This window comes from Passer montanus, unplaced genomic scaffold, assembly GCF_014805655.1.
Source record: "Passer montanus isolate IOZ18808 unplaced genomic scaffold, ASM1480565v1 scaffold11, whole genome shotgun sequence".
NCBI classification, from domain to species: domain Eukaryota; kingdom Metazoa; phylum Chordata; class Aves; order Passeriformes; family Passeridae; genus Passer; species Passer montanus.
Window position 1 is genome coordinate 4,416,369 of NW_024357613.1, and position 144,179 is coordinate 4,560,547.

The following is a 144,179-nucleotide window of genomic DNA, read 5'->3' on the forward strand; positions in this document are numbered from 1 at the left end:
ATTCATCAAAGAGGTGTTTGTCAAGGTGGATAAGCATAAGAGCAATGAAATGAGTTGAGAAAGTTTAATAAACATAAATAAAACTTGAAAACAACAGCTTAAGGTTTTTGAGCCTTCGATGACCCTTTGATTACTTCCATTTTTCACTCCTGTGTGTGAGTATGCACTGCAGCAAATAGAGTAGGAGAGGGAGTGAGCAGAATAAAATTTCCCATAAATAAAATGAGAAAACCAGAAAGAGGTAGAATTGGACTAGACCAGTTGAGTGAAGAAACACCTTTTGTCATAACTCATATTTGACAAATGCATCTGTTGAAAAAACAGGCTAAACTATATCCTCCTACATTTGAAAACTTGCTAGGTTTTGAAGCTGAATAAAATGGTCCAGATCAGTTTTATGGTGTTCTCTTTCCCATGGGAGACTTGACTTGTTGCTCCCAATGGAAGCTGTGTCTGTGGAGGGGCTCTGGCTCCTGGACCCCACAGACATGCACGGGTTATATTTTGATAAGATCTGGTTTAGAATGAAGAAGTTACTTGTAAGTTGATGATCCACTTTGTTAGGGAATACACTCTGAGGCCACACAAGTCAAAATAATGGTAGGAATGAGGAAGAAGGTCAGAGAAGATTAGTACTGTTACTAGGAAATCCTAGCCAGAGCGATCAGCTGTTGGGTGCTACTGTATTTAGGAGCCTCCTTTTTCTCAGCATAATGCTTCTGGGAAACCTGTAATACAAGGTCTCCTACTCCTACTGGAAACACCTGTTTTGTGTGTATAGGCTTAAAGGTAGAAATAAGGGTGTCTCTCAGTGGTGGATGGGATTCTGTTTCATAATTTCATATGTTCTCCTGAAAAAGCAAATCCCTCCTTTAAACTTCCTATTACTTTTAAAGTTCCTATAATGATGGTTAAAAACCCAAATCTCATGACAGGAGGGTTGTTATACAGTGTTTTTGCTTGTCACCTCTGGCCTGCATTTCAGCTATGTGCTAATGCTTCCACTTCCTGCCAGAAGAAAGGTTAAAAAGCCAGTATTTGTTGGACCTGATCCCTCAGGTTTTCCAGGTTGATGCATCCCTGTCCCTTCTCTCCAAAATCATTGCCCAAGGGCCAGGGTGGTTTTTTCCCCACGCTTTTCTTGTAGATTCTATTTGCATTACTGAAACTTTGCACACTTTTTTCCCCTATTTTTTTCTTTTTCTTTTTTCTTCTTTCAGAAAACTGGCCCATCTTTTGCTTGTGCGGTTTTCAGCCACAAAAAAACAAAAAAAACCCCAAAAACCCCAAAAAAACAAACCAAAAAACAAAAAAAAAACCCCAACCAAAAAAACCCCTTACTTTTGTGGGAATACAGGTGAAGTTGGGGTTCTCACTGGAGCATTCAAATCAAGTGAAATTTAAAAATTGCTCAGCCTAGGGTGACCTACAAACAGAAGGAGCAAAAGTTCCAGTTTTCTAGCATGTTTTTTTTAAAGAATTTAAGACAAGAGCATCCACAAACTCATTTTTCTCCTTCCGTCTTCCAGGGAAAGCAGATTTGATATTTTGTGAGAGCAACATATATTGACAGAGACCACAATCTTCTTTATTAATGACTGCAAGGTTGTGGTGTGAAAATTTGTCTCAGTCTTCAATGCACTGCAAATGTATTCCTGCATGGCAAGCCTGAAATTGCAGTAATACTGTTTTCTATTATGTTGTAAATTGACCTTCTACAATAAAAAGGCAGCACAAGAGGACAGCCTGGATAATACTACAGTTGCTTCTTGGATTTTTCAGAGATTTGGTGCTTCCCACCTTTGACCCTGTGAATTTTGCAGATAATAAAGAAATAATAAATACTTTGTGCAGCTTAAGTTCAGGGTAGGTTAGATCAAAACTAGAAGGGGACTGTGACAAACTGTAGCTGAATTTTAAATGAGTATAAGACTATTATGACTACTGATGTCTTGAATCCTAAGTTCTATATTAAGGTCAAGATAATGGCTTAGTGTTTTATGAGCCTTTGTAGTCTGAGCGGCACCATCTCTTTAATCTTAACTTTGCCTCGAGCCAAAATAAATCTCAATGTTGTAAACTCTATTGTAACATAACTGCCCTGTTCAGAAATGATCATTTTTTCTAAATGTCACTAATGTCTCACTGTGGCAAAACAAGAAAGGAAATCTTACTCCTCTTGAAATGGCAAATCTGGAAGTATTGTAGTTTTTCTGTGTGAACTGAATCTATATTTTTGAGTATTTTATCTCCAGCATTTTGAAATAACTTGTTCAGTTATTTTCATCACTGCAAACTTAGGTTGAAAAGAAAACTGACTGCCATCTTCAGTGGCATTCTCTAAATGTGTACAGCTTATTCGTTTATGCATCTGCTGTACCCCAAGACATATTTGATAAATCAAGAATGGACTTTATGAGTGCTGTCTGAGTGTTTCAAAAATAACTGCCTTGATTGGGTGAAGGGAAAGTAGTATGTAAGGTAGGGACTTTTTTCCATGAATGTCATAGCCTTATAGTTTTGTTGCCTGAACCAAAAATATGTACAACCATGCCTATGCACAACACCAGTATAATGGATTTGTCAGAGGAGCCCTTCTATAGGTGAGACCTCTGTGATTTTCCTAAACATTGTGCTGCTGTGGTTGTTTTCCTCATATTTCAGTATAATGGATTTGTCAGAGGAGCCCAGGTGATACCTCTGTGATTTTCCTAAACATTGTGCTGCTGTGGTTGTTTTCCTCATATTTTGTTTTTTGCATGTATCTATTCAGCATTTGTTCCTTCTTTTCAGAATCTTAAAAACTGGGAGATCATTTAGAAATGCAGATAGACTCACAGTGTACTGTGATAGTTTGTAATTTCATGCAGCATTCTTTGATGAGACATAGGGTGCATTCTGAATTACTCTGCACATCAGATGATTTCCATGTTGCCACCCATTCCTAGAAAAAGCTGATAATGAAGTGCATGGATGGATAGGTATCATAATTATTTGCCAAAGTGAAACAAAGAGTAAGCAATGTTTAATAGTAAATTTAGTTCTTTACACTGTCCTAGAAAAACATAATGAGGAGAAGACATTCTTTGTCTCTGTTTTTTTATAAGCAATAATTTTATATTCATTCACTCTCATATCCTGGATGCTCATCTGGTGAATGATATCCCTGACCATGAATGGCAAAGTGGACTAGATGATCTTTTGAGGGCTCTTTCAGCTAAAACCCTTCTATGATTCTATTTAGTCTTAGCTCATCCAATCTGCCTCCACAGCAGTGAAGAGACAGAAGATGATTTGTTGTAGCCCAAGTTGGTCTGTGTGAGATAGAAGAAAATAGTTCTCTAGGAGCTCTTGCCACTCTCCATTGCATGGAGGGAACCTTGTTTGGTGTTATGATAGGAAACATAACTAGCATCTTAGTCAGATACCCTGGGCTGAAGGAAAATAACTTTTGTACAACATTTTTAACTGTGTGAGATAGAAGAAAATAGTTTTTCTCTAGGAGCTCTTGACATTCTCCATTGCATGGAGGGAACCTTGTTTGGTGTTATAAGAGAAAACATAACTAGCACCTTAGTCAGATACCCTGGACTGAAGGAAAATAACTTTTGTACAACATTTTTAATGGGAAGATTAAAGTATGGAAATATTCACAGATGGAAGAAATGGTGTAACTTTAGCACCAGATACTCTGAAACCAATTTTTAACCCTGGAGGAAAATCTTACCTCTCATACTAACCTTCTTTGATACATGGCAAACAAAGTTTGCCATGTTTTTTACCTGTGGACCATTGTAATTCAATTAAGATTCTTGCCAATTGCTGTTAAAAGCCTGAATGGCACAGCAATCTGCATCCATTTCTCTCTCCCTTTTTTTTCCTGGAAACTGCATTGTAAAATCCTGTTTTTTGTCACCACTTCTTCGAATCTTAAATCTGCTCTCGAAATACAATAAAATGTTATTTAATGCCCTCTCTGATGTATATTTATATCTTCAGAATCTCTGTAGGCTGACATTGGTCATCCATGCCAGACATTAGGTCTGCCATTCTTCCTTCAACTCATTCACCTTGCACCAAGGAGGGTGTGCAGATAAATTGCTTCTTTTTTGCTGCCAGTTTTGCCATCATTTAGCAGCCTTGTGTCAGGGCAGAAGTGCCTATTGGTTTTGAATCATGTGTGCTTGTGAAAATTACTAATTAAAAGTGAAAAAATTTTCTAGTATGATGCATTCAGATAAGTTCTTCCCTCCATGGAAGTGTTGCTGAACAAATTTAAAAATGTCTTGTGTTTACAAATCCAGTTAATTCTGTTAAAGCAATAATATTATTTAAGGCTATTTGGTCTAGGCTTTTTTTATTGTTACAGTAAGATCTTGAGGAAAAAGTTGAACAAAACCCAATAAAAATGGTTGGTGTAAATTATTGTGCAATCTCTGCACCAAGGCAAGATCTGTGCAAGGCACTGCACCAAGTGAATTTTGTTTCATTGTGTTTATTTTTATTTTTTTGTAATTGAAAACTGTTGTACTTTCAGACAAGGTTCTGGAATGCTGCCACCTTACTCTCCCTTGTATTTCTGGCCAATTTACGGCATAAGAGCTTCTGGGTGTAGAATGCCTTTTAAAAATTTTGTAGGACAAATTTTGTAAAAAACAGTGTTAGGACAATGACATTTCTTTCCTATTTGAGATCTGCTGAAGTTACTGTATTGCTAATAATAATGCTCTGAAAAAGCACTGTTAAAGTTTAAAGCCCCTGGGAACTTCACATTGATGATATGATGCACACCAGCTCACCTCTGCAGAGATCCTGATTCGTGCTTTTAAGGAAACCTGAAGTCTTGCTGCCTTAGACATTTAAACTTAACTTAAACCAAACTTACTAATGATGATACATATAAATCTCTGCTCTGAGGAATAGTTACTGTCAGGATCTTGACTCTGCCTTAGCTGATTGTGACAGCTACTTTACTTCTATCAGGTATTCTTGTGAACCCAATTGTAAAGGGAACTGGTTCTAAGAAAACCTTGTTTAAAGTCTGTCTGGTGGCAGAATTGAATAGCTTTTGACATAACCCAATAAGCTGGTAGTAGATTAAAGAAAATAATGCATGTGACAAAATTAACCACCAGCAGTGAGTATGGGCAGCTGTCAGGCAGAGCTACTCTAGGCTTCTTTGTGAGCACCAGCACTAATGCTAGGGAAAATATTTTGCTGTGGTAATTTAAAACCAGGCCTCCTAAATCCTGTTCTGTGTTGGTAACAGGTCATGAATTTAGAGGAGATATTTCTGTTTCCTACTTGGCTGAGTACAGAGAAGAACCTGAGAGAATAAGCATTGTGAAGCCTGCAGTATAACAGTGAGAACACTTGCAAAAGCAAGTGCAAAATGTGCTTTCTGCCTATGCCTGTGCAAATAAAACATGATTGTTCCAGTCTTAAATGAAGGTAAATGTCAAAGGAATATAGAAATTCTGTTTTTTTTCCCATGTTGCAAAGTAAAATGTCCATAGTGATTTTTATTTTATCTTTGTGCTGTTTATCTCTATCAATGTGCTCACTGTTAACTTATAAATAAATACTTGGTCAGATTTCTCATTTTACTACAGATATTGTGAGAAAATATAACTTGTATTCCTTTACCATGCAAGGCCCGCAAATAACAAATTTTCTACTTCTAAATATTTTTAAATTAAAGAAATTGTTAGTTTCTTCTGTGGATTATCTTAAAGTGTAAAAATTTGGGCTGCTTTTTTTTTCTTACTTGCATATAAAGCTATATAACTTTTGACTAGAGTATTTTGATTTTAAGCTATTTCAATTTTTATAAAGATTTCATCTCTTTGAACACTCTGTGCATATGCAGACTCATTTTGGGGGACAGCTGCACGTGACAAGCAGGTACAAGGACCCTCAGTGCCTGTAACTGAGGCAGGGAGATGAAGACAAAGAACTCACTTTACCACATATGAATCTTGAGATTTTCGCAATGTCACAAGTCCCAGACTTGTTATATCCTCTTTTTAATCACTGCCACTTAAAGATGCAATTAATTAGATATTTTAACTGCTTGTGTCAGAGTGGGGTGATCCAGGACCATTCCCTGAGCTCGAAGGGGAAGTAGAGTGGGCAGCCCCATGGGCAGCCCCTGGCACTGCACCTCGCATCTTCTCACCACTGGAGCCCCTCCCAGTGCTCCTTGCTGTTCTTCCTGAGCCTTAGGAAACAGATAATTTATCTTCCTAGTTATCACTGCTGATCTCAGGAATGTTGCTCTCCTCCTCTGAGGTTGCAGAGAGAAATGGTCTCTCTCCTTTGAGCTGCTGAGTACAGTCTGCAAAGTGGAAAGAAAAACTCTTTCACCTTAGAGGAAAAAAACCCCTCCTTGTTTGCTTTGTCTTATAGGATATTTAGTGGTTATGAATTTGTGAAAGGCAGTATGGAAGTAATTTCAGAATAATATACACTGGGCTTTATAGAATTACTTTGGTACATACAAATAAAATATGTGATTGTAAACAGTTATTACAGTTGTATAATGCTTCAAATTTAATTTTTTATAATGGCATCTGAGAATATTAATATATCTACAAAAACATTTGACAGAGCAGCCCTGCTACATGTGTGATGACTAGAAAACTCTTAAGCTTGAGAATATTAAATCTGAGGTTGTGTTCTAGGACACTCACAGCTCACAATTTCTTCCTCTTTCTCTCTAAACAAATGCACACCAGATATAGCATGCATGTCTGTGTGCTCTAATATGGGAAACAAGTGCAGAGCTGCCTGTACAGATTGCATATTAAAGAATTTAGCTACCCAAGCTGCAAGTGACATAGCTAGTAATAAACCTAGGTAAGATTAATGACAGGAGGCTGGGAAAATTTTCTCTGAAATGGAACCCCTTTGGTGGCACTAATAATTGTTATTCATTACAGGTTAGTTCTAGCAGCACAACAAACACTGTTGTCAAGCTTGCTAATTCCCTGAGCTTATTTACCCACTTGTTTAAGAAGATTTTGTGCTTAGTGCTGTTTATTCATGTTCCTTTCTATCCTTTTCTAGGTTTGGTTTTTTTCATGCTCTCCAGAGCACGTGGATATGTTCCCTCTTTGGAGCTCTTGACATGGCAACACCTGCTAAGAAGATGGAGGTGAAAAGTTTCAGAAATATAAAAGGAACTCTGCTGCTTCTCAAACACAATTCTGTAAGGTTGGAGATACTTATTTTAACTGCTTGTGTCAGAGTGGGGTGATCCAGGACCATTCCCTGAGCTCGAAGGGGAAGTAGAGTGGGCAGCCCCATGGGCAGCCCCTGGCACTGCACCTCGCATCTTCTCACCACTGGAGCCCCTCCCAGTGCTCCTTGCTGTTCTTCCTGAGCCTTAGGAAACAGATAATTTATCTTCCTAGTTATCACTGCTGATCTCAGGAATGTTGCTCTCCTCCTCTGAGGTTGCAGAGAGAAATGGTCTCTCTCCTTTGAGCTGCTGAGTACAGTCTGCAAAGTGGAAAGAAAAACTCTTTCACCTTAGAGGAAAAAAAACCCTCCTTGTTTGCTTTGTCTTATAGGATATTTAGTGGTTATGAATTTGTGAAAGGCAGTATGGAAGTAATTTCAGAATAATATACACTGGGCTTTATAGAATTACTTTGGTACATACAAATAAAATATGTGATTGTAAACAGTTATTACAGTTGTATAATGCTTCAAATTTAATTTTTTATAATGGCATCTGAGAATATTAATATATCTACAAAAACATTTGACAGAGCAGCCCTGCTACATGTGTGATGACTAGAAAACTCTTAAGCTTGAGAATATTAAATCTGAGGTTGTGTTCTAGGACACTCACAGCTCACAATTTCTTCCTCTTTCTCTCTAAACAAATGCACACCAGATATAGCATGCATGTCTGTGTGCTCTAATATGGGAAACAAGTGCAGAGCTGCCTGTACAGATTGCATATTAAAGAATTTAGCTACCCAAGCTGCAAGTGACATAGCTAGTAATAAACCTAGGTAAGATTAATGACAGGAGGCTGGGAAAATTTTCTCTGAAATGGAACCCCTTTGGTGGCACTAATAATTGTTATTCATTACAGGTTAGTTCTAGCAGCACAACAAACACTGTTGTCAAGCTTGCTAATTCCCTGAGCTTATTTACCCACTTGTTTAAGAAGATTTTGTGCTTAGTGCTGTTTATTCATGTTCCTTTCTATCCTTTTCTAGGGTTGGTTTTGATTTTTTCATGCTCTCCAGAGCACGTGGATATGTTCCCTCTTTGGAGCTCTTGACATGGCAACACCTGCTAAGAAGATGGAGGTGAAAAGTTTCAGAAATATAAAAGGAACTCTGCTGCTTCTCAAACAAAGGAACAATTCTGTAAGGTTGGAGATACTTTTTAGCAATTGAGCAGAGGCAGTTATGCTTTGATTAGCTTGAAAACACACATCTTTAAAAAAGATAAATAGTTTTTTCGGTTTTCTCTTTTTTTCCTAAACTTTAGCAAATGAGTTTGTTCTAGGCTCATTTACACTGAAAACTTCACTTTGGCATTGAAAGATAAATGATTGCCTTATGATAACTGCATAGTACATTTATAATATAATTTCTATTTTTTATATTCCCCTTCAGTTTTTTTATGATAGCTGAAGTTATGGGAGACTTATGAAACAAATTATATTAAGAAAGTAAATAGTGTACAATATCTTTAACTTCTACACATACAAAATTTTTAGGATAACCATGACACTTCTTTATTATCACTTCTCCTCTAGCTCTCTTTTAATGTCTCTGCATCACATAGCTGCCCATACAGCCTGGTAACAAGAAAAGAATACTGGTAGAAAAAAATCATAATGTCCTAGCAGGATGCCTCTATACTTTCATTATTATAGCAGCCAGAAAGCCTAACCAGAATTTGGTAAAGAATATATTTTATATTTTGGATTGATTTATCAGAATTCAAGAATCTGATTTTAAGTCAATTAAAAAAAAAAAAAAAACAAACCTCCCTTCAGTTTTTTAGGATAGCTGAAGTTATGGGAGACTTATTAAACAAATTATATTAAGAAAGTAAATAGTGTACAATATCTTTAACTTCTACACATACAAAATTTTTAGGATAACCATGACACTTCTTTATTATCACTTCTCCTCTAGCTCTCTTTTAATGTCTCTGCATCACATAGCTGCCCATACAGCCTGGTAACAAGAAAAGAATACTGGTAGAAAAAAATCATAATGTCCTAGCAGGATGCCTCTATACTTTCATTATTATAGCAGCCAGAAAGCCTAACCAGAATTTGGTAAAGAATATATTTTATATTTTGGATTGATTTATCAGAATTCAAGAATCTGATTTTAAGTCAATTAAAATAAAAAAAAATAAGAAACCCAGAACAAAACATAATAGGGGAAAAATGATGCAGTGGTAAAATACCCAAGGTGTTATTCATAAAATCTAACTGTGAATAACAGATATAGCTGGCTCAAATTTCCAGTCCCTTGATATTGAGTGAGGAGGTTGACTCAAACACCTTAAATTAGCCTTTGCTCTGAATTGCCTCATGGAGGAATCTGTCCTTCTGCCACTGGCTTTAAAGAAATCCTGTATGCGTAGCTGGATGAGGTAAATGACATGAAAATCAGCCCCTCAGAGGATGCTCTTTTCCTTTAGGTGTTTTCTGTTAACTCTAAGAGAGGGACTTTGTGTACACTTGAGTGGTATCTAGCATGATGGGAGAGGATTCACCAGAGAATCTCTCATCTGTTGTCATGGTAAATTAATATAAAATAAGAATTTCACGTTTGAAGCAAGTTGTTCAGACTAGCAAGAATTATGAATAATACTTATTTAAGGAGATGTTGTGGGCCCAAGTAGAATTCTGCTTAAGTTCTTAGGGGAAACACCCAGAAAAATCCAAAGGATCATGACAGAGTCACTGAAAAATCAAAATAGATGAAAATCAGTCACAGCAGCTAGAATAACCAGAACTGCTCTCCTCTCCTCAAGACCTGATCATGTCAATAAATTTAATGTCCAATATCAAATACTGAGATGCTGGAAGAGCACAAGAAAGCAAAGAAACTCTGACAAAATCTCATCAACATATCTGAGCTACGATCTTGCCCTTAAATTGGATTCCAACACAACATGCTGTTCAAATGACCCCTTCTTAAAAAGACTGCCAAAAACTGCAGTAAGTGGAGACCTGTGCTGGCCTCTGCTTTCTCTGGGTAATATATACCCTGGAAAAAGGAAATAACTCACAGCATAATCAAGTTAGATCTATAATTTCTAGGGTATTTTGTATTGTCCTTTCAGATAATGTAAGGTCAGTACATAAATCTAAAAAAGTAAAATGTCAGAACAAGCATCAACCTTGTCTTCTGTAAAAACGGATCTTGACATAATCCAAAACAAAGATTTATAAGATCACATCCTTGTAAATAATGTTCCTGAATGTTAAGATCAAAATGGTCAATAAGAGTTTAGCATGGATGGCAGTCTGCTCCATTATGAACAAATTGGTAAGACTTTCTTGCTCCCTCACCATTCCATGGATACAGGAATGGAAACACAGGCTAGGTACAATGTCAGTGTCCAAAATTCAGACTAAAGTTAATTTTTTTCCAACATTTTCCCTTATTTCTTTGTTTGTTCACAAAAAGATTTCTATCTGGATTCATATTACTGTTTGTATCTTGGGTGAACTACTGGATAATGATGCTGAGACACATCTCACTTCCACCTGTGACTCTGTTACTGAGCTTCAAAATCTGAAAAGTCGTATTTTTGCAATGTAGTCATTATTCACTGTGCTTTTTGGAAAAATGTATTTTGACCAGAAGCATCTGTACAAGAAACAGGAAATCAGAAATGTAACAGTAATTTCTACCATAAAGCAAAATGACCAGTGAAACTTTTAGAAGGGGCCACAAATCTTAACAATGCATAGCTACCATTGGAGACTGGATTGCTTCACTGAAAAATGTCCTGTTCTCTAGAATTCTTTCCCACCTCATTCCAAACATTTTTAACAACAAACCATTTTGGTTTTTCTTCATATACAATTTTTGTTAGATGGGCAGTAGCTGAAAAACCTGGACTTGTGTGTATTTCGCAGGAATTGAGATGTGAATTCAGATCTTCTGAGAGTCATAACTTGCAAATGCATGAGGAAAGTTACATGCCTATCTATCAGCATGGGTGTAAATACACAGGCAGATATGGATATGTGCGGTTAAACTGGAAACAGACCCCCAAAGTTTTATCATCATTTTAAACAGATGCAGACAATGTTTGTTACTTTCAAGACCTAATTTCTACCCTTATCTGTTTTGGTTCAAAATTAGGAACAAGCCCCATTTTTGTACAAAGGTCTTCAGATTTTGTTTCTAGGCCTCAAGGCAGATATGGAAAACGAGGGTGAGACTGTTCCACTTCACTGGTGGTCACAGGCTGTATGCATAAACCTTTAAAACCTAGATTCTGCATGTCATCTGAATAATATCATGTATGACTCTGTGCCATAAACTGAGTTTATTTTGACATGATAAAGTGTAATTTTCAGTTCTTAACACCTATGCAGAATCTGTTGCCTTTAATTCACTTACAGAAAATATGTGTTTTTACACAAGCCACTGGGATGTTTCCTTTCTGAATGAAACAGGCCTTATATTAAGACTAAGCTGCTTTGCAGGCTTGCATAGAGAGCACAAGCTTTTAAAAGTCCATGTGAAAGTTTGTTGAGACCTCTGATAAAAATCAGAGCCTTTGCAGTTCATCAATTGCTACTTAGAATAATAGGAATAAGAACTATTCTCTCCTTTTAATTAACTGGCTGGTGGATGAAGCACTAAGAGATAAACTGTTTGTTAAAGCTTAAAGTACACCACAGAAGTCTGAGTCAGTATTGTTACTTGAATGCATCAATGAATAACAATGAAAGCCATATAATAAAAAGTTTTTTCCTCTCATTTAATTCTAATATGTCATAATGGAAGCTTGTGTGGTATGAGAAGCCTTTTCATTTATAATTATATTGTTGAAAGCCCCCCAAAAATGAAAATTGTAAATTCTGAAGGCCGCAGAAGGACAGATAAATGAATGGCAAATTCCACTGAGCATTTTATCAGCTTCCTGCCATTCTCTGAACAGTGCCAGATAAAACCCCCAGTGCTTAAAGGTCTTGTGAAAGGCTGTGCATAAGCTTGTAAAATGTGTATTAATTATAAAAAGTACATCATAGTCTCCTCAAACTTCAGTTAGTTTTCTTGAAATACACAAAGAGCTCTAGCTCCTTCCCATCTGGCCAAGATGGCTGCTTTTAAGATTGAAATTGCTGAACTGTCTTTAAGAAATTAATTGGCCAAAGCCTCTTATTATTTGCAAATAGAGTTTTAGCTTATTTCCTGCTGTTTTTCATATACTTTGTATTATAGATGGAGCAGGTAGTGAGATGAGCCTTTCACTTTGTCCAAGAGATACTTCTAGAAGACACTGATCTAAAAAGCTTAGACCTCATCGCAGGCACTTGGGCTCAATCTGTTTATGATGGCTCTTCATGTAAACAATTTTCCAATTTCAGAATATGAAACTAGGGAAACATGGTATTCTGTCATAAAGAAGAGTTAAAAATTCTACAAAATTTAAATTCTACAATTAAAAATTTGACAAAAGTTGAATATTCTGTATTTAGGAATGTGTTATTAGGTAATGAGAGGAGAAGCAACCTGAAATATTTCTTGGGTAACACCTTGGAAAAAAATTCTAAATCTGAACACTCACAGACAAACACAGAGAGAAAAAGAAAAGAAAATGGAAGTTTGTTAATTTTATAAGATGAAAATTTTCAAAGATTGAGCATTGCCCATCCTCTCCTGCTGTTAACCGTGGCATTGCCAACAGTTATTGGGAAGAAGTGAGAAAGACCTTCCCTGAAACTTTCTTGGAAACACTGAAATGCTTCAATGACAGGCATGCTCAGGTGAAGTCAGGGATGGGTTGTTGCTCTTGGGTGCTCCTACTGCTGCCCTCAGGGGAAGGAGAGGGCAAGGAGAAAGAAATGCAGCTGGAATGCAGACTTCAGGAGAAAGAATGGAAACAAATAGGGCATGAGTTTGGGGAAATATGAGCAAAGCTATGGAAGCAGTGATATCAGAAGCTACCAGAAAATCACACAGAAATGGGAGACTTGAGCTAAATGGAGATGGAAACAGAAATAAACTGTGCATAATCAGTGGAAGAAATATTCTTACAGAGCCCAGGACTGAGAGGATCCAGTTGAAGTCTGTCTGACCATGAGGTAAGCCTATTCCTTCCTTTCTCAAGTAATTCTGAACATTTTACATCAATTTCTTGAATTGATATAATTACTGGTTGGCTTGGTTACTTTAGTTTGTTGCATTTTTTAATAACATTTTTGTTGCTATGGACAAAATTCCTTTGCATCTCTCTAGCATTTAACAGGCCCATTGGGTCTGTTGTTGGTTCCCCTGGAGACTTCTGAATAGTAACGAAGTAAAAATAAAATTACTTTGAGGAATACAGTTAGTGCAGATAGCTTGGTATGCAGCTTAGGTGGGAGCTGCAGGTTGAGCTCTGCGTGATGGGAGCCCCAAGCAAGAAGCCAAAGCTGGTGCTGACCCTTTACACAGGAAAGGGCACGGGGCTCTGTGGCCCTGCCAGGTGACTGGACACTCAAGAGACACGGCAGGAGCCACTGACACAGAGGAAAAACCCCACACTGTCACACACAGACTGAGAGGGTGTAAAAGCCCAGGAGTTCCTTGGTTTGGGGTCCCTGCTCAGGGGCACCAGCTCAAGCTGTCATTCTGTTTTTACACCATGACCAAGCTCTTTTAAGGACCCAGATGCCTCAGGCTCTGCTATGGTAAACCGAGGTCAAGCAGGTAAGGAAACCTTGTCTGGCTGTGTGGGTGTGCAGGGAGTCAAGCGAGGCACCCATCGCTCCCAGAGCCGCCTGCTGCAAAGGGGCCTCGACCCAGCTCAGGTGCTCCAAGGGTGGGACTGCCAGAGCAGCTCCCAATGGACACACAGAAATGCTTCCTTAACATTTACATAGTCACTGTAATTGGAATGCACGCTACATTGCTATTCCTGCAAACACTTATGAGAATGTCAACAAAATACATTTTTCTTTTGGGGATTCTTATGTGTGGAGAAATTTTGTTTTATCTTGGTACTCTTTTTAAAATTGTTTTACCAGACCCATGAACTACTGTCCACATATATTCTCTCTTTTTTTCAAAGGAGAATTGAGAAGAAAGCACTTCCCCATTTTTGCAGTAGTAATGTGAATGTGAACAAAAGCAGCTTCTCTCCATTGCAGTCAATCAGAAGTTTATGTGGGAAATGCATTTCAATTTTATCTCTGCTTACATTCTTGAGCAGTTCCTTTTTTGTGTTGACACATGAAAGGCATGTTGCCTTTGTGTTAATATTAAGGTACAAGTCAGGCTTGTCCTTTGCATCAACCAGGCCCAGCTTGATGCTGTTTGAGACTGGTAATGCAACTTCTGTTGATCATCATCACGGAGCAGTGCTGTCCTTCTGCAGCACTCAGGGCTGCTCTGGGCAGGGTTGTCATCTCTCCAGTGTTGCATTTCAGGGATTATGAAGTGGATTTTAAAAACCCACAGCAAGCAACATCCATTGCTTCCCATCACTGGAGCAAGGGGTTATCATATCCTGTAGGGAGGTCACTGAACAGCTAGTCACAGCTGCAATGCAATTCCTCTAGGAAGTCATAATGATCTGACTGTGCTGGTTTTTGGTTTTTTTTGGGAGAAGGTCATTAATTTTCTGAAGAAGTTAATTTTAAATGAAAATAAGTTTTCTTAAATCTTCACTATTTTTATTTTAATTTATTTTGCTAACAGCTTTACCTAAGAAGTATAACACTGAGTGAAGTCTTAAGCTGGCTAATTGAATTTTCTTCTTTAGCCTGTGGTCAAGCCTATTGTAGGTCACACAAACAGGGCAGTGAATCACAGTCTGGGAAGTCAGCTGATGGCTCCAGCTGAGCATGTTGGGCTTTTGGTCTGTGTGTTGGCAGTTTGCTGGATCAGAACCTGGGGTTAGGAGCTTTGGATCTCAGCAGGAGGAACAGCTTTGCCTCTGTGCTTGGCTTTTAGCAGTTTTTTGGCAGAATTTAATTTGATTGTAGGTTAATATTCACACTTTTAAAAATCAGTTAGTAGGGCTTGGATAGCTCTACTAATGTGTTTTGTAAACTCCATTTACACCTGCACAAATCTTAGTGGGAGTTCAGCATTTACTGTGAACAATAAAATATTTGGCTAGTTTGCTCACAAATTTTGTTCTTTGCCAGAGGCACTTAAAAAACAATGTTCCAGAAAAATGCCTAGAAACGGCATGTGAGGGGTTTTTTTGTGTTTTTTTTTCTTGTTTGTTTGTTTTTCTTGTTTATTGCTGCTTTCCAGTGCCTCATCCACTTATCCCCAGGGAGTGGAGAATTAAAAGGAAATTCCACATAGTATTTTTCCTATCCTAAACTGGCATCCAAAATTCCCTTTTTTGGTCAGCTGAAGCAGGTAGTGGAGCTGTTGGCTAATTTTTGTTGTAGATGAGTGTAAACTGTAGAAAGCTGTCCTCTGTGTCAGTCACTTTCAGTGTCTGTAGCTTGTTTAGAGGAAATTTCTGGTGTCACAGTGACAATGTGCTGTTTCAATCAGGTTTAGATTTGTTCCAGGACCACTTGATTTGTGCCAAGCTTTTCCTTGCAAAAATGTCTGCTGTGATTTTTAGAGGGCACAAAAAAGTCCAGTTTCTCAGGAGATGTCTAAGATATTTTGTTCAGCAGATCAGAAGGATATTTAAGAGTGTTCAGAATAGTATGGAGAAGTAGAAAGATTGGGAATCCTCCAGTCATTTCAGGTATGCATCCTTCTATGGGGACATGTAAAGGCCAGGTGAATGTCTCCTATGCTTGAGAATATGAGTCTTTCTGCTTTGCCCTCCATGGAGGATGGTAAGGATTGACTGGAAATAATGCCTGACTGGGTGTAGCTGTAGGGACCCTCTTGCTGTGAGCTGGATGGAGAGGTGGCTTCAAACTTTACAGTGTCTTGCTCTTGTTTCTAGCCATGGGGAATCTGAATTTTTTAAAAGCTCCTTTGTTTTCCTGAATATTATTTTTAACTGTGTTCAAATGACTGAGTTGGAATATTCTTTTTCTGTTAAAGCAACAGTGCAGGCCATGGATCATCAGTTGAAGAATCTGCTTGGAAGAAGTAGATCTGCCCTTATTTATTCTCCTGGGATTTTCTGCTTGTAACTATTGAGCAAATAGTACCAGAATTGTGCCATTAGGACTAGAAGTAGAGTCAAAGAAGCCAGGGAGATTGTTTATTTGTACCTCAGTAGTATTCATTAGTTCTCAAGAGTCATGAGATGTTACCATTTAATCTTTGAACTATCACCAGACCCTACATGAACAGCAAATGCTTCCCAACGAATTGGATAACTCTTTTTGAGCTCAGATACACAGATGTGTGGTGTAAAGAGGAATGAGACTGGAAATGCTACTTCTCTGTCTGTTTGTGTCGTGTTAGCAGCTACATCTACCTCAGAGACAGTGATTAATCATCCAAGTTAGTGTCAGAGGTTACAAATGCCCTTGGCTGCGAAAGTTGGGTCACCAAAAGAATGTTGCAAAGACCTAGAAATAACCTCTCTAGTTACTCCTTATGAATTAATTTCCATTGCTTTTCAATACCAATGAACGTTAATGTGTTCATTGGCAAATAATGTCAAGACCAGGGCAATGAAATGTGTTTCAGAGGCTGGGTAGGAACATAACTTTGCATGAATGTTTGAGTGTGTGCATACATGCTCTTTTTAGTCCTTTAGTTGCCCTAAAAGCATGACATGGATTGCTTTTATACAGATTTTTTTACTGGTCTTTATAGTGCATATTTCCTTGGAATTAAAATGGAATATTGAAATAAAGCCTAAAATTCTCTTCACACAGATTTGTTAAGGAGAAAAAAAAAACCCTGGATAAAATTATACTACAAAATCTCCTTGTATTTGATGGTTCACTGTATTAACAATAGCAAAAGACTTTTATGTAACTTCACACATGTAAAGTCTCAAATAGAGCCTCACTCTGTTTAATGATGACTAAACCATTGTAAGATCCAAAATCAAATTTTTGTTGAGTATTCTACCACTGCTGTTTGGGTTCTGCTGCATCTTACACAATATGCTGGTTTCAGCTACAATTTCTGATTTTCAAGTAAAGAGGAATTGATTTTAACTATAAAAATATTCCTGCTTTGGTCTCCAGTTGAAAGAAGAAGTGTTCTGTAAAAGAATAAAAATAAACACATTAATTAAAAATAATATTTTCACATCTCCCACACTTCAGCTGAAATGACAGAAAGTTAAAAGCTAAAATTTGTCACAGAAAATTCCAGTATGTACTAATTTCTTAAGCAGATTATCACAATGACTTGGGATTTGTCTGCAGCAAAAAGAAAAAAAAAAAGATAAATTGAATTAAACAAAAATTATTGGACAGATAAATTCAGCAATGATTTTTTTTTTTTTAAAGCAGGAACATTAATAAAATCTTTCAACTATTTTTTGTTACTAAACTGACTTTTGAACTCACCTGCCTCACAGGCCAGCTGCACTAGTGCAAGTCCAAAGTCTAATCCAAGTAACGCACTTGGATTTGCAGAGAGACTATTTAATTACTGTCTGAGGATATTTGCATCAACTGGGACACATTAACAAAGACAATTCTGCTTTAAGACCTTCTTAATTTGGTCATATATAAAAGTCATCTGAAGCATTTAAGCTTTCATCACACAGATGGAGTGATTTCTAAATTTGTAGCTTATTTAGTTAAACAGTACTTATATGCATCCACGTTAATAAGTCCCAGCTCAGATCTTCATCATTAATTAACAATGGAGTTGCTAAATCTGACACAGATTGTACCAAGTATCACACAGCTCTGTCTGTCTGGGCACAAGCAGCCTGTGAGTTCCAGCAGCAGAAAAGCCAAATCCAGCTCTTGTCAGTGGCAGTGACAGTGCAAAGGAAAATATGTGGGCTGTGTGTGTGGGCAGAATCCTTTCTTATCCACTGTCTCTCCCTTTGAGTGCTTTTGCTTATCAGCACCTGCCACTCATTTTTTCCGTAACCTGTTGAGACTTTTCTTTAAGTCTTCACTTTTGAGTTGTGTTTTCATCTTATGGAATTGTTCCATACAAAGCCTCTGAGATGGGCTGTCCTATCCATCTACGTGTACACACTGCTAGTGCAGGTCCCCTTCACATCTTTATTCCTGGAATCTCTTCCTCTGACATCTGCTGTCTTACCTTGCTCACACCACTCACAATGTTGTTACAAAGATAATTTCTCTACTCTACTAATTTGAAATCAACTGTCCCTTTCAGTTCCTCAGCTGTCATTGTTTCTCTCTCAAATATGTCGCTTGTCTTTATTTTCAAGACCTTTTCTCGCATCTCTCATATTTTTTGTTTACTACTGAAATGTCTGTTTAAATCCATGATTGGTTGTGATACCCTGATGAATTGGAGATGACCACAGATAAGATTTTAGTGTTTTGAATTATCTTTTGGCTTCCAAATTTAGATTGCAAGATGCTATTTCAAAATGAATACATTTGTAGGTGTGCCCTTTCTCCCGTCACTGCACTCATCAATGACCTCCAGGTCCCTGATTCCTTTTCAAACCAAAAGTAGCAGACTTGCATTGAGAAAATGCTGGGAGCTAGAATTTTAAAGACTCTATTATGAATATATTCAAAATGAAAATGCATTTTGAGATTTTACAGGCTGTGGAAGCAGAACAATATCCATAATAAATAAATTCATATTGTTCTTTATTCCACTGAAAAGAATACAAATTCAAAGAATGAGAAAGATGACATGAGGGAGAGGCTTGGATTCAGGTAGACTAATTTCTGGCTGAAAAGGTTTGAAGTGCTCCCAGGCCCTCCCCCTAACACCAGCTGGTTTTTCCCAGGAGTTGGTACAAGTACCCCTAGAGCTTTCTGTGGGCCCAATGTACAGCTGTGACAGTTCATGAACAGTCTTGGTTCCCCCTCCTTTCTTCATCTCTCAGGAGAGTGAAAAATTCTGTCCAAGCATACACCACTGCACTGGCTAGTGCATTTACTTTCCAAACCAGCAGGAATTCACTTAATAATTCACTCTTCAAAACATGATTTATTCTGCAGAGCCATCTACTTTAATTACTATTTGAGCTTTCTAGAACCACAGGTCTGGGTAATTATTTTCATTGCCTCCCCTCGGTTGCTTATGCTGTATAGATCTGCTGTTTAATGAGTCACTCAGAGGGCAGAAGGAAAACTGAATTCCTGAAGTACAGGGTGTCTATACAAAAATGCACAAGCAAATATTTCCACTGTAAGCAAAGAGATAGTGTTTGCTTGTGATAAACCACTTCTGAATAATTTATTTCTAAACTTGATGTGAGGTAGACAGATCTTATCATAGGGATAAGAAAGGGGGGAAAAGGAATGCAGTGAAGAGGGCAGTGATTTCAGTGATTCATTTAATTATTGTTATTTAGAAAGTTGAGAGCCTAGCCCCACTGTGTCAGACACTGCTAGTGTATAATAATAGACAGACAGTTGCTGCAGTATAGCTTCTACACAATGGAGAAGTTAAAATTTATAATTTGGCAAAAATCATACGTGTATGCACTATCCTCACATAATTGTACTTGGCATAGGGTTTTTTTTTATTTGCTGCAGTTTTTATTAAATGTTTTCATTACAAGCAGCTGATTTTCACTTTTCATTACAAATACAGTCAACACAGTTATCCATACAGGATTTATTTTATTGGTGGATTTACAGTATCACACATGGGGTAACGTGCTGGCTAGCTGTGTGCAGAGCCAGGCATAGTTGAGGGGTGTTAAATTTGGGTGTCTTGCTGCACAGGTGTGGCTGGCTGAGGTGGTTGTGCAGGGCCACAGGCACAGGTGACCAGCTGGCTCCTGTAGTGACAGTGGTGTCCCCACTGCTCTGGGCTCTGGCGGCAGCCCTTCCCCAGCCGATGACTGCTTGTGCCAAGCAAGATTGCCCAGAGAGCACCCAGGCTGCTGAATCATTCCCATGCCTCCCAATCCTGAAAACACTTTATGTAGATAAACTGCAGAGACTGTCAGCATAAGGAAAAGAAATCTGCCAGCATTGGGTTGCTGCTAATAAATTTGGCTGCACATGAAAGACCCTGAGCTGTTGCTGTGTGGTATACTTCAGACCTGCCCTTGAACCTACAATTTCCACCTTTTTCTTCATTTCTCAGAATATTCCAAATATCTGTGCTTTCTGATAATATAGGATACTACAGGTCTGAATAGGAAAGAGTTTTCATATTTTGTGGAAAATTTCCCTACTGCTTCTGTAGCATAAATGGAATTTTTTGATGGTTGACCAGAAATTCAGTTTCACAGTGTAAGGTTAGGGATAAATGGCATCTTACATTGATACCATGCACTTTTCTGATTGCATTTCTTTGTATAATGTCCCTAGAATGTTGGCACTGATTGAAGAAGTTTGATGAAATTATGATGACAGAGTTAAAGTAGTGGTGTGTTTTATGATTTTGTGTAGAAATAGAGAGATGAATTGAGATGTGCTTTGTGTACAAGGCTGTGTATTTTGTGTAAGTACTATGGAAAGAGAGACGCAGTTGAGGCTACTCAGCTCTATACTGGAAACAACATGTACTAAAAAAAGGAAACATATGAGTAAGAAAAATAAATTTGTATTCTTCTATCTTCCATGGGTGTGCTCCCCATCTATGGTGTCAAGCCTTGTTTTCTGAAGTGTGTTTCTCCTCTGGTAGTCAAAACCATCTCTTTTATCATATGTCATGAAATGATAGCTCATTCTCTTGCCTCTAAGCTATCACACACACTTAGGAAGAAACTCATCATTATAAATGTTTGTGTCTCTGTCTGATTGGTTTCTCATGTTTAAAAAGGAAGAAAAAGGAGATTGATTGCAGAGGCCATAAAAGTAATGATGCGTTTAATGAAAACATACACTTTATAGGAAAAACACGCTTAAAAATTACTTGAAGATGCTACATACGAGTTAATGAAATTAAATGACCTTCAAAATTTTGCTAATTTGACCTCGGGTTATCCCTTTGAGCCTTCAGCCAGTTTTACATTTATTTGCATACATGGCATTTGTTTTTTTTTTTTTTACATTTAGTCTATCTCAAAAGCTTTCATCCCTCCCCATTGAACAGTGTGGCTGCAGAGATACACTGCAGTGGTTACGCAGTGTGAAAACGTGGCTGCTGGCTGTCTGGTTGTCCCTGCAGTGGCAGCTACCCTTCCTTCTCCCAGTCCTGCTCTTTATGGTGTTGCCATAAATTTTCCTTGAGGAAACTGTGACCCCTAAATTGTCTTTTGCTAGCTACTTCTTTTCATATCAAAACCAAACCATAATCAGATCTAGCCCAAAATGTGGCCTCATGGCTGAGTATTCTATGGGAAATGATGTCAGAAAGCCTCTATAGAAGTGAGCAGCTCTGGGATTCAAGATAACATTCACTGTCAGGCTAGTCCAGCTTTGAGGTAGTGCTTGTTCATGGAAAGGAACATAAAAAAGAATAACAAAGTGAAGACTTTGGTATGTTGTAAATGTGGTGGTACTGATCATTGACCACTCTCATGCCAAGTGATACTGAAGGGCTCATTTTCCCATTGGTCAAAACTATTCTGTACAATGGATGGGTTGTCCCAATACTACCTACCTTGGATTCTGGTTATGCAGACCTTTGGGCTTTGAGATGTTGTAGTAGTAATCATTAATTATAATGAATAAAATTAATTACTCATCAATAATTGATTGTATTAGTGGGGTTTTGTTAAGTTGCAAGTAAATACTGAGGAGGCTGTGTTGCAGCATGCAAGAATGTTTTTTTTTAATGTGATTTCCCAGATGTGTTGTGCAGCCCCAGCTGTTGTATAAGGTGAGTGAGAAAGTTTGATCAAACAGAACTGGGAGGAGTCATGAGGCACAGCCATGTCCATAATGCACAGAAACTAGTCCTCAGAAGGAACTGTCTGCTGAACCTCACCTGGATTTACTCACCAAGGGAGTTGGATGCCAACAGTGAGGTAGCACATGCATGATGTGAGTGCGCACATGTTCCTGAGCTAGGACATGTGGCTGTGACATGTACATTGGGTCTTATCTGGGACAGATGTGGTACCAGAGGCAGCACTAGGATGGATCACATCCCTGCTGGAGCACAGACTATGTCATGGCTCCTTGCTTCACTGGTGTCTGACCCCCAAAGAACTTCCTCATTCATTTATGCTATAAACCACTCTTGGGTATACTTGAAACACCAGTGATACTTATGAGCAACTGAAAACTCTTGTCCCGAGGGTCCCTCTGGTGGTCCTTGTTGGTCATCCGCCCTAAAGTTATACCTGACTGCTTGAACCTGATGATTCTTCCCAAATTTGGAGCTGAGTTGGCAGTACTAGTCTGGTTCACTATTTTGTGTCCTCTTTTTGGTTAATGTTCAGTATGGTTTGCAGAATGAGCATTGCATTTTTCCACCAGCTGGGCAAATAGCTCTTCTTCTGGCAACAATCTGGCATTTAGTATCTTGTCTGAGTAGCTGGAAGAATAGTAGGGATGAAAAATCCCTACTGCTGAATGAAGGTAAAAGTCTTGACCAAAAGACTCAGTTAGATGGTACCTCTCTAACCATCACTCTTGGCTCTTTACAGATACATGTTAGGAGAGGCTGCAGTTGTCCTGGAATTTCAGCACAGCTGCAGGTACCTAGGAGCTGAGACACCCTGCTTTTTCTCTAACCATGGCAACATCTGCAAATACCACAGTCTATTTATTGCAAAGGGGAATCAGCAAAGAAACAGAAAGCTACCATTTGGCTGTTTATTTCTCTATTTCTCTCTCATTCTAAGATTTCTGTATGAGGGAAAATACTAGACTGTTTTTCAAAGTGAAAACAGTGGTCCTCATTCCCCTTTTAAGATGCATTGTAATGTCCCAGAACAGTGCTTTGCAGAATATCAACACTACTTTACATTGCTGTAAAATTGTAGTAAGACTGTTTTTGACAAATTTGTGGGATTAATTTTTATTTTTTTAAAGACAAATCTTTTTCAAGTGTTCACGGAAAGACAGTAACATTTAAAGTGTTGTCATAAACCACATGAAGGTCTTTATAATTCCACCACAAATCCTAGCTTACTATTTATACTTATCTCTCCCCCTCTATTAGAAAATGGTAGAAGTTGCTCCTGTGGCTGCAGCATGCTGCTTTATTTGCAGTTTGGGATGCATAGAGATGTCATTTTCCCTCGGGGAGATTCAGCTATCACTTCTAAGCCCTAGGTCCCACCTGTACAAGGGGAAGAAACCAGTGTAAGTAGTGGAAGTGATGCTGATAAATTCAGTGTAAGATGAAGACTGGCCCCCTATTGGTTGACATCCCACAGCTACTCCCTACTGAATGGTTTTCTCTTATTTCACCACTTCTTTGTCCCCTCTGGATGCCTGTGTCTTCCCTGATAATTTTGCTTACTGCCTTTGAAGCATTGGGGTCCATCGACTGCCTTAAGGTGAGACAAGGATTTCAGATATTCATGATCAGTAAATTTCACAGTACAAACAAAATCATAAATCCACAGTGCGTAGGCAGGGTTGTCACGTTTCGGAATGGAGCTGCTTTTGTTCCTGATGTGCCTATCGAAAAGCAGCATGGACTCTCCATTCTCTGGGCTCTTTCATCTTCTGAGTGAACTGTGGACCTGAGTATTTTATTCTGGCATCCACAGAATTTACAATGCCTGTTTTGAAGCAGTCTTCCTGATAAGATGTATTGAGGAAACAAGGAAATAAAAGTAGGCAAGGTACTTAGTTCAGGCATTTTTCTTCATAGGCAATGAGACTGATACATTTTCTGGCTCTCAGAATAGGACTATTATCCTTTTAAGAAACTTTAGAACAGAAAGAGGCTGAGGCCCATCTAGGTCAATCCCCTCTAAATCTTCAGACATTATGTGATTATTTTTAAAATATGCAAAATGTAACAAATAGTTTCAAAAATATTAGAAGTTTACCAGAAAGTGTTAGAGAAGAGTTTTCAAGAAGCTTGTGGTTCAATATACCTGTATCAGTCCTTGCCATTGGTTTCCTCTTCACATTACTGGGTGCAGACAAGCTTCTATATAAAATGCTGTAGAATTTTAGTCTAAAATTTGACCAAGACACTACATGGTAAATTCCATGTTGCTACAGAATAGCCACAAGCCACACATTTCTGTGTTCTACATTACAATCTTCTTGTAATGCTGCAAATTATCTAGTAACTACAGATGGAGATGGAGTAACATGGTCTCTTCAGCCATTAGTACTCTGCAATTTGCAGTAGCAAATGGAGGATTTCTGTGTCTAAATTTACTTGTGTATTAGCAGAAAAGAGAAGTTGCAATAACATGATCAAATGCAGGAACTAGGAAGGAGGTTAGGAAGGCTTTTTGCTGTTTTGTCTGTGTTGTTTTCCCAGATTTGTTTCCAGATGTGTGTACTGGGGATATAACACAGCTACTGGCTTTACAGACTGATATCAAAGAGGTCCCATGAAAACTGGATTTTTCTTATGGGTGTCCCCAGGGTTTCTTGTCCACATTATCTTTGGCAAACACATATATTTAAGATTTTTCTAAATTTTTCATCCTCTTTTTTATTATAATCACAATTTTTCCCTGTGCTTGGACTTACATCTTTGGAATAAGGTCAATGATTTATTCCAGGCTTTTTATGCTTCCTGAAATATACCTGATTCTTCTTTCCAGAGAGGGCTGAGCAGGGCATGTGTGCAGACATCCTCTTGTGCTTCATTGTCTCTTTGATATATTTTACTTGCTCTTCAATTTCTGGGTAGGTTGTTTCCAGCTATATGCCCCTAGGTCTTCAGTGTAAAGGAGAGCTTCTAGAAAGAGAAAGGAGGCTGGCAGATGAAAATGGATGACAAAGCTCCATTAACTTTGTATTGGTAGTGGAGAGAGTAGGGACAGGTATAAAGCCTTTTTTTTGGCATCAGGAATATTCATGTAGAAAATACAATGAACCTTCTGCTCCCTCTGAAGTGTTTGTTCCCAGTGTGCCAGCAGCTTCCCTCTGACCTCAGTTCCTCCCTGCTACTTGCAGGAAACCTGTGTGCATAGCCCTTGGAAAGGTGCAGGGTGCTCTCTTTCCAGTAGGTGATGACGCTGTTAGACGCACAGCTGGCTGGCTGCAGTCACCCAGGAGCAGTACTGGCACAGGCCCTGTAGTAAAGTTACAGACTGATAATTATCTCAAGCTACTCAACCTTGCATGCCTTCAGCATCTTGATAAGATGAAGGCAATCTTACCCTGAGCTCGCACAGATTCTCACTCCCTTTGTAACTGTCAACAATATTGCTTTTCCCATCAGCTCCTTCCCAAAAGCAACCACCTAAGAACACATCTCCTACAGCCAGTGCATGTGTTTGGGTGTGGAGGAGCGCATCTGCTTACAGCCACAGCAGGCAAGGGGTTAGGTGCCAGCCAAGTAAGCCAAGCGGAGCCAAGAGGGGTCACCATTCCCATGCCAAGCACAGTGAAACACAGGTGCAGCACAGTCCACACCGTGTCTGGCCATGTCAGACACAGCCTCTGGCAGGCTCCATGCCCTTGCTGAGTTTTGTGATTGCTCTGTGCCTGCACTGACAAAAGCATGCATGGGCAGGGGGGTGCAGCAACTGGAAGATATAGACAGAGAAGGATTCTCCTGCTCTCAGCCCTACATGTCATCCTCCATACCATTCTCTGAGAATTGGATGTCTGAGATTCCGTTGCAGGAAAGCTAGGGCACAGAATTTTCTTTCTCATCCTAAGGTGATTTGAGGGGTGGTGACAGGATGGCCTGTGCTGCTGGGGGCTGAGTGACTTGTAGCATGCTCCTACCTGGCAGATGTTCATGTCTCCCTCCAGGTAGCCAGCACAAAAGTTGTGGGTGTGGATGTCCCTCACATATCACTGGCTGCTGTTCAGAGCTGCACATTGATGAGGTGGATCTTGGCCTCCTGCAGGACATCCCTTGGCCTTTGAGCTGTGAGCACAGAAAGGAACGAGCACCCAGCAGTTCGTTGTCAGTTCTCACCTGCCTGAGGGTGGACTCCTTCCCTAGTCCACCTAGGAAGCCAAGCATAGCGCTTGGCTTGGTCTTGCTGTGCTGGAATTCCAGCCAGAAGGATAGCAGGTGTGGCCACCATGGAGCAAGCACATAGGCCAGCTCTAAGCAGCAGAGGTTGCACTGGACAGGCTGCTCCCATTCCAGTAAGGTGATGTTATTCCTCTGGTGGACAGCACTGTGCTGTTGGTGAAGCAGAAGCTGCTCAATCTGGTGCACTTTGGCTCCAGGGCCGAGCTCAGTCAACTGATCACCACATGCCATGTACCAATGTTCCTGGGTGGCAGATGGAGAAAGGGGTTGGAGGGACCAGAGCCATGAGCTGCAGCAGGCAGCAGTTCCTTACCTTCTGCTTCACAAGTTAGAAACTCCAGGAATATTGGCTGGAGGCTGCTAGGAAGCAGTAGCTCAAGCCCAGCCTCCTCCTGAGCAGTCTCTCATCCAGGCTCTGCAATGCCCAGGCACTGAGTGTACTGTAAGGAGAGGGGATGGGAACAGCACATGCTATTGCCAACAGGACACGTGTTCATGTTGAACTGTCCCCATCCTTGTTCTCTTTACCTGGCCTTGATGAAGCGTTGGGTGTAGCTATGATATTTTATGAAAAATCCCTTCCTAGGATTTTTCCCTCCTGAGATCTGAGGGCCTCAGGAAAGAAATGTAAACAATAACTGTCTGCTGCTCTGGAATGCAACAGGTGCATCTTCCATTGGTCCATGTGGATTGCTTTCAACTGATGACCAAACACAGCCACCTGTGCCGAGGCTGTGAGTAATCACAGGATTTTTGTTATGCATTCTATTCTATTCTTGTTCTTTGTAGCCTTCTGATCATCTTTTCTCACTGTTCTTTTAGTATAGTTTTAATGTAGTATTTTAATATAATAGATAAGATAATAAATCAGCCTTCTGAGAAAATGGAATCAAGCGTCGTGTCTCCACACATGGAGCATTCGCCTCAAGAGGTGGGCTGCTGTGAGGACCCACTATGTGCTGATGAGGGACCTCCTGCACATACACCACTTGTCTGGTAGCCAGGGATGCTGATGAGCCGAGGCAAGGCTCCTGGCTGGGGCCTGTGCCACCCACAGTGTGTGTCACGGCCTAGTCATAAGCCATGGGGCTATGCTCATCAGCCATGGATTCCACAGGTCCTTCTGTAAGCAGAAAGTCATCACTGTCCTTCTTGATGGCTTGCTGCTGCTCAGGCTCAAGATCAGCTGTCTGCCCTACCCTCCTGGCACTGGAGAGCAGGCCAAGAGAAACTTGTGGCATGCCCACCCCAGCACCTGGGTGCTGGTAAGGAACTGCGGCTTCCCCATGTGGTATAACCAGGGGACACACACAGGCACCTGCCAGAGAAACCCCTAAATATCAGCCAAGCTCTTTTCCAGAGCTTGGGGCCACTTATCCACATGTCCCATGTGCCCAGCATAGGCCCACACATGGCCAGGAGGGTGAGAAGGCACAGCAAATACATCACTGCCGTGACATGTCGGCTGCAAGAAACGAGCGCTCCTTGCTCTCAGCACGGCCACTGCCACAGTTCCTGCTTATTGCCCACAGCGCCCTCAGATCCTGGGCTGATGTTACAGAGGGACTGGTTCCAAATCCCAGGCCTCTGAGCCAGGGAAAGAGATGGAATGGTGGGTGGGAGGAGCAGCACAGAATCACAGAACCATGGAATGGTTTGGGTTGGAAGAGACCTTAAAAATCATGTAGTTCCAAACCCCCTCCATGGCCATCTTGGGCAGGGATACTTTGCACTGGGCCAGCTCGCTTGAAGCCCTGGCCAAATTGGCTGGGAACACTTCCAGGGATGGGGCATGCATTCCTGCTCTGGGCAATGCATTCCTCTCTAGCTTTCCTCTGCTTGCAGGATGAGGGTGGGCAGGCCCTGCGGCAGGCAGCCATGCCTGGCTCCCTGCACTGCCTGCCAACAACTCGCAGGAAAACGCTCCATGTGGCATCGCTGCCACTTTGGGAAGTGTGTTCACTGCCACCCTGCTCTCTGCAGCTGTTTGCCACCAGCCCCTTCACACAAATAATACAGCTGAGAGCACGACTCCTGCAGGCAGCATGAGTGTGTTTGGGAGTGGAGCAGCCAGACACAATGGGCAAGCAGTGAGGGTCAAGTCCAGTAGGCCAACCTTTCCTTTGTAGAACATGGTGAAACTTAGGTGCGATTCTTGGATGGACAATTTTTCTTTAATTATTTGAAGTAAAAAAAATTCAACTGATTTTTCCTGTCCTGTTGTATCTCAAAACAAGTAAATTCTGTCATGAATGTGTGGAATTTGGGCCTGAATGCATAACATGAAAGATATCTGTGTCACTGCTCTATGAGATTACTTCTCAGCTGCTGTCAGCCCTCTCTCTGAAGGACTATATAACTGCTAAGTACTTCTCACAAAGAACAAGGCATAGAGAAAACACTGATGAAAGCACAAGTCATTAAGAAGCATTTAGATTTATCTGATAAAATCTAGCTTTGCTTTTTGTGCCAGCTACACACAATTAAACAGATTGAATTAGCCTGCACTGAGCACTGGGTGGCCACACCAGCTGCTTCTGATACCCAAGTTGCTTCTTTAAAGTTCGCTCAGAAATTTCTACAGCTAATGTAGTTTTCAGTCTGCAGTGCTTTTCCACAGACTGATAATATTATGCCTGTGAACAAAACCATATGTAATCCCTGCTCTTCTCTAAAGTAAGATTAGAAGGTGCTTAAAATGTACACAGAAGCAAAGCATGCACATGATTACCATCACCAGCTTCTTCCTCAGCTGAGTAACTTTCCCTGTTTTCACAGCTTCCCTGGAGTCAATGTGGTCGTGGCTAGAAGGCAGTCAACATGAGATCTTATATGTTTCTATGCACAGTGTTTCTATGTAAGTAAATAATGCTCTGAAATTTCAGCTTAGCAGAGCTAAGCTCTGGTAACAACAATCCCTCTGGCAGTGTTACCACCCGGGCTAAGTGCCTTGCCTGTGTCACGCACCAGGACGATGCATCAGTATAGCTCTGGGCACCCAGAAACCTGCCCAGTGGGGGCAGGCTCAAAATGGCCCTAGACTGCTCTAGATTACTCACTGATACAGCTTTGTAGAATGAAAATGTCAAAAATCCCTTTCTACAATGTGAGACCCAGCTGCTTTAAAGTGCCTGCCAACGCAGGCCTACAGAGGCTGGATACCTTAGTTGCATTCTACTTTCTGTCTAATTTACAGTTTGGATTTTTAGAGACCAAGACAGTTATGGCAAATCATCATAGGGTTTTCAATGAACTGTCTGCAGGAATCTATCTGCTGCTGGAAAGTACAGAACAAGCCAAAAATTGAAACAAAAAAAGGTATAAAATAGTCTCTTTCCCTTATCCAGTATGTTCTTGTCATTGCCCATCCAAAGACCCAGAGCTCCCAGGCTTCCTACACTCATCTTTCAGCCTTCCCGGAGGATCATGTTCAAAGAAGTGGACCATGTTTGCTCTTCATTTCACTCCTTCCTCTCCTCCCCGCATCAAAATGAAGCCTCTTGGTATGTGGCCAGAACTCTCAAATATGGCAGAATCAATGTTGCATTTTCCATTGCAGTGTCTTTTCTATGTGTAAATGTATGCAATGAAAAGCTCCTGAAGATCCTTAACCAAAAAAAAAGGAAAGATGCATTCAAAATAGCATCTAAAAATTAACCTGTTCATTGATGTATGTATACAATTAATACGTGTATATATACCTGTTATTCTAGTCCCATATTGTGACATGCCCTTTTAAGAGCAAGGAAGAAAAGACACATGCAAAGAAGAAAGAGTGAAAGACTTGGGAAAGAGGTAAAAATCTCTCTTTGCAACTGAGTTAAACATTTTGGGCACCTCAATATTTGAGTGTCTCTTTCAAATTGTTTTAGAAGTGCCCAGTTTTCAGGGAGCACCTGTCCTCCCACAGCAATGGTTACCTGAACTGTCAGTGCCACCTGAACATCTGCCAACACTTGTTATTTTGGGAAATGCAGACCCAATGGGTTTACACTTGCAATTGTCAATCTTTTTCAAGGAGTTGGCAAATGATTTGCATGTGCATTGGTTTTACTGTTTGAATGGCTTCTCCATTCTTATGACACACCTTTTTCTTAATGAGAGGTTGAATTTTCTATGGCAGTAACTGTCCACATAAAAATGAGAGTTCAATACATTTTAAAAGAGAAACACTTTTAATCATTGATGAAGGTACAATATTCTAAATATGTCTTAAAACCACCAAAGGTCACACACAGGTTTTCTCTCTCCTTTTCTTCCCTTCCAGCCTCTGTTGTTATTGTTGTTTTCTGATGCTGGATTTTTGATACTCAGAGGTGGCTAAACTTCAGGGATGGAAGTACTTAAAATGGTACTTAAAAATTACACCACTTAATGTTCAAAAAACCCTACTGTTTCTAACCCTTTTTCTCTCCTGTGAAAATTTATGGTCTGCCAGAATAGAAAGTAGTGCTCATTTGCATAACTTGACAATTTTATCATGTGTCATTTTAACATCAAACATGAGAAATTAAAAGCATGTGGTACTTTTTAAAAAAATTGAAACAGAAGTAAAAAATTTTGGAGAAATACCTCACACTGAATGTTTATCAAGTAATACCAGCTAGAAGCCCAACCTCTGCTGGCATAAAGGTCAGCTAGAAAGTTCTGTTATTGAAAAAGATGCTGAACAACTAGTCTGAATGAGATATATTTCTTGGGCTGATTCAAATTTTATTAGAGAAATACAGAATTTGGATAAACTACATGGTTGCTGCTTTTTCATTTCAGCCTGTTGCAGCATCCTGACTGTGTGTATAAATATTGGTATCTGTAGATAGATGTTAAGTATGCATTAATATTTTTTAATTCATAGAGTTTTGTGGTGTTACGTCTTACAATTAGGTTGAGACATGTTTCAACTCTAAATCAATTCCCAAACAAAAAATAATTGAGGGTACTTAAAAACTAGCTGGAAGTGGTTGATCAGACTCTTCAATTAATTAGGAAAAAATCAAAGAGATGATGGAGCGTGTGTTGCAGAATCACAAGTGACTGCACCAAATAAGCTCAAATCAACAAAAAGCTAATGAGAAATCACATAATTACCTACAATATACTCTTGAAAGACAAGAGGAGTACAAAGTATCTACTACTTTATAAACAGAGGCAACTGAAATAGTAGAGAATATTTGAACACTCCAGTGTTCTTCCCCACCCAATTAAGTGCATCTTTTACATGCATGAAACAATAAAGTTGAAAGTTTCATAAGAATATGTTTATTTGTTAATGAAAAAAAAAAGCTCTTCTCTTAAACAAAAATCAAGCTGAGAAAGACAATGCCTAAGTAAAAGTACTGCTTAAATGCTTTTTGCATGTTGAAGTATGTGAGGGGGATTGTAGTTGTGTCCAGACTGAGGGCAAAACTGTTACCTTGTTGAATGTCAGAACTCACAGAAGTTTTGAAGAAAATTAGAGCTTTTGGAATCAAAGTTCAGGGTCCATCTGTGTGTAGAACAAAGGAAGGAGCTCAGTCTGAGAAGGAATTAGCTGGCAAAGCTTTTATGGAATAAACAATGATCACCCACATTTTAACATACTGTCAGTTTATAGAAAGTATCCCTTGTTTTTATTTGGCTTGTTAACAGCAATACATCAAAAGGAAATCACTCCAAATTCCAAATATAAAATGCAGATCTAAATCCTGTCTGAATGTCCTATCCAATACAACAGCAAGTGAGGAAATAAAATTCCTACTGAAGCATGGGAAATAGCAAGGAGAAATGAACATTTGCTTCATTGCATTAGCACAGGACTATCTCACTGCCTGTAAAAAATCCTACTGTGGTAAAGTATCTCTGTTTCTGAAAACACTAACGGAAACAAGCTTTGGAAATCATGGCAGAGACTAAAATTAATTATATACACATATTATTTTTTCCCTCTCTGGTCCCTAATAGACCACATTTTTGGAGCAGAAGAAAAATGTTTTTGTTTCCATGGCAACAATATCCACTAGTCTCCTTTCTGTCACAAACCATGGTTTCTGAGCATATTTACGAAAATTGAAATGTGGGTAACTCAGAATGATAAAGCCAAGTGCAGCAAATTTTCAACTAAATAAATATTTGTATTCAGTCTTGTATCCATCGGCTTTGAAAATTTTCAAGGTCAGGATATTTGTTTGCTGTACTGATAGCATTCCCATTAAATACTTTGTCCTGTTCACAATGAAAATTCTTATTTAAACGTGTCTTGAATGTTGCTGATGCTACCCTTAAATAATTGAAGTAATTAAAGCAGAAAGCAACACTGCATAACATCTTTCAGAACAGCAAAGAATGCCACTATAGCTCTTGAGGACTTAAGGCAGCTGGTATATACAGCATACAAGAATACATGCTGGAAGGTCAAGTCTTTAATTTATAAGTGGCTTCAGGGTGTCCTTCTCACAGTGGGCAATGCTAACTGTGCTGTCAAAGTTCAGCAACAGTCTGTGCAGACAAATGCTGAAGTGATCTGCTCGGGTTCTGCTTTCTTCTTTTCAACTCCTTCTCAGCACAAACCTCTCAGCTACAGACTCAGTCTCTTTCTTGTCTGTTGGACTTGTTTCTCTCTGAATAATTTCTTTATATTCACTGGGCCAGACTTTCAAGTCTTTGCTCCAGAAACATTTATTTGTAGAAGATGAAAAGAGAAATGGAGACCTGCACCAATATGTACACCATGGTAGAACTTGGCTGTATGAAGCTGTATATTGATGCCAAGCCACAGCTTTAAAAAAGATATGAAGTGCTTTCATTGGAGTAATCTAAACTCAAAGCAAAATATGATGGTTTGTTTTTTTTTTTTTTTGTGGTGGGAATTAAATAAAAAACCCCAAACCATTGTTATCAAATTTAAAATATTACTTACAGGAGATGCTCAATGATCACATTTTCTCATTAAAAACATGCTGACAAAAGAATTCTCCAGTAGTTTTTTCTGTAACTTTGAAGAAGTGGTTTGAATAAGCATAAGCTATTGCAAGGACTAGAACTTCAGACTCAAAGTGATGCCTCTGATTGTGTTGCCTTCCTCCATAACTATTTATGTTTGTGTCTTGGGGGCACAGTGTGTACGCTGTGCCTGCACCACAGTGTACCAGCAGCCTGTGTTCAGAGGACTCTCTTTAGGGCCATAGCACACTGATAACTCAAGTATAGATGCAAGGTGACAAAGAAAACCCATGTGGCTTTTTTACCTACACGTGCTCCTGCCAGTTTTATGCTGAAGTATGACAGCCCCAGAAGCACCATGGGTGCTGCAGAGAAGCTGGTTAGACAGTGGGCAGTGGCAGGCAATGAGAGAAATAGAGACTTTACTTTACTTTCCTCTCCTCTCATTAGTCCTTTTCACTTAAGGTTTTTATTTTTTTTCATATATATATATATATATATATATATATATAAATGTTATATTTTGTTCTTATGTAAATGTTCTTATTTATCAAATCCAGTACTGACTTCTGAATAAACACCATCTGAGAATGTTACAATGCCTGCTCAGAACAGGTAAAGACCATCTAAGTTGAAAAAAGAAATCAAAAAATGTGCTGTTCCAGGTGCCCTTCTCACAGCCAGCTTTTCACAGGTGGCTGCTTGGCATGCTAACAGATATCTGGCTTCTCTAAAATTGGGTATAAGGGAAAATGCCACAGTTATAACTCTAGGGAGTGTGATGTTTTCTGCATGCACAGCTCCTGATGTCAGGCTATTACTGCCTCTTTGAAAATTACCTTTAACTGTTGGCAGGATTAGGATCTCTGTTAGGGCTTTTCTTGATTACCACAATAGCTGTGTTTCACCTCAGGGTACTATGTATTTCAGGTAGCCTTAGGTAAAAATACAAGTGAAAGCATTGCACTAGGTAACTGTGCACAAGGGTGCAGATTTTATCTCCACTGTGGTTTTAGCTTAGAATACATGATGCATGGGAGAGGATACCCTGAGGTGAAAAGGGAAGTTTTGCTGGCAGGGAGTTGGAGGCCTCTTTCCTATTTCTTTTTTTCAGAAAAATGGCAGAGGTTTTGCTTGTTCCCTTTTGCTGTGATTCCTTGTGCCCATTTTGTAGTATTTTGTGCTTAGTACTGAGAATGAATCAGTGAAAAAAAAAATACCATGGGTGCAACATGATGGATGCAAAAAACCTCACAGCCAAGTTGAGACACTGAATGAAGAATTACAATTGGATTTTACCTCAAGGCATAAAACCCCTGAAAAATGTGAGTTTGTAATGGAAAAGCTATTGCTGACACAACCTTAACTTGAACATTGCCAATAGCCACGCTATCACTTTATATAGCAGTTTAATGGCCAGCTTTTTGCTTTGCCAGTGGGAACACAGCCAGTTGAGGTGATTGGGTTTGCATGCTATAAAGCAGCTCAACCTTGGAATCTGTTGATGTAAAAGCACTCATTCTTTATTGGCCAAATTTGAAATAATGGTCTGAAAATAGAAGCATGTGACTTGCATGTTTAATTTACACTGCTGCTGTGTACATATGATTGTCACCTCACCTCCTGAGTTTAATGGACTTAATGAGCAGTTAAAATGTTTTCGGCAGTCTACAATGGACATCTGTGGTGCCAGTCAACAGCTGCAGTTGGCAGTGTGTTCTTCAGGGTGACCCACGTGCAGCAGAGCCTGGCCTGCAGGAGCTGCTGCTTTTTATAGCTCAGGCAGTGCTCCTCAGCTTGCTGTGTTTTACTGAGCCATCAGATCTGAACAACCCACTTTCTTTTGAGATGCAATAAATACAATGATAATCAAATGACATTTCTTTAACTATTGATTTTCTCTCTTGCCTGAAATCATTGGAAGCTGGGATTACAGTTTATAGGCAATTCAGCCATTTTAAATAATATTTTGGCCTTCATGTAAAAAAATTGCGTTGGATTGGGGCTATCAGAATTTTTTGTGAATGAAATGTGTTGAAATTATATAACATTATGAACTGATTACAATAAAAGAGCCATAATTTACATAAGTGTATAACCTGCATAAAAAACCCAGAATGCATATGGCGACTGTTTATATATATATATATTTATATATATATATATAAAACAAGTATTATATTATGATATAACAAGTATAACAAGTATTCTCTTATGAGCAAACCTAAGTGCACCAATTTCAACTTTACTGATACAATTTTCATTTGAGTTTACTCCAAGTGAAAATTTCAGAGAAGTGGACATATTTTCAAATTTCAGTTTAACTGTGTATTTCTATCTGAAAAAATATTTTCCAGCTCACCCTAATCCAATTGTACAAAAATCCAATTGTAATTCTTTCAGGGATTCCTAGCCAGGATCCTTGAAATAAATGTATCACAGAGGAGTGCGCACCATCTTGGAGCTGTTATTTTCCTTCCTAGCTTTAATTGCTTTTAAAGACTTTGGAAATGTCTGGGATGACACGTGAGGGTATTCAGCACAGATACATAGGATGGGGTCTCTGTCTATCCAGGAATTAAAGAGCTGAAACTGTCTGAAAAGTGGGTAGTCTTGAAACACACTTTCAAGCCTACTACTATGTTTAGCAACTGAAAACGGAGGTTTTCTTTTTTAGGAGGTAGTTGCTCTAGAATTGGGATTTATAGATATTCATGGACAGAGAGGTGCAAGCAGACAGCACCTTAATTCTTATGAGTGTTGTAGGGCCTAAATGCATCCCTCAGGGATGCATTTCTCTCACCCTGCCAGTGTTGCAGCCTGAGATGTGTGACTGGGCATCATTAAGTGCTGCCAGGGATGTGCAGCCACCATGCACATCTGCCCTGGGGTGCCAGCACCAATTCATTTTCCCTTTTCTTTCTTTCAGCAAGAATCCCAGTGTGAATTAAGTTAGAACTACTGTATTTAGAAGTGGAAATAAGAATGAAGACAATACAATCCCAAATCTGTATTGACTTTTTTTCCTGCCAAGCATATCCAAGTGGAGATTTAACTGTATTTATGCAAATGCAGCTTTAAAGAAGCTTTTCTCTTAGTCGTAATTATGAAAATCCTCTCAAGTCAGTCCACAGTGAGCTGTGTTGCTTTTTTTCATAACTGAGACAATTTGAGTTATCTTGAAAATCTTCAGCTGCCTTCTGCTTGGTGCCCAGAAGAATTTGCTGCAGATCTGCTCAGGGTCAATTGTTCCTTAAACTTGTGTTAGACTCTGTTCGACATGACAAGCAAATCAATCTTTCCAATTCAGGAGCTGATGAAACTCAACCTTTTATAAAGCGTTGCCATGAGAGTAGGAACTGAGTAGATGGCTTTCAGACCTATTCAATGTCACTTTACACTGTTAGGATTTCTGCAAATGCAGAATATTTGTCTGCCTGAGTCTGTTGAACAAAAATAACCAGATCAAGCCAAATAATAAAACATCCTTTTTATAAAGAAATAGCTCTGTGACATTTTCTACTCTCTCTCTCTCTCTCTCTCTCTCTCTCTCTCTCTCGGTGTATACATATGCATGCCAACACACTCTGCATTTAAGAGCCAACAGGTGACTCTATATATATGTATTCTACTGGGCAGTTGATTTTATACAGTGTGCAGTTTTAAATGAGATCACATGATAAATAATTATTTGCACTTAGTTGACCCACATTATATTAATAGATTTTTCCAAATAAAACCATCAGATGGTGACATAAATTTATAACTTTGTCTTAGTGCATGAGAATTTCCTCACCTATCTGTCATTAAGAGTAAAATGCTTAGTGAAACAACTTACGATCATATTTTACAAAGATCATAACTGGGCAATTCTTTCAGGGCTGATCCCTTAAACAGTCTCCTCCTGATCAAGTGATGAGTGAAGGTTTGGTTAAGGAGGACTCCATAATTTGCAGTGAGTGCTTGGGCTTCAAGATGTAGGATGTGATGCAGGCTCATGATTGCCTATTTGAGAAGGGGTTGTGTAGAACAGGATATCAAAAATGCCTCCTGATTTTAGGTGTGTAATGTGGGGAATCCAATGAAGCAGAAATATATTACTGTTGGAAAAATGTAAACTTTCAAGGCATTTCAAGTTGTGCACTAAAATGCCCTGTGTATCAGTGATTTCCTCAACAGCAGTCTGACAGAATACAACTCTCTTTCTGTAATTCTGCAAATAGCTCAGCCATCAGAAAGTGTATCTATGCACTCAAAAATTCTGCTTTTTATTTTTTTTCTCCATTAGCCCTTCAGTCAATGAGAACTTCTGCTACCCTGTTTTCTATGTCAGATTGAAATGTGAAATTTACATCAGCTGGTCTTACAATGATGTGTAACCACAGTCATCGGAGTTGTTTGGTCTTGTCACAGTTTAGTTGAGAATGTCTTTTGTTTTTGGTGTTTTTTTAAAAAAATTATGAAGAAATATAAACTCCTAAAAGGATTTCTGTGAAAAAGATATATAATTATAGTGTTGTACCATGGTATGCAAAACTTACAAGACTATTAATAGGTGCTTTTTCATGTAAAGTGCAGCTGGAAATCATTGGGAGTATCTCAATACCTTCCACTATTGAGTCTTAACCGTCTCAGTAAATCAGGGCTATTTTTCATTTGCTACATATTAATTGTCACTAAATACATAACAATATTCTTAGCTAATGGATGGTTTTGATGCAATATAGTTCTTCTGAGAACCATCAGAATCCTACTGCGAAACTCAATAACGTACCACTTTTATAATTTATTCCGTTTAGCAAAACTCTAACAAAACATGCCTATTGCTTAGGCTTCAAATGTTGAAAGTAGTGTTATCAGATTAGTAAACTGTGACACAGGAGAACATAGGGAAGTTAATTTTTATACCACAAGATCTAAGGGGCTTGAGCTTTTTTAAATCTCTTTCTTGTGGTACTAACTGTGAGAACCAAAATGAACACAGATAAAAAACTAAGGTAATGACAGTGATCTTGAGAAGAATGATGCAATACTACATTTATAATGTTAAGGTTGCAATTTAGTGAATTCTCTCAGAGACACTGCAAGTGATTAGATATTCTTTCCTCTTTCAATAAGTTATTGAAAAGGTGAAGCAATTGTAACATAATACTTGGCAGACAGACTTCTGAACACAATTAGCTGTAGTAGTTACATATTCTCAAGCTGTCTTTATCCATATGCTTATAATCTACAAATTTGTCAGACCCAGTAATTCAACTTCCGAAGGTGCTTATTCTCAGTACGTATTTAAATAGAGTTATATCTGAAAAGAGCTTCAACCTACTGCTTTACAGGGAAGTCACCAGGAGACTTCAGATCAATTTCTGTTATAAAAATTCTGTTATTGTACTTCCATTAATTCCTGTAACACTGACCTTTATGACATAGCTTTTCATGCTTGAGCGACTATTTGGATTCAGCAGAATCCATTCAGCTGCCTTTCTGCCTTTGGGTTATAAAAGAATCCTATTTAAATATGTGAAGTAAATCCTACTTTTTTGTCCAGATAGGAGGAAAAGGAAATGTTTCAAATCTAACCAAGTTTTACACTTCAAATTGTAGAAGTACAATAGCTCATAATGAACAGCTGAATCCATATTAAAAAAAAAATTAAGGAAGTATTCACATAATCCAGTCTTAGGCAGTGGATATGATCAACTTATCCTAACTCTTCCTATAGTTATGCTCTTTAGAGAGCTCTGATTTACATAGTCTGAATCACCTTCAGAAAAAAACCCACCTGTTTCTCTCTCCACTGCCTATTGGTCAGACTTGAGAACAAACAGTTTTTTAAATTACATAGCTAGAAATTTGTGGTATCAATAATGCCTTTCATCACAGGACAGATTTATTGCCAGTCTTTAAATATGTGCCCCAACTGGAACTGGACATCTTCTCCCAAGCTTCACGGAAATCATGTACCGTGCCAGAATGATGTGGAGGACACAGAGTTTATAATTGGATCTGTTCTGGATTCAACAATATATTGTATTTTAAAAATGTTGTTTATTTAGCAATTCTGATAAATTTACAATGAAAGCATGCCTTGTTTATTCTTGAGGAGTGCCCATCAAAACTGGGCTTGCCAGTGAAGCAAATGAGCTCAGCTCACCTTACCTGATGTCATCTGGGGTTGCATTGCTCACTTGACATCCTATAGTGGAGGAATAGATCTGCAGCCTTCTCTTTATTTTTGAGGGTTTATGTAGGTGTGGTACTTTTTTGCACCTCTTTTCCCCCCTTTAGACACTGTCAGGTGTTTCTCAGGTGTGATGTTTGTAGTGAGTTCTTTAGTCTGAATTAAACACATAGATGTACTCTTAATAGTTTTTTGGGCCCAGTTTGATCTGAAGAAACTTAAAAAGTAACAAAAAAAATTATTTTTATTAAAAATAGTATATATAACACATTTAGGCAGGAATTTATACACCAAGTGTTTTCAGCCCAATTTCTGTCATGTGCAAAACAGTCTTATTAAACTAATTACTAGCTTCAGTCTTTCATTGTTGTTCTTTTTTTCCTTCAAATTATTTTCTTCAGAAATAATCTTTTTTCTTGTTAATTAAAGAGGTGTTAATTTGCAAATAAATGTAAATGATGTATTACATCTATACACCACTATTCCTTAATTTAAATTTTATTTATTTAAATAATAAGTGATATTTTTTGTTAATTGTCAGATATTGAACTTATTTTTTGTGTCAAACTACTGTAAATGTAAATAGAAATTTTATTAAATTGGCATTCTATTTAATTGCAGAAAATGCAATTAAATAATATTCCCTTAGATTTTAGTTCCTGAGTGGTACTTGAATATGTCTAAACCATAATAATTTCTTTCTTCTTCAGAGAGTATAGACTAAACCAGAATAACTTACAGCGTGGGTTTTGTTCTGAGGGTGCTTGGAAAACAACTCAAAGAGACCAAAGCAATTTTGCCACAATACTCTCAGGTTCAACTACAACTCCCTAAGTACATAATTGAAATTGATTCAATGTGAAATCAGTTGAATAGGATTGATTCCTATTGAAATCAAGGAGACCACAAAATAAGTAACAATTAACTGCTTCAGTCAGGGTGACAAATCTTTAGTTCCTAGCTGTACAAATACAGAAATTGAATGCTGTATCAGGAAAGAATGTTAATGTATATTTTTCCTTTTGAATGCAGAAATTTATTCAGAAAACACACTTCTGGATGAACTAAGACAAAAGAAGTAGAGTTTTTACATAGGTGCAGCTGAGAAAAGCAAGGAATGTGTTCAACTGTTCCTCTTGTAACCTTGAGGGTCTAAGTTCAGATTTTTAATGATTACACTCTGAATATAATAAAAATTCTGCAGATGTGTGGAAGAGGTAGCTCAGAATGGCTGGGGATAATGCCTACTGCAGAGAGAGTGTGTATGTAAAACTGTCATAGGTAATTATCATAGTGACACCTCTTGCATCACAAGTTATTTTGAGGGAGGGTGCAGAGCTGTTGTGCCACTAGATGCTGCTCTAAGACAACAACTCACAAAAGAAAAATCCTAAAATCCATGCAGTCTCCAATATTGCATCAATCACCACAGTTCTGTTTAAAAATAATTTACAGATTAAATCTTAAGCTTTAAAAAGAGGTTCCAAAAATTTGTAAAAAAAGAAGGAGGGGGGCAAGCACATCATGAACTGATATTAAAACTTACGGTATTTGAGCCACTGCATTTCTGGGAACAGAGTCTGAATAAGAAGGTTATTTTATCAGAAACTTTTGGTTTTATAAGACTGTCTTATCAAATTCTGTTAAGCAAATTCACATACTTCAAAGAAGCAGAGCATAAATTTTTTAAGTCTTTTTGTTTCAAAATATGAGATTTGTTCCTGCTTGAATTTAGTGCTTAAACAAGTAGCTGAGCTAACATGGATCCTTCACAGTGTTTAGCTAACTTCATCTTGCTGTATGGGCACTGAAAAGTTAAACAGAAGAAATGTTAATTAGGTCAATATGGAAATAAATCTGCAGAGCTGTAAGAAGAAGCTTGCACAGTGTCTACTGAGCCAGGTGTGGTTTTAGTTTAGGCTTGCAGTAATTCACTTGCAGAAACAAATAGATTAATAAAAGAGACAGGAAAACCTTTGAAAAGAATAGAACTGGCTCTTATGGGAATCAGTGAAGGTTGGTACAAAGGACCTTAGTAAACTAAATTCAGAATGGGAGCAGATATGTATGTGGAAGATTTTTGCTGTATAACAGGCTAAAATGGCACCAGAGCAGATGACACAGCCGGATGAATTCACAGCTGGAGTGAATACTCAGTTTTTCTTTGACCCCACTGAACAGTTCCATGTATGCTTAGCTTTCAGTAATCACTTTGTTTAGACTTTAAAAATTTTCTCATCTATATTTGATTCTCCTGACTGAACAACATACAGATATGATATAAATCAAACACAGGTTATTTTTACAGACTATGTTCGTAGCTCACTGATTAAATATGAAGTGGGCATTGAGAGATCATTAACACTGTGAAATGGATTTCTGACATTTTACAAAAGCAGCACGTACCCTTTCCTTTAGCTCTGTGGTGGGTCTTACGTGAGCAAAGTCTTTCCTGATCATTTTCTTTTTGCATTTGGAGGTGATATATTCTACCAGTTATGCTCTACAGGAAATGGTTGAAATTAGTTTTCATTATTTCATTTATACTGTACATGCCTGTAAGATTGCAGCTTGACTTCATTATGCCATCAGAATCTGTAAAAGCTTTTTAAAAGCCAAATACTTACAAATATGTCTTTTTAAAAATAATTTCTGTAAAATAACATGAAAACATAATTCTTTCCAAAGATGTTTACAAATAGTTGGAAGCAGTTGTCTGTTTACAATACATGGAAAACAATCAGTTGTCCATGTATAGTAAAATACTTTAAAACTCTCTAGCATCTATTTTACCATAGTTTTCCAATCAATAGAACACAGAAATACTGTGTACTATATTAAGGTGTTCAAATTACCTTCTACACATCTGGTCTTTCCTCCTTTTCCTCAGGGCCCAGGGAGACACACACACATGTGCACACACAGAGGACTGTATACCAAGTTAAGAGCTAATAAAGATATCAACCACTGCTCTCTGTGATGAGCTGTGACATGTAACACAAAGCACCCTGCCTACTTCTGATATTGTAATTTTCTGTAAGTGCTAGATTCTTTTCTGTTTTTATTAGCTAATTCATCAACACCCTCCACCCAGGAAGAGACTCAATAAAGCCAATTAATTAGGCTGCCCTTTTAGGCACCGAGGAGGCAGGAGTACCGGAGCTGTCTAGGGCCACAATCCTGTGCAATTTGTGCTATTTCCAAAGCCTAATTAGCTTAGGTCTGGTTTTGAGGGGCAAACAGAGGCGAGAAATATCGAGGTTTTTTGCTGCTTGCAGGGTCTTTGTACCAGGGTTCGTTTCAGCAACGCAGCAAAGCAGCGGGGCACGTGTCTCCTGGGACCACTGCCAGCCACGACAGTGTGCAAGGGGAGGGAGAGGAGGGAGGCACAGGCTGCCTGTGAGCAAACCCAGCCAAGGGACAGTCATGCCCCATTTTCCATAGAAGCAATAAAAACCACTAAGGAGATTTCTCCATCTGCACAGCCATTACGTATCAGAGACAATGTCTGTATTTTCAGTAGATCTATAAAGATACTGTGTTTGAGATTTATTTCTGGCTGGTAAAAATAGTTTTGTCTCCTTCTGGGCTGAGTGTATTAGACGGCTTTCTTGTTTCTGTGATTCAATAACGGCATCATTCTTTACAGACATAATGTGCATACTGCTGACATTGTTCCAAAAAATAGATGGGCCAGGGCCACCTTTGGGGAATGCTCTAAACGAAAGAATCTGAGATGATCATCTCACACTGGGTGTTGAAGCACTCTCTTTGCATGCTGAGAGTGTTAAAAGAGGATCTGGAAGAGTCCCTGTGCATGTATTTACACAACAGACTATTGCTGCTTTGAGTTGTCAGCCCAGTGGTTCAATAATGTTCATTCTTAAAAGCCTTCAGTGTGCATTTACCTACCAGAGTTTGCATTGCAAAAGGCCTGTAAATAATTGTGCACCTCTACTGGAGAGGATGTTAGCTCCCTCTAAGGAGCAGAGATGAGATTTTTCTTCCTTCAAAAGTTCCCCCCTCATAGCAAAGGGAGCAAAATGGGGCCCTGCTTGCTGGAAATTCTCTGTCCTCTGAAATCTGAATGTAGCAGAAAGAGTATGTGCTACAACAAGTTATCTCTGAACATCAGAAATGTCTGAGAACTTTCCCCTTCCTTTTCTCCTTCCAGAAGAGAAGTGCTTCAGACAGTATGGAAGCATAGGATGGATGGAGGTGCCATGGATTAGTCATATGGAAGGTACTGTGAAAAGACTTAGGAAAAATAGTTTCATATTTATACCCTGCCCCATTCCTTCCCCTGTCGTGCCAGGAGGGAAGGGAGGTAGCACAGCAAAGATGACCTGTCCTGGAATCTCTATCTCTTGTGGCACAGCCAGCATGGGGCCAGTGGTCATGAACTTCCTTTGCCCATCATTTCACATCTGGGAAATGGTGCCTTCCTGGAGCTGGTGGACATTCTGCTTCAGCTCTGCCTGGGCTGCACTTTGAGGTGACTGTCTCTTTGGGGCTGCAAGTGTTCTTGGTTCCTTGTCTTGTTCTTTATGAAATAAGGAAATGGGCTGGGATAAAGGCTGTTTAGCTATCTAGTAAATCTGCACTTCTCTGTGAGATCTGGGCCTTGGTGTGGTCCTGAAGAAACTGAAGGGCAGACAAAAAACAACTTGCTCAAGCACCTTGATTCTGCAGGTGCTGTCGGGCCTGGCTTGGATCTGCCCTTCCAAACCTGCATTACGAGACCATGGCCACATAGGGATAGGGCACATGAAATACATTATTTAAACTAAAATGGTAAGAATTTACATTCATTGTTGTTTCTGGTGGCTTAAGCATAAAGCTCAATGGAAGATTAGGTAGTTACTTCTCACTGCTCTGTCCTCTCCATTTCGTGTATGACCTTGGTGGGACAGGTTAATCCGACAGGCACAGTAATGCTTCCATGACATTTGCTGGTGAAACATAACTGAAGTCCTCTGAGGTTATGCATGAATGGAGCTTGAGGAGAATAGTAATTTCTTTTACAGTATTATAAAAACTTAGAAATTCACCCATCAGAACCAGTTTGTATCATCTGTGAGAAGTTATTCTGTGCTGCAGGCACTCATCAGTTATGAAAGATAGGCTCACCACGTAAAGAAACGAAATCCATCTTATTTTACATGGATGCTCAAACAACCATCTTATGATAACTCTCAATCACTGCCAAAATGAATCAGACTCAAACTGTAGGAGTAAAAGAAAGTTTCTCTTCTGATTCTTTGGATCTGCATTGCAGAAATCTGAAATCAGTTTGCAAATAAGCTGCAATGTCATATGCTGTAATCCACAGCTCCATTTATACTGATGCGTGTCTTGTGTGCTCTGTGCTGCTGTAATTCCTAACTCCTAACAGTGGGAGTATCAAAGTTTGACTGCAGTCTTAGCCCTGATTTTAATGGCATTGTTGATTTTTATCACGGGTGCAATATAGATTAAAAAAGAAAAAAAGAAGCTATATGCATTACAGCTCGTACTGTCTTCAGTTTGTTCTTTACTGGTACTAGAAATCCCTTCAGTCTGAGGTAACATAAAACCAAAAAAAAAATAACTTGGGGTATTTGGAGGGGAATGAAAGCTGTTTATTGGTCCAAACATCTTCATTGTTATAGAACTTGAAGTGTATAGAAACCTCAGACAGCAAATATTGTAACCAATCCAACCAGTACAGAACCTCTAGGACAGGGAGAACCTGTGAAAAGCACAACTGTGGATTAAACAAGAAGTGCAAGTAATACACCAGTTATTTGTTACAAAATAAATTAAGTATTGACACAAGAACTTACACTATATTTTTCTGTTTGAAATGCTGCAGAAGTAAATCTCCTTCTTTCTAAAGGGCAGCATGAATTGTTGGTCTTGTGTTTCTGTCATGACATTTAACTCATTAGCATGCAGGTGCACTCTCTGGGTTTCATGCAATACCTGTCTCCTTTCACTGTGTTTACAGACAATCTAGCAAGTTTGTAGACCAAATGGCTCCCTGTGAATCCACAAAGCAGTGAACAAGGCAGCACACGGCTTGGGGAGTTCCCAGCACAGCTAGCATCAACAGTGGGCATCAACAGTGACATTAAAATAAAAAAATGGCTTGTAATTGTTTGTAACTGACAATCACAATAATTAATTGTAGGTAATGTTGCAGTTACTCATTATTTTTCCTTTTTCTTGAAATCAGCTGTCTTGTTTTTTAGCAACTGATCCATGGTTAATAGCGGTTAGCATTATGCATCCGAGCTCCTGGTTTACTAAACATAATGAATTATTCTGCTTTGTGGGGAGCCAACCATGCATTTGGTGTGTGAAATGGGAAATCCTTCACAGAGAACTGCAGGCACAGCAGTGACTCTTGTGACTCCACTTTGGGACTGAGTGTCAGATGAAACTCCAGAGTGAGGGTGAGACCTGGCTCCTGCAGCTCTGTGGAACTGCCTTTCCCCATGTCCTAAGGGCTAGAAGAAAAGCCTGAAGCTTTTTTTCTCAATGGATCTGGGCTCGGGTCTGGGATAAGCACACATCTCCCTGGCAGCTGATCGTGTTATCCCTGTGCCCCAGATCTCTGTTAGCTGCATAAGTGTAATGTCTGCATTTCATGTTTTTTTTTTCATAGAGATATCTTACCTAACTCTCAGTCCGCAAGAGCTGCACGTCAAGATAGTTCTCTGGGCTCTTCCTATATTTACAGAACCTGGGGGAAGAGACATTCATCTCAGGTAAAAGCAGTGTCTGAGACAGCTGAGAAAAATGTCCCCTCCAAGTACAAGATTGTTTCTCTTTGAAGGGGGCCTAAGTAACTAGCTCAGGCTCCAAGCTGTTCTTAAATGGTTGAAGTTAGGTGAGGCAATTCCACCAGCTGCCTCTGCCTCTTTTATTAAAATCCCTTAAGCCAGGGACTGTCATCTGCCCCCATGGGCTTTGCTGTATGTCTATCATGTAAAAGTCATCATTGCAGATGGAGTCCCCACACACAGTGTAATATGAAGACTAGATAATAGCACTCTTAGAGCTGCTGACTGATGTTTAATACCTGACATCATCACCTTATACCCATATAAGCAGATGGGCAGCAGAAAACCTCTGCGCATTAACTTAGCACAGGTTATGCAGTCGGGCTCAGACACAAAAATCATGCTTTGGCAGCTTAACATACTGCTGCATGTCTACCAAGCAGCTCCCAATATCTCTGTGCTGATCCATCCTCTCCATTTCTTGTGTGCTCCTATGGAAGGTGTGCACACAAATGGGTGTCTCAGATTGGTTCACAATAACTTGTTAAGCCACTGTTACCTTGTGCCTCAGCCCACCGGCAACCCCCACACTGGGTCTTTTTTTTACTAGGCTTTCATGCTCTTTATCAAAATGCTGTGCAGCCACAAAGATATTTGCTAAATATGCAACAAGCATCAGTGTGTAGCATATAGGAAAAGTAGTAGAGTGTTTTTTTTTAAAAAAAAATTATCATATGTTTGGTGAGCTTTCATGCACAATTTTGCTGGTAAAGGTTATCAGAAAAGTCAATATGTCCCTGCTCAGAAAACATAAAATTAGTTAAACCTTTTGGAAAGTGCATTATAACGCAGTAGAAGATCATTCAAAGTTAACCAGTAAAATTCTGTTCCTCCTGAAGGTAGAAATGCCCTGTCAAACTCCTGGGCTGCTTTATGAATCTCTTGGCCTGCTAAGCTGAAAGCCATTACTTTGCTCCCAGATGGCAGGAATTTAATTTGGAAAGTCACATCATCTCTCTCTCTTCTTTGCAATGTGCCCATTTGGCAGCCTTTGGAAACAGGTGAATGAACATTGTTTAAAACAGAATTTTTATGCTTGTGGAAAATGCCAGCTTGAGACTAATAGAAACTTAGGTCCTTGGCTTACTTGTGGGATTTGCACAGTGTGGGTGCTTGGCAATGGTCACAGCATAAACACAAATATTGCTCAGCTCTCATTAGAGGGAAGCCAGAACAGATACCTCAGGATGCATCTCCCTTTTCCTCAGCATGGATACAGCAAGGGTAATCCTCTTGTCTCATGAGAAAATGTCGGGTGACTGCCAAGGGGCTCTTGCAGTGCAGCCCTGGCACCCTGCTGGCTGCCTGCTTGCTGGGCACCCCAGGGTATTTATAATCAGGTATCAGCACAGCTGGTCCAGATGCTCTGCCCCACATGAGGAGGCCACAGTGACTCTCCTTCCTCTACTCTCCCACCTTCTGTTGCCAATGCCATTCCTTATTCACAGAAACAGCAGTCTACAGCACACCATCTTTGGCTATATGGCAGTCCAAATCAGATACAGCCCTCATGATTCCTGCCTGTGAGGATTTGAGGTTTCAGCTCACCTCTTGAGGCAATCCTGGTAGTTAGGAACAGGAGAAACATGCAGGCTGCATGAGGCTGAGAGATGTAAACATGCTGTGCCTTGTGCAAGAAGAATACACATCTACCTGAAGCAACAAACCAGGCCACTTTTGTGTTCAGTGCTGGATTCTTGTAATCTGTTTTTGACTTCCATTCTCACTTAAGAAGCCTTTTCCCTCCATATAGAGCAGTATGTTTCTTGTTTCTGCTCCTGGCCTTCTCTCTTCTCACATTAATACAGCTAGGGAGATATTCTTATCTTTAAGAACATTGCTCAACTGCCGTTGCTCAACTGAGAGTCTAATCAGGATGGATGAACTGTTAGAACATCAGAGGCAAATGACTTGTTCCTCAGTGGTTTCAACAGTAGAACTAAAAACCTGGTTTACCTGAGCTGTCCCTTCGTCCATGATGCTCAATTTAAAGTGGTTCTATTACTTCTGCTCCTTTTCCTTCAATGCCATCTGAAATATTTTCTTCTCCCTTTCCATAGTGTTTTTATATGAGTGTGGAAGCAAAAGATCAGGAAGAAAACAATAATTCCACAGATTCACAAAGGGATCCATAAATGTCTTTCAAACAGATTCTTTCAAACTGCAGATGCACTTCAGGCCATTAAGCTTTCAGCAAAAAAGATTTGTGTTCCTCCCATTTCAATCCCTTGACAGGTGCAATTGCTAGATGTAAACGTTTTTAATTATATATTTAGAAATCTTTATAAACTGTTGGGATTACTGAGCAGAAACACAGCACAGTGAAGGCCATAAGGTCTGTTCAGACAGGAAATCCTTTATAAATAAGCATGCACTGAAATAAAAAGCAATATAACCATTACCTCAAGTTATGAATCAATGTTTTCCTAGGAGTGCAAGACCCTGAATCAGTAAACTCTTTAAGAGTATCCCTAACCTTTAGAGGCCTAATTGACTTCAGTCATATATGTCTAATCAGTTTGCTCAGTTTGGATTTTCTCTTATGAGCTGAAAAAATTAGTTTTAAAATTCATATTTTATGGAATTGAGGCCTCAATGCAGTCTGCAAAAATTCAGTGCCTAGAAAAGTTCAAAACGTAGGTTGGGAAAGCAAGGGAGGCTGTAAGTTAGTAGTGCTGCCCCATTTACCAGTGAGAGGCATAAGGAGCCAAAAGTTCATTTAGGGCCACATAAGCAGAGCATGGCAAAGCCAGGAAACAGATACCAGTCTTCCAAGTCCTGCTCTCTATATTTTAATCCTCTGGTGTATATCCTATAGAAATTCCAACCAACCTTTATCCTCCTTTAGACCTTCTGCTAACAACTCAGTAGGTAGAAAGGACTGCACAGTTTAGCTAATACTTCACCTGCTGGGGATCAGGCAATACATCTTCTTCCTTCTCAACATTTATTTAGAAACTTGAGCATGATATGCTTGTGAAATAGGTATTTTTGGATAGTAATATTTGAATTTCAAAGGGAAAGTGAAATATTATAATTTTGGCTAATTCATTCAGATAATTTTACCCAACACAATATTGATAACCAAGCACATTAAGCAGTCTAATTCAGCTCATTTCATATCACAAGAGTACAAACAACAGACAAGAAGCAGACTGCCAAACTTCGAGAAATTAAATATAAGTACAGAAGACATAATAAAGAGAAAGAAAACACTGAGTAAGTTTTCTGAAAAGAACAAAGATATAATTACTTCTGCCAAAGGGCAGCAATAACACAGACACTGACAAAATGCAGGGATTTCATGTGCTTATTGACTCAACTGTTCACAAAAAAGTCTTTATCTTAGCAAATGCCACATTACATGATAATAATCAAGCTACTGTACTGTACCTCTGAGATATAAAGTACCTTTTACTGGAAATCAAAGGCCCTTTTTTGAATAGTTGAGAGAACTTCATGGTTCTTTGTTGATATGTATGTTGAAACATTACTTTTTGCTTTTCTAACACTTAGAGCTGATTTTTTACTCTTTATGATCATGAAACATTCTGGGGTGGTTTTGTTCGCTTTTGGTGAAGTAGCTGAAGTAGGAGAGTTAGAGTGGAAACTTTTAACATGCCCAACTAAGGCTCATTTGAGGTCTGAAGGATAAACTTGTAATATGAAATGAATGAAAAAGATAGAAGTGAGATTATCTTTAAACCCTTAATCTCCAAATTTTCCATCCATCCTTGCTGTTAGTAAAGTGTCTGTTGGATCAATGGCAGTGAACCTCCATTTTAAGATCAATGCTAACACCAGGCTCTGGGAGAAGAAGCTGATGAATGCTCAGAGGGTGTCAAAATTTGTACCTCTTGTGGGTGAAGAGAAGTGGGGAGAGACAGTGTCTCTTCAGGATAAGTGATCCTCTGGCTGTCCTTGGAAGTCATTGCCAGTTCTGTTTCCAAAATATGTGTCACAATCATGGCAAGATAGCCTTGCTTGATATGGAGTGTATTAGTCTCATCAGCCTGTGTGCCTCGCCCTGCTTTCCTGCTTTGGCTTTTTTTGTTGTTGTTTTAGGGAGAGGGGACAGGTAAGTATTGGAGTATTTTAACTGAGGATGAGACATTTTCAGTCTGCTAATAAGGGCCATCTTGCCATCCTGGTCACTGTTAGGCTGGGTAATCTGAAACCCTAACCAAATTCAGAATAGAAACGTCACTTCAAATATTGAAATTCCTTCACTGTCCTATTGGTGTTTTTTTCCTAACAACTGTGATCACATCCATCTTAACTTTTTCCTAACTAAGGTTAGGAAAAAACCCTCTGAAAATTGAAGAAGAAGAATCCTCTACTTGCAGATGCAAAAGGTTGATGTATCAATCTACAGCTGGAACGTAAATTGCAGATACCTGAGACTGGCTGTTTCAGTAGTATGTCTGTGATTTTAAATATATTCCTGTATATAAAAAACCTGCCATATATATACCAGTTTACCTGAGACTGTGAGGCACAAGAAAATAATGTTTTCTTGGTGCTGTAATTTCCATTACAAATCAACTGCAAATATTTAAGGAGCTTTATTTGCTGATGTACATTGCTTTCTCAGTTGGTATGCCAGGAGAGAAAGAAAAGCCACCCTCTAATGTTTTTCATATGGACAGTGTGATTAAACTTCTTAACTGTGGCTGTACTGTATGTTATAGGAATGTATTATTTGTGGGTGTATTTAATTTTGGATGTGGTGGTACCAATTAGCCTCTGGTATAATGTTTATTTTTTTTCCTCAAAAGCATCCCTCCATTCAGAAGACTTTTTAAAGTGAAGAGGAGACAGGAAACAGGTCATTTTTATATATGAAATTTAACATCTGCTGTATCTATGGATAACAGGTTCTGAGGTGAACTGCTGAGTGCGTCACGGTAAGCCTGGCAGAGTTAAGTGTGGAAAGTCAGTCTGAGCACATGCTGTAATGGATTTGACCTCGAAGAGCACTGCAAAGAGAAATTGCAGATAACCATCTGAACTGACTTCAGAAGCCCTGACTCCCTGGATACCAAGAGAAAAGGGAAGGACTAAATAGATAGAGCGAACAATCAGAAATACAAGGTTGAATAAATGCTTAATATTTGAAGTGTTGACAGTAGAAGAAAACAGAAAAGCAGTACATTTCCATGCTTGATTACAAGCAAACAGAAAAATTAAAATTCCTTAAGGCAGTTTTATAAAAGTAAGATATACATCCAATAGAAGCGAGATGTGAGAGTAATACAGGAACAATAAAGACAGGCAGTTGGGAAAATCTTAAACTCATCTTAAACTTACCTTTCTATGGCAAAGAATTACTGATTAAGAATACTAAGGAGAAACTGTGGACAATGAGACTTTCATTCTCCTCAGCAGGCCTGAGTTCAAGGCTCCAGAAGGGGCAGAAAAAGGGATAGACCCCAACTCATATTATCTCCACTTCATGTTTCATTGGGTGGACTTTAAACTTGGTTGTTCTTCATATCACATTTATTAGTAAAAGTAGGGATTAGAAAGTGCTTTCAGGATCCTCTGGAAGTGGGAAGTGCTGTGAGCAAGAGCCACTTGTTTTCTCTCTATTATGTTTAAAGAGAGGCAGAAAAGGAAAAAAGAGCGTGTGCATATGCTCACTGCCACATCTTCTCTACAAAACTCCAAGTCAGAGTCAAAATAAGCCTTTAAAGGGAGTATAGACAGCAGCAGATTTAGTTTTGATTTATTAAAATAGTTTTCAGACTGCAGTCTTATTTGTCCTGTGAGAATGGCACTCTCTGGTAATGGGAGCATTGCATTTTCATGTGAAACATTTTAGAGAGCATATTTTTTTTCACCTACAAGAGTGTGACAAGAATTTGCTCTTGTATGATGATGTGGAAGTTATAGCTGCTATGCTAAACATGTATTTATGATCACTCCTGGCACGGCTGCTGTGTATTTTGTTTATGTTCTTACAAACCTACTTGTGACACATTATAAAAAATACATTCTTTTGTGGTAGTCTTGCACTGAGGCAGAATAAATCATGCCTCCTACATCTGCTCCAGCTTTTCTGATATTGCCCATTTGCTGTTCCTTACCCTGGAGAAGGGAGAGCTTGTGTGATTTTTAGTCCCATACCAGATAATGGTGAATGCCTCATGAAAGGGTAAAAGTAGATGCCTTAATACAGCTGTCAGAGAGGCAAACCCCAAACCACAGCATGAAGCAGCTACCATCCTTCAATCAGAATAACGTGCTTTCATTAAATGATAGTTTGGGAATGTCTAGACATGCTTTAAGCATGTGAGGAACAACACAGTGAATAATTTCAAAATGGCGAAAACAAAAAAACCCCCAAAAAACTAAAATAGAAACAAAGCTTCCAAAATGAACAAGAGCTAGCCAGATCTAGCAGTAGGCAAGAAAGATTGAAGTCTTTAGCTCTGATCTTTCATATTAATATTGACAAAAACATAACTACTATCTCTGTGTGCCTTTATCGCAGACACCACTCTGTGATACTTCAGGGAAAAAAAAAACAAAAAAACCACTGTAAAATACTTGCAACATTATTTTGATTGGATATTTTTAAAATTATATTTGTTTCTTTTCACTTTCCAAACCAAAGTTTTTACATTCTTGCTTAATTAGTAGTATTCTAAGAGTGTTTTTGATTGATTATAATAATTTGGTTTTTATATGCATGTTCTTCATAACCTTTCTTCTATTTCCTGTCAATATTCCTACTGACATCAGCAGTGCAAACCCAAATCCTATTCTTTGATATTGAAAGGATACAGGTTTATGTTATGCCTGTAGAGAAAAAAACAACATTTCTTTTAATGTTTTTTGTGGTGGGGATTTTTGCAGATGTGTGTTTGCATGACTGGTGTCTCAGCCTTTATTTGCTTTTATATAATAAGAAAAAGTTACATGAGAGCAGTTCCAAACTTAATGTATTTTGGATATTTTATTGTCTTCCCCCATAGATGCAATTGCTAGGAATAAATACAAAGCAGCTATTACGGAACCCTGAGAAAAAAATGATGGAAACTTTAGCAGACATCATTGTAAAGCTAACATTTTCTAGCTGTTATCAGAGGTGTTTTAAATTTTTTCTCTTAACCCAGAAGATAAATTGCACCCATATGTTATATACGACTGGGCTTTAATTTTTGGTTGATGCTGAACTTTCAATGGTGTTTAAGTACTGACCCTTCAGAAAACAGCTGGCTATGAGGCATTTTGTTTAATTATGCTTTGTTGTTTTGACTCTTCTGTAGTGTTTATCATCCTGAGGAACACAGCTGAAGATGTAGGTCAATGACCCTTCTATCCATATATTCTGACACACCAATCCACAGGGGATTAGCCACCTAAATGGAAATTATATTCATTACTTCTTTTGTGTTGCTATTCTGAATGACTTTTTCTATAAGGCTGTGTGAGTAAAAATCTAAGGTCAGCAAAACTTTGTTTGCTCAAGTACTTTTAGATAATGCTTCCCAGTGTAATATAAGGATAGTTTTCATGCCATGCAGTTTATTTAATTCAGTAGAAAAACTAAGGGGAAGAAAGCAAACCACAGAGCATTTTGCTGAATGTTCTCAAATTTCTTTTGACACTTCATGGTGACAGGAAGCCCTGTGCTAAATATGTTTGTGCTGGTCTGCTGTGAAAATTCACTGTTCGATAGCTTCCAGAGTTTCTCATCTCTTACCTACAGCGTGCAAACCTACACCTCTGACCACTGGGCTCCCTGGCAGAGTGTGGATGGCTACCGTGTGTCTCAAAGACTTATAAAGGATTTTTGTGAACTGCTTCCAAGGTGCCTCTCTACTTTTAATCTCCTCATGACAGAATATTGTCCGTGCATCGTGCCATTCATGAGAGGAAAAGTGAAAAAATTATTTAGAATTAAATAACTGTGGCCTCATAAAATCAAATAATTTTTGCTTATTTTTGACAAATATAATTTAAAGTAGCAAAATTTGGCAATATAGGGATACTTTCTTTTTTCTTATGTCATAAAGTTGTCTGTTTCACAGCTGGCCCCATGGAGGTCAAGGACAGAGAGGTTGAAATGGAGCATAAAGTAATTTAATTTATTATTCCTGATTTTGTCCAGCTTCTTCTTTGGCTTATCTCATTTTAACATTGTTGGTGTTCTCCATTGACTAATTCCTTTGAAAAACAGCTTAAGGCTAATTCCAAGACAATGTTGATTTCAAAGGAATAGAGCAGGTTAAAAGAAATTTCTATCACAGCATCCTATTAGAATGCTAAGAAGAGAACATAGTCAAGATTACCGTGAATTGTTTGGTTATGCAGTCCTTGGGTCCTGTGTTTGTAGCCTAAGGGAGAAATCTGTATTTCTGTATATTCATATTCTACTTACACTTACAACATAATGATACAGTAAAGTGGAGTGCTATATTCACAGAAGTTATTTTAGTTTAAGTTGGCCTGGAAATCTACAGATACCTCACAGCATTAACTGAATCTATGATTCTTTATTTTCTAGGTTAAAGCCAAAGTCCAGAAAAGCCCCTTTAAGGCATGCATGATTCTGAATTCTGGCACTACTTGGTTTTGTTAATTCTTGTTTTAAAAGACACAAAAGTGGGTTTTCTGTCTAATCTAGGAATATAAATCTGTCAAGACATACCAATAAAGACTGTGTCATGGACAAAAGCACTTTGAATAAATACTGAAGGTGTCTGAAAGAGCTGGCGCAAATACAAACTCAACTCTCTGAAACTCCATTGGCCTGTAGATGCCCTATCACGTCTCTCAGGTATACATGGAACTGTTAAATTTGGTGCTCCAGCATGTTGCTGTTAAACTTAGCTTCTGTCTCAGCCTCAGTTTACTGCTTATGAATCAGACATTCACTTTGCTAGAGCATTCAAAAAGAAAGTTGCATGCTGAAGCTGCACTAAACTCATCCAGCTCCTACTGAAGTAAAAAATTCTGATTAGTTCTCCATGGCTCATTCAGCAATGCAAAAGCTGGTTGGGAAGACATTTTTCCTTTTGGAAATGGATCATGGAAAAGAAGCCAACTGGATTCCAGGTTGCTCTCCTGAGGCCTCAGCAGGCTAGTACTCAAGGCTGTTGGCAGACTTACCTTTCTACCAACTTCTGCAAGGCGAGTAAAATAGCATTTCTACCTCCATATCGCTTTGCCTCATCTGGTCTTCCAATCGTTCCAAATAAATGAAAGCCACACATGGTTTATTGCAGATTTTTGGAGTACAGACAAAGTGCAAGGAGAGGGAATAATTAGACTTCGGGGTGGTATCTCCCTCTATCATCACAAATCAAAATTATTTAACACTGAATACAGCAGCGTGTTTGTGGACCTTCTTTCTAAAAGCTCATAATAATTTCTTCCTGGATTTTTTTCCTTTTCTTTCTTGGCTGAACCTTTCTGCTATAGTAGAAAATTGAAATTTAGCAGTATAAAAGCTTCAGACAGTGAAGCTGACTTTTGATCCCCTAGGCCTTTGATAATTTGAGAAGGGGAATAATTTTGGGGTTTTTTTTGCCTGTGTGTATAAATGAAACTTGCTGGACTGTTACTGACCCCGTTTGACTGCAGCAGCGTGGTGGGGTTTTGCTAGCAATCTAATGTAGGGGCCTGGACTCAGTGCACTGAAGTCTGCTGAGGGTGGGTATCAGCATCTCACCCAGCTGCAATCCCCACACAGATCTTATAATGACTGATACACTTTTCTTATCCAAGACTGTCAGAGAAAGCTTTCAGTCATTTATGTACCAGTCAGCTGTGACAGCTACGTGTGAGTGGACACCATCCTTTTCTACTTATGCAACACTCCAGCAGAGCAATTCTCTGTGCTGTATCATCCTTATGACAGGAAGGCTCTAAATATGAGAAACACCAGGTCATGGGATTGGTGAGTATCAGTTCCCAGAGAAGGGCTGGATTACTAAAGACATTTCCTGCAGTTCTCGAGGTTTTCCCCAAAGTTGCACTTTTTTTTTCTGGATGATTCCAGTGATGGCATATTTAATTGCAATTTTGTCTGTTGCAATTTGTAGGGACTTTTCCCCCCCCTTTTTCTCTGGAGAACTTTTATTTTTTAACTGAACAACACTTAATACTGAAAATGAATGTGAGTACACAATAATGATTTTTTGTCTGTATCTGTCAAATAAAAATGTTCAAAAGTGGAAAAATGCTTTCTTCTAAGCACTAGGAGTAGATTTTCATTCTTATCCTTAACAAATTTAATTGAAGTCAGGGGAATTCTAGTTGCATAAACAACATACAGTGTGAGTGTAAGAACTTTTCCTTTAAAATAAGTGACTTGCATGTTCAGAGTCTCAGGCTCAAATACAGTTATTTAGAAACTAAATCTATTACATATGTATATTCTGGCATATCAGGATAAGAATTTTACTCTTTGTTGCATTTCATCCAGGGAAAAGGAGAGCAAGGAAATTGGTTGAAAAAATATGACATAAGAAGCAGAGAAAATGGGTTTAGTGGAGATGATGGGGTAAAACCCGTGAGGAAAATCACTGAGTCATGCTGTGCCAAAATTAGATTTTAAAATTGTTTCTGATATGTTATGAAAACCCACAACACTTTGTTCTGAATACCCAAAAGCTTGTATAACTTTTGTTCAAAAAACAGTTGGCTTTTGTTCTTGTTCCTTCAGATATTCCTATACATTAAGCAGCTGATATAATTTTGACACATTGCATTTGAATAAATAATGTTCCTTTTTCCTGACCTGACGGAAGAGAGCCTTCTAAGCCTGAGAACAGCTACCAGAATTGAAGAGTGTTACAAAATGCATTGGAACTCTATGAAAAAGTTGCTATTTGTTAAATTGGACTGATTTCTCCACCTCGTACTGCCAATTACTTTACCCAATTTAACCTTTTAAAATGTCATTCTTTGCCCCTCTTAAGGATGTTGAACTAATGCATTTTTCCCTCTCTTGAGGTCTTAAAAGCTACTGCCTTTTCCATGGCTGTAGGAACTTCTCAGGATGATTGTAAAAAGGAAGAAAATGTATTGCGAAAGCAGCTCCCCTCCTGGGAACTGAATGATAATTTTGCCCCACTTAAAGACATTGTAATGTAATTAATTTAGTGTTTTAATCACCTCAAAATATGAAAATGCAAAGCACTGAAATTTGAATTATTCAGATTTCCATTTAAAGCTGGCTAATGTCTGTTCATGGCATGGCAGTCCTGTTGGCATCTTGTTTTAATGACTATTCTGAATTCTCTTACAGTTTAGAAAAAAAATCATATATTACGCTGATGTATGTGTAGACTCTGTATTTTTCACAGTTATGAATCTTGTATTATGTTGGGACTTCTTTCTTTTCAGAGACATTTCACTTTTAACTATGATGTCCATTAGTATTCCGTTCAAGGAACTATGAAAAATGATGATATTAAATGCTTTACAAATAGTCTTTTATTCATCCGATTTGCCATAATGCAGAATGACGTGATTAGTAGTGATTTTTAACTGGCTTCTAAGAAGGTGTCATGTATCAGTTTTGTCATGTGAATTAGTTGTTATGGTAATGAGAGCATATCAATTATTCCTTGGAAGGTTGCAATAGATCAATTATATAATTAATCTGTCTTGTTTCTTTCCTTATTTGTTTCTCCAGTAATTTCTTGAGTGCAAAAATATTGGTGTTACCATATGCAGTTAGTGTTTTTCTGATCTAATCGCACAGATTATTTTGCAAATGATACTCTATGAGGTATTTTTAATGTTTTTATTTCTTATGGGAAAGGGTTAATTTAACTCAGTTTCTAAGTGTTTTTAATTTTTTTAAAATAAATTGTTGCTTTCTTTTAAAACACAAGTTTGTCAGTAACAGAGTTTTTCTCTGGCACTGTAAAGCACACATGAACTGAAGGTACTTGCTAACAACAATTTGAGACCTGTGTCAGAGTCCATGTTTCTCCTGTTCTAAATAGAGTCTCTAACCATCAGCTGTCAGGTTGCTTTTCTGCCTCCATTGGCCACTTATTCTTACCTGCACAGAGTCCTAACCTGAAGGGGGAATGGAGATAGGCTTCAGTTCAGCCTTCCTGGCCATGGTTTTCTTCAGACTTCTGAGAGCAGTCTACTTCTCTCCAGCTCTTCTATGCTCAGAGCAGAGACCCCAGCTGAACTTTGTTCCATCCAGGCTATGTTGAAAGGTAAATATTTTCCATGATTCCTTATATATTGCCTACAGCGGTCTTAAACAAAGGTAGATCTGGATATTTCTGAAAGAGTGTGTAACTGGGTTATTTATATACACACACAGAAAAACTATATCTATGTAAATTATTCAGGACAAATTCTGTCCTGAATTTCCTCCCCACAGTAGAAAAAAATCAGATCAGTTTTCTGAAAATTGCATTATTTGATTAAAACCTATTTATTTAATTTTCTGTAAAATTCTTAAAAATCTTATACAGTTGATTTATGAAATACACAACATCTAAATCTGTATTTATGCTCAAAACAACTGCATTTTTCCTGACATTTAAGCAGTGATATTTTGGACAACCCTAACTGTTAAGTGACAATTTTGTTAAGTTTTTCTGTCCCTTATCTATCAAGACAGATAATTACAACCGTGCAACAAATAATGGAGTAGTTGTTCAGAGGTAACATTTTATTTGTTCAGTGGAGATCATCACTAAGAAAAAAGCAAATATCTTCCAGCTAAGAAAATCCCAACACACTCTTGTAACAGAGAAGGGGAAAAAATTAAGCACCCTAGATCCGTTCTCCAATATACTGCCAGCTTTGTTTTACTACCAGAATAAAACATGACTGTGTACACCAGAAGGTGACATTATTTTGTGAACCAGGTTTTCACCAAACAAGTGGCACACTCTTATATTTATGAGGAGCTGAGTTCATCCTCAAACCCAAAACTTGCCAGACCCAGTAATCATGTGCAAACATCCATCCATGAATGGATTAAGCCAACCCGCCACGAGGGCCTGGGGCAGCCAGGTGTGATCAGTGCACCAGCTCATCTCAGCTCCTGCTTGGTCTGGGCACAGCAGACTTGGCTGTGGTGGCTGTCCTGGCCCTCGAGCCACCCATAGATGCTAAAGCACTTCATGCTTTGAGCCACAGCTAGAAGCAGCCCCATGAGATAAATTAAGTGTAGGCTGTAGAGTTTTTTGTACTTTAACTTGCTGTTATCCTTAATCAGCCAAAAGCTGATTAAAAAAGCTTTTAAAGGGTATGAGTGTCTCTGGGTAGCAAAGTGAGAGGTTATGGCATTCATGCCTTCAGGCACTAGGTCTAGAAAAAGCTTAAATCCCCAAATTACCACCTAGTAAATGGGGAGATACCAGTCTAGGCTAAAACTTAACAACTTTTTGTTCCTGAAGTGCTTTAACAATAAGTATGTAAAGTTAATTATAATGAGCATTTGAGACTTTTTTTTTTACACTAATCTTAATTTTGCAAGAAATGAGACGGTGGTGGAGACCTACACTGTCCCAACATGTGTGATTGTGGCTATTAACAAGGTGAATGTACCTTTGGGCTGCCTTTTACCTTGTGAGAGCCATGTTGTTTCACACAGGTGTAAGTGACAGCTGAAAAACAAAACCTTAGAGATCAGAAATAGTGTTACCTGCACTGCAGGGTTTATATGGTTCTTCAAAAAAATAAATGACAGAATAAAATGACAGACATCAGTAAGTGATGCCCTTTGCCAGTCCAGATTAGATGATTACTAATGGTGTCATGGTTCACTCTAAGAACTACATTTTAAGAAGACTTAAAGATTAACAGCTTTGGTGTGGCAATCGTTTGTGCCTATTCAATTGCCATTATCTCAATTTCCTTCCCCATGTGACGGTAGTTAAAATATGTTGCTGTACTTTACTACTTTCTTCAGTATTGGTGCCATATACTTAATAAATATTTGTCACCTTTAAATGATTTCTCATCAGGGTGCTATTAGAAAATGAGTGCCATTAATGCATTTTTGAAGATATAAAATTGAGGGTACAGAGGAATAATGACTCCTATGAGGACTCAGTAGTAGAGCCCAAAACAGCAGCTGGGGTTCTCAGCTTCTTACTCAGTATCTGAATTGTTTCTGCTGCTATGATTTAGCATAACTTGAAAGTGGTACTGGTGTAACAATTACATATCTCTCTGAAGGAAGGCATAATATGTAGGCAAATCTATTATCAAAGGAGTAAAAAAAAAATCTTTATGATTGTATCATGGTGTGGTGGTTAACACTGCCAAGACACCAGGAGCCCCTCAAGTAGCTTTATCACTCCCCAGCAGGACAGGGGTAGAAATTGCAATGAATAAATCTTGTGGGATCCCATAAGGACAGGGAAATCACTCACCAATTACTGTTGTGGGCAAGACAGATTTCACTTGAGAAATTAGTTCAGTTTTTTGCCAATAAATAGCAGAGCAGGACAGTGAGAAATTAAGTTAGAACCACCTTACCATGCTCCCCTTCTCCTTGGGCTCAGCTCTCCCTGAGCAACATTGGGGGATGGTGAGTTAGGATTGCAATTAATAAGTGTCTCTTTTCCTCTGCTCCTCCTCCCTTCTCACACTCTTCCCCTGCTCCAACATGAGTCCCTTGCATAGAAGACAATTCCTCACAAAGTTGTCCTTGCTCTAGTCTGGGCTGCTTCTCTCTTGCAGCTGCGGCACAGCATTTTTTCACACTTTCTTAAGTACTTTTCCAGAGGTGCCACCCACACAGGTGATGGACTCAGCTTTGGCCAGTGTCTTTTCCATTTTGGAGCTGACTAAAACTGGCTCTGCCCAACATGGAGCTGGATCTTGGCTTCCCAAACGAAGCCAGGTGTCTTCTCAAAAGAATTCAGCAGTGCAGACTCTCTGGTACTGAAACTTTGCCAGGTAAACCTAACACATATAGCAAGGAAAAATGTGACCTCCAATGATTTGCCTGGTTTTATTTTATTTCATTCTGTGCAGAATGCCTTCAAAAAGGACAAGTGGTCAAAATCATCTTCTCCACTTTAAAATACTATCAATGGAACAAAAACCAGTACTATGTAGCTGCACATGTGTGTTTTGACAGTCGTGTACAAAAAATGCTACAAAACTTTTCCTTGGAAGCTGGAAGACATATGATGTAAAATATATTTAAAACTTCTGTATATTTAAAACTTTCAGAGAAAACTTGTCGTTATTCTTATTCTAAATGGGTTAATTATCTTTAAAATGTTGCTAGGATAGCCTTTTACTTAATATTATGTTTCAATTAATTAATTCAAAATTTTTTTAGTGCTCTGGGACAAAGCAGAACATTGTAGCAAATACTGCAGAGAGTTATATGTTCATATATTTAATGGGCATTTTAGTTACATTAGAATATTTTCCATTTGTGGTTTTAGTATTAATTCCATTTTTCTCGTGTAGAGCTTATGCTTTAAATCTTTCTATTTATCTTTCCAGTTCCTCCACAAGATGATTGCACTGATTCTTAGTGTTTCTTCTGGGACATGATGGCTATTCCCTTGGTAACACATTGTTTAATCCTTGACTATTCTTGCTACACTAATCCAGGAGACCATAAAGCCATGAATCTGAATGCTGAAATAATTCCCATTTGGTTTAATTTATATTGGGAGTAGGTACTTTATGTTGGCTCTTTCTATCTAGGCTGAGGCAGTTTGTATGTGATGCTCATGTGGCTTCACAAATAAACTTTAACAGATTGGAAAATAACAAGGGGCATTTTGTGACTGGTTGTTAGGGATATCACAATGCTATAAATGGACTCACTGTGGAAGGTATGGTCTAGTAGCTGATAGGGTGATATGATACATCCTTAGCAAAAAAAATAATTGTAAAGGTATAAATAAAAATATGTCTCCTAAAAATGTTATAATAGTAAAATATTCAAAGAGGAAAAGTGTGTTAATAAGGCAGCTTGTAATATCCTTGCTGCAAATTCTTTACTGGATCTTCACAATAGAAAGATTTTTAATCAGCACAGCATAATCAATAATTTGTATATGTTACAGCACCTTGGTTCTCCTATCTGAAGTCCCAGAAGATTTTTATTCTTGCTTTTTCTCTGTTGAGTTATTGACTTTTCAGCCCCAGTTTTATCTAGTAAATATTTGATACTAAAGCAGTGCAAACTACATTTTCTTTCAAAAAAATCTTACATGGTTCTAATTTTTTTTAAAACCTAAATATATCTGTATTTATTATTTTGTATGTAACTTGTGGCAGCATATTACCTCATCAAACATCATCAAAACCTACCCTGAATTTTGCTGCTTTGTTTTGTTACCCAGCCTTGCTCAGTAGCTGTCTCTGCTACACAGAAATTGACATCAGTCAGAATGATTCTTGCACTTAAACAACTAACAAGAAGCTTGGATCTTCCTTCTAAATAGAGTATATCAGGCCACCAAGATGGTTCCAAGTATTGTACAAAAAGTCACTGATTTATGCTTAAAAACAATAACTTCATGCAAGAATCCTTTCTGCTAGCTGTTTTCCCTATAAAGACTTATTTAAAAAAATGTATTTGATTTAACAGCTCTCTGAAGACCAGATGTATTTTCCTGTCCCATTATGAAAAACAATGGAGTCACTTATGAATGGATTCTCCACTTGGGAGGGCGTGCTTGTAATGGCACCCTTCCTTGGAGATTCAATGACTGGCTGGAAGTTCTGAAGGGGAATGCATCTGGAAAGATGCACCCTAAGACACTGTGCCCATCCTTTGGAGCAAGATTGCAAGAATTTATCCTTTCAGGACACAAGGGTATTGTATCTCTGTCACTCGAGCAGTTCCACAGCTGAGATAAGGAATACGACCTAGAGTTAATACTGTACAAACCTACAGAGACTCTACATTTAAATATATACATGCATTCCTAGTAAATCTAATTGGACAGGAATCTCTCCACATGCTTTTTATAATTCCTTTAGGGGACATACTTACAGTATTGATGGAAAGAAGTACTCGCTGCCTATTGTATGATGCATCTGTAGGCAGCCTGTAAGTAGCTCATATAAACACTTGACCTATGGTTGTCCTTAATAATCACTGATTTGAGAACTGTAATGTTACCATATCTGTTGAATTATAATTAAGGCTTATTTAAAAATAATTGCATGTATCTTGGCTGATCTGGCTGTTATCTTGCTCATATCTTACTGATGCAAATTTTAGATACTTCCATATTATAATTTGAAAAGCTGCTTCCAGACCTACAATCATGCCTGTGTAAATTGATTTATCAGAGGTGAGAATTCAAAATTTAACTAAAAATCCTAAAAAAGCTTAGGTTGAAAATAGCTCTAATCTAACCTCAATGTAGGAAAATATCCGTGCAAATGTACAGTATGGTCTGGGCTGAGAAAGTTACTTTCTTCTGTGGAACTAAGCTTTTCTATGCTTCAGCAACTGTTCAGAAGGTCAAATAGTTTTGATATACATTTGAAATTTTGAATAAATATTTTTGCGACTCTTAGATGACTTCAGTTTCTATAAAGAATCATGCAGCCAATTTGCCAGCAACGAACATTCATAGAAAACATATGTCAGCCTCCAACCCCAATTTTCTGCATATGGATACTTGAACAAGGATAAAAAGCCCATTGTAATCACCCAGAAAGATACCCACTGACTTCAGCTGCCTTTCTTTTATTGGTTTCTGGAAATATTAACTTAATTTTCCAGTCAGGGAAAAGAAGTTATGGGGCTTTGGAAATTTTATTTAAAATCTGCCTAATGGTGACCGATTTAGAAATGTATATGCTTTGAAAATAATTTGATATTTTATTGAACTCAGATTTAAAATGTGTATTCTCTTGCATTGAAAAAAACCCAAAGAATTCTCTGAATACTTAATTGGCAGACCAGACCCACATGCACACTATTATAAAAAATTCTGTTTATGATGATTTTTATATGTAGAAGCTCAAGACCTGTTTTCTAGACCCACAGTGGTCTTTACTTCCTAGTGAATATTGTAAATGTTCTTAGACTTTTGCTTTTGCATAAGTGATTTTTAATTGCATATAATTCCTTAGAGCGGATCAGCTTTAATTCCCTTGTATTTTAGAGATTCTTCTGTAAATATGGTCAAACAATGTTATTGTACTAATTCTCAATGAAATTAAGAGTCTGTTCTATTGAGTGATACAGATCTCTTAAAAAAGACATTGAGAATAATACCCCACTGTCAGCTTTTGGCAGTAAAATAACTGAAAGCTGCTGTCTTCCTTACTGGTGCCTCCAGTCAGTTCTCTGGATGAGCCATCACAGCTCTCCTTCCAGTGCTGCTGCTTCCAGCTGTACAGAGCCACCTTCCTGCAGCAGCCTCTCATGTGGACCAGGTGATGGAACCAAGCTGTTTCAGCCAGTAACTTTGACCATTTGCTTCTTGCAAAAGCGAGAAAACAAGACCTTGAACATTGAAGGAAAGCAATGTTCAGTTTGATTGAACTGTTTTCCAAAACTGGTTAAATTAGATGCTCCTAGGTTAGTTTTTATTCTGCGGCTGGAACAGATTAGGAGTGCATAAAACATCACATACCAACAAGAGTTACTTGTCATAAAATGAAGAAGCTGTCACCAGTGCTGACTCTTTCTTGCAATGCTTCCTTTTTATGTAGTACTAAATCTATTTCCCTGACTCTCTTGTCAGATGAAAAATTGCTATGCCCTTTGTTTGGAATGTGCAATTAAATAACTTTCCTTCAAAGACTCATCATAACATATGTAGAAATTATGGAAAACTAGATAAATAGTTAATGAATACCCTTACATCTCACTGGGATTTTCATTCAGCTCTAGTAGTGTTGAAAGGATTTCTGGAGCAATTCCATCCAGGAATGGAAAACTCTCAAACAGTTATATTCAAATGGGGAAAAGTTCATAAGTGGGAACAGCTAAGGCAGGATGGGACTTCAATGAGTTTTTTATCATGGTGTTTTGAGTACGCTGTTTGTGAGCATCTGATATCAAGACAGGCCATTTGAAAAGTTCAAAACTTTCTTAAAGCAAAAAATTCATATTTGGAGTGAAAAATTGCACTTTTCACACCAAACAGCTCTGTTATTCCTTCCCAAGAATATGAGGAGGAAAAACACTTTTTCTCTTTTTAATGCACACATTTATGGAGAAAAATGGTTTTATTCGGACTGTGGATGGAAGAGAAATGGGTTTAAAATTCTTCCTCTACTGGCTTGAACAGAGAAGCAGACCTCTTGATAGATTACATAGTGTTTAAACAAACTATTCCATTTTTTATTGTATTCATCTAATAGTTTACATTTTAAGAACTGAGTACTGAAAACATATTTCATCTTGCTGGATCCCCGAAAATGGGATTTTTTATAAGAGTTTTTCTCCATTAGTTTTTTTATGTGATACTACTTTAAAGAAAATTTAACCTAATGAAATGGAGGTTTTCTATTCACCTACTCTTGAAGTAATTTATTTAGTAGTTTTGATTAATTAGGGCTCAAGCTTCAAAATCATAAAGAAAAAGTTTTCAGTTTTGTCTAACTCCATTAAACCACATAAATCACCATTACTGGCACTTTCTCAGAGGCACACTGCTGTACAAACTGGAGCTGTTTTCTCTCTTATCTGCCAAAATTTGTAGATCATTATGCAGTTAATCATTAAGCAAATGTATAGCACATAAACTTCTAAAATGAAGTAATATTCTGACATGTGTGTTGTTGTCGCCAAGCACTGCTTATGTTTGAGTCATCTTGATGGTGTTTGCACAGATTCTGAGAGGAGATGGGAGCAGAACTGTGGTTTCTATAGCCTGCATTTGTTTACTGTGATGTAATCAGTAGTGTCTAGCCATTTTAGAAAAAAAACAAAGATATATGGATGTTCTGTGAAAGTTTTAATTGCAAAATATTTTTACACAAAACCAGTCAAAATTCACAAAATTACTGCTTTGAAGAGAACATCATTCAAGGTGTGATCTGGCAGAGGTGTAGACTGTAGTTCTACATAAATCTTTTTACAAGCATTCAATGGTACTGCATGAAACAGAATTACAGGAAAGAGTTCCTTTTTAGCCAGGCTTTAATACACTGTTGGAGCCTTAAATTTCTGATCTATCATCACTGATTTTTTTGGGCATCCTTCTAGTTTTCATATCATATCCAATCCCTCTGAAGTCCAAGTAACTTTCTCTCTTTTTAGTTATTTGACAATAATAAAAAGTATGACATATCTGTAGAATCACAGGATGAGCCAGACACAGAGTTATAACTCATTTTAAGTTTTTTGTGGAGTTTCCGCCCTCCTTGCACCAGCAATACTGGCTTAAGCCAGGTAGAAACAAGCCAAGGCTTCCAACACAATCTGGCAAACCCAGCTTCTGTACTTCCCACCTGGCACAAGGACTTGCACTGAGCGTGGGCTATGCTCAGAAAAGGAGTAATTTTCTTTTGATTCATAGCCTCCTTCTCGTTCAGTGTCATAAAGGCAATCTTCCATATAATTTTCCTCTAGCATTAGAAGATGAAATTTTGTTTCCATTCATGATAAGTGCCTGAGAAAACAGAAAGAATCAAGCCTATTTTTCATCATGGTAATTTTGGGAAAGTGGATTCCCTACTGTTCTAGCAATAATATTTCAGACAGGTTAACCCTGAAACTTTCCTATAAAATGCAACAAGCCAAACCTACTGATCAGAAAATGCATAAGAGAAAGAGACCCCAGAGGAGAGAACACATGAGAAAAATCTCTCTGAGACCTCTCTTTTCCTCCAAGGGAGAAAAAGGTGCTACTACACATTTGCCTTAAGGAGACTTACCTGGACTGGAAAGCTTCAGGTGTCTGTAACTGTGGTGAAATGAGTTGCCCTAGGCTGGGCAACAGATCCCCACCAAGGCCCTCTATCACTCCTCAGCAAGATGGGGGAAGAAAATAAGAGAAAAATAAAATCTTTATAGGTTGAGATAAGGCAGTTTAATGAAGTAAAAGCAAAAGGTTACATATGCACGAAGAAGGAAAAAACCCCACAAAAATATTTTATTATTTACTTCCCATCAGAAATTGATGTTAGACCTTTGGTCAGGTTTGGGTTGGCTGCCCTGGCTGTCCTCCTGACAGAATTTTACCTACCCTCAGTCTGTTTGTGAGGGGGGAATGTTGGAGATACAGCACTGATGCTGTGCAGCACTGCTCAGCAGTGGGGTTACCAAGGAGCAGTTCTTTGTATACAGTGTTCTTCTACCTCAGTTTTGCCAAGAAGGGAAGAGCTTTAGTAAAGATTATGAAAAACAGGCATAGGGAGCCTAAAATGGTAGACATAGTTAATGGGAGACCAAAGCAATAATTTATACATCAACTTCCATTATTTCTATCCAACATGAATTTGTTTTTGTCTAAACAACTACTAAAAACTGAGATAGCCAGTAGCAGTGTCCATGGAATGAAATCAAATACTTGTTCTTCCAGCAAAGGTAGTGTGCAGAAATCAGTGATTCAGAAATCAGTTGCACTGTAAAAGTTATGTATACAGTTTCATCTGTAGACATCCTTAACTAGACATAGATGCAATCTGACACATAGTCTAGAATTCACTTTCTTCCATTTGACTGTATTCTGTGTCTCAGTCTGTGTAACTGATAAAGCAGAAGATGCTCAGATCTCAAGGCAGAATGGTGTGCATGTTTTGATCATGACCAAAAACATTACAACTTTCTCCAAGATTGAACCCTGGGCAAGACCAGACATGTAAAAAAATTAATGTCCAGTTTCATTACGTTGATCAGGCATGGGGTACTTGTTATTAGGTGACTTAGCATACCTTTGTTTGCTGCTTGTTATACCTAAATAAATTTTTCTCCTCTTCCTTTCTCATGATGATTTGGGGGAAATTTCAGCTGTTTCCAACTGCAATGTATAACTGTGCACATAGAACACTATGTTTCATTTCAAGCAATCAGTTTTGCTTCGGCTTTAGAGTGTTCGGATTAAATCTGAATTTAAGGTTCAACTTCAAACCCAACCTTTTTATCCTTTCTTGATTAGTTTAGTTTATGTTCTTGCTTAGCAGCAGGAGATTAATTCAGATGTCTGCTCCTACTCAAGTGAGGGTTCAGCTCAGCCCTGTTTTTGCTTTTCTTTCTTCACTCCCTTGAGTCTACATTTATATTCCAAAGCTGTTTTAGGCAGAGAATTCTGTGAAGCTCTTCTATCAGTCCAAGGGTAAATGAGCCTGAAAATAAATCTTTCAACAGATATAGAAAGTTCTGTTATCGAGTTGGACTCCATACAAATAACAGTGCTGTTTTTCTACATATACATTTAATAATGGGTTTGCAATGATAAGTTTTACTATTCAAATACAAAGCTTTATGAACTTTTAAAAAGTGTTAATTTTACTGATAAAATGGAAATGAACAGTTTTATCTTTGCAACATGAAAACCAAGACTGTCAGAAAATCCTGGTTGTTGCTTCTTGAGAAAAGAATGTCATATATTCCACACTTTGACTTCCTTTACGTGTCACTGCACACTCATTTTCATGTGCAATTTATGTACAATATCTGTTTAGGTTCAGCAGCACTCACAGAGAAGTAGGTAGGCACTCAGGAAGGGAGCAAATTTAATGAGGTTTCTTATGAAAAGTCCTGTTGCATAAGGGGAGGTTGGGACACCTCTGTTTAAAAGAGAGAAGTCTGAGGGAAGATCTAGTTATTGTTTTCAACTAAAGGGATCAGAGCACAGAACTCAGATTCTTTCCTACAGCAAAAGAGCAAGAAGGAACTGTCACAAGCTACAGGAAAGGAAATTCTGACTAGATACATGGAAGAAATAAAAAGATCACAGTTTTGTGCTCAAGCACTGGAATGGGTTCCCCAGAGGGGTTTGGTTATCTGCATTCTGGCAGTGGTCAGAGCTTGTCCTGAGGTACCTGCTCTAACAATAGTTTTGGTCCTATACCTGGGACTAGATGGTGTTAGAACCACTGATGGAACAAGGGGTTCTTTCCAAACCAAATTATTGTACAGATTTGAAAACACAGAGGTAGAACAAGTATGACAGAAACTTAATCCACTTCACTGGTATGTAGTGTTCCACCACACAGTAATATTAGGAAAGGACCACCTCTGTTCTGGGCTCTGGTTCCTTAAGAACTGGCAGGATGTCCAGCACCTGACATCTGTTCCCTGCTGTTGGAAGGAAGGTTCTGTTTGAAAAAATGCTACATACACATGAGGGTCAGTCCCAGCTACAGAGTGACAACTGAACTTTGGTATTTAGAATGTGGGTTTACTTTTTTGAGTTTGATACCTCACCACCTGTCACAGCCAGCTGACTCATATACTTAAGTCTAGGTGTCTATTCCCTTCCAAGAACCCTTGCTGGTGTCTAGATTCTGCTCCAGAAGTGGAGCAGCTGTGGAACCTGTGTCACATCTGTCAAATTTGTTTTGATGCAATGTTAATATAAAATTATTTCATAATTAACAGTTCCTGTGACTACATTTGCAAGCATTTGCTAAATGTATTTGTCTAGGAAAGGTTTTATTTGGTCTGTAGATGGTGTCTCTATGCTGGAACATAGACATATTCCTGAGAAGAGAGCTGAAGAGCTCTCTGAATCCCTCAGGCGTTGGATTTAGCCCTTAGTCTGCATCAGTTCCATATGCTAGTAGGGTTTACAGCAGGAGGAGAGAATTAATGTATTCCCACCTCCTCAGGTGTCTTTCAGACTGTTCCTGTTTAGATGAGTTTGCAGCTTTACTTCAGCTGCAACAGACATATGGGACAAAATCTAGCCTTACTGGTATTTTTCATTTTGATAAAAAAAATAACAGCAAACATTTTCTTTCTTAATCCACAAGATAAATTGCTTGGCATCCTACTTATATAATCTGTGCATACCATGCTAAATCTAAATTGTGTTTCTTTAAAAGTAACCGTATCTGAAAGCATAATTCTCCAAAACCACTCAAGTTTTTTCTGCAAGTCTAAAAGTTTAGCTAAGAAAACAGAATTGTGTGTACAGGGAGATGTTAGTGCTATATCTCCAGGATCTTTGATTTCAGAGGAGCAGACTGATCTTATTTCAATTTTTTTAAAGAGAAGCATTAACATTGAAGCAGCCTTAGAAGAAGCCTTTAGTTCTTTCTTCCAGCTAAAAGAAAGTAGCATACTAGTAAATGGTGATCTCTATCTAAGCAAGACAAAGGAAACAATGAGTAAAATATTTCAGAATGTTTAAGAAAATATTTTATTTTCATATTTTATAGAGAAGTTGGTACGACAATATGTTCTAGATGTCATTTCACAGCAGGCATGAATTTTCATCTGTGCTTTTTTCATCCACTTGGCATCTCAGAAGGCATATAAAGCATTCAGTCCATTATGCACTGGCATAAAATAGTTACAATCTGAGATCAAAGATACCACCCACATTAAAAAAAGAGACTTTAAAATGTCTTTGAATCACCCATAAATGTACAAAAATGGCCAGATTTCCTGTGAATAACCTTTCCTGTCAATTTTCAAGTTTTTTCCTTCTTAGGGTAATGACACTGTAAGAAATGTGTTCTGCTTTACATGTCAATTCTTATCTTTGAACCAGGTTGAGTATCAAGTGTGACCAGAGGAGCAAGTAAAAGGATTCTTGTTTCATGACTGCATAAAATTCAAGTTATTCCATTTAATTAAGCAACACAGAATTGTAGTGTTGGTCAGGTATTTTATAAAAGACTTATATTTCTGAGACTTGGAGAGCATCAGTATTTTCAGGTAACAGTTGGTCAGCAGGATTACCCAGTAACTCGGTCATCTGCAGTAGCAGTCACAGGATCTCAACAAGTCACAAGAGTTTGTAAGAGTTTGTAAGAGTTTATACAGTAAAATATTAGTGAAAGGCAGTATACATCAGTCTAGTCAGACAAGACATCCCTTTTGCCCTCAAAGTACTACAGAGCAGAGCCAAGAAGAACAAAAGTAACAAAAAGGTAGTTTAGCTTAGATGTGTGACAATCCAGGATCTGCTGTCATTCATGCCATATCCTGTTGTAGCGTTCTCCAGGAGGAAAGTAAGAGGCAGTTGTTTAGCTCCTGTTGTAGTGTGTGACACGCAGTGAAGCAAAGTGTGGGGAGAAATCATCAAAGTAGATTCAGATAAAAAGCCTAACTAGACTCTCTTAAGATAAACTGTCTTGAAGAAAGAAATAATGAATATTTCCAGAAAATTCCTGTAGGAAAATCATCTGCCTAGTTGCTTGCATTGTGCTTATCTCATTTGAAGGGATTACAGTCTGTTCCTGGGAGAATGTTGTGAAACACCAGAGACTCAAATAGTGTTACTCTTCTCAGTGATTTTTCCCTCCTAGAAACAGACTCTTTCTTGCCTTTCTTCTTGGCCTCATGCATTTCTAGACCTTGCTGCACAATAATCCAATTGCAATAGAATGATGGTCATTACTTTAGTCAAAGGTATAGATTGCTACACCTCCTTCATGCCATCCATATGAGGTTTTGAAACATTTTCTCCTTTAGCTTAGGTTTTATGAAGAGGTGGACAACATATCAGACTACAGACTTTTTTATAGAGGAGAAATTATGCTATTTTACATATGGTTTTGTGTTAGCTGTTAGATCTAGATTAATTCTACCAACCAAACAATAAAACCAAACCCAAACTATAATGCACTGTGCTTTACTGCATTACCTGAATACAAGTATAACCTCTGAAAGGTGAAGAGAAAACATCAGAATTCAGATATTTTTAGTATAAAACTTTTGCCCATTACAAGAATCAGTGTATCTATGTTTACTAAGCAATAAAATACACTGCCTACTTCAAATATGAATAATAATAGTAGAAGATAAGGTTCTGAGATATGTTAGCAGGTAAGATTCTAGCTGTATTTTATACTAATGTTTTCTAAACTATTTCTGAGTAACTTACGGAAGTGGTAGGTTTTTTATCATTGGAAATTACCTTCAAGCTCTCTCACTGAGTTTTGAAAGACAATAAATTATATTTATGTATTTTTTCTCACCAAAAGGAGGTTTTTATCATCTTTTGTTCTTCAGTAGTTCAGGAGCACTTAGTTGGTTCTCACATGTTGCTTTTTCTGAGAAGCTGAGAGGAAATGTAGCATTCTAAAGATGCTCATTAGCTCCAGTTTAGCATGTTTGGCAAGAGCTACAAAGAAAAGGTTTCAAAAGAGAATGGAAAGAGTGGAAGCTTGGGAAGGATTCTATATGCTAGATTACAGACATTATAAAATTCATAGGATAATTAGGTATATAGCTGCTTCTTGAAGCGACAAATTTAGTTGATAAATAGCTTTGTGTGGAGGTAGACATGTAAAAACACACATATTTTTCTCATTGAGGAAAAAACATGGAAAGAACAAAATTTATCCTGAGATATGTCCAAATTATATTATGTGGACCCACTTGTATTTAGCCAGAGAAAACATAAACTGAAAGCTGATAGTAGGGAATCTCGAAAGAAAAGGTTTGGAAAAGTTTGATATAAAAATTGATGAGAGAATTTTAGTATATCAGGTTTCTTAACTATATGGAGACATTTTAACAACCAATTCAGTGCAATTATTTATTCTGCTGCATGAACTGAGTTCAGGAATCTGCAATATGAAAGTGTTTAGAAGAGAACTGGTTTCTTGTTTCCCTTATTTAACATTGTTGGTTAAGAGCTTTTCATAAGGTATATGTACACACACAGACTCAGGCCTTTTCTCCTTCCTTTTGAGAAACTACATGAAAGGCTAACAGACACAGATCTAGCTAACTCCTTTGAGGATGCTTCAGGGATAGTTTGTGTTGCATTTTGTGCAGGAATCTGCCAAGGTGATTTCTATGGTAACCTCTATTTGCATTCTTTCAAATGATGGTAAATTCTGACACATTCCATTAAATATTGATAGCAGTGTTTCATCTGCAGGAAACCCACATGGGAATACTTAACTTTATCTATTGTCTGAGACTATTCTTTTGTATCAGCAAGCTTTATACAGTTAAAATGTTAATTAGATTTTTATAACCATTTTTATCGTTCTACTCTTCATCTAGATTGCTCCAAACACATTTATTTACAATTCCAAAATAGTTCCATTAATATTCCACAGCATCGTACTCAGAGATTAGCTTAATAGCTAACCTCAAAAATGTACTTAAAGGCTTCTGAAACACCTACAGAATCACAATACTGCAAATTTTATTGGCTAATGGCCAAGTGATTTGTAAGATTGGATTTTAAGGAAAAGAGACAAGTCAGAAAGAGAAAATGGCATAATTAGTTTCAAAATTGCATTGGTTTCTCAAACATGAAATAGTAGTGAAACTGTTTACATAAAGGATTTTTTTTAATTCGTGGGGTGAGGCATAGTAAAGTAGGGTAAGAAAAATGGAAAAATAGAGCACAGGTAATTTTATCTTCATGAGTGACACAAGAAATATCTCGGAAGAATTAAAATAACTCCCAATTCTCTGGAAAAATAACCTTGCATCACACTAAGGATTTTGTGTTCATTTTATATTAAACAGTGTTTGGGGATCTGGCTGGTGACTGTTTCCTTATGAAGAAATTAGCAAACATGAATTTGTGGCAGAGGCTCTGAACCGCTACTGTTTTGTGTTTCGCATCAGTGCTTACACATTTGAATAGTAAGTACAGGCTGGATTTAAAGCACCACTAGGTAAAGAGGGCACCACTGCTGCTCAGCAGCGTGCAGCTGAGCAAAGAGCCAGCATCCGAACAAGTGGTAACAGCACAAGTTGAAATTGCCATGACCTTTTGTTATTTGGTCTGCTGGCCTACAGGTGGAAAAGGTTGCATAGCAATGGGGAACTTCTGACCTGCTTTGCACTTTTGAGCAGGTTCTGTGCTGGGAGGTAATTACAGGAGATGCTTTTAGAAAATTGGTCCTAATATCAAGGTTTTCTGGGTTCCATTACGGTCTGGAATCTTGTGCTAAGACAGAAAATGGAAAATATTTGATACTAAGACTACCTTTGTGAAGAGAAACATCACTATACATGATTCTAAGCAGTGAAACTACAATTCTTTTGAATTGTTTACTTCCACAGCCCACCCCCAGACCATCTCAATTACAGATGCACAGCTAGTGGGAATTAATTTGTTTGTAGATCTCATTAAAAAAAATATAATGCTATCTTTAATATCTTAATTATTGCTAAGAATTCTTAATCTCTATCCAGTTTAATGTCACATCCTTCTCTCTTTTTTTTTTTTTTTTTTTTTTTTTTTTTTTTCATAAGACTAACTTCCTGCTGAGATAATTTTGGAATCTGTTGAAAGTCAATGGTGTGATATTACAACCTTATACAGTGCATTTAGAAAAATCCTTGGAAGTTGTGAAATGCTGTAAACAGTTCTCTCCAGGGTCTAGAGGCTACCTTCAGTGCTCTTTTATGAAAGCCCAGCTGCAGTTCCTTTTCTATAGCACACAACTGCTCAGAGCAAGGATAGAACATGTCCCTTTGCTTCCAGGACTGATTAAGAATAATATAATGGAAAAGTGGGGAGGCACAGGGGTGGAGAAAGTGACGTAGGAAAGGAAAAGAGGGACAATTAGAGGTAAAGGGAAATAGAAAGAAGAGAGAAAGTAGTGATACAGGCTTGTGCTGCCAAAGTTGATTAATGCAAATGAAGTGGCAAGTTTCCAGAGCGAATCCAGGTTAAGTACTGTTAAGCACTACAACAAGGCTCAGAATCAGATCTCATAAGCCCTGTGGACTGGAGCCAATCAAGTGCTATGGGCACATGGTCCTGGAATCACTGGGAAGGTAATGCTAAGGTAATGCTAAATACGCTCTGTATTCTGTGAGGGTTATTGCTGTAAGAGCAACACCAAGCTCAAGATGATTTCATTCTACACCTAGCCCAAATAAATAACCTGTGCTCTGTAGAGCATAGCAGAGACTGCCCAGGCTCTGAACAGGAGCTAGCATGGTCCAGCAGAACCAGGGCTGTGCTGTTGCTGTACCCTGGAGGATGGAGCAGCATAAGGACAGCATAAGGAATATCTACTTGGTTCTGATGTGCGAAACTGACAGGGAGTAATATTACCTTCCTCAGCTGCAATGAGTCTGTGCTTTGTCACAGAGTTGAGCCAAGTCTTGTAACTTTGGGCTCAGTGCTAAAGAATATAAAAATGAGTCTGAACACAAAACATAGCAGATCCAGTTTGGTTGGTGCTGCACTTGCACCAGGAATTTAACGGATCTGAGGTGGACCTGTACCTCTACTGCAGCATCTTTCCTTTGCAGCTCACCAAGTGGCACCTGCACTCTGAACAGTGCTCACCATGCAGGATGAGATGTGTTAGCTTTTTGGCTAACTAGCTAAGCAAAATGACAGGCAAGTAAAGGTGCCTTGGACATTTTATTGGTTTTCAGGTCCTTAGCTAGTCATTCCGCATGTAACTTATTGACAACTCACATGTGCAGTACAACCATTTTATTCATGAAATACACTTACTATTCTAGAATCAGCCCCTATCCTTTTGAAGTTATTAAGAAAAATACTACTGATTTCAATAGGGAGAGAATTTACATCTTGTCTTTCCAAAAGAACAGGAAAATTGTTTTAGTTCTATACTCCCACAGGAATGAATGGACTCTGGCAGTTCAGAACTCAATGAATGTAAAAAAATATTTTATATACATATATTCTATAATAGAGACATGAAATTTGTGAAATCATGTCCTGTTGGTAGGTGTAAACAACACTTGCATAGTGGGATTTGGTAAAAAATACTGCCATGAAAGCAGAGTAACTAGTTGCAACAATTTGAATCTAAAAAGTTTAAAGACCATGTTTTTCTAGCATATAATTCTAGAATTAAGCCAAAAGTACTTAATTTATTCCCCTCTGCAAGGAGGGTGGTTGGACATTCCCATGTGAACCTGAACACATATTAGTCTGTTGAACTCGGTGTTGTAGGGGCTTTCCCCCACCCCCAATGGATCATGACTGTGACCATCACTTTGACTAACAGTCATCAAAATTGCAACAATAAAGTCTGATTGCTGGATCCAGGGGAAGCGAGATCTTTTCTTACCCTTTGTCTTTCTTTCTTTTCCCTTTCTCATTTTCTTAAGTGGTATTGCTACAGGTAAGAGCAACGAAAATGGCTACATACATATTTTTCATTGCACCCAAATAGTTCTGAAAAATACCATAATAAATACATATATATATATATATATATATATATATATATATATAAACTATACCATAATAAATACAGATATATATATAAACACCAATCATCTGGTGCCATTTCAGTCTAATTTACTTCAAAGGATCTATTAACAAGAGCCTGAGTTAGCCTTACCTTCAGAGAGAGGTCACAGAACTAAGGAAGATAATGATGACAGTTTTAGGCGGCTACAAAATACTCTCTTAGAGCATAATCAGGCTGAATCACTGTGAAGTGGTGAAGCTCTGGCCCTCAAGTTAAGTTTTCCATTGTGGCAACTAAATGAACATAAGCTGTACTGGTTGTACCAAATACAGAATGGGAATATGTACCAGACTTCTAGCTGGTGACAATTCCATCTGCTCTGGGTTATGTCCCAAAGCCACATAAGGACAAGACCAGTAACTCATATCCTTTCCTATCCTTTTCACATAAGGAAAACCTGAATATGTGAGCCAGAGGTAAGGCACAGAAAATTCAGTCACATTTCTAGAAGAGAATCAGCAATTTAAGGTTTCTCTCTTCAGATACAGCTTAATATAACTCAAAATTTAGCACTGAAATCAAGCATATTTATACACATGTGCACCTGCACACATGCATACTGGGTTCCCTAGATACAGACAGAAATATTTCAGACACTTAAGGGTCTCTGACACCTCCTCTATAAGACTGCTTTTTAGAGCATGAAGTTAACGACGACCCACATTGCCCTGGCTGAAGGATAAGGGGGTTCCCCTACAATGCCTAATGTGATTCTTGACAGCTGTTTGTGCAACTGGATCTTGTTCAAGATATCTAGTTTGGAGAATTCCCTTCTGAAGTCCTTTCTATTATCAGCCAAAATTCTTCATCTGGCATTACACATTTTTAATATTTTTTAATGAACATAACTGCACCATTGTCCTTTGGCAACCAGTAGATTGGTTCATATACGAATGCCACATGTTCCTGTATTCTAGATATATATTACAGTCCCCACTATCCAAAAACACAACTGCATAACTGAAAGACAGCACATGCAAGGTTATGCCTAGAGAAGGGGAGCCACATGGATAGCCACATATTAATTTCTGAGTGGTGTCTCATGGCACAAATAAGGCCAGAATGAGATTCTGCTATATATTTTGAAACTGGCTTCATTTACCTGCTTTTGTAATAGAACATTGTGCATGAGGCTGTAACTGTGAATGATTTCTGCAATGCACCATGGCAGTGTGTTCATTCTGTACAGTTAGTTAAATTCTGGGAAGGAAATCAAATTCTGAAAATGTTATTTTCTCCCATGAACAGCAAAAACCAGTGCTCCATCCACCATAGGTACTTAGTGTCACTTAGGGATACTATCCACTTTTTGTCAAGTTCCCTGCTCAGGCTGTCTTTTCTTTTACCTAACCTCAAAGATGACCTGTTTTCTCTTCCCTACTTTATGACACTTACACAAGCTGAATAGAAAATCAAAAGCAAGAAAGGTGTTTTTATCAAGGCACTGTTGTTTTTCAACTTTTCTCTTGTTTTTCTTTGCAAACAGCGAGGTGCCAAAAAAGCATCTTTTGATAGACACTAAAACATGAAGAGCAGACATCTCATCTACATTTTTACGAAGAGTAAACAAGTAGGACATTTATGTAAAGTGGGTATTAAACTTCCCACTCCTTTCCCTCCCTCCATACACATTCTTTACTACTGTAGTTTTGTAAGGGAGGAAAGGTTGCATGGGGGGTTTTTTTGTGGTTTTTTTTTTTTTTTTCTCTTGCATTCCTGATATTTGTTTTATAAACAGTTAACTCTTTGGAAATCTGAGTGTCTATAATTTTCTTCTACTTTGGTGGAAAAGCTTCTTGTCTGTCTTTCTTGAGAAAGTGTTGTGCAGGTGACAGTGAAGAAATGTGGCTGCTCTTAGTGCTGTCTGGCGTTACCCTGTGTCTGGAGCTCAAGTGAGCACTTACTGCAGACTCAGTAGAGTGTTTCACAGTGGCCTTACCTTGTGACACATGCTTTGCACTGCTAGCATGAGTGACCCAAGCCACCATCCACCCCTTCTACTCTTTAACTTTTCATTTGGAGTATTACCTTACGCAGAGTTTCCATTAGTTCTCAATGTTGTTTTTTTTTTTTGATCTACCTCTGTAGGAAGAGCTACCCTATTCCCAGCAGCATATCCATGGATATGCAGAAGAGAGGGCAGAGGTAAAAATCAGTCTTGCAGTGTTTAAAATGGAAAAAATCCTTCTACACAAAATGATATAAATTTAATTTTTTTTTTCCAACAGGTCCATTTGGTGCATGCTTGAGAGAGTCTGAGCCCGGAAATGGAATAAGTCTCTGCAGACATGGCAGGTACATTTGGTGCAATAGAGGTAGCATGACAGGACTCTATTACAGTAAATAATACAATTCCAGAAATAACCTATGCGGAACATATTGCTTCTGCTGCACATGTCAGGAAATGGACTTTGATCGATGTTGTTGCAACACAAAACCACATACTAAAACTTTTTAATTATGATGACAGTGTAAAAGTGTAGATGGTGCTCACTGGCGGTGTTCATAGCATTTATAATTAACAAATGGACAGGGCAGATTAATTCTGCATGCTCCTCAGGTTTCACAATTCTTTCTAGTTGCTGCCATCAGCACGTATGGAAGCAATAAGGCACTAGAGAGGGCCTGGTTTTCATCACCTCTGGGGTGTTAGCAGGCATCCTCGAGGGGAGTGATTATCTCACAATAACCACACCACCTGGAGCTACCATATTGCTGCTACAGAAATTCATTAATGTAAGAGAAAAACATGCACTTTTGTGCTAGATGATGGAGTCAGGAGCTCAGAATGCTAAAGAGCTTTTTCAGGAGCTCTAGTTTTCCTCTATTCAATTCCATATGAGAATATTCACTAGGCTACTGTACAACTTTCTCAGTTTTGTAAACTCGACCATTTCTTTAACAATATTTTTGCAGCAGCCTAGTATGAGAGTCAATAATTAGAAAGAGATGGCACAACCATCAGACAACAGAAAGTCACATACCTCAGATTGCCTTCTCAAGGGGAGAGTCATAGAAGACATTCTACACATAGTTTTTCAGAATAAAAAGCACAAATCAAATTGGATAGGAGTGTATATAATTTTGAATTTTAAATTGACTAATTTCTGTTCAGCAATGCACATAGAGTATATTTAATTTGAATTTATCAGAAAAGTATGGAATGAAGTACATGGGAATACAATAACTCATTGTCTGCTGTTCTCTATGATAATGTACCAAACTGTTATCTAATTACTTTGATGTTAATGGAGTCATACACTCTGCCTGACCTTTTCAGTGCTAGATGGATGTATATGTGCTTTTTCTGTCCATCAGGTTTTATGCTTCACTCTCAACTTTCCTGTGAATCTTTTATCTTTACTCCTGCTTAATTTCCTCTTTAGTAGGAGGGCAGATTTTATTTAAATTAAGGGTTTTGGTTCTACACTTGTAAGGATAATTTCTTGGATTTTAAAATGAGCAAATTTTGAAGAAACTGTTAAATTACTTTATATCCATGTACTTCCATCCCAAGTGTATTTCTTGTTCTTTTGTAGAAGTTTATCCATTTAATGAAATTTGGCTTGCCTTTCACCCAGAAAGAATAGAAGACACACAGAAAACATATTTACAAACATGCTTTTGCTTATTAATTTCTTTTTAATCTCTGTTTAGCATCTGCAGCATGTCATGTCATGTCATTTCTCAGACTTTGTAGATGGTGGTGGGAGCCATATAGACAGTCAAGAGAATGTGGCCCAGGGAGTGCTAAGTGGCTACGATGGCACAGAAGGGTTTAACTTACAGCTGTCTCCTGCTCACCTTATGTTTATTGTGGTTAGTCAGCACACATAGAAGCTAAGGTCAGATCATCCTTGGGGACAGGGAGAACTTGGGGATCATTTGCTTGTACAGTATCTCTTAGACACTTGGAGTCCAGCTTTAGTGCCTAAAGTTGGGGAGGCAACTTAAGTTTGTTTTTCTTGAGTGTACAAGGCACTGTGAAATGTTGACTTCCCTGTTTAGATCCAAACAGTCTGAGCTCTACAAAATACATAGGTGTTAGGAAACATCACTTTCTCTTGCTAGACTGGAGCTTATCATATGACTGGAAGGTATCCTGTTATACCATAGCCATGGGGCAGGAGAACAATATATTTTTTCTTACATAGCAGCAGCAGTACTTACTGTACACAGTGGTGGCCCAAACAGATTCCTTTCTTTGGTTCAGAGAATGGCTAGAACAGAAAGCTCTTCTCCTAAGGTCACTGAGACTTGGGCTTTGTAAGTGGATTTTGTTTTTATCAATGATGATGAAATTACATAGTTCAAAGAACTTTATGACATTCTTTGAGTGCGCGAAACCATGACAGAGAAAGGAGTCAAAATCACCTTGTGCAACACCTTATTTGGTTCCCCAGGTGGTTGCAGGGAAAGACTTGTGAAGATACATTTTTGCAGATTTCTGCTGTTACAAGTATTTGCTGGGGTATTTTTTGTGGCTGTTAATACCTAATGCAAAAGAAAATGACTGTATAGCTGTTCAAGCTTGCACTTGAGAGTATGGCTGTCATTTATAACATTTGGCATGTGCAAGTCAAAAGTCTTGTTTTTGTGACTTGATCTAGTTCACCATTCTGGCTTAGAAAAGAACCTCTATAAGATACACCACCAGAGATCATCCTCTGGATATTTGTTTCATCCTAGACAGAATCTAAGAGCATCAGCGACTCCTTGTCTCTTGCTGACCCCACCAGCTGCTGGAATGAAAAGCTAATCAAAAGTAAATGATGTTCAAGATCTTCATGCAACTGTACTATTATGTTCAGGATTGGGAAAAGGACTGAACTAGGGACATGAGAGCTCCTGTAAGATTGGTACTGACAGGGGTTAAATGAGCCTGTGGTGCTCTGCAGGGAGACAGGCATCAGTAGGGACCTGTCTATATGTTTGGTTTCTCAAGACTGTTGTAGAGCTGTTGTGCCTTATGATTGATGTCCAAAGGAATAATTTCTTATAAATTCTAGAAGCTAATATGCAGGAGACTTGGCTTTCCTTCTCTCTTCCACGATGCCTAATGACAAACTCTTTTTGATTGCCATAGAGTGCCATCACTTAGTGTTGGCCCTTGTTTCCTATAATTTCCAGCTCCTGACTGCACAAGGAACTCTGCAGCCTGAAAATATTAGATGATGCTTAAGGCATAGTGTAAAGGTAGTATCCAGTAACCAAATGTGATAAATTACTAATGCCAGTCAATCAGCGTGGGTTTGTTGTTTCACTCTGTTACTGGTTTACTGGTTTTTTGTGTGTCTAAGATGGTCTAGACCTGCAGACTGTGTTGCCTTTAAATGCCACTACACAGACAAAAGAAGCCAAATAATTTACTCATGACATGTTTGTCCTTCCCAGATTTTTAACCTGACTGATGCTGTTAACTTCAATGACTTTTTTTTTCCTTTATAAGAAGTGTTCAGACTTTCCCTGTGAAATACTATTTTGTTCAAAATCTGGTACTTGCAGCTTTCACATGCTAGATTATATGGTTCATGAGTTCTGCCATGTGAGTTTTTCTTCATTGTGTACCATAGCTCATGGTGAGCTTCACAGATCTTGAAGAGCTCTGCCTTTGATGGATGTTAGTACATTTTCTCAGTGGCTGCCTTTTATTAGTTTCAAAAGATAACAGTCTGTGTAGCCACACACTCAGGTGTTTATGTGTGTGAAGGGCACCAGGAGGAAAAATGTGAAATCTTCTGCTCTTTGCCAGATTTCGCCCTTCAGAACATTTACATCTGCTTGGAATGGTATTTAACATAATAGTGAAGCTGTAGGAAGCCAGAAGTGCCTCCTTGATATAGAGACAGGAACTGCTGAGATTGAGATTGTTCATACTTTCTGAACCTCAAAATCCCTCTCTGCTCAAAAAGTATTTAAGTAATTAACCCCAAAGAGTTTTCAGATTAGTAATTTTAAAGAAAATTACCACTTAGTCCAATGGAAGTTCTGAATTCCTTTGTTATACCTTAACATAGGTTGTTTTGGATACTGGAGGAGCCCTTTCAGACAGCTGAACTGTGTTTGCTGCATACATGTTTCTAGATTAACCCAACGTGGGAGTAGCATAAGGGTATGGTTCTTGAGACTGTAGCCATTTAATGTACATAGAAGCCTTTTAATGTGTACAAGAGCATTGCTGCATATTCTTGAGCACCATCTGCTGGCATTTTCTCATCTAACCAGTATTTGCATAATTGGAAGCATCTCTCTTTACAGAATGTTCCTGAAAGAGGTATGAGCTGAAGCCCTCAGGAAAATAAAGTCTGTTTCTTATGCATGCTTGGAAAGAGGCCATGTAGAAAAGGTCTGGAAATGGCTCAGGAAAAGACTAGCAATATATTGCTAGTCTATGAAAATGCCCTAACTGCAGCATAAGGATTTGTACTGTGATGGGCAATGCCTGGAGTAAGGATTTTAGCATTGTCCATCTCTTTTTATTCTGCAGCAGGTGTGATACCAACCACCATCTTTTGCCAAAGAGGTCCCAAGCCAAGGAGAGGGACCATAAGGAGTTTTCTATTAGCTATTCAGCAGTCAAGATGTCAGATTTGTTTAAGGACCTCCTGAGAAACTCTCAGGGGAATGTGAGGAGGAGGGCAGTAGAGATGAAGGAATGTTAACGTTAATATTTTCTGGCTCTTTGATGCATGCATACTCAATATCCACATGTCCTCTTTCAGGACCTAGAAACTCAGTACAGTCTCCAAAACACATCTGAAGAGATTGTCCATAGTATAGCCCATAATAAAACATGTAAACATAGGCAAATTAACTTTAAAATACTTATCTCAGATGCAGATACCTGTGCAGACACCTGTGAAGTCTTAAAAACCCTTCCAATAATTTGGTTGTTTAGCCTCACCAGGTAGCAATGTTGACTAGTGCCTGTGTGGCCCACCAGAGACTCTGGTTTAATCTCATTTCATGAATGTGATTGTCCTACAACAAAATAACAACAAAACCTATTTCTATATTACAGAAAACTAAGCTGCTGCTATGTACTTGTGCATTTTTATTATTTTAGCACCTTTAATCTCTCGAAATGTTATGGATGTTATTCTGAGTCTTGTGGTGGTATAAGGACTCTTTAGTGGCACCTGCTGTATTTTGTACTTAGGATTTATGGCAATGAAAGCAAAACAAAGAAGGGAACACAAAACAGTGAATGCTGTTTCCTGCAGAAGGCCTTAGAGTTTAGGGAGTGGAGTGAGTGGAGTGTCAGACATTGTTTCACCCTACTCTATCCCTTGATAGGTTTTTACACAGGTACAAAATGCAATAATTAGAATTTTCAAAGGTACCAACGACTACAAGATCTGAAGCAATCATAGCTCAACAATATTTTTCAGACTTCTTTGGAAAAGTTAATTTCTGGGAGAATAGATGTACATGAGGAAAAACATTACATAGTCACTATGCAAAGTACCAAGCCACTAACAATGAATTTAGACTCATGATTCTTTTTGATGCATCTCCTTATTTCAATTTCAAGGGGTGTCTACCTCTTTTCAGCAGTTCAGTGCTTTTCCTAGGGGCAGGATGAGTACTGACATTCAATACCATTGGGTATTCAAATGATAATGCAACTCTATTCAGATCCATTAAAAAAGAATATTTATTGAACTATAAAAATAGTCAAAAATATGTACCATATTCTTATTTATACAGCTATGGCATATGCAAGTTTAGATGCCTCTTACAAGATGTGTGCTTGTGCTTTTTTATCAGCCTGATGCAGCTAGACCTGGCAATACATTTTCCATTTACAGGGAGGATAGAATAACCCATTAAATCTAGTTTTTTTAACTTTAGCTTCAACATAAAATGCTTTAAACTCCCCAACATTAATCAGTTAGTGCATTCAGAAGAGTGCATTGTCTATCAGAAAAAAAATTACAACTGAAATTTAGCCTGATTCCCATCTCCAAATTCTGTATATTTTTTTTTCAGTCTATTGCATTACTTTCCAGTGTAACATGTCACTGTAAGGGACTGTGGCAGTCCAGCTAGTGATTAAGTTTGAGCTAAACCTTTAATTTGAATTCAAATCCTTCACACAGCTCTCGGGTTTTGTATCTTTTTCAGTAAATAATATTTTCCTCAGTTCTGAGAGGAAAGTACTTCTACATTGCTACTTCTGTGTATGGAGAAGAGTGGAAGGATACAAGTAGCTTCAGTATTGTTTATAGTCATTATCACTGGTAAGTAAGGAATAGTAAGCTCTGACATTTTTAGCCTTCAGATAAAACTGCTTTCACAAACCAATTTATAATGTCTTGTCTTGGGAGCTCTATGTAGAGATGGAAGAGATGTTAATGTAATAAAAAAAAGGTAGATTAATGGTCTTGTTACTCATGAACTTCTCAGTTGTACTCTGCATTTATTGTCTTCTTCACTCATTTTTCCTAACCAGAGCAGTGATAACTGTTTATGTGAATATCACTTAGTCCTGTGTATATAATGCAAAGTTTGCATTCAAGACTTAATAAAGTGCATTGAATTAATGAGCTTAAAACTGAAATAACCAAACAAAAAACAGAGGTAAAAGAACAATCAGATTTCCATCAAAAGGTTACAATTAATTAGTTGTGAGACAAAACTAATATTAACTCTCGGGAAAGGTGGCTCTTTGCAAATGCCAAAATGAGGACTGTGTGCCATATGACTTCCTCTTAAGCAGATAAAACAGAGGTTAAGCTGGGCTCAGGGAGACCAGGCCCTGTGCTGACCCAAGGCCACTGGCATATAGGTGCCCCATAAGACTTCTCAGACCAAGACTTTTTCACAGGTAAACCAATAGGTCCAGAATCTGCTTTTTCTTCTTATCTGGAGAGTATGGCTTGTAACCTTATGTCAACTTCAAAGACATTTTGTCAGCACAGCGCAGCTTCTCTGCTGCCATTTAAGGTAAGGCAGTGAAAGTTTTTCCTGACTTGACAATTCTCAGACTTACCAACCTTCTAGTTTTCTCTCTAATACTAGAAGGAAGATCTGGAAAGGCTGAATGTTTTCTTGCCAGTATAAAAGCTGCCTCCATTATTGCAAACAGTAGACAGTTAAAGAAAATTAAACAACCTAATGCTACACACACAAAAAAAAAAAAGAAAAAAAAGCAAAGAAGAAAAAGACATTAAAACCTAGATGTTTGGCAACTAATACTGCTGAATATTGCCAGCACTATAAAGCAAGCCTTAAAGCAGTTAAAAGTTAAATTACATAACTCAGGACTGTTGTGGCCTAGATTGAAAACGATTGGAATTAATGAGAAGGCTCATGTTGTGTTCCTGCATTATGGGAGGCAAAGACCAGACTGGAACACAGGCTTATATTGTTTAAACTTGTCACACATTTTTCTGCTCACACAGCTGACTAGTCCCCTCAGATCAGTGTCCAAAACCAGATCCATGTGACCAAAAAGAAGACAGTCTTTAAGCCAGGTGCCATAGACTAGTTTTGTCCACCTTACCCAGCAGTTAGTCCAAGGGCTCCCATAATTCCATGTGGGTGCCCTGTGTGGTCCTAAAGCATAATTTTTAACTTGTGGGGTATTTTGGCTGATTGATTGTTATTCAGATCAAAGTGTGCCAAATACATGAGTGCAGCTGTGTGTTCACCTCATGAAAGTGACTGTGCATGTTACATTCACAGAGTGGTGGCAAAGTCACAGCAGGCAAGCTCTTGCTGCACCTGTGAAACAGTACCAGCTGTAGCAGGGCGTTGACATGCCAGCAGAGTGGGTCAGCACAAGACCTGGTCCACCTAAGTTCTTCACCACCTCTGTATTAAATGCTGAAGAGGAACTAACAGGGTATGAAGATTTCATTTTGGCACCTGCACAATATCATGTTTCTAGATTGGCTTATATTGTTTTCATATGAGTAGCTGGTGTGGGAGGTAGTCTGGGAATTGGGGATACTATGGAACTAAAGGAGGGTAGCTGCTGTGTGGTACTAGGTGTACCTTAGTTTCTAGAATGGAGTGGAGATGCCAGCCCCTGTGCTACTGGAGCTCCCAAGTGACTTGTAAAGTGGGAAAGAGCATCCCAGAGCCTACAGCAATCTTGGTTAGTGATATAAAAGGTTAGCAATGGGGAGGAGACAGATAGCTGTCCACATGCATGATACCCAAAACCTGCCACCTCTCTGAGTCCTTCTTAGTCTTTCCTGGTCCCCATCCTGAAGTCCTAGGCCTGTTGCTCAACTGTCTCAACACCTTTCTTTTTCTCCCACAGTACTACTGCCATATCAAAATCAAATTTTGCTACCTTTCTTCCTCCAGACACTACAAAAAGAAGAAAATTTCTTTCTTGTTAGTCTTGGAATAAGGTTAATCTATACATGTTCTGCTGAAGCGCGCTGAGTGGCTCTGGAAAAAATCCCTGTCTATCTTATAGATAAGAACAAAGACAGCTGTAAGCAGGGTGTAGGTATGGTAGAGCTTGGATAGAGGGAAATTTGGGCTGGCACTGAGCTTTACTGCATTCTAAAATAGAAGGTTCTAATAATGACAACAGCCTTTTTCTGCGTCCTGATCTGTCAGATCAGGGTCTTATCACTGAACCTCATCTTGAACCTGAGTGGCAAATTCTCGTCCCAAACAAACCCTGCTGAGAACAGACTAGTACTTATGATCTCTGACCCTTTCCCAGATAATATATTCTCTATTCCAGTAAAAATAAGTTGCAAGTGTCTGTGATATGTTCCAGGAAATCAGTGTTTTTTGAAGAGATAGCTCCTCTGCCCTTGTCTGGAGCTGGAAAAGACCTCAAAGATCATGGAGTCTGACAGCCTGCCCACACTGTCAAGTCCACCACTGAAACATGTCTCTAATGCAAATCTATGTCTTCAAATACCTCCAGGTATAGTGGCTCAACTAATAACCTTGGGTAGCCACTTTCAATTCTGGAAAACCTTTTCAGTGAAGAAATGTTTCCTAAAAATGCGTGATCACACTCCTCTTTTGCTGTCCCACAGGCCCGCTGGGTGCTGGCACACTTTATGGATCTCTTCTCATGTTGTTGGGGAGGCAGTGAGGAGTAACAAAGCCCCCTCAGGTGCAGTGAGGCACTTTTCCATTGATATTATTTTTGTTCAGTGCTTCATTTTAAAATTTGTAGTGGATTGATCAGGGAGCACATTTCATCACTTAATGGGTGGCATTATTTGCTTCTGAGTTTAACAGTTCTCTAAAGCCACCAGTGCCCTTTAGGCTACAAATGGAATGTTGCTGGTAGATTTGTTTCACTGGATGCCTTTAGAAATCCTCCCTCTAGCCCCAACAATAACTTACTAAGTGAGGGGGTTGGGAACTGGGTTTATGCTGCTTCTGGTTAGTAGAAAACCTTCCTATCAAAGACACATTACCATGGAAATCTAGGATTTAGTGGGTCATTGGCAGTAAGGTAACCATCAGAAAATGCTGCAGTTTGGCATCACAAAAGTAACCTCAATCTATGAAGCTTAATCTTGCATGCAGTGATTCATAGGTACACAATGAAAAAAAAGTGGCTCTGCAACAGTGAAGTAAGTTTAAGGCTGCTGGAAAGGGGGGAAGAATAATCTTGGTGGATGAGAGAAGAGCAATGAGCATGTATCAAAGAAAATTCAGGTTAGATTTGAGAAAAGCCTTTTAAATGGTAGAAGTAGTAATACAATAGATTTTCTGGGGCGGATATGGATCTGCAGAACTGGAAATCTTTAAGAACTGATGAGACAAAAATATATGCGATGGGACATCACTGAAGCTTATCTTATCATGGCATAGGGCAAGCTAGATGACCCCCTGAATTTCTTTTAGATTATTTTTGTCTAAAAGTGTAGTTTTTACTGTACAGCTCTTGACATTTTATGCTTTGTTTGTAGTACTACATTCTGGAAATAGGGACTGTAGCTGTCACTTCACAATGTGATTCTGATGATGAATTCTAAAATGTGGCTAATCAAAAAGAAATAAAGTAAGTCCAAAGGAGGAAACAGAGTGATTTTGAGCCATGCCTGTGTTTGTGAATACTTTTTATTGACAAAACTAGAGAAGTCCAAAATATAGGGTAGAGGAACTTCTCTCTGGCGAGTGTTAAATACTGTCATGAAACTTGCATTCCAGTAAGACTTAAATTTTGCTAGAGGCAGAGATTTTTAAAGGCTTCCCACTGCCTGAAAAACATGGAGGCTGTGGGCCACGCATATTTATTTATCCCTTTTTCACCAGGAAAACACTTTTGCAGTCATTACAGCAGTGCTTTAGAGAGTTTAATATAATTGAGATGCTGTAGGCAGGGGGAAAAAATTGTGCTTTGGAGGCGGAGCTCCCAAAGGAAACTGAGTTCTGGCTCCAGCTATGTTTTCTTGCTAGAATCCTGCTTTTTAGATAAATGTCAGACAGGAGTTCGAAGCTGAAAATAGAAGCAGATGATGAAAATAATTCTAATCGCTAAAGCAAGATATAGAAACAGCAGAATAGGAAAGTGGTCCTAGGTGGAGCTAATAAATCCATGTCTGACAGCCAGATACATCAGGGTGTACAAATTATATGCTTTTATCCAGGGAGATTTTTTGAGCAAGACTGAGGTTTTAATGTGATTGCCTTCTTGCGACAATTAGAAGGAACTGCATTATTCGTTGCAGGGAGAGGGCACTGAGCAAAGGTCACAGAGACTCAGTCTTCCACACTGCACTTGAATCATCTTTGGTAGCAAATTGTATGCTCCATTTTAAACAAGAAAATAGAGGCAAATCACAATAGCTGAGAAAGAATGGAAGCATGCACAGGCTCTTCTGAGTGTAGATGAACACTGAATGTCATGCTAAGAGAATGGCTAAAAGAAAGTAAGAAATAAAAATGACATGTCCTATTTACATTTCTTTGTGTATTTTAAAATAGAGTTGTTCTATTCTTATGTTATTGTTGAAATACATGGATATTTAAGTCACAGGAATAAAACAACACAAGAAATGTAACCCCTCCTTCCCTTCATTTCAGCGATTAAAGTAGTGTGGATACTTTGATGTTTTAAATTCTCATTCCTTTGTTATGATTTTTATGGTTGCTTTGAAGGTTACTTTGTTGCTTTTTTGTATTTTCTTTCCTAATAGTTTTATCAAGAGATGCTTCTATTACAGCCAAGGCACTTAAAGGAAATACATTATTTAAATGTGAAATGGAAAGAGAGAAAATGTAAGACTACGGTGCATTTTTCTTTGTCATTCACAGACATAATAGAACAACTCAGAAGACAAAAAAAAAATAATGCAGGCAACGACATATTCTCTTATCTGCTAGCCACATCCAGATGTGGTTCTTCCACCTTTAACTAACACCAGCTTTGTTTCCAGAATACAAACAAGTAAGTGGCTTATATCTTTGTATTATGAAGGGGAAAAAAACAAGGCACTGATTTAAAAAAAATGGCTGAACAAACCTACTCCTTCTGACAGTCGAAAAGGGTCTTTCTTTCTAACTGCTTCCATGCATTTATACTATGCCAACCATTCTCAACCCAATGCATTTTATTATAATAATAATTGTTCTTTATTGCAGTAACATGTAAGGATTCCAAATAGGGTTCAAGACCCTATTATTCTAGGCACCATCCATGTGCATAATAAAACCATCTCTGCTGTAAAGAGCTTACGATCTTGACATATGACAAGGCATAACAGTAAAAGAGAACAAACAATTGCAGGGGAGGGGTGGAAAAGAAGCTATCAAGAAAGCCAATACACAGGGTGTGCTAAGTAGCAGTGTCTGAACACTAACTGATTAGCTATTGTCAAGGGCTTTGTATAATCTGTGGAAATAGTTTTTCACTGTGCCTTCTATATCACTTAGTTTCCAGTTTATAAAATGCAAATGTGGTTGTTACACCTCTTGAATAAACTGCAGGAGGGAGTGGGGAAAGGAAAGCTGAAAGATGGAAATTATACAGGATCTCTAAAGGGTAAGAAGTAAGGATATGGGAGCTTGGTGCCAACCAAACCTGATTCCTGTAACCAACTACATCTACGGAAATTTCACTACTTTAATCTTTAAAAAGTCTAAAGGAAAGTGGGATCACTTTTGATGTTGATACCTTTACCAAAAACCTATTGCAGATATGGAAAAACAATGCATATATGCACAGTTTGTGGGTGAAGTATCTTGTTTTTCTCCCTTGTTTAAGAGTTCTTAAATAATGAACATAATAATTTGGATGCATGGTAAAAAGAGGTTGAAATAGTTTCTTTGACTGAAATGCAGAGATCGAGATCTCAATTTTCTCTTCCTATTCTTGAATTACACAGTCATAACACCCCTTCCCAGAACAGAATTTATATGGATTTCCTATAATACACATGGGTGCTAGCATCCTGTAAATTTTCTGCTAGTCAATTATTATGTGAGCATATAAATGAGAATGGATTACCACGGAAGATGTGAAAGTAGAAATAAAGATAGCTGCATTTTATTTTGTCTCAGCAAAACCTTAAGAGAAACTGTAAGTATTGGCAGTTCCTCAGTTTAAGCTTTTAAATGTAATATTTCAGAAGTATTATTACTCGCTTCTTTGAAGTGAAAAAGAAGTTGTGGAAGAAAATTGGTGGTAAACAAAGTACATTAATATGCCAAAGAAAGATGTCATTTAATAATATTTCTCCAGGATGCATATAGAGAATCAATATAAGATTATGAATTCCTGGCTGAGCCAGGAGGAACTGTACTCAATGGAGAAATTCTGTGATGCCTTTTCAAGTTGCTCATGTTCATGATGGTTCAGACAGCTCCTTAAAATTTTCTGCAGTTTTCTCTTTTGCCCAGGCAGCACTGCCTGTTCCTCACTGGCACATGTACATTTTGCCATCAACACCCTTTTGAGTGATGCTGCTAAGAGTTTTCTTGTTATGTGAAGCTGTACAATGATGGTAGAGGTGCTGGGGGTGCCTTGCACAGACAGACAGAGAGTTATCTCAGGTGCCTAATGCTGAGCTGTGATGAGGATCTGTTGGCTGTGGGGTGGGAACACCAGGCCTGGGAGCTGTGACTGCAGTTGCCTCTTGGGGACCAGGATACTCCTGTGAGCTACCCTGAATGTGAGAGGATTGAAGATACTAAAGTGACTGCAGATCTCAGGAGAGAGTGTGGCTGCGAGGGGGACTTGGCTGTGGAGGTGGTAACTGTGAACAAGGCTCATGGATCCAGTTTTTAATGGCCAGACATGGGCTGAGCCACTTTCAGGAGAGCATTGGTTGAATTTAGGCTGTTAATCTCCTAAGTATCCTGGAGGTGGACTTCTCCAGAGGAACATTCAGAGCAGACTGATGTATTTCCTCTCAATCTAAATTCTGTGTAGGCAGTATAAAATTACTCAGCCCTGTCTCTGGGGAATGATCTCACTGAAAGCGAATCCCACAACTTTGTCATCTTGTTCTGTTAATATAGTTAGCATAAAATTTTACTATATGTTAATACAAAAGTTACAATAAAACAATGTTTGCAAGTAGCTTTTTCCTTTGTGTGAGGAGCAGGGATATGGCTGTGTAACTATTTGTGCTGTGCATCCATTCTCCATGGGAGGATATCAGAAATTGGCCTTCTCAACTCCAGTAACTCTTGCTATCAACAAGTTTTGCCCCAGTCTAACATAGCCACCACCTCCAGAAATCAGTGATTATTGTGAAGTGCTTCTCCTCTCCCACCGAATTCCAACAGCTCTTTGGCAGCTTAATCCAGATGTCCTTTAGGTGGGTAAAATAAACTGTGATGAATCCTGCCTTGGTGCTACCTCCTTTGAAAGGATGCAATGAGTAATCAGCAGAAACTCTGTGATCACTCCTTTAGAAGAACTTTTCTGAAAAAGATTTAGCTGGAAAACTGAAATGCCTTGTATCTCCATCTCTCTGACTTAATGCACTAAAAGCATTAAATATATGTCTTAGCTTTTGCTCTTTTCCTGTATTTTACTTCTGGCTAGATCAGGTGCTGCCTTCTTTGACGTGATGGCTCTGATGTATTGTTAGAGTTGTTATTTACAGATGACATGGAGAGTCTGGGGAACCAAATCCAGCTGAGCACTGCACGAGGCAGTGGCTTGTCTGAAGGTAGGTACTGCAATGGTGACTCTAGCTACCATTTTCTCAGATTTAACCTTTCATACATAACTGTTTTGCTTATGAATTTAAAGTTGCTCTTTTCTGTTTTCTGTATCAAACACACACACATACATACACACACACACACGTGTACACAGATATGTACATATAATCTTTATATGTGCATACACATGTGCTTTTGCCCTGAATCTGTGTAATAAACAAATATCCTTTTCCTGCTCAGCTGAATTGTGTTCCACTGTTTGCCACTGTTTTACAAGGTGGATTTTAAGAATTTAGCAGAAAAAATAAAACCCGTAGGGGAAAAAGCTAGCTTTCAATCCAGTCAGTGTCAATTAAAAGGGAGCATTGGATGCAAATGCCACATCAGCACCAATTTTGTCACTAAGAACTTTAAGATCAGAAGCAATTACCTTCAATAGCACCTTGTTTTTATGTGTCTACCCTTCATAGCCTTGGCTAGTAGCTCGGCCTACACCATAATTTACACTGACATCTAATTTCAGTGGATCTGCAAGCAATCTAACTGAAGATGGAGATACTGAGAGTGAGGAGTCCTGCTTTATCACCGCAGACATAAAGATTCATTATTTTTTGCCAATTCAGAAAGTGAGACTTATGGGAATGAGGCTTTTTTTTCGTGTGCGTATGTGCCTGTTTTGCATATCTCATTACTTGAATTATTTCCTGGTATAGGCAAATGATTGCTGCCTTTTAACTAGATGATTAAACACTCTAACAGCTCACAAAGGAAAAAAAATCAGCCAAGTGCTACTAGCATTCAGTAGATTTACCATTTTCAAGTGTCTCTGTAAAATGAGAGCAAAAGAAAAAGGGTGTATTCATTGCTAATCATATTCTTTGAAGTATAGTAGAGACCTGGCAATTTCATATTTTGCACGAAAGTAACAGTATTAGACTAAGATTATTTTAAGAAACACTTTTATCATTTTCTAACTGACGGAGAGGGCAAGCCTGCCAACCATGCAGGTTGATGTTTCCTCGTGAAACAATGAAAGAACCCCACAATGATGTGATTAATGACTTGCATCCATTTTCTCTGATCCTCAAACTTGAATATAGAAAGCAGAGCTGATCTCTATGCTATTATCCAGCCTTCTATTCAGACCAGGCTAATACCAGCACAACTTCTTTTGTGACGCTTGTTCCCCAAGCCAAGAAATTTGCATATCACAGAGAATAAGGTTATGTAACCCAGTTGTTGATTTTGATGGTGCAAAGAACTATCAGGGTTGTTTTTGTCACAAAGAGTGTGGTTTTAAAGTAGGTGTTAAAAAACCATCCATTCTTGCTTGCTATTTTACATGATGCAAAACGGCTCATTGTTGTAAATACATAATGAGTAAGAGAAATTCTTGTAAGTTGTATGTCAGCATGCACCTTTTCAATTAGTGTTATGTAGATGGTGAACCAAGACAGTTGTTACTAAAGGCTTCTCTGTTTGAAAATGCAATTGCCCTTACAGCTCTCTTTCATAGAGTGCTTTGAGATTGTTGTAGGTCACTTTCTTACAGACTCTTGCAGAACAGTTGTAAATGCCATAAATCAAAAGTTTAGGTGACTTATGCTTTTAGTTCATGTTCTTAAGGTGTGCCAGAGAAAGTGACCCATTTCAAACTGGACCAAATGACAAAGGGCTTGAACACTGAAGGACATGTGAGTCTGGATGAGGACTAGGGTGCTGAGAGCAATGTACTTGCTCAGCACATGACTTGCCACTTTTGTCCACTTGCTCATGAAATGATCGCCATAATGGGAGGGAATAAGGAAGAAAAAACTTGCTGTGAAGAGGGAGTAGAAACATGGAAGAGAGAAGTTCTTACTGATGCCTGTAGTAAAAGCATTGGCTGCAGGTTCTTAAAGTATAAACCAAACTGATGAAGGGATAAAAAAGGACAGTTTTACTGCTTTAGTTTCTTGCCATTTTTCCATGATGGGAATTCAGGTTTTCTAAAGCATAACCTGTGGTACAGAAGTTATAGCAAACAAACAAATAAATACCAGTGCAGATGAATATACATAATTGACTCAGTCAGATTCCTGAGCTTATAGTACTTAATCTTCTACTGTAACACAGCTGAATTGGCAGAAGTGGAAATGCATTTGGAAAGTTCAAGCATTTTTAATCCTGCTGCATAAATCGAGCTATTAATTCTAAATTACAGGGAAAAAACACTGTTTTTTCCAAAGCAACTTTAGCACTTTCCCTACAGAAAACATTCCACCTAGTGTCATTTAAGTGGCCCTAATTAGTTTAGTCAAAGGAGTAATAAAATTAACTTAAACACCAACAGATGCCCGCACAAAGGGCATTTGGAACCAAAATAATTTTGATCTTTCAAGATGCCTTTTGTTACTGTAGGTGTTATGCTGTTTGCAAGGAAAATGCTATAAGTAATGAAACATAAATGGCATCAGGCCTAACTGAACCTTTCTTGTGTACAGACCTAAGCCTTCTTTTTGCCTTCCTGGAGGGCTATGGAGTCAGTCACAACCATATAATGTACTCACAGGGATGGCTTGCACCTGGATAGCAGGCAAAACTCATCCCTCCCCTGCCCTGCACCTCCACAGTGCCCATACAGGGCACCCATGCTCCAAATGCTCTCACTCCCCTCATCAGACATCATTAACCAGGTCCAAATGCTCCAGTCTTTCTGTAGTGGAAGCTTCTTCTAGATAGAAGGCAGCCTTGTCAGAGCTGAAGCTATTGAGGCAGAACAGAGACCGATGACCATTTCACCTTCCTTGATTGATTTTCTCAGCAGTTACAGAAATGAAGGTCCTGAGAGCTCTGAAGGATAGCAAGGTCTTTACATCATTCTTTGGTGAATCGTCAGTCTTTCCTTTTGCTTTTTAGCTCTCCATTGACTTCTAATAACCTTTCTGAGACACCAATTTATTCCATTAGAAAAGGAACTTTCCACATGAGAGTTTCGCAGTACTTGGGGTACAAGTTAAAGATAAGTTTATGTTCCTGGTTTCAGAAGATACCTCATTGAGCCTTCCAGACAACCAGACTTAATCTACTTACTTCCAGAAATACTTCCTGTTCAAGATTTTGAAATTGGAAGCTTCATTACAAATGTCATTTTTGTGCATATTTTTAACATCATTTAAGGCAGCTGTGATAACTTATTTCAATAACATTTTATATGATTAACTCTTCATTACTGACCCAAAGATGACCCATCCTTTTTGCCTTCAAAACTTTATGTTAAAGAAAACTTGTCAAATGCAATATGCAGAATGATCTGGGCCTTTAATTTTTTTTTCCTTGATGTAAAGCCAGATATCTTTTATTCACTACAGTAATAAAATGAAATCTTCATCTGAATGTAAATCTGATGCAGGGGTTTTAGAAAAATCTGGCATGAGACCAGTCTTTCCTTAAAATAAATTTTGGTATAAAGTAGTTCTACTTTATCTGCACTATTGCTTCATATTTCTATTCTTTACTCTCTGTCACACTGCTAATGTACAGTGCAACTACACTGCCTTATGTTTATTTATGGTTTTCTAAAGAAAGCCTCTACCTGCTTCACATCAGGATTGCTATTGCTCTATTTTTCTTTTATAGCTGTTACAGCAGTTTAATGTCCTGTACTATTCTCCACTTTGTTGTCCAGGCTTTTTGCATTAATCTAAGAACATTATTTCTCTCAGAAATCATCCTATTTCCTACATGAATTAAATTCAGTAAGTTCTGTAAGCTGCACTGACTTATAAACTACTCATTTATTTTTATATTATTGCCTTTTTTTCTTTTTGGAGGGGGGTGTGTGTGTGTGTGTACGTTTTATTTTGCGGAGGGATTCGTTTTATCCTCCTGCCTTCTGCACCTTCTTATCCTTGTTTACTTGGCTTTTCTTGTCTCAGTGTATTGAAAACAGATGTAAATTTTGTTCCAATCATGTTCTTAATTTCCATATTTACCTTCCTACACTCAGGTTGTAGAAACTCGGTGTTCCAAGTATTTAGTAGAAGTCAGTCTGATTAGAGGGTGCAGAGACACCTTTTCTGTTGCAAAGCCCCTGATAGGCCTTTAGGCATGCCCAAAACCCTCTGGCAAGGATTGCCATTGTTTAGCCACTTCCTAATGTTGGTCTGTACTCAGGCCCTTCAGGGACTTATGCAATGTTGCATGCCCAAAACCCTCTGGCAAGGATTCCCGTTGTTTAGCCACTTCCTAATGTTGGTCTGTGAATAAGATATTCCATACAACTTTACCATAAAATCTTCAGCATTACCTTGATGGAATAGGCAGTAATCTGGTTTTAATAACCATAAGATGCAACAAATGTCTCACTTGCCAGCTGCTGGTGTTTGCCCCTATAGTCAAGAAATTGTAAGATACAATAAATATGTATGAAATACAAATATTAATTAGTCACTTACTATATTAAAAAAAGAATTACCATGTACATTACATTACATTTGCATATAAAATCTTTAGCATTACCTTGATGGAATAGGCAGTAATCTGGTTTTAATAACCATAAGATGCAACAAATGTCTCACTTGCCAGCTGCTGGTGTTTGCCCCTATAGTCAAGAAATTGTAAGATACAATAAATATGTATGAAATACAAATATTAATTAGTCACTTACTATATTAAAAAAAGAACTACATATATAAAAGTTCTCTGTGTTAGATAGTTTCTAAAAGGTTTCTTTATTTGATCAAACAAGCTGTCAGGATGGTTAGATGGACTTTGATTTGCACAGACATTGATTTATTACTCAAATTATTTCTCTTACAATATTATGTTCACCAAAGACAGCCCTTATTTTGAAGATACATATTACCTGATGTGCTATCAATTCCCCATGAGTTTCTCTTTAGATTCAGACATTCAGAATGTATATTCATATCTGAAGAATTCATGTGAACTCTAATTTGTCTTGGATTCTTGTCTGAATAAAATGATTTATTGAGCTAAGTAATTTTTATAAAGATTTATGCTCTTTGGCTACAATTTCTAAAGCCACTGATTATCTGGGTTTTAGGCTGACTATCCTAGTTCATAACTAATCACAAATATACAAATCACTAGGAAAATGCTCCTTTCCCCTCAGTGAGTGGGAATTAAAAGGCAAATAAATATTTGTCATCATCATCATCTTCATCATCATTATCATCATGTCCCCAAATTTTATTTCTAACAAACTTCACAATTCTCCTTCCTCCTTTTCTGCTCATTCCTATCCTTTTCTAGAAAATAAACTGTCCCCCAAAACCACTTCAGACCTCACTTGTTTTAATACCCACCCTAAAAATATTGTTGAATTTTTTTTTTTTAGAAGGGAAGTTTGGATCTTATTTAATCCTCCTTGAAGCAAGCTCAGTTTCAAAACTTGATCAGACCCATTTTGCAGCAATTGTGAAAATTTCCAAGCATGTAGATCTGGAAAACTCTGGGAACTTGTTCCAGAGCTTGGTCACTCTCACCATGAACAGGCTACACCTGGTCCCAGTTTGAAGAGAAGTTTGATTCTGTCTTTGCAGCTCACTTTTAGATAATTGAAGGCAGCAACCTGAATTGTCTCCTCCTCCCGCCACTCCATCATTGCTTTCTTTTCTCCAGAACAAATAATTTCATTTTGGTCTCTGCATGTCATGCATGTGTTTTAGTCTTTCTAGTAATCTGTTGGGAGGATCTGAAGCTGGAAGCTGTTTTGGATGGAGCTTTACAGGAGCAAAACAAAAGGAGATAGCCACTCTCACACCTCCTGGACATTTTTGCTGCCCAGAATGTTGTTATTCTCTACTGCCATTAGGGTGCATTGCTGCCCCGTGTTCAATTTTTTGTCCACCATGCCCTTTGGCAGAGCTGATTTCTAACCAGCCACCTTCCGTTTGGGGTTAATGTCGTCCCAGGCTCAGGACTCTGCCTTTGCTTTCGTTCACCTTCATGGATCAGCTCTTCGTCCATCTCTCAAAGTCCCCTGCTACCCCTCCAGTGTATCAACTGCTCCCCTCTGTTTGGTGTTGCTCATAACAAGGTGGTCCAATCCCAAATGTATTTGGTAGTTCCAGTTCTTGTACTGAGCAATGAGGAGAGTCAGTTTTAATCATATGCCTGTTAGATTCTGAACTGTTGACTGCAATACTTCAAGTGCAATGGTCCAGCCAATTTTTCCCTCTCCTTGAAGTGTGCCCTTCCTTTCCACACCCATTCAGCATGCCTACAAGAGTGCTGTGGGAGGCTGTGTGCAAGGCCTTGCTAAAGTCAAGGTAAATGACACAGACTGCTTTCCCTTTGTCTGCAGAGCCACTCATTTCATCGTGGAAGGCAATCAAGATTAATTAGGATAATTAAGGATAATTATAGATAAAGGATAATTATAGAATTTCTCCTACCTTCTATCAAGTTCAGAGCCACTTTTTATATCCTTACTTTTGTGGATACAGTGCTATTCCAGATTTTCTGTCTGCACTGATGACAGACTTATTAATTTCTGCTTCTAATTACTCTCCAGTTGCATAGATTTGACTCCCTTCATGAATCTCAGGTAGTCTTTTCCTGCTTCTTCACTTCTTTTCCCTTGAAAACTCAGTATATCACCCACATTTCTCTTTGGGCTTCAGTCTCTAACTGTATCTGTCTCCTGTTCTTCTCTTGAGAGCCTAGTTATTTCATTAGTGGTGCTGCAGCTCCTGCTAGGCTTTTCATTATACTTCAGAGCTTCAAAGCTCTCTATATAGAAATACATTCATAACTTGGTTGTATTTACCCTTGAGTAGATTACTGGCACAAATACTGCTATCTGTGAACTTGGCACAGAGCTATGCACTAGCTTAATCATAGCTATTAGATATTAAAAATATGCTTCAATTTACACAGAGTAGAATTTGCTTTACATAGCTTACTGATAGGTAGGCAAATGTTTAAAATTTGTGCACAAATTTAATATGCAAAAGTTGGGACTGCATACAAGTTGAAATGCTCCATAGATTTGTAGTAGGGAAAATGCATATCTACATCTGCAATTTCAGTTGGTGTATGCACAATTTATATGCAAAATCTTCAGATGTGGGCTTTAAATGAAAATAGTAACCTGCTGTATATCTTGGAGTTTTGGCAGGCTTTGATTTGCACCTAGGTAATTGTCTTATACTGCAGACCTGAAGGATCATTTATAAAACTTTTAGATGGTGACCACAGCAGTATTTCGGTGTAAAAGAGATTATTGTAGTAAATGAATCCTGTTTAAAAAAACAACAGAAGAAAATTTGTATGGTGTTCAGTTAAAAGCACAATGACTTTTATCATTTTTCTTGACTCAGAATTTTGGCTGTAACTCTTCCGGCTCACACAGTTGCAAAAGAAAAAAAGGATACATGATCCCCTACCACTCTATTTCTTATCCAAAACCAAGAAATTATGTTTTAGAAGAAACCATTTAAAGGATGACCAATTTCACTGCAAGCAGCTAGGCCTCCAGCAGTTTAGCACGACTCTTGCTGCAGTGACTTCTGCAGGTGTGCATCATTGCCGCAGTGTGCCTCCTAGCGTTTCCTATAATTCCCTGCTGGAAACCACATCGCTTACTGCCTGCTGTGTTCCATACTGTATTCCAGTGCTTACTGCCATAATGGACATATTATGCTCACCAAAACAGTATGCCTGGGAAGATAGGTAGACATTTCTCTCTGTGTGCCTGTAAATGCAAACTGCTCAGACTTTTGTGGTTTTATCCTCACAAGAATGCATAATTGAGAGAATCAAAGAGATTTTGACTGATATATATATATATATATTTCAATACATCATGGCATGCACAGCATTCTAATTGTCCAATATAACACTTTTGAAATAGATACCTTATTTTTTCCTGACTGATGACTTATTTCAGCAAAATGCCCTTTCCCTCCATGTAAGTGGATTATGATAAATGGGTAGAAAGTGCCGCACTTACCTCATGAGTTACTTTTCAAGTAACTTGGTACCCCCATTGAGCATTCTTGTTCTTGAAGCTGACAGCATGTGAAGAGTGGGTGGCAGAGATCCTTCTACGGGTACCCATAATTTCATTCTCTCTACTTAAGACAGTATCCATGGGACCTAAGTGTTTGTGTCTGTACTGGGAGAAAGGCGTTCTAGTCCCTGCTGTCTACGTGTATCTGGCAGAGCTGTTGCATTGCAGCCTCACTCCAAATGATTCCTATACAGGGCCAGAACTGACATGCACCCATCCCACTGAATGCCAAAACCAGACGTGCAATAAATGAAACAGACTGAAAACAGCTAAAAGGCAGCAAACTACAGCTAAAAAGCAGAAAGGTTCTTATGGAAGTGCCGCCAAGCTGCAACTCCACAAGCTAAAATGGAATGCAAATAGTTTTCTGTATTTTAAAGGACACATTTAGCACAGTTTGGAAAGGAATCCTAAAATTAAAGAATTCTAGCAGACCAATTGTATAAAGACATTTAATTAATGCTTTTTGCATACACACAATCCTGCCTTCTTTTTTATCAGATGAAATACAACTTTTTTCCTGAGCAAGATCCATTTTTAATCTTAAATGGAACTTTTACACCTCTAACTAATCAAATTCCATTTTCTCACCTAATTTTTCACTTTCTCCTGTGTTTTTGCACCAAAGAAGGACTGAATCATAAGTTTCCATTTTATTTATTTTTTAAAGAAAAAACTCATCCTGGAACAGGCTTAGTCTCAACAAGAATGTTAGTAAGAACAAAATGGTTTGTTCAAAGTTATGAGCAGCTCAAAGCAGGGTTATATACTTGGAAATACTGAACAAGTTAAACAGCAGGTTTGTTTCCAGTATTTAACTTGGTGCACCCAAGTTAAAACTAGGAGAGGAAGATAAATAGTTGAAAACCCAGTCAATCAAACTTAAGGAGTGCCAGTATTACACTTTCAACACACCATCCCCACTTTTCTTGTCACTGTTAACTATCACTGCTTTTCCTGCTAATGCTAGCAAATCACAGGATTCAGAATCAGAGGAAATAATGTTGTAGCTGTCCATCAAAGAAACCGAGGAATTGGTTATTTATAAGAAATGAGAAGGCCAATCTGAAGGAATTTCAATAGTCCTCTGACTTTTAATCTGTGGCAGTATGTCATCAGTCTGAAGTTGAAATCTCTGAACGTCCAAGAGTTATAGTCTGAGTATTTCTCTGATATTGGATAATTAGGCCAAGATCCTTCAGAATACTTTGTTAATATGGAGAAGTAGGAACAGCAACATTGTGTGTACGTGTGACAATTCTCAAACTAACCAAATCTGTATTTTAACATGTTGGCATAAACTGTGGGTCTAACCAAAAGTGGAAAAGAGAAGAACGAGAAGAAAACAGTGCAAGAAATGGTGGAAGTATTGTCAAACACATGACTATAAAACATATCATTGATGTAACCAGATACACATAACAGGAAAGAATTTTCTTTTTCATTACAGAGTTTTGTATAGGACCACCAAGGCCTTGTTCTGTTGTTGGAGAGATCCAATTCAGGAGTAATTTAGAGCTATCTCAAAATTAGACTGAAAACTCAGGTCAGATAGCAAAATAGAGAGCAATATTTTTTTTCTTTTACTGTTGATTTAGTGAATGACTTGACCAAAAAGTCCACTATAATAATACAGGAACACCAGATAGATTGAACTTTACAAATCAGTTGTAAACAGTACCTCTGTAACCTTACCAAATAAACAGCCACTTGCAAACGACTGAGGCGGACCTCAGTCGTTTGAAAATACGGATTTTTCAAGTAAGGGCAGGGCTCATGCTAAGGACTTTGACCTGTTATTCTGATTTAAGCTAATTTCAACATGAGAGGCATTGTAGTGCTGCAATGGATGGCTGCAGTCTGCTTGATTAGACCTTTGATTACTGCTTGAGTTCTCAGTATTGAAGGGCGTGCCCTAAAACATATTGTCATTATTACTAGGTCTCCTTCTATTGATATGGGGAAATATTTATTCATGCTAGCTATGCTGTAGTTGAAGTAGGATGGCAAGAGTTATGTTTTATTCACCTTTAGAAATGAAAGATACTAGAATCTGGAGGAAGAGTGACTTAGGAACCAGTTTCTTTCAGACAGTCTTCCTAAACAAGAGAGTAATGTTTACAGAAACAGCTACTCTGGCTTTTACACTTCTACAAAGTGAGAAGAGAAAAAATGCTGCTTCTATTAGGTTGTGAGCAATAGGTATTACCTGGATACTTTGCAATCTTTTGGGCTTTTCTAGTTAATAGGATTTATGGTGCCTTCTTTGCAAGATTTATGTTTCTCTTATGCTAAGAGATACTGTATTTCAGCGCTGTGAGACCTAGAATGATGTCTTACTGCAGCAATGAATCTATGCAGATGACTGCAGGAGGAGAAACATAGAGACAGTTAATTCATTTTGAAACCTATATATAATTTTACATATCAGCCTGAATCTGAACCTATTTAATAGTATAATTTGCATTTACCATATATGTCCTTCATTGCATTGGCATTTAGATTGATTTACATGACTACAGCCACAAGAACAGATTTTTTTTTGAATCTCAGTCTCCCTGTGGCTTTTTCAATACCTGTTTGCTTTGATTCTTTTTATTACAATGGTTAAGAGGTGACACTGAAAAAGAGAGGAAAAAGTCTTGAATGTACTCAGGACCTAATATGAAATGGTAGTCAGGGACACATTCTTTCCAGCTCCATAATCCACAACAGAAAAAGACATATTATAAATGACACTACTCCAGCCAACAGAATGCATGTAAGATTAATAAAAGTGGGATTGCTGATGAACTGGACCACTCCCTGGATGATGATATAAAAAGTCTCAACAAATGTCAGAGTTTTATTTATTAAAAATGTTTAGGGGCCTGATGTTGGTGTTTGGCCTTTTATGGTGAATACATTTTAAGGATTCAAATTCTGTTGCAAGCTGATTTAAAATAGCACTGTAGTTAAAAAATTAACTTCTTCATAGTGTTACTCTTGAGAATTAGGCTTAATTTGCCTAAGATAAAAAAGTCACAAATGTTGATGCATCATTATCTGAAGTGTAATGCACACTTAGATTTTATGTAGAAGAATAGCTTTAAAGAGCCAATTTGAGAAGTTGGATGAAACCACACCAGTAATAAATATGGATTGTTTGCAGTTGAAATTGGTTTTAAATTACCTCCTTCAGTTTTCTCTTTTTACAGACAAAAATGTTGCCTCTTTTAAGGAACAAGCACCATGTAATATTGCTAATGAAAATACAGAGAAGAAAGAGATCAAACAAAATTTGTCTTATGGGTTACTCCCTAGACCTTAGCTGTCTAGTTTTACCATTTTTTACAAAATATTTTTAAATTTTTTTTCAAAGCACAATTGCCATTAAGTTACTAGAATATTTTGACCTATCCCTCTGTTTTCATATTTCAATGGCAGTATTTCACCTGGAAAGATCATCTTCTTAACCCCTTGCAGTTGATGAATTTGTAGTCTATTTACCTTGGAAATGTGAACTATTTGAAAGGACAAAAAACCCCCAGATGACCAAGATTTAATAAATCAAAATAAGGGTAGGCAGCTTTTATACCTTATTTTGTATAGTCAAAAGTGCATCTGATCTTGTCCAAAATCTACAAAAATCAATAAATAATGACCTCACAAGGTAATGAAGACACTAGTACTTAATGGAATCCACTGGATTATTGTAAGATGAAAAGATATGATCTTATTAAACATTTATTCTGCTATGTGCAGTCCATCTTAAATGCAACAGGTAGCCTGAAGAGTGAAACTGAGCCAGAGACAATTTGCACCAGAAAACTATGAGCTGCATTTACTGTTTTAGATTTTTTAGGCGTGGTGCATTTTGGTACTTTCAGGCCCTCTCACTTGTAGGTCTAGTTTAATTTGTGTGCTCATCGGGGACTTTTTTTGAGGAAAGACCACTTTGGTCTTAAGACCAGTTCTCAGTGCAGTTCAGCGAAACTGTGAAGAGTCTGTTGGGTTCCTGATCCTATATCTAATCAAACATTAACTGTAGCCAAAAACCTCTACAAAGAACAGAATAATATGTAGATTATTATTTCCTTCTGGAACAAATCCTTACTCTGAACTAACACTTCTGCCAAGATCTATATACATTGTTTCATTGGATGAAACTCTTCCTTCATTTTACATTATCATCTAGTGCCAATTTAACCTTCTTTAGCTGCTGTCTTTCCAAACCATAGTTGCAATACCAAACCTAGCCTCGACAGAACTCATAGATTTTTCTTCTCTTCAGGGCAACCTCTCAATCTCCACTGGAAGAGCTTTTGCACCCAACAGGCTGTGTAGTTCTGCAGCTTCTGCTTTCTCTGATGAAACTTACTCTCACTTACTATTCATAAATACCAGCCCAGAGAAGCAGTTCCCTGGAAAATAGAAAATAATATTTTTTCTTTCTGGAACCAGCCTTCCTCCTTCTAAAGGCAGACATGACAACAGGTGGTTGTCATGTCAGTAAGAGTCATCAGTAAGAGAGTTGTTAAGTTCCTGTACTCAAAAATCCTTATTCTGAATTTAACTAGAATCTCCTCTATGGATAACAAAATGCAAACTCTTTTCTTTCCTGAAATTGCCTCCTTCCTCACCCAGAGCTTTTTTGAATATTTAAACCTGGTGTTTTTAGTTGCACCTTGCCACAGCCCAAAATCTAAGCCCTAATCAACCTTAAAAATAATAAAATGGAAAGGCTCATTTTTCTGATTTCTGAAGACTTCATTCTAGATGGTTATCATATACAGGTTCAAATAATGAAACAGTCTCTTCAAGATTTGCTGTTTTTATTAAGAGTTTCCAACTCACTAAAGAATAAATCTGTTTCCATATGCTCATGAGCTTCACAGGATCTTAAATAAACCCAACTTTGGTTTGTATAGTCCATGATCTTAGCCATAGTTATGACCCCATTCCTAGGTTTCCAAACAGAACAGAGAGATGGGCAGGGGATATAAAAAAGATGAAATGCTCTTCTTTTGGCCTCAGTAGAACAAAATGTTTCAGTGAGTCCTGGAGGGTAAAGATATATGAATTTATACTCATGGCTTCAGGCCCTATTCCCAGGAAAGTTAGTTATGAACCACAGTTCTACTCATATGCTAATAAGTTTGACATGTTTACAAGAACAGAGGAAAACAACAAAAGACTTCCAGCGTGAAAAGAAGCTTCCTTCTGGGTTGGCTCCCTGAAACCTTCTGCCATGCAGTGTTCTGTAAACATCAGCAAAATCAATCTCCTGGGTTTGTGCGTCATAGTGGCAGACCCATATATAAGTAAAAGGAAACCAGAATCTCTTGATTTGCTATTCAGGTATTGGAGGGTGCCTCAGTAAAATCCCCTTTCCATGCTTTGTTCTCAAAAACTTAAACAGAACTCAAGAAAAAAAGAACAGTAGGGTTCATCTCTACTTCATCAAAAGAAAATGGAAATAGTTTCTCAAAAAAAGATGCCTGAACCTCCCAGGATCTACCAAAAAGACTGAATTGTAAGAGGAAAAACTTGTAAGGACAGTTTGAGAATATATATATTTATAGGACTAGAGGGGAATTTTCTGGCACTGATATTTATCATAGGCCAGAGAAGGTCCATTCACTCTCTTTTCTACCCTACCAATGCTAGAGTTTAAAAATATCCTCAAGCCACGAGCTACAAAATTTGAGCAATTCTTCACATCTGGCATGGAGCCTCATCCTAGGTCACAGAACTGTGCAGTTATAATAGTCTGCATCTGAGAATAACAGGATATTAGAGAAACTGTTGTCCTTGGTTACCCTTGTTGGACTAGGAGAAAATATTAGCCATATTCTGGAATGGCTTCCAAGAGTTCTGCCACAAACCTGCAGTCCCCAGTTTTCCTTAACATACTGCATACCCTCCAAGCTATTTATATATATATATAAATTAAACTGCCTTGTATTTTAACCTAGGCATGAACCAAAATAAAGGAATATTTCAGACACTATTGTAAGCTGATGGTTATTCATGATATGGTCACTGCTAAGCTTAGCATAGCACAGGCTTCTGCCTTTTTCTCTTCTCTTTTAGAGCAAGCCACAGTCACAGGGGAAAGAACAGGGAAAGAAAGTTGTCACAGTCTTCGGTAATCATAAGTGTAGCTTCAGACCCCAACCTAGACCAAACCAAAAACTAGAGACTTCAGCAAAAATATGAAGTGATCAGTCCTCCTGACTTGGAGATGCAGGATTTCAGGCTGGTGCAGAGTAGTGCTCCTCAATAAACCTAGCATTAGCTATTCACCAGCAGCTATGTTCCTGTTCCCAGTATTCCATCTGCAATTTTAAACTTTCCTGTTATGCTGTGCTTAAGATTGGAGATACTCAACTCTTGGGAAGTGAATGAAATAGGAATTACTTTTTTGTTGTAGCACTAGGTCATATTTTATGTTCCTGAGCCTTGAAAGGTCCAGTAATAGAGTAGGTACTTCATTCCCTCTCCTTTCTAATCCTAACCCCAACTATAAATTTAGTAAAGGGAACCATCTTGGGAAAAATCACTCACACTGATTCACCTTTTACCATAAGTTTACAGAAGTTCTATACAAGGAAGAAAATGAAATAGGAGCTACTTTCCTGTTCTGACATCTTTTATCAATTTGCATCACTGCCAAGACTGGGAGGGGAAAGAAACTTAGAAGTCACTGCCTTATTCCTGAATCATTCTTTACCACCTCTAAGCAAGTCCTGCAGAATCAGCAGGTTCCTGCTGTCCATGACCCTGAGCATAAGACTTAAATCGGGGTTTAACAGTAAATCAGAGTAAACTACCACTCTCTGCCTTGATTGAGGGGCTCTAGTCAGCAGTAATTGTAGTTTTTAACAGACTGTTCTGCTTAACCTAAGCCCAAAGGCTCCCAAATTTGCTCTTCAACTGCAAGTTTGGGAAATAATGGCCCTCATATCTGATATGAGGGAGTTTTAAAATTAATCTATAACAAATCAATGTTTTTCTCTAGTCTTGATCCAGTCTTTACCCTGCTTTTAAAGGTAATGCTTAGTCAATGTTTTTATTAGATTAGATAAAAAACACAGAAAGCATTCTCCCTTTCAGAATCATCATTCATCAATGACTGATTAGCTTTGTGGGATTCAGAATTTCTCAAGACCTTCTCTGTAACCTTAATTTAGGCTTAATGAAAGATTCCTTGTTCAGGTGCCATAATATTAAAAATTACTCTTAATTTATAAAACCAGTGTTTTGTAACAATATCCATCACTCTGGTAGATAGAGAACTTATTTCTAGTGCTGGAGCTCTAATACACAGGTCAACATTAGTGAAGGGACTGAGAAAAACTCTTTCTGTCTCCATGACTCATTCTGCTTCAGAACAAGCACCCAGGCATCTTTGGCAGAGGAAAGCCCTTTGGTTATTGTCCTCCACAGCTTGCACAGTCTTAAGAAAAACCTAGGGAACAATCTCTGGACAGGAAAACACATGAAGCATTTACTTTTTTGTACTCAACTTTCTACAAAATGTAAGTCATACAATAGAGGAATGTCTTATTTTTCTGAAGTTCACAACATTGCTCTTGGTGAAGGAGAGGATTCAGACATCTTAGTCTACCATTCAGATTAAAGTATAAAAACCATACAAATTGCAATTAGAAGTGTATTTCTTCTGGCTTTGAATTTTTTTTTTTTTTGTTTGGTTGGTTTTGCCATTGTCATGGTTTGACCCTGGCACAATGCCAGGGCCCCCATGAAGAATGTATTTCCAAAATGGTTGCTGTGAGATGTGACCCGGAAACAGAACAAAGCAGGCTTCTAATTGGGGATGGAGGGAAAAACACAACACTTTAATAATCTACAACACAGAAACATAAGGGAAAAAGAAAAAAAACCCCACACACAACAATCCACAATGGAACACTCCCAAAACACTCCTCCTCCCCCCACTTCTCTAACATTCAAATCCCCTCTAACACATCGATTCTCAGTCTAATACCCTCTTTCACACAAGCTTCCCCCCAGTTCATCAAGAAAGAGAAGTCTCCCTCTTACACCATGGGCTTCCCCTGGAAACACAGTGGAATCTCCTGTGTTTCTGTGTCACACACGGCAGCCGACCGAAGAAAATCTGCCGTGTTGACCATCCTCCTTCTATGTTCTGTGCTCTCACCACAGTCCACAGATCTAAACTGCTCCTTGGGTCCTTTGAAGAATGCTTTGTCGCCTAGTTCCAAGAAATGGCTGCCTCCTACCATTTGGGACCTCTGTCCCGCCCATATTTTACTCCCCTGGGGCCTGGGTCTCGGGAACAGAGCTCCTTCGCTGAAGGCAGAGGGCTCCACCACACCCTTCCCCTCAGTCTCTGTTCTCTCTACTTCTCCTCACGGCCTTATCATTCCTGGCCTCCGGCCATCCGCCTCCCCCAAGGCTGCAGTCTCTGCATTATCAGAAGAAATTGGTCTCGCCCGTGGCTATGTAAGAGAAAAGTCCAGCCAAAGCCACTCCAATCATCTCCTCCATCTGGGGCACTCTCATCTGCTGGTATTTTCTTCACCTACTCGAACCTCTTCTTCTTTCCCATCCTCCGTCCCCTCTAAACTAACAGCTGGGGAAGATCAGTGTTTTACAGCTTCCATTGTTTCAAGAGTAAGAGGGTTAAAAGCTCAGCCTGGTCTCCCAGCAGCTGGGCACCTTGTCCTGCCCCCGCTTCTCCTCCTGGCCGCAGTGCCGGCACGAGATATCACATTCCGCCTGGGTCTCGGGAACAGAGCTCCTTCGCTGAAGGCAGAGGGCTCCACCACACCCTTCCCCTCAGTCTCTGTTCTCTCTACTTCTCCTCACAGCCTTATCATTCCAGGCCTACGGCCAACCACCTCCCCCAAGGCTGCAGTCTCTGCATTATCAGAAGAAATTGGTTTTGCCCGTGGCTATGTAAGAGAAAAGTCCAGCCAAAGCCACTCCAGTCATCTCTTCCATCTGGGGCACTCTCATCTGCTGGTATTTTCTTCACCTACTTGAACCTTGTCTTCTTTCCCATCTTCCGCCCCCTCTAAACTAACAGCTGGGGAAGATCAGTGTTTTTACAGCTTCCATTGTTTCAACACTAAAAGGGTTAAAAGCTCAGCCTGGTCTCCCAGCGGCTGGGCACCTTGTCCCCCCGCTTCTCCTCCTGGCCACGGTGCCGGCGCGAGATATCACATTCCAAGCCAGCACAGTCTCTGCCATTCTCTCCCAGGAGGGAATGCTCAAACCGTTCCATGTTCTCCTCCACTCCTCCTCCTGCAGGAGCCTCTGGCCTCCCTTCCCTCAGGCCGCATGGCCTTCTCCTCCCCCACCCAGACGCAGCTGGCCAGGGGGAGGAGGTCAGACCAGCTCACCTGCTGCCGGATCCAGAGAGGGAGTTCCTCTAGGAATGCTCTGCTTTTAACCCCTGTGTGTTCTCAGAGGCATATCCAAATCTCAGTGGCCAGCACAGGTGCCAGTTTCAAATCTGGGCACTGACTGGCCTGACCACAACTCTTCCAAAAACTCACTTCCAGGTCAAACCAAGACAGCTGTAGCAATATCTTTGGTGTGAAACAGCACAATGCAATAAACAACAACTCAATCATTCTGTCACCACTCTTAGTGCAGTACATGCCCTGATCAGTCCCAACAGAGATCCTCAGCTTCCATCCATGGGCCAGGAGCCCTCTTTCAGCCTTGTGTTCTGGCTGTCCCTCCTGAGCTGAGAGGTAGGTTCTGGCTCCTGCTGTCCTGACTTGCTGGCTGTACTCCTGAGTGGATGAGGCACTGCCCTGCCTGACGATTGCTGGGCTGCCAGCAGAGCCTCTTTCTGTCATCACCCCTGCCCTGCTGAACATGATGGGGTTGGAGCCTATTGGGGCAGTCACTCCTGGCTCTTTGGCACCTGAGGACAGCTCTGCTCTTGCTGTCCCCTGACACTCTATGCTCAGCAATCATAACCTTAATTCCTATTCCTTCTCATCTCCTCCTTGTTTGGGGTCAGTGAAATGGACAGGTGGATAAAAAAGTTAAGGTCTCCTCATTTTATGAAGCTCTGTCTGCAAACCAAGTGCTTCAATCCCTCTAACCTAATCCATGGACCATTTTTTTCTTCTTGAAGCAGCCTTTGCTGAAGTTCAGCAGGCCTTGAGAACAGACCTTATTGGAATTATAAATTATGTAATCTCCTCACTGTAAGTGCAGATGGAGTTTTACCCCTAATGGTAGCCCAATAAATGAGTGCTGAGTGAAGCAAATGGTAATTTTCTCCTTCTAAAGCTTGTCCTCATGCAGATTCAGGGAACCTGAAGGAGTTCTGCAAGGAGGCCTCTAAGTGTGTGCTGCTCCTTTGCCTGACCTCCCTCTGTACTCTGCCCTCGGTTAATAGCATTCTAGTCTGAAAAGAAAACCCAGAAGAGTTATTAGTTTTCCTCATTTGCCTAGTTCATGCTTCTCAATGTAGTATCAACTGTGCAGAATCTACTTTATATAACCCTGTAATTAACCACAGCACAAATGTCAAATAATAATATACCTTAACAGTAATAGTTAATCATAATAGCTAATAACAATTTTGCAAAACTTAGGGGTGTGTGTGATCCAGGTCTCAATTTTGAGACATGCAACTGTGACCTTGTCTCAATTTTATTAAAAACAAAAAATGAACCTTTTGTGAGAATGTGTCTGCTCTGCAAGGTAACAAAAGCAAAATCCAAGTCAGAAGTGAAATCACTTGAGTCAATAATAGCAATAGCTCAGGAGAAAAATACTGGCCTGAAGGAAAGATATAAAATTCTGAGAGAAATCATAGGGAGCAGAAGAATGGCAATTTAGAAAGATCAAGGATCATTCTGCTATAGGCAGTAACTTGACCTTATCCTTGCCATCTGGCTGATGACTGCTGGTCAGCAAAGAGCCATTGGTGCCTGCTTTTGGACTGTGAGTATTATCTCCAGTTCCAATTATTTTCCACACATAGAAGATAACTCTCTTGTACTCATTTGTTTTGTATAATCATACTTACAAATCCCCTTCTTTAACACAGTTAAAGGTGCTCAGATAGAAGTGATCTTCTAAAGAAAGAGTTTTAAACCTTCTAAATAGTTATCAGGACACCAACTGTAAGAAAAACACATAACAATATACTGTAAGTAATTTCTGTCTGTGGTATCTGGACCAGTCTTTGGTTCAAAAGGGCTTGCAAGAACTCAAAATAGAGCCTTACTGTCTATAAAATTTATGCTTATGGCAGCTTGTAGTTTAAATGAGGGACATAGTTATCCTTTTTGGCATTAGAGAAAAATAATGACTAATCTTCTTTTCTGAAATTTAACACTTTCTTATCTGAGGGATATTGCATGGGCAAGTAACAAAAAAGATTCTTCAGTCCCTAAATGCCTAATCCTAGAACCAGGTCTTTGTTGATCTTTAAGATATTGCAAGATCCAACATTAAGTATTTCAATTCTTAGACTACTGATACAGTGAGTCACTCTCACGGGATTCCCAGAGAGGTCACAGGACTCTTTCTTTGGTGCAGCAGACAAGAGATGACACCAGAGGGCTTCTGATATGGCACTGAGTGCTCGTGCTCATTCATCTGATCTGTAACACTGCAGACTTTAGCCTTTATGCAGACTGCAACCCAACCTCTTTAACTTCAACTTGGCCTCTCAGCTGAGAACTAAAGCCTTGCCTCCATTCAGTGTGACAGCAAGTGAGTCTCCCGAACCTCTGAAAAGCTCTGGGTGCTGTGGAAAAGGATTGCTGCTTCTGTCAGAGCAGATATTGATGTTTACACACAAAACCCAACAGTTTTGAAGTTAGATGGTAAATTCTAGCCCAACAGTTGGCCTATTACTGACAGTAAAAATTAAGAATACCTGATTAGTTTTGAATTTTGTGCCTTTTGAAACTCTTTTTACATTTTTTTAGATCTTTTGGGTTTGCCACATCAAACAGTGACATGAAAGCCTTGTCACATCAGTCAAACTTGCAAAATTCAAAATGGTGAAGTATCTCTCCTCTCCTTTTATCAGCTCAGTGGCATTAAACTCTTCATGAAATATCTGCACATGTTGGGATAATATGGTGTAATCCTGATTTTTATTGTGATTTCAACAATGTAATCACAACTAATGATTAATGATAATGATTATGAAATCATAACTTTGAAAAATCTATTATTTGTACAGAGTATAGCTGAGTCTGATATTTTCAGTAGTTCTTGACACTAACAAAAGTAATTTCCAATTTATAAGTTACACATGCTGGACTAAAGAAGATAATTCAGTGACACTGTACACAGTGTGAATTGAGTGCCACTGCAATTCCAATACTTTCTCTGGGCTTACAGATATTATTACACTATTTAAGGTATTTTATTTGAGAAACAGATTTGAAATAAGAATAGTCCAGGATGAAAAATGTGTCTTTTCTACCACTAGGCTCTCAAAAGTTGACAAGGGCACAGCCACACAATATGTTGTAGTTACTATGATTTTCATATGCAATTACTGTGTTGATATGCTTATTGATTTCCAGTTCAGAAATGTCTGAGCAAACATATTTTTATTTGCACAGCTGTTAGGGGAACAATGTTTTAGCATATCAATTACTCTTCTAGTCTAAATAAATGTAGTTATTTATAAATGGTTTTATTTCCCATTTTCCAATTTCTTTACAGAGAAATTTAAATCCTCATAACTAAATGGTGCAGGTATTCACATGTGATTCTTATAACTGGTTATCCATCATAAACAGTAAATAGATGAAGTGAGCATTTAATGAGCATCTTGAATTCTTTAGTGGTTAGAGACATTTTTGAGAGACATGGGGCAATACTTCAAAGTGACTGAAACACGTATTAATCTTATTGTTCCTTGACAATAGAATGAAAATCTTTTTAGGGCAAGAACCATCTTTTTGTTCTCTGCTAGTACAGCATCTAGTGCAATGACAGGTACCCACTTAGGGCTCTGAGGTGCTTTTAAATTATAAATGGTAATCATAATAATCTTCCCATAGATGTAGTAGATTTAATAAACCATTCTCAATGCAAACTCCAATTTAGAGATGTCATTATTGCATGCACTTTGAGAAGTCTATTGAGGGAATGTTGAGTGACTAAGTCTAGGAAAAATCTGAACGTTTAATTAAATTTTATTGGCTTCTCCTTCTTGACAGTGATTTCTATGGCAATGCAGTGTCTAAGAAGAGGGTGGCATATCCCCCAAAAGAGACACAACAATGAATTCTGTGTATCAGTAAAGAGTTCTTTGAGAGAGTTAATCAACACAGCTGTGAGGAATGGAGAGTTCCTTTTCACTGAAATAGGGCCCACTTCTGGGAGTGTGGTCATGACAATCAGTTCAGTAAGCTCACTAATTTTATAATGATTTTCCTATATCATGGACATTAGGTACTGCAATATTAATGAATTCTGATGAATGGTGGAAATACCAGTACTGAAAAATTAAAACCTTAACCCTATGGTTTAAAATTCAATTCCTTGAGAATCAAATAGGGATAGATATACACTATACATAAAAAAGAGTGAATGCTTATGTTTGTACTGTATAAAACGAGGACATATACACAGGAGATATGTATTCTATCATTCATTCTCTCTCATAATCTCCAGTTCTAAGAGTCCTAGAACAAAGGTGATTATCTGAAACTGATTTGTAATTTTTTTAAAAAAAATTATGACTACCTCAGAGCACAAGCTACCATAGAATCAAATGGTGGTTTGAATTGAAAGAAACCTTTAAAGATCATCTAGTCCAACTCCTCTGCCATGAGCAGGGCCATTTTCCACTAGACATGGTTGCTCAAAGCCCCATCAAACCTGGCCTTGAACAATTCCAGGAATGAGGCATCCACAGCTACTCTGGACAACTATACCAGTGTCTCACTACTCTCACCATAAAACATTATTTCCTAATACCCAATCTCAATCTTGCAGTTTAAAACCATTGCCCCTTCCTGTCAGTAAAGATCTTGATAAAAAATCCTTCTCTGTCTTTTAAACCTCTTTTAGGTACTGGAAGGCTGCTATATAGTCTCCTCAGAGCTTTCTTTTCTACTGGCAGAACTGCTGAGCCTTCTCCACTCTGAATATTCCCAACTCCCTCAGCCTTTCTTCACAGACGAGATGCTTAATTATCTTTGTTGACAGTCTCTTCATCATATTTGTCCACCAGGGCCACCAGGTCCTTCTCTGACAATCTTCTTTCCACCTAATTGAACAAATGCTTTTGTAACACCAGGTCAGATTCTAAGCAGTACAAGACATACCTCGTAATAATATTGCTAGAAGCTCACTGGTGCTGCTGCCAAAACCAAAGTATGTAAAAAGATACAGCTTTCTAAATTTTAATGATTACGCCATGTTATGAAGAGGATAATAGAGTTGAAATGTTAATAATTTAACCTGTGGCCCTGAAACTAATATAATCTCAAAGTGTGTCTACCCACCAATCTACAGCTGGCAAAAACAAAATGACAATGTAGAATTGTGGTATTTAATCACAGACTTGGTTTATAAATATTGTGCTTTATTTCAGTTCTTATCTTTTCATAACTCTTGGTTAATAGAAACAATTGTGAGAAATGACTGCTATTTGTTGTGGCCAGTCAGATGGCTGTGTAACTTTTTCCTGGATGTGGTCTGGTTGTAGAAAGTAGTTTTCTCCAAAAAAGCTAAATCACTTACTGTGTGGGGTGAATGTCCACATAGTAAGAATCTGAAGGCTTCTATTTAGCGTGCCAGCACTTACCCACCTCCGCAATCTCACTGGATGCAATGGCAGCATGTGCAAGATTTACTGCACCAAGAAGGGCTTCCCTCTGCAAAAGGAGAAACGTTCACAGGTGGTAAACCTCACTTTGTTGTTTCCTGCAACATGGATAGAAATTCAAGAATTTTGTTTTACTTAGCCAGTGTAGGCAATGTAAACAGGAAAAGTAAGCAAAAAACCCAAACCACTGATCAGATATTAGAACATAATTAGCGACCTAATAAGTAGAGTTAGTTGAATAGCAATGGCTGAACAAGGGAAAGGCTTCACTGCAGGGAAGGATTTACTGGTCCAGAAAACCACTTCAGTAACCTTTTTTTCTTTACATTAAAGGAACAACAAATAATTAAGTTTACAATTTTCACTTGGTTGCCTTCCTGAAGTTTAACATTTTGCTAAAATAGAAGGAAAATACCCTAAATCACAATAAAAAATGGAAAAAAGGGAAATACTTTTGGAGATCTGACACATCCTTCAAAACATTGCTTGTAAACAGGACAAAGCACACAGCATAAATTGAAGTAACACATGCAACCACAACTTTTCTTATTATTTGACCTCTGTTTTGTTACTGGTGGTAAGTATTGTTAAAACTAAAGCACACAAATTCCATAAGAGTCGCCTCTGAGTAATTTGCCAGTACTATTATGCAAATATTGGTTTCTGCTCATTGCAGTTTGCATTTGTGATATATGCAGGCTGAAGAACATCAGCGCTGAGTCATCTGCTTAAGAGTCCCACACTATAAATGTGATGGATTGTAACATTTTGCAGAGCACAAAAGGTAATTGAGTGGAGTCAATTAGGAAAGTAGGAAGGCTTAGTGAAGAAGAGGTGAGCAATCTGTAAACTACTGTGACATCTTTTTTTGGCTATGTTTTTCAAAACAGCTTAGTAGGACATCTAGCCTTAAAATTTAAGGGATAATTGGAAGCAGCTACTTTAAAAAATTCTGGCCTTTATACTTATAAAAAAATGGAAGGTCTGTTATTGTAGAGGGAGGAATGCAATTTTCAAACAATGTATGTTGTAAACAAATGCATTCCTTAGAAATGTGAGATGTTTTAAATGCTATTATAATTTTATTCTACTCAGAATTTATTGAATGCAGAGTCATTTGTTACAATATTTGCCATACTGTAAGTTAAAAGCAGTACTTCTTGCCTTGTTAACATGTATTTAGAAAGCAGCCCCTTATAATAAGTTATTTCTCTTTAATTAGGTCATATTGTCATTGTTTTGTAGCTAGTTTCTTTACTCTCCTGACCAAAACAATGTGCCAGTTGCTTAAGCAGTCCTAGTTTTCCTCAACATGTTAATTTTTGCAGGGATGGGAGCTGGAGTCAATGATCCATCCCTATGAGTCCCTTCCATCTCAGCATATTCTGTGATTCTGTGAATTAATTGAGGAGACATGGCTGGGATCACCAAAAGGAAATGACTGACTGAGCTCTCCAGAACTTTCCTTAAGGATTTCCTTAGCATGTTTCTAATTAGAGAAAAAAAGATGATATGTGACAAAATGCTACATTCATCTTACATTTTAGAGGTATTTTTCACAGCAGCTGATTTTCTAAGTTATAACTTTGAAAGGCACTGTTTTAGCACTGTCTTTTTTATAACACTTCAAATAAAGCTTTAGTTTTAAGAGTAATTGCACAAAACCTCAGGAGATCTAGCTGAAAAGCTAACAAAAAACAACAGAAGAGCTATAGTGGATAGTAGCTACTGATTATAATAACCAGTACTTTTAAAATCTTAATGAGGACACAAAATGGTACAAGAGTCTGCTGCCCAAATAAGACGTTATCTGTCAAGGAGTCCTATGAGAGGTAAATTGAGGAAAGAAAAGCATTATTTAGGCTGAAATAAAGAAATAATTTTATTCTATGCATTAAGTACATCCCTTTTGAATTTACTTAAAGAAAATATTTAAGACATGAATATGTTACCAGCAGAAAGGAGGTGCCTTATCTTACTTTTTATATATGAAAAGCTTACTTGGTTCTTTGCTGCAAAACACATGAAATAATGTGGAAAATGGCATTGTTATACCACACTTCAGAAAACTGCTAAAGTTATAATAATTTTAAGCATAGACATAGTCTGCACCAATAAAATTACACAGATATACTCATCTTGATAACTAGAAAAAAAAATCCCCAACTCTGAGTACAGGCAGTCCTGGAACAACAGAATTTTTAATCCTCTTCAGAAAATATTATGTGCAAACTTTAAATCACAGTGCCTGTATGAGGGAAAAGCAGTTCAGAACAAAAAGACTTGCTGTACTTATTTATCAATAAGAATATCTTCATTGAAAAATTCCTATGACAACTCTGATTATGGCTTTACAGATTATTGTTAAATAAGATTAGATCTGAGAATAATAATCAGCCTATGCATAAGAATTATTAGGGTGTGAAATTGTATGTTTGTAAATAAAATTTCACTATATTCTCTGCTGCTCTAAGTTGACTTTTATTTCATAAATATCTATCAGAAGAGAATTAGGTCAGGTTTCTTTCCTCATATATTTCAGCATCTATCTCTTTATAATTTTAATTTTTGAATGGTAAAAGCTTGCTCTGTGCTTATTATTACTATAATTTTTGCCTCTGTTGCTACAACTGTTACTCTTATTATTTCTCATTGAGTATTTATTGTTTTAGTTACTGTGTATAATTAAATAATTTTTATATATATATAACTTGTCACCCACTCTATTAAAATAGTTACAGATACAATTCTTTTACATAGTGACAGAGTATAAAACCCAAATATTTAAAGATAGCTATTTAATAAGATTTTCAAAATTTCAACACAGAACCCTTGGAATTCATTGCAGGCTGTTTTACAATTGCCATCATATTCAGCCTGAAAAAAAAGGATTCTGTAAATGTAAATTATTCGCTGCCAAATCTATATGATGTGTCCTTGACTGTTTTTGCAAATCTGTGCTAAAATACAGTAGGTGCATATTGTCTGACTTTTCTGGGTGTAGACGGAAATCTAAACAGTTCAAATGGGCAAAAATTATCAATCTTTGTATAGGGTGAACTTGCACTGCTATTAATTGAAGTTTGTTCTATACACAGACTGGAGGATTTAATCTGCTGTAATAAATATTCATTAATATAAGTATATGTTTTTCCTTAACATTTCTCATTAATGTGAGAGAAGAGGAGGAGACATAATGTAAAACTCCAGCTTCTGATTGGAGTCAAAGTAGTAGATAAAAAGCTAGACACTGGATTTCTGTGTAAGTTAGTATTTGAACAAAATAAATAGGAAATTATGTCTCAGACAAAATCTTGAACTGGAAATAAATAGTGGACTTGCAAGGTAGTTCTGCAGTAGCATGTGACTTTACATGTGTAAGAAGTCATAGTTGTTCATGTGTGAGAAGATATAGTTCAAAATTACTTCAGAACATAGAAAACACTGGCCTCTACCATATTTTTTTCTCATATTTTCTTACTATAATAATATGATCTGCTGTAGTCTTATTTTACAGTTGTTCAGAATTACCTCAGAACATTAGAAACACTGGCCTCTACCATCTTTTTTTCTCATATTTTCTTGCTGTAATAATATGATCTGCTGTAGTCTTATTTTAGACTAAATTGCCGTGTGTGCACCAGTTCCCATAGTACTTTTGCTTTGTGAGATATATCACTATAGTTTGTCAAAGAACCCATTTCCATTACTTTTTTTAGCCCCCACCACTGCAAGGCTAAAGGAAATGCATCTGATAAGAAATTTTTGTCATGTGAGTGCTCAGCTGGATTTGTTCATGGCCAATTTTGTTCTGCTTTTTTTGCTAAGGACTTGGATAGTGGAAAGGATGGCACAATAAGAGTTTTGTCTGACATCAAACTGGGAGGATGACCACCACATTCAAGGGCTGGTTCAGATTTCATTTACCTCTTGACAAAAGATCAGTAGAAAGTTACACTTGATCAAGGCTAAATCAAATGCACAAATGGGGAAGGCCTGGCTAAGCCAATATTTGGGCAAAAGGTCTCTCACAAACTTGAGTGAGTTTGTGAGAGACCTTTTAGTCTAGTCAGCGTCATGGACTCAGAGTGTTACCTTTGTCTCAAACCTTCATTGCTTGTTGAATAGAGCCCATGTATCTCAAGCTGTGGTGACTATTCTGTCTGCATGATTGCTTCATGTAGCTGAAATAATCTTGGAGAGAATCCCAAAGTTAAGGCAATGTATCAGAGTGGTAATAAGGTGAGCAGATGTGCTTATCTTTTTGTGTTTTTCATCACTTTCTAACTGTAGTTTTCATTTGAATGAGCTTACTAATGGGTTGTCTGCAAATTATTTTTTAGTACTAAAACCAGGATAAATACAGATGAATATTGACTATATCTACTGCAGTGTATCCAGTGTAACTTATAGTTTGCCAGTGTAGCTCCAATTAGAGTAAGAATGAGTGCCTAACCTGTCCCAAACCATGCCCTGTAACTGCAGGGGAAGATAAGGTAAGATGGGAACAGATTGTCCCTATGACCATGCCAGGGAGCTGGCACGGCTGTGTATTGGCACTGGTAATTGTGTCCAAGTGTTCAGCAGTACTCCTGAGTCTTGCCTCATTTAGAGGATTCTAGACACTGAAGTCCACTCTTGTGCATTTAAGCTCCCTTATGCCAGTGTAGCTCCAATTAGAGTGAGTGCCTGACCTGTCCCAAACCATGCCCTGGAACTGCAGGGGAAGATAAGGTAAGATGGGAACAGATTGTCCCTATGACCATGCCAGGGACCTGGCATGGCTGTGTATTGGCACTGGTAATTGTGTCCAAGTGTTCAGCAGTACTCCTGAGTCTTGCCTCATTTAGAGGAGGACATTGCTCCTAACAAGTGCAGGTTCTCATCCCACAAGGGGTGGGAAATGTAACTAGGGTTTACTAAGGTTGCCAGGCCCTTCTGGTTTTGGGAATCAGAAAACTGTGGACTACTCTAAGATGAGAGGCTGGCAATGCAAATTGCCAAGTGAGAGGAAAAAACGATTTTTTTAAGATACTAGTCAGATCCTAGAGAAAACCATCCTAAAAATGAAATGGATACGAGAATGGACATCACCTTGGACTTGTTACAGAAAAATTTAAATCACTATTGAAAAGTAAGTAAACCCAGGTAATTTATATATATTTATAATTAAGAATGTTTTTTAAGAGAAAATAACTTGATGAGGGATGGTAAAGTCTCAGAAAGAATGTTTTTCCACTGTTTGGGCTTAAGTAAGATGTAAGCAAAATCCACGAGTCCGAGAGAGAGCTCAAAGACAGCAAAGGGATTTAAAAGATATGATCTACGAGGAAAGCTTGAAATAAGAGTATTTGTTCAGTCTAGGAAAGAGGAGGCTGAGTAATGAAATTATATTCTTGTGTTTAAGGGCTGTTATAAAAAGGTAGTGAAAATTGTTCTCTGTCTGCTGAGCAAGGGCAAGATGGAATGAATTCCATTTGGATCAAGGATTGTTTAAACTGAGTACTCAACAACAATTGCTATTAGGATACACTCAGTCCATTTAGAGAGTACTTTCTTTGTCACTGGCTTTAAGAATTAAAAGCAAGCAGCTCTCCCTGTTTTCAATGGATTTGGCCTCATTTAATGTTGCTGATTTTTGTCTTGACCTCCCTTCTGGACAGTTGCATGTCTACGACTTGATGGTAAAGATCTCACATCCATTCCCATTCAGAAGCACAGGAACAAGAATAGGGGGTTTCTTCCTCTCCCCCTTTTCCCTCTCCCCCAACCTTATGTTGCTGTATGAGAAATTCTTGTGGAATTAGTGGCTTGCATGTCATAAAGGACATTTATTCCCTGCAAATTGCAACAACTTGAGAGGAACCCTACTGCAATCATAGCACAGTCTGTGTAGCAAGAGCAGTGCCTGAATAGCCAGATAAATCCAGCTGAATTGCAGTTTAGACATGGAGGGTAATACTGGCACTTTGTTGCTGCTGATTCAGAAAACATAAAAATTTTTGCAGCCTGATATTGCACAAGGTAAATTTCAGTCTAAAATACTTTCCAGAAAGGCACCGTTGCTTGAGGTTTAATTGGATATCAGGGTCTGTAAGCGTAGACATAAGTATGTGCTACTTTGAATCAGCTGAAGAGAGTCAGGCTTTCAGTTGTCTCATTGTGACCTGTAGGATCCATCATTTATTTTCAATTATGTCCTGCTGATGAATTTTATATCTTCAGGTTACCAGTATGAACAGCCAAATATTATTTTGTTTAATAAGAACTTTGCTCGAATTTTGCTTTTGTGGATGTATGGAAGGGGACAACAGTCAGTACTAGGTTTTCAGACATAATAGGGCTTTATTCAGTGAGGCATTATTTCATAGGAAGAATTATTATACCAAACTTTTGCAGAACTTCAGCAAAAGTTGCTGGTATTTTTAGTACTGTAACAATAACAAACCAGGATTTTTAACAGCTTCTGACCAAAGATGCTACATTCTTTATAATTAGACTATGTCATCCTGGCTAACAAGTTTCTCTTTCCAGACCTTTATGTCTCGAAAGGATGGAAAATGGCTTTGCTTTGACCTTATCAAACCATGGTTGATCTCTGCAACATGTTGCTGCACTGATCATCTGCACTGGTTTGTGCTTGGAAAGGCTGCAGAAAAAGAGAATCTCTGGAGTAAAAGCTTCCCTCTTTGCTGTCTCTCTTTGTTATTGTTGTTGTTTTTGTTCAGATGGACTTCCACTCTGATACCAGGTTAATTGGGTGAGGTATTGTTCATTCTGAGATAACTCACTGCCTCAGCTGCATTATCAAGCCACTGTTTTGAGCGATCGTTTTCTGCTGTTCAAAGTGCTCTCTAACAAGCTCTATCCTTTCATACACATTCTTAGTTTAAAGGTTTGGAGGAAACTCAAAAGGCTGACATTCTTCATAAAGCACAGCAAATCTGAGATATCCATAGGAAAGCACTGCATATCAATTATGGAAAATGTTAAAAGAGAAAAATTGAAACTACAGAGCTGTAAATACTTAGAGAAGATCACTGATCTCATCTACTGTTCTGGTGCTTTAATGAGTCAGTACATAACGTAGGCTGAAATTTAACATCTAATTTAACACTGTCTCGTCAGATTGTGGGAAGTCATCCAGATGACATCATTAAAATGCAGCAGTCCTTATCTGGCCTGAAGTTTAAATTCTTCAATCACCTAAAATAATTTGTGCCCTTGGACAAGTTGTGAACCGTTAAGGTAAAAGTTGCTGGATGTAGCTTTGTCATCTCTGGTGCTCAGCTCCTACTGGAGTGGATGGTTGGAGGAAAAGGACTCTTCTATGGATCATTCTTCTCCCATGTTTTTTTGAACAGTGTAATTTTTGTTCAACCTCAGCTTCAAGAAACATTTTCTCATGGGCAGACCTGCTTCCTTAGTCTTATTATGATCCAGTAACTTACAGTATAAACTGGTCCCTCAGGCTCCTGAACCAACACATCAGATAATAAACAATCTGACTAACTTTTTCCTTGGTGCCAGTTATAATACATTTTTGCATAAATAATTTTTGCATTAAGGGTATTGAAACCAAGTTAATTTGTGCCTCATAAGGTATTATTCATATGGTTATTTAAGCATTGCTGGCCTTGCAAGAATCTGTTCTCCAGAAGTTCCTAATACTCCCCTCCATTATCTGTGAAGTCCAACCATTTTTCACAAAAGTAATTTTTATCCATCTGCCAAGTCTGATGTCCCTTTTGGCACGATCTGTAACCCTCATCAGATTCTTAGATTCATCTCTGACATGTCTAGCAATTTCTCATGTCATGTGCATAGTTTTCCATGTCCTGTTCATCCAGCTTCACCTCAGGGTAGGACAAGGCCAACTGCCTAGTCTTTTTTCTATCAGACTAATGTGGACATAGTGAGTATTTTACAAATCTTATGCAATCAATATGACACTTTTTTTTCAATGGAAATCGGGGATAAAATGAATGGGAAAAGAAAGAAAAGGAGGGAAAAGAAGAGGCATATATATATATGTGTGTGTTTGTGTGTGAGTTCAAGGGAAAGATGTTGGTAAACCTTACTATATTTTACAGGATTAAACATAAAAGGAGAGAAAAAAGAAAAAAAAGGAGGTCTTGGAATGTAAGAGAACAGAACTAACATCTAACAATATTATCATTAGTAAAACATTGTTAAAATCTTTTCCATACATCACAGGGCTTTAAATTCTACCTATTTCTGTAAGCTAGACACAGTATTGGAACACTGAATTGACTGGGGTTTTCATGGTAGAATTTAAAGCTGTAAGCTAGACTCAGTATTGGAACACTGAATTGACTGGGGTTTTCAGTAAGAAAACCATATTTTTTCTGTGTTGAACTTTAATGAAACGTACATTAAGAACTCCCTGACCATACTGATTTAGCTTGTCCCTCCAGAGAAACCTTCTTCCAGATAGGTAGAGCAATGACACAGCACAGGTGGGTTGATCCCTGCAGGAATATGCTGTATGGATGCTAATGTACATCTGGAGTTCCAAATGGTGTAAATTTTTCTGGTTTTTTCTGAAATCAGAACTCTTTCAAGCTTCTAGTAATATTCAAACAGGTAAACATAAGGATATTTGTCTCAGGGAGAATACTCAGGTATGGGTTTCAGTCTTGGCCATCTTGTGGTATCACAAATGAGTATGACAAGGTCTCTTAAAGAAACATTGACAATGTAATCTGCAAAACTAAGTTTAATATAAAAGCAAAAGCATGAGGAAATTTCTCAGCTTATAGTGCAGCCTGGGATGGGGAGGTGGGAAGCACCACCACTCGAGCAAGCTGCCCACTACCAGTTCAGTGGAAAGTGGAATCAAATATGTGATCTTTGACAATGAAGCTGTATCAATTTCCATATTAGACTCTCTGAAAATCTCTTTTTCTGAATATAGGATACCTGGAATAAAGGGCAAGTCTTAGAATACACAGCGATAATATCTTCTATTAACAGAACATTTATATTGCTAAAATATATTCATCCTCAGTTTGAAAACACATTATGATGTTATGATATAAAAGTACTCTAACTGCTTAATGATCTTCTACTCAGTCACAGAAATCATATCATAACTCTCCATTGTCTCTGGACACAGCTCATTAAGTTCTAGAAATACTGTCTGAAAAATTTAAGTCATCCCAAGTCTCTATCCACTTGCCATAAAGCTCCGAAAGGCAAAAAATGCTTAGGTGAGAAGGGACCTTAAAGATGCTCTGTTTCCATCCTCCCTGCCATGGGCACCATGGGCAGGGACACCTTGTACTGGTCCTATCCAAGCTGCCAAGGAACACCTCCAGGTATGGGACACCCACAGCTGCTCTGGGCAACCAGTGCCAGTGCCTCGTCACCCTCAAAGTCAAGAGTTTCTTCCTAATGTCAATTCTGAATCCACCCTCTTTCCTGATAAAGACATTCCCCATTTTTTGACTGCTATTTTAGTAATTTTTGAAATTTGTAATACCCATTGTTCTCTTTCTTTAGCACTCTTTAATATGGCTTTTAAGATTTTTGTACTAGCAGGTTTGTTTTTAGGTATTTGTGATTGTTTAGTGGACTAGGTAGGTGTTCTGGGAATGCATCTACACTTTTCCCTAATCATATTACAGGAAGACTTGATTAAGTGATCTGAGTGACCCTTTCCCATTTCTCTGTCTTAAATGGGGGATTTTGTTGCCAATAGATTTCTTTTAGTAGAGAGTACTCTCTTTTCTTTGATAATACTCTTTGGGTACTGAAAATGAGTAAATGCAAGATGTGATAATTAAGTCTATATCACCATACAAGAGAATGCATTTATGAAGTTTAATAGCTCAGAAGAGTGCATCTCATCTGCCTATGCATGTAATGGCTGTGTGCCTTCTGGTCTAATGCGAACAATGTGACTTCTACTGCTTGTTCATTGACGCCTTCTTAATGTAAGGAATTATCTGTTTTCAGGATCAGCAGGATTACTTGAAAATAGCTAATTTTATAATCATAATTCTTAAATAATGTAATAATAGTTAAAATAATATTCTACCTCATAAAGGATGAGTGAATCTCTTTATAAAAAGAGACACTTGTCCAAAGGAAGGGATTTTTATAATTTTATCCGAGTAAAACTGACTTATGCAGCTAAAATATTTTGTTACATAAATGGCACAATGTACGTAACTATGCACATCACAAAAGGAAATTATAACCTTATAAATAAAGCTGTTTGCCATTTTGATATAACATTATAATAGTTTTTCCTACCAGAAGATTTTAAGCATTAACAAGTAGATTCAGGAAAACCACATTAGACAAGGTTCCTATTAGAAACTAAAAACAAACCAGAAGTTTGTGCATAAAGTTTTCCCCTCTCTTCTTTTAACTTCACTCTAATTTACTGGGCAGAGATAGAAAATGGCCTTACCTGTCTGGTCATGCAGGCACACACATGAACATCCATGTAAAGTCAGTGGAAACAATCTAAAAGTTCAGTAGCATTTCTCTTGAAACACAAGCTGTTTTACTCTGCTCCTTTTCTTGTCAAAGTGATTAAAGAAAGACTTGCTTTCTGATGATTGGCAGTATAGAAATAACAAGTGGTATGGTTCTGTATCAGTTTTTTAACATATGATTTGAAAAGCTTGGTATTAACCAAGAAACAGTTTTCTCCAGCACAGTAAGTAAACTTCAGTGTTATGAATCACATACGAACATGTGAAGGGATAGAGAAAAATCATTTTCCCCTCCTTTCATCATCCTGTGAGTACAGAAAGCCTTCCTGTAGAAAGAGGGAATCTATTCTGCAGACTGGGGTGAGAGACGTAGGAGGAGGATACCTGTTCATAGCCCAGTAACTAAGGTGTTGTAGCAGTGGATGTAGTTCCCTTGTTTATATTCTCCAGTGACTTTCCAACATCCATTTGATTCATTAAAACTGGATTCAGAGAAGATCTTAGTCTTGAAGTTTACTTTAGGGACACCTTGCATTGGAACATCATTTTCATATCCACAAATGCGTAAGGACACTAATTTGGTTAAGATAACATGGAAAGCTATTGTGTTTTTATGCTTTAAAGCTTGAGAACTCCCAAATTAGCTGAGGGAAAAGCAATGTTTCAATGTTTTATGGTACTTGCTTGTTATTCCTTATGCAAAGAATCCTTCAGCTCAGTATTTGCTCACACTCATTTGCTAATGATATAAAGGAAAACACATGCCATTTGCCCACAACAGATATTTTCAGGTCAAAAGGTTTTTACTGTTAACCACATTCCTATCTCTTTCCAAGTCACTGTGCCTCATAACATATAGGCACAATTCATATCCATGAGAATTTCAAAGATAAAAAGCTAATGTGAAAGAAAAGGAGGGATGCACTTCCACAGATAAGGCAGCTTTACTTACATTTGGAACATAGAAACAAATGAAATTGTGCAAAAATAAATTTGGCAAGATAATGCTTTACACAAATTCACATACCTCTGCAGGAACTTCAAGCTTATTTGAAATAGCAAGTTTGAGAGAAGCTGGTGGGTGATGACTCACCCCAAAGTGCTCCTCTTTACCTGTTGTGAGGGAGACAGTGCTGTGCAGGTAGCTGTTTTACACTCTAAAATAACAAATCTGTAATTGCACTTTAAAATAACAGATCAAACTGTAGGGGTCTCATAGGCTTTCATGCCTGGCTTCGTACCCTGTCAGTGTGGATGATGTTTTAGTTGGTAGAGGTGCTCCAAAAGAGAGTTCAAAAATATTTTTACCTCAAGAAAAGCAGATTAATAAATTCTTGATCATGACCCTTTTGGCTGATGTCAAACATGTTGCAGAAAAGTTAGGCTAGAATGTAACATTAAATTTCTAATGACTTGGACAACATAATCCTTGGGGTAAAGATCAGTATGAATTCTAACTAATGAACTGCTATGCCTCACTGTGCAGGAGGCATAACTTTAATAAAATTTAATTTGTAACATTTTATGCTCTGCTTCTTCCAGTTTTTTTCTCTCCTTTTCCCACAATTAGTAAATTTTTTGAAAGGACTACATGATGTTCTTATGCATTAAAAATTCTTAGTGTCCTATCTGGGTAAGCTGATGTGCTGTGGCATTTTAGAGCAATCCATAAAAAACAAAGGACAAATAAGGTCAACAGAAAACATCATACATTATGAAACATTAATCATTATTGTTTTAGTCTCTTGTCTATCTATTATACCAAAATTTGTATGACCCAGCGAATTTGTAATATTTCACAGTGTTAAAACTTTTGTAAAAAGAAACTGCGTATGCAGTTTGATCCTTTTCCAGGTTTTGATGCTAACTCGCATAAAATAGTTGCAGAAGTATAAATTGGAAAGTAATCATTGGATTCATGGATCTAACTGGTTTATTTGGGGTGACTAAGGAAAATTAGTAAAACAAGGTTTAGTGAAGTGTGGTAGCTGTACTAGCCTTTCCAGCTTGCTCAAAATCTATTTTCATTGGAAAAATTTCCCATGTGATGGAACTCATGCTGTTTGGCTATGCTTAGCTATTTCTAAGAACACACAACTGTTCCAGGACCAGATGTCTTGGCCTTGTCTGTGAACTGTCAGAATGAATGACTTTTATGTGGCTCCAGTGACCTAAGGGAGAAGCTGAAGAATTAGAGACGCTGGGCATGCATGGAGCTGACTGTGACAACCTCTTCTGCTGCTTTTGCCACTGCTGTGAGCTCCTGTCATGCACTTGCACAGGTGCTGCAAGTTTCCAGAGCAACAAAGAGAATGCCTTACCTGAGATGAATGCAGCAGAAGTGGGCTCAGGTGCCAGCGAGTGGGGCAAGTAAGGACTAGCACACGCCCTGAAGAAGTGGTGATGATAACAGTGATGATGGTGATGATGGCAAAGTGCACATGCTTGAATTAATAAAGACAGGATAGGCAGAATGAGGTGAAGTTGGAGGACAAAACACATCTAACCCAGTTTCTGCTGCAGGCAGGCAGCTGTAGCAGAGCACTGTATTTGTGACCCCAGGCTGCTTAGATGAAAAACTGCTAATCTTTCTGAGGTCTTGAAAAATTAGTTACATGTATTAAACTTATATGAAGTTCCCCACAACTATCCTCTTCCCCTGGGCAGCAAGGAGTCTCTAAGTTACTTCTCAGAGCTGTGCCAGGAAATACTTTTAAATGTTGGAAAATATGACAGATAATTCCTTAAAACCTTTCTGCTTATTTAACTCCTGGTTCACTCACCTTAGCCACAGAACAAAGATTGTAATTTCAAATTTTTTTCCTCTAGTACACACAGAAAAGATGTTTTAAATATATTGATTAGTATGAATTGATTTAGGGCTTCAGTCAAAGGCTATTTTTGGTTGGTTTTTTTAATTACTTGTTTTTATTACAATGACACTCTGTAAAACTCCTTCTTAAATTATCCAACTATCATATGATGAGAGAACTGACATTTATGCAAACTATTTTATCAGGAAGAAAAAAAGTCTAAGTAAAATAAACAACAAAACACTTCCTCAGGGTCACAGATTCATTTTTTGTTTTACAATTCCCCATGTTTGAGATATTACATTTAGGGTTTTTCTGGATATAATGTGTTGCTAGTATATGTACACAAAAGTTTTAAAATAAGTTTGGAAAGTGCAGAATTCTTGTGTGAAACAGAAGCTTGCTAATCATTAATTAGCACTGCTAAAGTTAGAAAGTGCTAAAGCTCCTGTCAGAATCAGACTCATTGTTGCCAGGACTTGTGGTTTTAATGCAATAAGTGCCTTTCCTTGAAGGCCTGCCATAAGTTCAGTGATTACACTAGAATTTCAACTTCCATTAAAAAAATTCTAAATTAAGATGTCTTGTTAAGCAGAGAGGCTTGAAAATATGAGTTATATATAACCTAGTATAAGATGAAAACAGCTCATGATCATTAATATGATCTCTTTATTTCTGAATATTAGAAAGGCAAACATTCTCGGTTGGCGAAGGAAACCTTTTGTTTGGCATGACAGGACTTCAGAGTGTTCTTTTTGTGCCAAATTTAATTTCTTGTTGATTGGCAGTTTTGCTGCCACAGTCATTGTCATGTCTAAGTCTTACGTGATGATGCAGAGTGGCTCAGGGTGCCCAGGCAGTGCAAAGGAGAGCTGCTTTATTGCAATAAACCAGGCCTTTTGAAGCAGTTAGCTGGTTACCAGTTTACATGGTTTTAAGGCACAACAAAACCAAGCCAACCAACCAGCACACAGCACGATGTGGACATGTGGCAGTCACGCAGGACGTCTCTCCACCCCTATTCCAGCTGAGTCCCTCTCCCATAGTCCTCTTCTACTTAGCTGAAGTAGTGGGCTTGAGTAATGATTTTACAAGGGTTACAAGGCCCTTATTTTATAAGGTTTTATCTATATGCAACAGGTTTAGCTCACTGTCAACTACAAATATCAGATAGCAGTCTGTATTTTTCAGGTACAGAACTTGTTTTCACTGGGAACTTGCCAGACAGTGTATTGACTAATACTGTTATTGACTGTCAGCTGTAGTTCATTATGTGAATTCATGGGATGTGCATAACTTCTTTTTCTTTTTTCCACTGCAATCAGTGGAAAAAATATTTTTTTGTATTCATCAGATGATTTTTTCAATCCATTAAAAGTGTGAAAAAGAAAAAAAAAGGCACTAGAGGGGAGAATGTCAGAGATCTTAGGAACTCCTACAGGGAAATATAATCCTTTTTTTTTGCATCACTGGTGTCCTTCAGAGAGCCATTGTGAAATTGGAGTCCCCCACAGCATTCTGCATAGCAATGCTGTGAAGCTGATTCCTCTACATTTGCTGTGAATTTTATCAATATTTGTATACCAAGAATAGCAGGCTCTTGTGCTCATTTCTACTTGTGAAAACAAGAGTAAGCCTTTGTTGACTTAATTTCCTTTGTGCAGCACTTTAGAAATGAGATGTGCCACAAAACTGCAGCGTTCCTAGAGTGGGTGTCTGCCCAAAGTCTGTCCTAACCCTTCTCTACATTCAAATTGACACTGTGGAAATAGTACATATTCTGTCTAGAGAGGTACTGTCCATCTATTCAAAGTCTCATTAAGCCCTATAACATGAGTGTGCCATAATACAGTACTTGGGGAAGTTAAAGTTCTTCCTTTTCTAGTCAGCTATATATAATTTGGATGACCAGACCTGTTACTGTCTCTTGAGGGCCTGTTATATGGCTTATGTTTCCATGTTATGGCTTATGTTTATCATGAGTCATCTGTGTACTGTATTCTAGCAGGAACCATCATATGTTGCAGGATGCGTGATTTTCAAATGAGTGGAGGCTGAAATACTGAGTTGCTATTTCACTCAGAAGCATTTCAGTTTGGAAAGACTAAAGAAATTGTTTTTCATTGAAATCAATTTAGCGCCAAAAAGCTCAAAAAGAGATTTCCCTGGGTGCTTAAATGGAATAGGTATGCCATAATAAGTATGATTTAAATATATTTATCTGGACGTATTGGAATACAGTACAGCAATATATCAATACAAAAGCAATAAAGTAAAACTCCTGAGCAGAGTTATGGTTTTATATTTTAGTGCAGTGCTACCGTTTTGTTAGTGATTATTTTTTATTATCAATATACCTACATGCTCTGCTCATGGACAGGGAAATGACTATGCAGGGATAAACAGAAGGATTCTTGTTCTCCAAAGGCTTTACAGTGGAAGTGTAAGTCTGCTCTGTGCACTCAGCATACTCAGTCAGGGAAGCTGAGAGGCACAGACACCCTGCCATATTGTTCCGGTGGAAAGGTGATCTCCTCTAGGAATAGGGATGGAAAAACCCTGTTTTGATAAACTATATTTACACTATTTTATATACAGTGCTGCTCCTTAGTAGCTGGATCTCATTTCTGTTTGCTTCCAAAGACTCCTGAGTATGAAGGCAGCCACTTAGGTGGACTGGTCACAGGGAGTGCTGGGCATTTGTCAGTTCAGGTGTTGGCAGGGCTGATCAAGGAATTGGGAAGCTGGGATGCCTCAGTGGGGGCTCACCAGCAATAACCAGTCTTTGATAGTGGTAGTCTTGGGTTAGTGGTCACTGCAGTGATTTTGAAGATTCTTGTTGGAACAGTTGTTATCACAAGAGAAAAATTTTATGTGGTCCAAAGTATTCAGGTGTTTTGATAAAAATCTAAATATATGTTTATGTAGGTAGCTTGAATATTTTTAGCTTTAGATTTTCTGTAACTGAAAAAAACCAGAATTACCCATGACAGTGAGTAAGTGTGAGATACTGACTTTTGTGCTTGATGAGCAGAATGTGGGTGACAGTAGACTTCAAACATTTTTCTTTGTTTTTATTGGCTCCAAAATACTGGGAAATTGTGTTTTATCTTTCAAAAATATTAATTGCCATCCATATTAGAGAAAACATTCTTTCATGCAGCATTGAATGATAGGTTTTTTTTTTCCTTCAGGCTCTGTGATCCTAATAGCTCTTAATTTTTTATAGTGCCTCTGTTAGCCCATCTTCTTGAGCAGATAAAATGTAGAGAGAAAAGTGGATAAAACAATACAATTTACTGTAGCTGGGAACCTTCTCAGCTAAAGTATCTGTAGCTGTCTCCAAAATGTGTTTGCTTCACTCAGCTTGATCAAGGTATAAATCAGAGAGGAGAATTCTTCCCACTGAACATTTTAAAGACAGATAGAGATGCAGATGGGTTCAGGAAAACATGAGACTGAATCTAAATGTGAAATGAAATATAGATAAAAGTGTCTTGCCTCAGACAGTTTTAATATTAATACCAACATCTCTTGGATGAAAAAGACCAATATTTTGTGGTTGTGACATTTTCCACAGGTACAAAACAAGCAGGTTTCCTAGGGATGTTTCTGAACTTGATGGAAAAAAAAATCTATTTTGTAAATGGTGGCATGATTTTAGATTCAGCCCAGAATGATACATTAAGTTCCATTACCTACCTACATTTTGGGTTTTAAAAATAAAGAAGGAACAACTTTTAATGGATTTGAAAGTAGATATACAGCACTCTATTCTGCAATAATTGTTGAGTAAACTTACTTGTTTTTGTTGCTTATGTAAAAAACCTTCAGAAGCAAACATTCTATACAGATGGAGACTATGAATTATCTCTTTGCCCTAGATAGCAAACACATAATTTCTAATGGAATTGGATAGCATTAATAATATATAAATTTTCCACCATCTGGTAAAAAGTCTTGTAAGAAACTTTTTTAACAGAAAACAAGGTCTGATTTGTAAAAGCTGACTGAAGATCAGGTGTTCTGGATGTTTGATCTTAAAATGAACAGTAGATGGCTTCAGAGAACATTCCCCTCAGTGATGGCTAGCTCTAGATAAAGATAGAGGGCACAGCTGCAGATTATTAAGAATGGCCACAAGGATTTTGTGTGGAAAAGTCAGATTTGCTTCTTTTATTTTTTAAATTTTTTTAAAGTTTTTACTTTTTTAATACACTGCTAGTAAGAAACAAACAAAAAAAAATTAAAAAATAGGACTGCTTGATTAAAATGCACTACCAAACTTCCACATCTAATAACACTTAAAACACAGCTGTACTGGATTATTCTGGAGTTCTGCTGAGCCTAGTGTCTCCCATGAGAGAGAATCTTGTACAACAGGGGTAGAAAAGAGGTTTCTGAAGAGGGTGAGTGCTTATTGAAGCTTATCTTCATAAGCCTTTCCATCTCCCATTGATTTGTTGTATCCAGTGTTGTGTTACTATAATCTGATGAACCATTCAGCAAATCTGCCTTTGATGCTGGTTTCCACCACATTATGACAATGAACTCATAGGTCAGGTACACACTTCACAGTAATTTTTAATCACTCAGTTTTATGAGAATCATGACATCATAAGCTGTGTGTCGTATCTAAGTCACGATGACTTAGAACCTGTGACTGCTTCTGATCCTGAAGTTCTGAGCAGTTTTCTCAGTGTTTCTCAATTTTTCAATGGCTTTGTTCTTTCTTGTCACTTTCTCTGTGCATTTCCAGTTCTGCTGTCCCTTTTTTGAGGTAGTGTGATGAGTAGGTTTGCACAATGCCACAGTGGCACTTTACAGTTTTCTTCTTTGCTCTTGTTTAAGGTAGAAAATCACAAGTGTTGTATTATCTGCTTCCTTAAAGCAGTTTAAGTGCTTAAACTTCACAGCATAGCCCTAGTAAGCTGAATTATGTTAGAGATAATTAGGCCTTAAAAAAAAATTTGGATGTGAAGACATACCTTGCCCCAGATCTCCAACTTAGTGTTTAGACAGGCGAGCATCTTTGAATTTTGTTTCTAATGAAAATGTCTAAATTGTCTCACACTATTTTAATAATTTCAATGTTGGGCCACAGTATTTTGTTCCATGTGAAGAATCAGGACAAGTTGCTTTTTTACACCCCTCACCTACATGTATACATTGGTGTATGTTTATGTAAGTATATGAGAAAGGTTTTGTCTTCCTCACAATTAAAAATAGATGCAAATGCTATTTTAGAAAAATATAGAGCTCCAAATTTACTGGTTTTCAATATGTTAATACATTTACTACATTTTCTTCATAGAATTCTAGTTAAATAGTCTTGTGGCCTGTCATTAGCAATTTCTTTCAAACCTTGAGACAGAATGAGAACATACTCATCTCTACCATTTCAAACAAGTACCTTTCTTTATAACACTACATTTATAAAATGCTGCAGTCGTCATTCTTACTGTTGGAATTTGTAGACTGAAAATGATGAATTTATCTGTAGAATTGGAGACCAGCTTTTCTCATGGTCCAGAGTGTTATAAAATAAAATAAACACTTTTTACCAACTGGCTGATACCTTGCTGTTCTATGTATGTGTTTTTCTTCTCCTGCTTAGCTATTGTTCCTCAGTCAATCAGCTTTAATAAGGGATGATTTTCTTTTCTTGTCTGTAGCATTCTATATAAAATTATAGAGTTCGCTGATATATAAACAAGTTAGAATTATTCAAATAGTTTTAAATCATAAATTAACTTCCTTCTTTAAAGGAAGAAAAAGAATATGAAATCTGGTGGCCTTTTACCCTACTTTGTCTCTTTGCCTCCCCTTATACAACTTTTTGTATGTACATGGACACACTCACATGAATTTCTTTATCTAGCTTCAGAGGCCAATAAATTGTTTCACCTAGAAATTTATGTAAGAAAATTCTGGGAATTAGTTACATCAGCTAGATAGAATGAACATGTTTATAAATACCAAGTCACCTTTCAGCAAAGACAAAAATATATATATATGAGCATGGCATGAACTCTGTGAGGAACAGTCTCCTCAGAATTCATTTTCATTTTTGAGGAGAACCATGGTACTAACATGCATTGACCATGAAATGAGTGCTGTCAGGGATCTGCAGGTTTGCTGAATCAGAGCAACACATTGCCTGTCTAATGCCTCCCTAGCTCCTCTGATGATGGATATCAACAACAAGGAAGCTGCCTGGTTGTGTTGCTAATTTGTTATTTTATTTATAGGTCTTTTTTGTGTGTGTCACTTTTATGTATGATGTATTTCCATTGTTGATGTGTCTTCCTTCTGCTCTCAATGGTGTTTCTATGTTCCCAGCAGATTCATGTGTTTGTGGCAATGAAAGAGAGAGAAGTGACGACTGTCCTCCTAGGACACAGCTCATAAATTATCCCTTACAACCAAAGCACCAGACAAAACAGTTTTTTGAAGTGGTCACAGATGAGCTATGTCCAAAAGCAATTTGCTTTTTCAGATGTTTATTAATGCATCTGTTTACTGATCTAGGGCATGCAAACTGCACAAAGGTCACCATTTGCAGGTGGAAATACATTTGCCAAGCCCCCTGGAGACCGGCTTGATTCTGATCACAGTGGATGCTAGGTTAAACCCAAGGCCTTAACCAGATGGTTTTAACTGTTTTTTCTGGTTGAAGTGTTACATTGAGTGCAAAATTTTTCTTTAGCATGGAGAAAGCACGAAATAAAAGATGAGAGAGAAATGGAGGCAGAAAGTAGAGCAATTAATATTACCAGCTGTGACTAAAGCTGCTACGAATATGGTGAGCTCAGAATATTTAGTATATTTATTCCAAACGATGTTTTAAATAACTGTAATTATATAATTAAACAACTTCCCGTATAAAATTTTATCACTTAGAATTAAAGATGACTATATTCTGTACAGCAAAATGAAGGCAATACTAAGAGGGGAACAAAACTTGGGACATTCTTTCTACAAAAATTTTGAAGGATGAAAAAAATGAAAATATATTCCAAAAAGTCTCTCTTCTGAAGGCTATTTTCTTTTGTACATGTAGGAAGAAAAAGCTGAAAGAGCTGGAACTTGGAACTGGGACAAGTTAGTTTCTTGTGCTGCTGAATTTCAAGATACTCCATTTCTGGAAATCTGAAAATGTAGTGAAGGGTCACCATATTAGGTAAGCAGCAGGAGATCAGTGTCTGACAGGACACCAGTTGGATCTAATACACACCCTTTACAGTTCTTATGCAAGTATTTGTTTTTGAGAAGTTGGTACTTGCAAAGCAGGAAAGGAAAGCATGTAGATTTTTTAGTTGTCTCTCCTCCCCATCAAAAAAAAAAAAAGGCTAAGAGCTAAGCATAAAGCATCTACATTTGCCTAATGTCACTAAGCATACTTCAGCTAGGCTGTCCTTTCTCCATTCTTTTGCTATCATCTCTGGCATAGGCACTGAAATCTTTCTTCATTTTGCAAATGTCTTGTTGAAGAAGAAGATCCACCAGAGTCTGTGAACAATTATATTGTATACTTTTTACCAAAACACCCAAATTTTGTAATTTTTGCATGGTCTATAGAACTCATCATGCTTGTTCTCATTAGATTTTCAAAATAAAAGCTGTGGGTATGTCTACACTGCTCTATGTCTGCATAGAAAAGGCAGCAGTGAATAAATCTAGCACTCTGCACAGGGATGGACACATGGATTAATTTTCTGCCTTGCTGACTCTGTTTTTTGCACCATGTCAAGTTCCTGAGCAATCTCACCAGCCCTCCTGGCACAGATGGATGAGTTCCTTCTGGGCAGGGCTGAGCTGAGGAAGAACCAAGTCTGCAGATATACTGGTTTTTAGGACTCCCATAAAAGACTTTATCTTTTACTTATTCTAGGTATAATTGTACCAGATCCCATGTAACCTTATAACATTAGTTTTTAATTTTGCAAGTGCAGTTTATGAGTAAAGCTTGAGCATATTATGAAAGCTTTTTCTAGAACACAAGGGGAATGGCCTTACACTGCATGAAAGGATATGAAACAAATCCAAGCAAATAATATTTTGTATACTCTATTGGAGTAAAGAAAAAAAAAGCTGGTTTATTTTTTTTTTAAGCAACATCTTTTCTCACCTAAAATGGAATCTCAAGACTTTTAAGGTTAGTGATGTGGCTAATTAGGTGTAGTTTCCATTATGAGTATTTGGTGAAAGGAAGGAAAATGAGACATTCCCCTAGGTCCATTTATGAGGAATTGACTGTGTGAAGAGAGGTAGAGTGACTGCAAACTCTTAATGGTGCCTTAATTCAGGTCTCCGGGGACTGCACCTGGAGACAGTTTTGGCCCCTGGTGAGGACTGTTCTTGTGAACCCATTGTGAAAGTAATTGATGTAGGCAAAAGGTAGCATTCTGGCCTTGCTTTTGCTGTTTTCCTAGACCGTGCAGCACTGATTTTAAATCAATTTTTTTTTCAGCAAAAACTAAGGTGGAAAACTGAATTTCCCCTTTACTTGTAGATTATCTCTCTGCTTGTTTTTAATACATGTATCAGTTACACAAAGCTTGGGCAGCCCTCTTTTAAAGGACTGAGTAAGCTTTCAGCTTGTCCTTTTTCTTGTCATTTTCAGTGGCTTTGGATACCTTTCTGATTTCTTTATTAACCTTTATTCACTGTGTTTTATTTGTCCCAGTCAATGGTAAGTGCACAACTTTCTGTTCTGGACTCTCTGTACACTATAATACAGTTTTGTTCCCCTGATTGAGTTGTTCTATTATTGCTATTTCTGTTTTCACTCTTAAAGCTTGCCTTTCTTTAATTCGCTTTAAACAAACATCTGAATAGCTTTAAAGAGTAGATGACACCAATCCTGTCAAGACCCTATTGATCTTCCAACTGAAGCTGGTGGGAGGCAAGCTGGTCACTTTCTCCCTGTGTTTAGGTTCTTAATTTTGTGATTATTTTGATAGCTTAGGAGATTTAGTAGCAATGGAGGTGAACTCATCCTTGCCTTTTCATGTACACCTCCTTTTTGTGTTAGTCCCAGACAATATGGCACTGTCAGAAAGTGTTAGATACAGCTTTTTATGTTGTCTGAAACAGTTTCTCAACTGGAAGGTGGAAATAGCACTTTGAAAGCCTGTGTCCCGGACTGAGTTTAGCATGTTTTGTTAACACTTATCTTCATTATGGTTATTTCTGCCAAATATGTTCTGCTTTTCAGACAGTTCCAGACAGTTCAGTTTCCCTGAAGGGGAAGATCTGTTGGGCATTAGCTGTGGAGATAAATAGATGTTCACTAAAAATGCAAAAGGAGAGAATTAGCATGTAATGAGTTATTTTTCTATACACAGAAATTCTTTTGTACTGAATTAGGTACAGGCCATGTTCTGCATTTTTAACTTTTATATCCTAATTTTTGGTATGTGTTTCATATTGAATACTTTAAAAAAATGAGCCTTTTTTAGGATAAAGAATGGTGATGACCTGAGGCTAGGTCTGCACAGTAGAGAGAAGGAGCTTCACAGGTCCCTGAGCAGCTGGAGCTGTGCACCATTAAGTCTTTAAAGCCTAGCAGTGTCTTCAGGGTTGGGTGTATGCTGTGCTCACTGAAGATCCTGCTTTTGGGGTCAGACAAGCAGAGCCATTTCAAATATCTATATCCCTGATATGTGAGGTGTAGCCCCAGCTTTTGCAGTGATGTTTACTCATCAGGTTCTTCCAGCTGGGCCAGAAAATCAGAACTTCACACATTCATTCATTGTAATAACATGCTTATCTGATTAAGATGGCCTGTTGGCTTCCTTGCAAGAAATTAAATAAAAACTTATTTTTGTCTGAAGCAGGATAGGAGAGTAATGAAATAGCTCTACCAGTTTTGTCAGCTTTGGAATCCATAAGGAATTTCCCTCTGTCAAATTAGTAGGGATGTTTTCCACTGTCACCTCGTAGTGTGGTGAGAGCTGTGCTGCAGGATCATTTGGCAATTTATCTAACCACACACATGGGGAACAGCAGCTTCAAGGACTGAGTCCAGGCTGTATTTATCCTATGCCTTATTATGTGGAGATTCTCTTGGTCTCTTCTGTTCCTTTCTTCTGGGTCTTCTGAGAGAACTTGAACAGTAAGAATAGATCAAATAAATCCGAACTCACCTCAAAATCTCAGTGGAGCATGAGCTACTGAGTCCACTATATAATACAACAGAAAAGGTCCTGAAGCCACAGTTTAAACTCATGTCTCTGCATGTCAGCCTAAATCATCTGACACAGCTGGCCTACTCTGGCATAAAGCCAACCCAGTGAATGTAAAGAAATTCTCAAGCCTAATAAATAATACATGAATGTACAAAAACCTCCCAAAAAACCCCAAACAAACATACACCCCACAAAAAATCTTCAAAAAACCATAAAGAAAACCAATCAAAACCCCCTACCCAAAATACTCTGGGACCGCAATAATGCCAGCTATTTTACTTCAGTATTGTTCTTACACTAAGATGCTCTAATTTCCTATATTACATCATAAGCTGAAGGCACTAGAAAGCTCTTTGATCCACTGATATCTTCCCAGTACTTCAACTCTGAGGAATTTGAAGTATCAAAAGCTCTAAGATTGGCTTTAGAAATGCAGAGGCCTGCCTGAATGAGAGCTGTTGATTGCAGATTCAGAACTTCCAGCAGTTACACAGATAATATAATTTCAGTGTATCTATTATTTTTTTTTTGCATAGAAAACAGAATTAAAGTGAAGCATGCAGGCTCTTGTATAGTGCAGATGGTGTGATAAAATTTGAGACGCATGAAAAAAAGAAGAAGAATTTTTCATTTAAACTTATCAAAACAATAAAATTATAATGGTGTCAAGCTGTAAATATTATTGTAAATTGCAATATATTAATCTTTGAGTGTTTGTATATGTATATATCCATGCCTACATTAGCTCACTGATTTGTCTTTGTGTCTATGTAACAGCTGTACCACTTTATGCTGTGATAGTGATGTGACCACAGATACACAGTTTATGTCCAGAGTTTCAGTCTGTAAAGTCAAATGGCATCAGAAAAATTCACTACTTCTAAATTAAGATTATAATGACCTTGCTGACACTGTATATTTAATATTCTTTGATCTAAGAGATACATTGCCAAACAAAGCATCTTTGAACTGGAGAGGGAGTAAGAAAACCAGGAAAACAGTCAGAGTGCAGTATGACATTTTGGAAAGTGATATTGGAAGTCAATTTGGGGTTATAGAGGACAAGTAACTAAACTTGTCTTTGTGCTATGCAGCAAGGAGCTGGCAGATCCTTTGGTGTATAGGTGGGGGTCCACAAATTGAGGCAGCAAAGTGATTTTAATTCTAACTCACAGCAGTGGTGAGCCTGGTACAGAAATATCGTGTGCTACTCTGGTACAGACATTTTTTTAAAGGATGTTGGAATGGTGGTACAGAAAAGAACTGTAAAATGCCCTTTGGAGACTGCACAATCTCTGAGAGATAATTTGATTATAGTGTTTAAGTATCTTCAAGGGAAAAATACAGAACACTGAACCAATGGTTAGGAGCTGCAGACAGACAAGTTAAAATTAAAATGAGGTACAATATTCTTTAAAGTGAGATTGATTAACCAGTGGAACAAAGGAAGTGCTTGAATTCTCATTGTATTGCATTCTTCAAATGATGGCTGAATGTCCTTTCTGAAAGTCAAACACAACTTATGGGACTCAGAGGGAAGTAACCCGCAGAATCTGAATGACTTGTTTGAGAGGGTCTGCAAGAACAATTACAGAATTTGCTCTCTTCAACTCTTCAATTTTCTAACATAAAGCCATGTACTTCACAACTTCTCTCAGACAAGTTTGTTTTGGGGTCATGTCTCTCAAAATTCCCATATTGGACTGTGAATTCAGAAGCATTCAAGTCATATGTTCTCCTCTGAAAATGATACCACATTTCTCTCTGATTAGTATTGTTGACAGCAAAACACCCCTTCTACTGTTGAATGTTTCTTTCATTGCCCCAAGGATGAGTATTAGTTATGATAAAAGGATATATGATATAAAGGCTTTCTGTGCTAAGTCTGTCCCTCATAGACAGACTGAAAGATACAAGAGTCTATATATGAAAATGGATTTTTCAAAATCAGTGTATATCCAGCATAGTCTAACTCTAATGAAACCCTATTGAACTGTGGTGAAATCAGGAAAGCTCTGCCTCCATAAGTGAAATACTGTAATTCTATGCTCAAAGTTACTTCTAGTATTTACAACTTATGTTGCACCTTATGACATTTAATTTAGGCAGTCCATTTTAGCCTAGGCCTACTATGTAAACACAGACAAAATTTTGTATATTAAATCTGCTCTATACAAAGCCTTGGTGCCTACCATATATAGGACTGAAACAGGCCACTGATTTAATGGTAAAGTTACCATGCATTTGCTGATCCTTGTGATCTGTCTGCACACAGCATCCTACAGAGTGCTAATAACTTGGAATCCCAGTTATCTGGCCTTTGCTGTGGGATAGGAGTACAACCAGGGATAATTTCCATGGACCAGTTGATGCATGGTTCCTTTATTCCCTGTGATATCTCTTTTAAATCTGTATTTTTCCTGCTAGCTCAACAACACCTGCAGGAGTTACTCAGCTCAGGAAATACCCATTTATGCATATCAAGCAAAAAGAGTAAAAATGAAACAGCTGATCACAGTAAAAAATGTTATGCTTTTTCCTCTTACTTCCTGCACAAGTAAGAGCTGCTGTTATAGAGAAAATCTATTTGCTAGAAGTTAATGGCAGATATTGAGCAGAGATCACAGTTCATGACAGTACTTCCTTGCGTGGAGTCAGATTTTTTATTTTTATTTGCAAAGTAAAACGTTAAATGGAATGTTTTTCCTTTAAAATACAAAAAATATTATATTTGGAAATGTTACTCAACTGTTCAAATAGACTGTCTTGGGAGAAAAGGAAGCAGCTGTAAAGGATTCACAGAACATGAATTCTTGAAAAATGATGATATATAGTCTATAGAGGGATGTTTGAAAGTGCGCATCACCTTGGTGTTGTCAGCAGCAGTAAACAAAATAATGTTAGTAGCACTTTTAGCCCTTGAAGAGACAATGGACAATGAGTGTTTATTTCTAGCCAAATTTTAAGAAGACCTTTCCAAGCACACAAAACACTTTCAGCATCTAATCTCTGGTTAAACTCTGAGAAGTAAGTCACATGCTGTAAATGCCTCCAAAGAGCAGTGGCCAGTGGCTCAATGTCCAGGTAGCAATCTGTGACAGGTGGCATCTCTAAGGGGCTGATACTGGCACCAGTGTATTTAATATCTTCATCACTGACCTAGAGAGTGGGATCAAGTGCTCCCTCAGTAAGTTTGCAGATGACAAGAAGATGAGTGCTGCTGTTGACACACCTGAGTGATGAGCTGCAATCCAGAGGGACCTGGACAAGCTGGAGGAGTCATGTGAATCTCATGAAGTTCAACAAGGACAAGCACAAGGTACTGCATCAGGTTTGGGTCAACCCCTGGTATCAGTACAGGATGGGGATGAACAGATTTAGGTCAGCCTTGCAGAGAGTGGCTGGGGGTGCTGGGGGTGAGAGGCTGGACAGAAGCCAGCAAAGTGCATTCACAGCCCAGAAATCCAAACTGGGCTGCACCCAAAGCAGTGTGCCAACAGGTCAGGGGAAGGGATTCTGCCCCTCTACTCTGTTCTTGTGCGACTGGAACACTACATCAAGCTCTGGGATCACCAGCACAGAAAAGACCTGGACCTGTTGGAGTGAGTTCAGAGGAGGGGCACCAAGATGACCAGAGGAATGGAGCACCTTTTTTATGAGGAAAGGCTGAAATAATTGGGTATGTTCAGTGTGAAAAGAGAAGGTTTTGGGGTGAGTTTAAATACACCTTTCAAGACATAAAGGAAACCATGATGACAGACTTTTCAGTAAGGCCTGTTGTGATAGGACAAGGGCTAATGGTTTTAAACTAAAAGAGGATAAATTAGGATTAGATATAAGGAAGAAGTTTTTTTTTTTTTATGATGAGATAGGAATAGAGGTACAGGTGGCCCAGGGAAGAGGTAGATGTCCCATTCCTGGAAACCTTCAAGGTGAGGTTGGATGGGGCTCTGATCCACCTGATCTACTCAAATATGTCTCTTATATAAACAGACTAGGTGACCTTTAAATGTCCCTTCCTACTCAGACTATTCTCTGATTTTGAAAATCATGACTCTATGATGATCTTTCTATTCCATACATCCTGTAAAGTACAAGGATAAAATAGAAAGAAACCTTTTCAAGTTAGAGTGAACTGTATATTTTTTTAAACTGATGGTATTCCAGTTTCATCTTTTTTTATATGTAATGTCTAAAATAGTGTTTTATGGATGAATTTTGTTCTCTTTATCCTCAAAAAGGTTCTCTTTATCCTCACAAATTTATTTTCAAATTTAAGTCTATTGCTAATGTCTTATTTAAGGCATTGTACTACCATTTTATTATTTGGAACATACTTTCTAAAATTTCTTTTGAAATAACATTGAACTGTTTATATCAAGTGCTTTTGTAGCTGCATTTTCAAAATACTGAGATCTAGAAATTAACCATACAGCCCCATTTAGCATGAATAAGAGGTATAAATAGCTGGTTTCATAGTATGCTGTTTGTAAATGTATGGATACTTCACTAAACCCTTTCAAGGAAAAGCCCCAGCAAATGGTGATGTAGGATTGGATCATACATTAGAGTATATAAATAAAAGATAGGAGGAATTTCAGTCATAGTAATGGGAAAATGGAGCTAGCATTATTTAATGGGATAAAGCACCTCTTCCTTTCCCAAATTCACATTCTGTTACCTTTTGTTACACAAGTAAAATGATTCAGTGAGGTCAAGGCACTCTGGCCCGGAAGGCAAAAATGATTTGCTGAACTGAATGAGGCTGGGGTCTTTTGGTTTCCATTTAATTTCTTGTAGGGGCTTTTCTTATTGTAATGTCTATTTTCTTGATTTCCCATGGAAGCCCACACTGAATAAAATTTTATTAATAAATTTAAATGGACTTTACTGCATAATACAGAGTCATCCTGCCCCTCTCAAACTCAAAAATCATGAAAGTTGATCCATTTAATTTGAATTATTCCGTAAGTTTTAAAGACATTTTCCAAATGAGAAGAAACTGGAATTTTCAGTCCTTAAAAATCCTAAACTGAAATTAGTATTGAAGAATAGGTGTGTTCAGTTCTTCAATATTCTTGAGGCACCATTGTCATTTCATGGTCAATACCAGGTCTGTTCTGCTAATAATTTTTATGCCAATTATCATCTCGAGACTTATCCGGTCTATTACTCTCTCTCTAAAATAAAGATGAGTTTCACTGGCTTGTGTCAGATATGGTCCCAGGGAAGGGAATAGCTAAAGGCAATTTATCCC